Consider the following 144179-nt stretch of genomic DNA (forward strand, 5'->3'; position numbering starts at 1 on the left):
TCTGGTGTATCTCATATATCAGGAGCCATCAGCCCCTATTATACTCCTGCTCTCCCCTCACATCATGTCACTGTGTGTTACCAGCCCAGAGATCTGACCAGTCTCCTCCCCACACTCTCTGGTGTATCTCATACATCAGGAGCCATCAGCACCTATTATACTCCTGCTCCTCCCTCACATCATGTCACTGTGTGTTACCAGCCCAGAGATCTGACCAGTCTCCTCCCCACACTCTCTGGTGTATCTCATACATCAGGAGCCATCAGCCCCTATTATACTCCTGCTCTCCCCTCACATCATGTCACTGTGTGTTACCAGCCCAGAGATCTGACCAGTCTCCTCCCCACACTCTCTGGTGTATCTCATACATCAGGAGCCATCAGCCCCTATTATACTCCTGCTCTCCCCCTCACATCATGTCACTGTATGTCACCATCCCAGAGATCTGACCAGTCTCCTCCCCACACTCTCTGATGTATCTCATACATCAGCAGCCATCAGCCCCTATTATACTCCTGCTCTCCCCCTCACATCATGTCACTGTGTGTTACCAGCCCAGAGATCTGACCAGTCTTCTCCCCACTCTCTCTGGTGTATCTCATATATCAGGAGCCATCAGCCCCTATTATACTCCTGCTCTCCCCCTCACATCATGTCACTGTGTATTGCCAGCCCAGAGATCTGACCAGTCTCCTCCCCACACTCTCTGGTGTATATCATACATCAGGAGCCATCTGCCCCTATTATACTCCTGCTCTCCCCCTCACATCATGTCACTGTGTGTTACCAGCCCAGAGATCTGACCAGTCTCCTCCCCACTCTCTCTGGTGTATCTCATACATCAGGAGCCATCAGCCCTTATTATACTCCTGCTCTCCCCCTCACATCATGTCACTGTGTGTTACCAGCCCAGAGATCTGACCAGTCTCCTCCCCACACTCTCTGGTGTATCTCATACATCAGGAGCCATCAGCCCCTATTATACTCCTGCTCTCCCCCTCACATCATGTCACTGTATGTTACCAGCCCAGAGATCTGACCAGTCTCCTCCCCACACTCTCTGGTGTATCTCATACATCAGGAGCCATCAGCACCTATTATACTCCTGCTCCACCCTCACATCATGTCACTGTGTGTTACCAGCCCAGAGATCTGACCAGTCTCCTCCCCACACTCTCTGGTGTATCTCATACATCAGGAGCCATCAGCCCCTATTATACTCCTGCTCTCCCCCTCACATCATGTCACTGTATGTTACCAGCCCAGAGATCTGACCAGTCTCCTCCCCACACTCTCTGGTGTATCTCATACATCAGGAGCCATCAGCCCCTATTATACTCCTGCTCCCCCCCTCACATCATGTCACTGTGTGTTACCAGCCCAGAGATCTGACCAGTCTCCTCCCCACACTCTCTGGTGTATCTTATACATCAGGAGACATCAGCCCCTATTATACTTCTGCTCTCCCCTTCACATCATGTCACTGTGTGTTACCAGCCCTGAGATCTGACCAGTCTCCTCCCCACACTCTCTGGTGTATCTCATACATCATGAGCCATCAGCCCCTATTATACTCCTGCTCTCCCCCTCACATCATGTCACTGTGTGTTACCAGCCCTGAGATCTGACCAGTCTCCTCCCCACACTCTCTGGTGTATCTCATACATCAGGAGACATCAGCCCCTATTATACTCCTGCTCTCCCCTTCACATTATGTCACTGTGTGTTTCCAGCCCAGAGATCTGACCAGTCTCCTCCCCCACACTCTCTGGTGTATCTCATACATCAGGAGCCATCAGCCCCTATTATACTCCTGCTCCTCCCTCACATCATGTCACTGTGTGTTACCAGCCCAGAGTTCTGACCAGTCTCCTCCCCACTCTCTCTGGTGTATCTCATATATCAGCAGCCATCAGCCCCTATTATACTCCTGCTCTCCCTCTCACATTATGTCACTGTGTGTTACCAGCCCAGAGATCTGACCAGTCTTCTCCCCACTCTCTCTGGTGTATCTCATATATGAGGAGCCATCAGCCCCTATTATACTCCTGCTCTCCCCCTCACATCATGTCACTGTGTGTTACCATCCCAGAGATCTGACCAGTCTCCTCCCCACACTCTCTGGTGTATATCATACATCAGGAGCCATCAGCCCCTATTATACTTCTGCTCTCCCCTCACATCATGTCACTGTGTGTTACCAGCCCAGAGATCTGACCAGTCTCCTCCTCACACTCTCTGGTGTATCTCATACATCAGGAGCCATCAGCCCCTATTATACTCCTGCTCTCCCCCTCACATCATGTCACTGTGTGTTACCAGCCCAGAGACCTGACCAGTCTCCTCCCCACACACTCTGGTGTATCTCATACATCAGGAGCCATCAGCCCCTATTATACTCCTGCTCTCCCCCTCACATCATGTCACTGTGTGTTACCAGCCCAGAGTTCCGACCAGTCTCCTCCCCACTCTCTCTGGTGTATCTCATACATCAGCAGCCATCAGCCCCTATTATACTCCTGCTCTCCTCCTCAAATTATGTCACTGTGTGTTACCAGCCCAGAGTTCTGACCAGTCTCCTCCCCACACTCTCTGGTGTATCTCATTCATCAGGAGACATCAGCCCCTATTATACTCCTGCTCTCCCCCTCACATCATGTCACTGTGTGTTACCAGCCCAGAGATCTGACCAGTCTTCTCCCCACTCTCTCTGGTGTATCTCATACATCAGGAGCCATCAGCACCTATTATACTCCTGCTCCTCCCTCACATCATGTCACTGTGTGTTACCAGCCCAGAGATCTGACCAGTCTCCTCCCCACACACTCTGGTGTATCTCATACATCAGGAGCCATCAGCCCCTATTATACTCCTGCCTCCCCTCACATCATGTCACTCTGTTTTACCAGCCCAGAGATCTGACCAGTCTCCTCCCCACACTCTCTGGTGTATCTCATCCATCAGCAGCCATCAGCCCCTATTATACTCCTGCTCGTCCCTCACATCATGTCACTGTGTGTTACCAGCCCAGAGATCTGGCCAGTCTCCTCCCCACACTCTCTGGTGTATCTCATCCATCAGGAGCCATCAGCCCCTATTATACTCCTGCTCTCCCCCTCACATCATGTCACTGTGTGTTACCAGCCCAGAGATCTGACCAGTCTCCTCCCCACACTCTCTGGTGTATCTCATACATCAGCAGCCATCAGCCCCTATTATACTTCTGCTCTCCCCTCACATCATGTCACTCTGTTTTACCAGCCCAGAGATCTGACCAGTCTCCTCCCCACACTCTCTGGTGTATCTCATCCATCAGCAGCCATCAGCCCCTATTATACTCCTGCTCGTCCCTCACATCATGTCACTGTGTGTTACCAGCCCAGAGATCTGGCCAGTCTCCTCCCCACACTCTCTGGTGTATCTCATCCATCAGGAGCCATCAGCCCCTATTATACTCCTGCTCTCCCCTCACATCATTTCACTGTGTGCTACCAGCCCAGAGATCTGACCAGTCTACTCCCCACACTCTCTGGTGTATCTCGTACATCAGGAGACATCAGCCCCTATTATACTTCTGCTCTCCCCCTCACATCATGTCACTGTGTGTTACCAGCCCAGAGATCTGACCAGTCTCCTCCCCACACTCTCTGGTGTATCTCATACATCAGGAGCCATCAGCCCTTATTATACTCCTGCTCTCCCCCTCACATCATGTCACTGTGTGTTACCAGCCCAGAGATCTGACCAGTCTCCTCCCCACACTCTCTGGTGTATCTCATACATCAGGAGACATCAGCCCCTATTATACTCCTGCTCTCCCCCTCACATCATGTCACTGTGTGTTACCAGCCCAGAGATCTGACCAGTCTCCTCCCCACACTCTCTGGTGTATCTCATACATCAGCAGCCATCAGCCCCTATTATACTTCTGCTCTCCCCTCACATCATGTCACTCTGTTTTACCAGCCCAGAGATCTGACCAGTCTCCTCCCCACACTCTCTGGTGTATCTCATCCATCAGCAGCCATCAGCCCCTATTATACTCCTGCTCGTCCCTCACATCATGTCACTGTGTGTTACCAGCCCAGAGATCTGGCCAGTCTCCTCCCCACTCTCTCTGGTGTATCTCATACATCAGCAGCCATCAGCCCCTATTATACTCCTGCTCTCCCCCTCACATCATGTCACTGTGTGTTACCAGCCCAGAGATCTGACCAGTCTTCTCTCCAGTCTCTCTGGTGTATCTCATATATCAGGAGCCATCAGCCCCTATTATACTTCTGCTCTCCCCCTCACATCATGTCACTGTGTGTTACCATCCCAGAGATCTGACCAGTCTCCTCCCCACACTCTCTGGTGTATATCATACATCAGGAGCCATCAGCCCCTATTATACTTCTGCTCTCCCCTCACATCATTTCACTGTGTGCTACCAGCCCAGAGATCTGACCAATCTCCTCTCCACACTCTCTGGTGTATCTCATACATCAGGAGCCATCAGCCCTTATTATACTCCTGCTCTCCCCTCACATCATGTCACTGTGTGTTACCAGCCCAGAGATCTGACCAGTCTCCTCCCCACTCTCTCTGGTGTATCTCATACATCAGCAGCCATCAGCCCCTATTATACTCCTGCTCTCCCCCTCACATCATGTCACTGTGTGTTACCAGCCCAGAGATCTGACCAGTCTTCTCTCCAGTCTCTCTGGTGTATCTCATATATCAGGAGCCATCAGCCCCTATTATACTTCTGCTCTCCCCCTCACATCATGTCACTGTGTGTTACCATCCCAGAGATCTGACCAGTCTCCTCCCCACACTCTCTGGTGTATATCATACATCAGGAGCCATCAGCCCCTAATATACTTCTGCTCTCCCCTCACATCATGTCACTCTGTTTTACCAGCCCAGAGATCTGACCAGTCTCCTCCCCACACTCTCTGGTGTATCTCATACATCAGGAGCCATCAGCCCCTATTATACTCCTGCTCTCCCCCTCACATCATGTCACTGTGTGTTACCAGCCCAGAGACCTGACCAGTCTCCTCCTCACACACTCTGGTGTATCTCATACATCAGGAGCCATCAGCCCCTATTATACTCCTGCTCTCCCCCTCACATCATGTCACTGTGTGTTAGCAGCCCAGAGTTCTGACCAGTCTCCTCCCCACTCTCTCTGGTGTATCTCATACATCAGGAGCCATCAGCCCCTATTATACTCCTGCTCTCCCCCTCACATCATGTCACTGTGTGTTACCAGCCCAGAGACCTGACCAGTCTCCTCCCCACACACTCTGGTGTATCTCATACATCAGGAGCCATCAGCCCCTATTATACTCCTGCTCTCCCCCTCACATCATGTCACTGTGTGTTACCAGCCCAGAGTTCTGACCAGTCTCCTCCCCACTCTCTCTGGTGTATCTCATACATCAGCAGCCATCAGCCCCTATTATACTCCTGCTCTCCCCCTCACATCATGTCACCGTGTGTTACCAGCCCAGAGATCTGACCAGTCTCCTCCCCACACTCTCTGGTGTATCTCATACATCAGGAGCCATCAGCCCCTATTATACTCCTGCTCTCCCCCTCACATCATGTCACTGTATGTCACCATCCCAGAGATCTGACCAGTCTCCTCCCCACACTCTCTGGTGTATCTCATACATCAGCAGCCATCAGCCCCTATTATACTCCTGCTCTCCCCCTCACATCATGTCACTGTGTGTTACCAGCCCAGAGATCTGACCAGTCTTCTCCCCACACTCTCTGGTGTATCTCATATATCAGGAGCCATCAGCCCCTATTATACTCCTGCTCTCCCCTCACATCATTTCACTGTGTGTTACCAGCCCAGAGATCTGACCAGTCTCCTCCCCACACTCTCTGGTGTATCTCATACATCAGGAGCCATCAGCTCCTATTATACTCCTGCTCTCCCCTCACATCATGTCACTGTGTGTTACCAGCCCAGAGATCTGACCAGTCTCCTCCCCACACTCTCTGGTGTATCTCATACATCAGGAGCCATCAGCACCTATTATACTCCTGCTCCTCCCTCACATCATGTCACTGTGTGTTACCAGCCCAGAGATCTGGCCAGTCTTCTCCCCACTCTCTCTGGTGTATCTCATATATCAGGAGCCATCGGCCCCTATTATACTCCTGCTCTCCCCCTCACATCATGTCACTGTGTGTTACCATCCCAGAGATCTGACCAGTCTCCTCCCCACACTCTCTGGTGTATATCATACATCAGGAGCCATCAGCCCCTATTATTCTGCTCTCCCCTCACATCATGTCACTGTGTTTTACCAGCCCAGAGATCTGACCAGTCTACTCCCCACACTCTCTGGTGTATCTCGTACATCAGGAGACATCAGCCCCTATTATACTTCTGCTCTCCCCCTCACATCATGTCACTGTGTGTTACCAGCCCAGAGATCTGACCAGTCTCCTCCCCACACTCTCTGGTGTATCTCATACATCAGGAGCCATCAGCCCTTATTATACTCCTGCTCTCCCCCTCACATCATGTCACTGTGTGTTACCAGCCCAGAGATCTGACCAGTCTCCTCCCCACACTCTCTGGTGTATCTCATACATCAGGAGACATCAGCCCCTATTATACTCCTGCTCTCCCCCTCACATCATGTCACTGTGTGTTACCAGCCCAGAGATCTGACCAGTCTCCTCCCCACACTCTCTGGTGTATCTCATACATCAGCAGCCATCAGCCCCTATTATACTTCTGCTCTCCCCTCACATCATGTCACTCTGTTTTACCAGCCCAGAGATCTGACCAGTCTCCTCCCCACACTCTCTGGTGTATCTCATCCATCAGCAGCCATCAGCCCCTATTATACTCCTGCTCGTCCCTCACATCATGTCACTGTGTGTTACCAGCCCAGAGATCTGGCCAGTCTCCTCCCCACTCTCTCTGGTGTATCTCATACATCAGCAGCCATCAGCCCCTATTATACTCCTGCTCTCCCCCTCACATCATGTCACTGTGTGTTACCAGCCCAGAGATCTGACCAGTCTTCTCTCCAGTCTCTCTGGTGTATCTCATATATCAGGAGCCATCAGCCCCTATTATACTTCTGCTCTCCCCCTCACATCATGTCACTGTGTGTTACCATCCCAGAGATCTGACCAGTCTCCTCCCCACACTCTCTGGTGTATATCATACATCAGGAGCCATCAGCCCCTATTATACTTCTGCTCTCCCCTCACATCATTTCACTGTGTGCTACCAGCCCAGAGATCTGACCAATCTCCTCTCCACACTCTCTGGTGTATCTCATACATCAGGAGCCATCAGCCCTTATTATACTCCTGCTCTCCCCTCACATCATGTCACTGTGTGTTACCAGCCCAGAGATCTGACCAGTCTCCTCCCCACTCTCTCTGGTGTATCTCATACATCAGCAGCCATCAGCCCCTATTATACTCCTGCTCTCCCCCTCACATCATGTCACTGTGTGTTACCAGCCCAGAGATCTGACCAGTCTTCTCTCCAGTCTCTCTGGTGTATCTCATATATCAGGAGCCATCAGCCCCTATTATACTTCTGCTCTCCCCCTCACATCATGTCACTGTGTGTTACCATCCCAGAGATCTGACCAGTCTCCTCCCCACACTCTCTGGTGTATATCATACATCAGGAGCCATCAGCCCCTAATATACTTCTGCTCTCCCCTCACATCATGTCACTCTGTTTTACCAGCCCAGAGATCTGACCAGTCTCCTCCCCACACTCTCTGGTGTATCTCATACATCAGGAGCCATCAGCCCCTATTATACTCCTGCTCTCCCCCTCACATCATGTCACTGTGTGTTACCAGCCCAGAGACCTGACCAGTCTCCTCCTCACACACTCTGGTGTATCTCATACATCAGGAGCCATCAGCCCCTATTATACTCCTGCTCTCCCCCTCACATCATGTCACTGTGTGTTACCAGCCCAGAGTTCTGACCAGTCTCCTCCCCACTCTCTCTGGTGTATCTCATACATCAGGAGCCATCAGCCCCTATTATACTCCTGCTCTCCCCCTCACATCATGTCACTGTGTGTTACCAGCCCAGAGACCTGACCAGTCTCCTCCCCACACACTCTGGTGTATCTCATACATCAGGAGCCATCAGCCCCTATTATACTCCTGCTCTCCCCCTCACATCATGTCACTGTGTGTTACCAGCCCAGAGTTCTGACCAGTCTCCTCCCCACTCTCTCTGGTGTATCTCATACATCAGCAGCCATCAGCCCCTATTATACTCCTGCTCTCCCCCTCACATCATGTCACCGTGTGTTACCAGCCCAGAGATCTGACCAGTCTCCTCCCCACACTCTCTGGTGTATCTCATACATCAGGAGCCATCAGCCCCTATTATACTCCTGCTCTCCCCCTCACATCATGTCACTGTATGTCACCATCCCAGAGATCTGACCAGTCTCCTCCCCACACTCTCTGGTGTATCTCATACATCAGCAGCCATCAGCCCCTATTATACTCCTGCTCTCCCCCTCACATCATGTCACTGTGTGTTACCAGCCCAGAGATCTGACCAGTCTTCTCCCCACACTCTCTGGTGTATCTCATATATCAGGAGCCATCAGCCCCTATTATACTCCTGCTCTCCCCTCACATCATTTCACTGTGTGTTACCAGCCCAGAGATCTGACCAGTCTCCTCCCCACACTCTCTGGTGTATCTCATACATCAGGAGCCATCAGCTCCTATTATACTCCTGCTCTCCCCTCACATCATGTCACTGTGTGTTACCAGCCCAGAGATCTGACCAGTCTCCTCCCCACACTCTCTGGTGTATCTCATACATCAGGAGCCATCAGCACCTATTATACTCCTGCTCCTCCCTCACATCATGTCACTGTGTGTTACCAGCCCAGAGATCTGGCCAGTCTTCTCCCCACTCTCTCTGGTGTATCTCATATATCAGGAGCCATCGGCCCCTATTATACTCCTGCTCTCCCCCTCACATCATGTCACTGTGTGTTACCATCCCAGAGATCTGACCAGTCTCCTCCCCACACTCTCTGGTGTATATCATACATCAGGAGCCATCAGCCCCTATTATTCTGCTCTCCCCTCACATCATGTCACTGTGTTTTACCAGCCCAGAGATCTGACCAGTCTCCTCCCCACACTCTCTGGTGTATCTCGTACATCAGGAGCCATCAGCCCCTATTATACTCCTGCTCTCCCGCTCACATCATGTCACTGTGTGTTACCAGCCCAGAGACCTGACCAGCCTTCTCCCCACTCTCTCTGGTGTATCTCATACATCAGGAGCCATCAGCCCCTATTATACTCCTGCTCTCCCCTCACATCATTTCACTGTGTGTTACCAGCCCAGAGATCTGACCAATCTCCTCTCCACACTCTCTGGTGTATCTCATACATCAAGAGCCATCAGCCCCTATTATACTCCTGCTCTCCCCTCACATCATGTCACTGTGTGTTACCAGCCCAGAGATCTGACCAGTCTCCTCCCCACTCTCTCTGGTGTATCTCATACATCAGCAGCCATCAGCCCCTATTATACTCCTGCTCTCCCCCTCACATCATGTCACTGTGTGTTACCATCCCAGAGATCTGACCAGTCTCCTCCCCACACTCTCTGGTGTATCTCATATATCAGGAGCCATCAGCCCCTATTATACTTCTGCTCTCCCCCTCACATCATGTCACTGTGTGTTACCATCCCAGAGATCTGACCAGTCTCCTCCCCACACTCTCTGGTGTATATCATACATCAGGAGCCATCAGCCCCTATTATACTTCTGCTCTCCCCTCACATCATGTACTGTGTTTTACCAGCCCAGAGATCTGACCAGTCTCCTCCCCACACTCTCTGGTGTATCTCATACATCAGGAGCCATCAGCCCCTATTATACTCCTGCTCTCCCCCTCACATCATGTCACTGTGTGTTACCAGCCCAGAGTTCTGACCAGTCTCCTCCCCACTCTCTCTGGTGTATCTCATACATCAGCAGCCATCAGCCCCTATTATACTCCTGCTCTCCCCCTCACATCATGTCACCGTGTGTTACCAGCCCAGAGATCTGACCAGTCTCCTCCCCACACTCTCTGGTGTATCTCATACATCAGGAGCCATCAGCCCCTATTATACTCCTGCTCTCCCCCTCACATCATGTCACTGTATGTCACCATCCCAGAGATCTGACCAGTCTCCTCCCCACACTCTCTGATGTATCTCATACATCAGCAGCCATCATCCCCTATTATACTCCTGCTCTCCCCCTCACATCATGTCACTGTGTGTTACCAGCCCAGAGATCTGACCAGTCTTCTCCCCACTCTCTCTGGTGTATCTCATATATCAGGAGCCATCAGCCCCTATTATACTCCTGCTCTCCCCCTCACATCATGTCACTGTGTGTTACCATCCTAGAGATCTGACCAGTCTCCTCCCCACACTCTCTGGTGTATCTCATATATCAGGAGCCATCAGCCCCTATTATACTCCTGCTCTCCCCTCACATCATGTCACTGTGTGTTACCAGCCCAGAGATCTGACCAGTCTCCTCCCCACACTCTCTGGTGTATCTCATACATCAGGAGCCATCAGCACCTATTATACTCCTGCTCCTCCCTCACATCATGTCACTGTGTGTTACCAGCCCAGAGATCTGACCAGTCTCCTCCCCACACTCTCTGGTGTATCTCATACATCAGGAGCCATCAGCCCCTATTATACTCCTGCTCTCCCCTCACATCATGTCACTGTGTGTTACCAGCCCAGAGATCTGACCAGTCTCCTCCCCACACTCTCTGATGTATCTCATACATCAGCAGCCATCAGCCCCTATTATACTCCTGCTCTCCCCCTCACATCATGTCACTGTGTGTTACCAGCCCAGAGATCTGACCAGTCTTCTCCCCACTCTCTCTGGTGTATCTCATATATCAGGAGCCATCAGCCCCTATTATACTCCTGCTCTCCCCCTCACATCATGTCACTGTGTATTGCCAGCCCAGAGATCTGACCAGTCTCCTCCCCACACTCTCTGGTGTATATCATACATCAGGAGCCATCTGCCCCTATTATACTCCTGCTCTCCCCCTCACATCATGTCACTGTGTGTTACCAGCCCAGAGATCTGACCAGTCTCCTCCCCACTCTCTCTGGTGTATCTCATACATCAGGAGCCATCAGCCCTTATTATACTCCTGCTCTCCCCCTCACATCATGTCACTGTGTGTTACCAGCCCAGAGATCTGACCAGTCTCCTCCCCACACTCTCTGGTGTATCTCATATATCAGGAGCCATCAGCCCCTATTATACTCCTGCTCTCCCCTCACATCATGTCACTGTGTGTTACCAGCCCAGAGATCTGACCAGTCTCCTCCCCACACTCTCTGGTGTATCTCATACATCAGGAGCCATCAGCACCTATTATACTCCTGCTCCTCCCTCACATCATGTCACTTTGTGTTACCAGCCCAGAGATCTGACCAGTCTCCTCCCCACACTCTCTGGTGTATCTCATACATCAGGAGCCATCAGCCCCTATTATACTCCTGCTCCCCCCCTCACATCATGTCACTGTGTGTTACCAGCCCAGAGATCTGACCAGTCTCCTCCCCACACTCTCTGGTGTATCTCATACATCAGGAGACATCAGCCCCTATTATACTTCTGCTCTCCCCTTCACATCATGTCACTGTGTGTTACCAGCCCTGAGATCTGACCAGTCTCCTCCCCACACTCTCTGGTGTATCTCATACATCATGAGCCATCAGCCCCTATTATACTCCTGCTCTCCCCCTCACATCATGTCACTGTGTGTTACCAGCCCTGAGATCTGACCAGTCTCCTCCCCACACTCTCTGGTGTATCTCATACATCAGGAGACATCAGCCCCTATTATACTCCTGCTCTCCCCTTCACATTATGTCACTGTGTGTTACCAGCCCAGAGATCTGACCAGTCTCCTCCCCCACACTCTCTGGTGTATCTCATACATCAGGAGCCATCAGCCCCTATTATACTCCTGCTCCTCCCTCACATCATGTCACTGTGTGTTACCAGCCCAGAGTTCTGACCAGTCTCCTCCCCACTCTCTCTGGTGTATCTCATATATCAGCAGCCATCAGCCCCTATTATACTCCTGCTCTCCCTCTCACATTATGTCACTGTGTGTTACCAGCCCAGAGACCTGACCAGTCTCCTCCCCACTCTCTCTGGTGTATCTCATACATCAGGAGCCATCAGCCCCTATTATACTCCTGCTCTCCCCCTCCAAGCTGAGGCCGTACCAATGACCTATGCAGTGGCATTATTACTTCTTTCTTTCTGCTGCTGATTCCTCTCCCAATGGAGAGTCCAAGGATCCACCCCACATGAGGCAGAGAAGGGTCAACCACAGGGACTGGCTCACCTATTTCCTTCCTAAAAGCTGCTCTTTACCCAGTTTGGTACCTGTGGGATCCCACTCCAATTTCCTTTGAGAGTCCTTACCCTCACTAATCCCTTCTGAACCTACTAGTTCCTTCACCTTCCAACCACTCCTCATTTTTAAGCTTTTCACCACCTGCTGTGTGAGTACCATCCAACCACTCCTCCATTCCTTGACTCATTGGTGTAGCAACCCCCTTCCCCCACCCCACCACACTGCTACACTGCAGTTAAGCTGTGAGACTTGCTGCTAGCAGTACTCACTACTCAGCACACACACCCACATCATGATTACACAGCTGTGCCAGAGACACTGTCTCACTGACAAATAAATAATAAATAAATAAAATAAAGGAATAAGGGACAATAAACAAATAAAAACAAATATATATAAATAAATGGATAGGATAAGGATAAATTTAGTACAAATACAGGGACTCAACAATAAAATGCAGTAATGGACAAAGGAAGACAATCAGTTATACAACACAGTGGGAAAAGCTAATATGGAAAGTTAATACTTATCTGCTCCACTGATCTCTGCACAGAAGTTGTTCTCCCCGGCTGCAGGCTCCCTTCCCCACCAGCTGCTGGCTCCCTCCGGCCACTGCTTCCTCCTGACTATTGTCTCTCCCCGGCCGCTGGCTTCCCCCTTGCTGCCGGCTTCTGGCTCCACCGGCTCGCGGCTCTAGCACCTTGTCGCTCCATCCTCGTGTGCGTCCTTGTGTGTGCGCGCCCAATGTCACTTCCGGTTCCAGTCGCTTGATGCTCTATCAGTAATAGGTTTCTCCTACATACTTGAAATGTATTTGTAGTTGATTATGTGCTCATATTGCTGATTATACTAATGTATAACCTGTGACTGCTGAATTTACTAAAATTCTGTCAGTTTTTTTCTGACTATTCCGATCTTCAATGCTTGTGCAAAGCAAGGTAGGGTCGGATTTTATGTCACTTTAACAAAATTTTAAGTGATTACAGTCACAAATTGTGTAGTACACTGTGCAAGTGTCTGATTATTTATCATGTCTAAGAGCGGCAAGGGTGAGGAAAATACACTCACAGCAGCACCAATACTCATCATGTTTGTCAAAGCTGGGCTAACCTCTCAGGATCTGGTTCAGAAACATAGTTTTAGCTCTCATCAAAGTCTTGACAAATCCAAGGAGGACACAGGTGCAAGTTGAACCCCCATGGGCTACCTTTTTATAGACAATATCCAGTGTAGCTAGGCGGATAATTCCAACTTCTGTACCAGGGTTAGGTTACACTACTAACCCTTACATGCAGCATTCCACCTGGGGTTTATCACATCCAGCAGGGGAAGCAGCAGCCTCACAACAAAAACAGGCTGAAAGGACAGTGGTAAGTAAATCACATAGACATGAAACAATATCTTTACAGTCTACACATGCTTCAGATGAGGATTCGTTGGAGAATGAAGACTCATTACACTCTGGTTCTGCATACGAAGCTGAGGCGGAAGGTCTCAGCTCAGTGGACGTATCTGAGTTAATTAATGCGATGAAAGCCATTCTATCCTTAGAATAATCAGCAGAGCCTGTGTTAAAATCCAAGTCACCTGTGTTTAAATGTCCCAAAACAGTCAGGACTGAGTTTCCTGGGTCAGGACAGCTGAAGGAAATTTATAGAAGAGGCTTTGGTTACACCCAGTAAGAAATTTAGAATTCCAAGGAAATGGAATTCCAGTTATCCTCTTCTGGCTGAGGACTGTTTAAACAGGGAGGTGGCCCCCAAAGCATATATGCATGTAATTCTATTAGTGGGAATATCCACATTACCTCTGCCTTCAACATCATTAAATGGTGTCATGGATAGGAGAGTTGATGGTTTTTGGCAAAAAAATATTTTGCCCCGTCTGGGGCAATCATAAGATCAATCAAAGCTTCAGCCTGGCTGGCAAAAGCAGTGGCTGCCTGGGCTGATGCATTGGAAATGGATCTTTCAATTGCATCTAGAGAGCAAAAATCTCATGTAGCACATATCAAACAGGCTGCAATGTTTTTGGAAGAAGCTGCCTTGAATATGGGTAATATTGCCTCTCAGGCATCGGCTTCAGCAGTAGCTGCTCGCAGAGCGGTTTGGCTACGTACATGGAAAGCTGATTCAGAATCCAAAAATGTTTTGGAGTCTTCACCTTTTACTGGAGATATTCTTTTTGGTAAAGAATTAACCAGTATCTTGGAGTCAGAAGCAGACTCCAAAAAAGTGTAGTTTCCTTCCACATACAAATTCAAGCCTAAAATTCCGGCTTTTCAGCCCTTTCTGTCTCAAGGGAAAACAAAAGGAAAAGGAGATGGTAAACAGTCCCAATACAACAAGTCTGGTGTTAAAGCCGAATTATAATAATAATAGAGAGTTCTCCGTTGTGATGATATTCAGCATATGGAATTTATTACCAAAGAGGGAACCACACCCAATATTCTGCACAGAGGAGCCTGGACCAAGACATAATTCATCAATGAGCCTGTGTCTTTAGAACACTGACTTTACATTATTTATACCATAACATTATACAATTATTCAGAGCTTATTTACAAACAAGGCGTACATATAGATTAAATCATGGAGATACATTGGTTGATGAACAATAAGGGGAAATGCCAAATATGGTCAGATTAGCTAATTAAAGAGAGTGGTTTTATCCATAAGATGGCAGACTTGTCCATGAATCTTGAATCTTCTATACATAACAATTAGGTTCTCTAATAGGCTTCGTTGTCATAAAGGTCATTCTTGTTCATAATAACGTGTTGTCTAAAGTGAAGGTCCATCAGATATTCCATGATATGTCCTTGTTCTGCCACAAAGACTCATACAATATCATTGAGCTCTCGTTATCTACACAAAGGCCTTGCTACTAGCCACATAAACACCTAATCAAATGATGCTCAAGGGTTGTGGGAGAATATTACTCTGTGCATAGTAACTCTATACTAAAAGAAGACACTGTTTAAGGGAACATTAGAATATCAAGAATCAGCACAATTAATGAGACAATACAGGATATTTGATATAACTTCCAAGATTCCACTGTTTTGTTTAATCTCTAAACAACTATCATATAATAAATCAAATACTCACCATGTGTAAATTATTTGTCTGGTGATGAGTGGAGTAGTGTGAGATGTGAGATAGAATAAGGAAAACCCGTTCTCTGGATACAATCGCTGGCACTAGTCCACTGAGTATCGATGCGAAAAGCCTCAACCCTCCCGAAAACTTGTATAGATAAGAGAAATGGAAGAGATAGCGACAGAACATATTGTGTCTTTACCCTGGCTATAGGTTGAGGTTCTTCTTGCTGTGTGTGTGTGTGTGTGTGTATGAAGCAAAAGCATGTACGCACCTATTAAGTGTATATTTCTGTTAGTGTGATCATGTGTGGGCTACCGCAGTGTAGGTAACCGGGGTCATCACCATAAGATTAGTTTTTGGGTTTTTAGTATTTTGCCACACTGACGACCAAGGGCCGGCAGACATTTGATGCTTACATAGAGTATGAGAATTATAAGAATTATCATCATGACATAATGTAACACTTGATATAGCCACTTAGAAATACTAGCTCCCATCCATCCAAAAAGATCCCAATCAGCCGATTGGTTCATGTGTTCCTGTAAATCTTGTAGTAATTTAAGCTTCTGTTCAATGGGATTGTAATTATCTGAGATATTAAAACACATTCCTTTAAATTGTTCCCATCCGCTACCTTCTCTGAGCAGTAACTAATGGATGGCTACTGGATATTGAATCATACCTTCTCTTATGTCTCTCAGTTCTTCATTAATGAGTCCTATAGAGGTGCTTGTAGCCTTTATATTTTTAGCTAGTCCATAAAAGTAAAACTTCCTAGGTCTATCACAAGTCTATATAGTAAGCCAAAAGGCATATCAGTAAGGGAATTTTTTATAGTAAATTAATTGTAAATCATAGTATTTTAGCTCTATAACCACGAGATACAAATAGATACTTTTGGTAGGCATGTCTCAATTGATAAGTGATATATTTCTTCTTCTGCTCAAGTACATATTCATCAGTATCTTATCAAAACATCATTTTGTACATATTCCTAGTGTCATTATATCTTCATATGCCATGGTCAGTGTGGGGAACATACTATATGTTTATGTTATTTTCCTTAAGCCATTATGGCTCATGGTGTAGGGAAAGGTAAGAAAGAGAAGATTGTCTCTTTGTTGGCGCACTAAAATAGAGAGAAAATTATTAATTTGTATAAAATATAACTTTTAATGTTAATCATCCCCAATCGTAGTATATCAACTATCTCAGGTAATACCACCTATACAATTCTAGGTCCAACACATTACTGTGGGATAGATCACAATATTGAGCAAGTTATTCGGATCCCACAATATGTCCTAAATCCCTTACAGTATGTCTGTAATCATTGTTATATAAGCTATAGTCGTATTAATGTACTGTAAGTCCAAACCCCTTGAGTAATGATCCCACAATCCCACACTTAATATATGAATTGACACAAGTAGTACCACCTATGCAGTTCTATGTTCAATAGAATATTGTGGGATGTGTCACAATATTACATTTACTGATCTATCTCTTCCCTTAGAATTGGATTATAATATATCATTAGTCTCTTGTGGTATACCTGTGGTAATTTTTTTATATATACCAAGGGGTGACAGTCACATTCATGTATGGTGTTTTACAGTATTGAGTGATTAATCCAGCCAAGGAGTTATCTATAGTCTCCTAATATTGGGGTATATTACCATTTCTCATTATGGGGTTCTCAACCTAATTGGTTGTCTGAACTGTTTAAATAAACAGCTCATAAGTAATTCTTAACGTATCATTTCATTTGTGGATGACTCAAATCGTGAGATAGTTTAAATATAAATGAAGTAGTAGAAGCACATATCATGTAAAAGCCTGTTATTGAAAGGTGGATTGAAAAGAACCTCACTCTAGAAGATTTCTTTATACATTGTTGCTTATCCAATTGTTACATACTCTGACATTGGCCCTCATTCCGAGTTGATCGCTCGCAAGGCGAATGTAGCAGAGTTACACACACTAAGCCTACGCCTACTGGGAGTGAATCTTAGCTTCTTAAAATTGCGACCGACGTATGCGCAATATTGCGATTACAAACGAGTTAGCAGTTTCTGAGTAGCTTCAGACTTACTCTGCCTGTGCGATCAGTTCAGTGCTTTTCGTTCCTGGCTGACGTCATAAACACACCCAGCGTTCGTCCAGGCACTCCCACCGTTTCTCCAGCCACTCCTGCGTTTTTTCCGGAAACGGTAGCGTTTTCAGCCACACGCCCCTAAAACGCCGTGTTTCCGCCCAGTAACACCCATTTCCTGTCAATCACAATGCGAACGTCGGAGCGATGAAAAAGCCGTGAGTAAACTTACTTTCTTCATAGTAAAGTTACTTGGCGCAGTCGCAGTGCGAACATTGCGCATGCGCACTAAGAGAATTCTCACTGCGATGCGATGAAAAAATCTGAGCGAACAACTCGGAATGAGGGCCATTGATTGTAGCTGATACGGCTTAAATCCTTCCCTTCACAGAGGGAGAGCAGGCTGCGGTGTAACACATTTGTTACAGTGTTGCTATGCAGTTCTCCTGCTGGCAGTACTGTAATGATGGGGTATATGTAATTGCGGTCGAATTGCCACAAATGTCGAAAAACGGGGCATTTTAAATTCGACAATGCAATACAGTACTTTTCGACAAAAAAACGGACATTTCAGATTCGACTTTTTGAAATTCGACAGTTGTCAAATTCGATATGTCTGCAGTGGTAAAAATGCGGCTTTTCGACAAAAGTATATTCAATTGAAGAATGTCGATTCGACAACAGTGCTTTTCGACAGTCATTTCGTCAATTTCATTCCGCCTCACTTTGCTGGCGGAATCTAATAAAAAATTTAAAAACATGTTTTTTTGGTTTTGTTTTTATTGCTAATAGCATATCTATTTATATTAGAAGGGATTATGTACCTGGTTTGTCTATTAGGAGCCACAAGTATTATTTATATATATTTTAAAATAATATATATTTTTTAACTGACTAAAATAGAGAGAGCATGGTTTTCCCCATGTGATATGTGTCCTTATGGCATGCTATATCACATGTGATCTTACTTATATTTCTGACACTATATAGTCATTAAATTCCGTGATATGGAATATTAATGAAGGAGGCACTAATACATATATTGGTTAGGTCTCATGCCAATTAATATGCATATAGACCAGCTAACACAGGTATATCACCAGGGCCGGCACAAGGGTATTGTGCGCCGTGGGCAGGCGATGGGGGCGTGGCTTCATACAGGGGGCGTTGTCACTTACACCCCCTGTACAGTAGTAGCACCGATGAAATGATGTGCGGTGCGCGATGATGGCATTGCGCACCGCACAGCAAAGGTCCTCTCCATGAAGGGAAACTAGAAGCTTCGTGTCTAGTTCCCTTCGTGGAGAGGACCATTGCTGTGCGGTGCGCGATGACGTCATCGCGCACCGCACAGTAAACGTCCTCTCCACGAAGGGAAACTAGACGCTACGCAACTAGTTCCCTTCACGGCGGGAGACAGCGGCAGCGGGGGGCAGACGGCACATCAGCAGCGGATCTTGCCATGGTGCGGCGCCCTCCGGACGGCGACGGTGCCCTCCGGAAGATGGGGATGGTGCCCTCCGGAAGGCGGCGCCCCGGGCAAAAGTCCTGCTTGCCCGTGGCAAGATCCGCTACTGTATATCACGCAGAGCTGTAACTAGACTTTTGCGGTGCGCGATGATGGCATTGCGCACCGCACAGCAAAGGTCCTCTCCATGAAGGGAAACTAGAAGCTTCGTGTCTAGTTCCCTTCGTGGAGAGGACCATTGCTGTGCGGTGCGCGATGACGTCATCGCGCACCGCACAGTAAACGTCCTCTCCACGAAGGGAAACTAGACGCTACGCAACTAGTTCCCTTCACGGCGGGAGACAGCGGCAGCGGGGGGCAGACGGCACATCAGCAGCGGATCTTGCCATGGTGCGGCGCCCTCCGGACGGCGACGGTGCCCTCCGGAAGATGGGGATGGTGCCCTCCGGAAGGCGGCGCCCCGGGCAAAAGTCCTGCTTGCCCGTGGCAAGATCCGCTACTGTATATCACGCAGAGCTGTAACTAGACTTTTTGGTGCTCTGTGCCAGAGAGAGAATTGGTGCCCCCCCTTTACATTTTTCCAATTGGGACATAAGGCGCATGACTCGTTGGAAAGGGGCATGACAATGCTATGACAGCCTTTCCACATTATATATATAATAGACAGAGAAAGCTTGTTGTTATTTAGTTACAATACCCTTTATTAATTAACACATTTCAATATACTGCCATACCCAGGATTCAAACCTATAACCTGTTGAATTTGAATAAAACACCCTACTCATTGAGCTTTTTGATCCTGCATAAAAACTATGTACACTATACGAAGCTACTGTAAGATTATAAAAACATAATCAGCATTGCAATTGAGCAGTTCTATGTAGTGTGCAGCCACACATGCAATCTCTTGCAGCCACACACTACATAGATCTGCTCAGCCGCAATGCTGATCATTTTTTCACAAAGTACAAGGTAAGCTTCAAATAGAATTCTCTAGCTTAGAATTATCTACCTTTCTATGCAAGAGCAGATAGCTCAATGAATAAACTGACTGCAGTGCCACAGGCAGTGGGTTTGAATTCCGGGTATGTCAGCATTTTGAAATGTAATAAAGGATAGTGTGACTGAATAACAAAGAAATCTGAAGTTGAGTTTATGAATGTTGTTTAGGTATTAGCGACAGAAGGCGACAAGGTAGGAGACAGGTGCAGTCAGGAGATGCTGGGCTTCAAAAAGAGGGGAAGCTGCAAGTGAAAGTAATTAAAGTAGATAATTGACAAGTGCCACCAACAGCACCCCCTACCCTGCAGCGCTATGTGTGGTGCCCCCTCCGCACACATCTAGCTACAGCCCTGATATCACGTATTACATTGATTCAATTACACTCATATGTGAGACTCCGTATTTCTGAGAAAGCCTATCATAGGAAATGTTCTCAAGGAGCCATTAAATCACAGATATGCTGTGCTGTGCTAGTTCCACCACATGAAGTTTACTATATATCGCGGATAACCTGAGGTGCGTATGTGCTAACCAATCTTCAAGTATTGTCTCACTTTACATCCCATATGTCACAACTGAGGGCCTGAGCTGACGGGAGGCAGCCTCAGTTGTAGGGGCTGAGATGTAACGGAACCTGGGAGGTTGTATCAGACCCCTAGACATGTAAGTAACATGTAGAATAACTGCCCGAAGGCGTGACCACGACAACCAGGATAAAAGTCAATGATGTTTATTATGACAAACTCCGTAACACAGCAGCAGTAAAAGGAAACATAAAAGTCAACAGAGGATAAATACAATTCCTGGGTACTACAGGGTGGCAAGGGCCACAGGCACTGGTAGTGTGAGACAGTTCTTATAGTCTTCTAGTTGGAAAGTCCTTACCAGGCCTGACTGTAGCAATGGAGAGAACCCAGGATCGTACCAGCTGGTGTTCCAGGAAAGGCTGGGCTGCTGAAGATAAAACGGCTGCTGTGGATACTGGCTGGAACCAGACTGTTGTTGGTACAGAGTGGATACTGGCTGGGACCAGTTAAATAATAAACGAACTTGAGAGCGATGAAATAATAATACCGGTGGAGAGTGGTAAACTGCAGAAAGGACACCGGCCCTTTAAGAGAAGCTGTACACTGCTGGAAGCTGGGCTGGAAGCAGGTGATTGACTTGAGAGCGATGAAATAATAATGAAGTTTGGAGTTTGAGAGCGGTGAAATAATAATACCGGTGGAGAGTGGTAAACTGCAGAAAAGGACACCGGCCCTTTAAGAGAAGCTGTACACTGCTGGAAGCTGGGCTGGAAGCATGTGATTGATAATGAAGTTTGGAGTTTGAGAGCGGTGAAATAATAATACCGGTGGAGAGTGGTAAACTGCAGAAAGGACACCGGCCCTTTAAGAGAAGCTGTACACTGCTGGAAGCTGGGCTGGAAGCAGGTGATTGTTTGAGAGCGGTGAAATAATAATACCGGTGGAGAGTGGTAAACTGCAGAAAAGGACACCGGCCCTTTAAGAGAAGCTGTATACTGCTGGAAGCTGGGCTGGAAGCAGGTGATTGTTGTAGCTGGAAACAGGCGAGTCCAGAATGGATCGGAGAGTCAGGCTACACCGCAGATGGAATGCTGGTGCGGGTCTCTATAGCAGAAGTCTGGAGACAGGAGCTGGAACCTGGAAGACAACCACAGGAGAGAGACAAACTGGAACTAGGTTAGACAACCAAAGCACTGACGCCTTCCTTGCTCAGGCACAGCTTACTTATACCTGCAGCAAGGAAGGGGTTGGCTAGGCAATTATGCAAATCAACAATACAGACAGCAGATTGGTGGAAATGATCAGAAGACAAAATCCAAGATGGCTGCGCCCATGCAGACACTTGGAGGGAAGTTTGGTTTGTAATCCATGTGAGAATTGAAACAGTAATGGCGACGCCGGCCACAGGAGACGGGAGATGCCAGACTGACAAGCGCACATTTAACCACGCGGGCACAGCGGAGGCCGCGGCTGATGAAATCACCACTCTGACATTCTGCATGTGGAAACTCAGGAACAGCGGGATCCGGTCCTGGAACGCTGAGCCAGCCTTAGGAGGCATCTGAAGGGTAAGTAATGGCGTCCAGATACCCGGATCGTGACACCATAGATAAACTAGATTGGTTGTCATTCATTTGGATATTTCTGGTCGTATTGTTACACAATTCTTTACATCATTAGATTAAATGTAAACATTTTTCACAGTGAATTAAGCAGGCATATCAATGCTGCTTTGAAATGCCACTCGACGTGCACGTTTCACACCAGCTTCGTCGGGACAAACCCGATTGCTCTACCTAGAATGACTATAAAGGAAAGGAAAGCCAATCGCGGACGGGTGTGTGAGCATGTGATCGCGCATCACATCGTCCTCTCCAAGGCTCCTATTTACTTCTGCAGCACTGATTGTCTCACACATGTCATGTGTCTAAAACGTTGAATCCTGGTAGATGATTGAATCCATAAATGTTTGGGCACATCGGGTAAGTGATCAATTTCTCAAATGAGGGAATCCCATGAGAGCTATTGATTAATAAAATGTATCATGGTGTGCATCGAGATCTTAATTCCCCATCATTGAAAGGTAAGTGGCTATTGTTATATTTTATCTCTTAAATCTCAGGGCATCATCACTTGGATTTGTGAATAAATGAGTGTAACAGGTAAGTAGTCTATTGCTCAGAAGGGAGAATTCTGGGTACACAATGGGTCACATGATGGTATGCATCAAAATCAAATTTTTACCTAATGTATGTTCAATCTTCAAAAATAAGGTAAGTAACTTATTTTCCTTTAGCCCTTTTGGATACTGGTATCCCATTAAGGATGCCATTGACCCTCAAACCTGAGAAGATCTCCATCTGTGTCCCCACCTCAGATGTTCATCTCAAAGTGTCTACTACCCAATGCCTAATGGTCTGTGTGGACTTATTTGAATGCTAGCCTCAAATAGGTTACATACTCATGTATTCCCTGCATAGGTGAATAAATTCTATGTTAAAGTATATCCAGGGCTCTTCCCTAAAACACCACATCTAATAATTAATATGTTACTATATACTCCTGCTATATGGATCAAATCTGAAGTTAGCAATACAGGTATTGATAATATGCATAAAATGTGGGACACATGTACAGGAATCTAGCCCCTACAATGGATTTATAAGTACAAATCATCCCCTAAATATATATGAAATAGACATATGTCTATTAATATATAATAATGAATGTGATCTCAAAATACCCTCAACTGAGTCCATGTATATATATGGACACAACAAGTAAGTAATCAATTTCTCAAGAGAGAGAATCCTAGAAAGACAAAAAAAACAATAAGTCATATGATGGTATATTCAGAATCATAGTTCCCCAATTATAAAAAAGATAGGTAGCTGTCTTTTACATTTGATCTCTCAAATCCCAGGGGATCATCACTTGAACTTGTGAGTAGGTGGACGTATCCAGCAGGTAATCATTTACTCAAAAGGGAAAACTCCTGGATACACACTAGATCTCATAATGGTATACAACAGGATCACGTTTTCTCCTGATGTACGTTCAATCTTACAAAAAAGGTAAGTAACTGTTGTTTTCATTCAGACCTCTTGGATGTTGACATCCCATTAGGAATATAATTTGGCTCTCAAACCTAAGGAGATTGCCATCTATATCCCCCACCTCGAATATTCGTCTCAAAGTATCTCATACCAAAGGCCTGAAGGCCCTTTGGGATCCCATTGTGATGTTGCAGAAAGTGGTTGTAGGGGTAGAGGATAATTGAAATTCCATTCCCTTGAAATTCTAAATTTCTTACTGGGAGTATCCCAAGCCTCTTCCATAATTTCCTTCAGCTGTTATGACCTAGGAAACTCAGTACTGACTGTTTTGGGACATTTAAACACAGGTGACTTGGATTTTAACACAGACTGTTGATTCTTGTAAGGATAGAATGGCTTTCATTGCCTTAATTAACTCAGGTATGTCCACTGAGCTGAGACCTTCCTCCTCAGCTTCGTATGCAGAAATGGAGTGTAATGAGTCTTCATTCTCCAACGAATCCTCATCTGAAGCATGTGTAGACTGTGAAGATGTTGTTTCATGTCTATGTGATTTACTTACCACTGTTCTTTCAGCCTGTTTTTGTTGAGAGGCTGCTGCTTCCACTGCTGGATGTGATAAACCTCAGGTGGAATGCTGCATGTAAGGGTTAATAGTGTAACCTATCCCTGGTACAGAAGTTGGAATTATCCACTGAGCTATACTGGATAATGTCTGTACAAAGGTAGCCCATGGTGGTTCAACTTGCATCTGTGTCCTCCTTGGATTTTTCAAGAGACTTTGATGAAAGCTAAAACAATTTTTCTGAACCAGATCCTGATTGGTTAACTCTGCTTTGACAAACATGATGAATATTGGTGCTGCTGTGAGTGTATTTTCCTCACCCTTGCCACTCTTAGACATGATAAATAATCACACACTTGCACAGTGTACTACACAATTTGTGCTGTAATCACTTTAAATTTTGTTAAAGGGACATAAAATCCAACCCTACCCTGCTTTGTACAAGCATTGAAGATCGGAATAGACAGAAAAAACTTAGAATTATAGTAAATTCAGCAGTCACAGGTTATACATTAGTATAATAAGCAATATGAGCACATAATCAACTACAAATACATTTCAAGTATGTAGGAGAACTCTATTACTGAGAAAGAGCATTGAGCGACTGGAACTGAAAGTGACATTGGGCACGCACACACAAGGGCGCACACAAGGATGGAGCGGCAAGGTGCTAGAGCCGCAAGCCAGGGGAGCCAGAAGCCGTCAGCAAGGGGGAAGCCAGCAGACAACGGCCGGGGAGAGCCAGCAGCCAGGAGGAAGCAGCGGCCTGAGGGAGCCAGAAGCCGGCAGCAAGGGGGAAGCCAGCAGCCAGGAAGAGCCAGCAGCCAGGAGGAAGCAGCGGTCGGAGGGAGCCAGCAGCCGGTGGGGAAGGGAGCCTGCAGCCGGGGAGAACAACTTCTGTGCACAGATCAGTGGAGCAGGGAGCAGATAAGTATTAACTTTCCCTATTAGCTTTTCCCACTGTGCTGTATAACTGATTGTCTTCCTTTGTCCATTACTGCATTTTATTGTTGAGTCCCTGTTTTTGTACTAAATTTATCCTTATCCTATCCATTTATTTATATTTTTATTTATTGTCCCTTATTCCTTTATTTTAATTATTGTTCCTTATGTATTCCTTATATATTGATTGTCCCCCTCTTTTTGATTTTCTGAAGGTGACAGGGAGTTACCACTAATTAAAAAATGGGGGTGGGGGGGCGTGGCTTGGCTGCCATCGAGAGCACACAGGCTTTGGGTGAGCTCCCACCAAAGCAGCCTTGCAGACCCCTTTAAAGTAGCTCCAGCCCAACATCCTGCACCCATATCCGCCCCACTTGGTGCCTGCATACTTCCCCTACCCCGGGAGCCGGGTTCGCGGAGCCGGAGGGGGGTCTCCTACCCCTCTGCAGGTTGCGGTCTGTTCTCTACCTGGGGGCCGGGGACTCAATTTTCCCATCTATCCCGCTGGAGACGCCCGCGGTGGGCTTATGCGCCTCTCCCACCCCGGACGTCTTTCCGCAGCTTACCGCTTCCACAGCCACTGAGGGACCGTCTTCTGCAGTGGCTGCTGCCGTCCACCGCCCCCTCGTCCTGTCTGGATGGCCTTGCCCAGCGGCGGTGGCCCCAGCTCTGATCTCTGGACGCGGCACGTGACGCCGCGATGGCACCCGGCAAAGGGTCCCTGCGCTCGATCCTGGGGTCATCCCCGACTGTTCCCGTGGCCTGCCTACTCCTGAGGTGTGCGGAGACGTGGGAAACACGGCCAGCTACAGCTGCCCTCCTCAGAATCCACTCTGGATGGCCATCTTTCCTCTGCAGTTGGAGGACCCTGCTGCAGCTTGGAGCCGAGCCGCTGACTGGGTGAGCCTTTTTCACTGACCCCACTGCTGCTGCTGCCCCCTTTCCCTTTTGCTCCACAGCTTGGGGAAGGGCTATTGGAGGGCTTTTTTCTTTCTCATATTTTGCACCAGTGAATCTGGAACTGTTTCTGTGCATTTAATATTTACTGCTGGTCCTGCTCCTATTACACAGTGGATTTGCCTTATGAGGTGTATGTATTGGGTTGGAGCTCCCCCTAGTGGCTCTCCCATATACTTGGACTTATATCTGTGACTCTACTGCCCTTATACCGGTCTGACAGAATTTGCAAAGTGCCTCGGGTCACCTACTGGGAGCCGGTGACACGGATATGCAGCACCCGTCCTCTCCTTTCCGGGGATGCGGAAACCGATGCCCACTGTGTGCTTATTACCATAATGGCTGAAATCTGATTAATGGCGTGCTAGTGCTATTCCACTGGGAGTCACCATGCTGTAGGCACTTCACAGCGTATTGAGCAGCACCGTGCATATAGTCTCGCTATCACATGCTATCGTTTAATCATCTGTCCTCTCAGCATGGTCAGATCTGGAAAAAAGAAAAGTAATACTACGCAATCTAGGGAGACCGTGACCCAGCCGGGAATGAGATCATTCCTACAACCCACTCCCGCAACGCTTTCTGGAGCTCTCTCTCCCTCAAGCCCCTCTTCCTGTCATTCCGCCTCTCCTGCCTCCCCTTTAGCGATGGAGCAACCCGCCCCCCACGCTCACAGTGATACTGCTCTTCAAGACATCTTGAAGTTTATGAAAATGCTTCCAACTAAGCAGGACCTCCAAGACACCATGCGTAGAGAGTTGGCATCTATCAAACATGATATCTCGCAGCTCTCGGATAGGGTAACAGCACTGGAGGACCATCGTGACTCCGCTGATGTCTTTATGGGGTCCCTAACGGATGTTATCAAAGCTCAATGAGATGAAATCCGGTCGATGCAGACCCGTGTGTTGGATTTGGACAATAGAGGTAGGAGAAACAATGTCCGGGTGAGAGGTATTCCCGAAGATGTCCCCCAGACAGGCCGAGTAGATGCCCTGACGAAAATATTCAACACAGTTCTGGGTAAGGACCCAGCTAATGCCATTATCTTTGACAGGGCTCACCGTGCCCTCAAACCGAGAGGGCTCTCCTCCGACCGACCTCGGGACGTCATATGTCGATTGCATTACTACTCTCAGAAAGAGGAAATTATGAGTGCGCCGCCTGAATGGCCTGGACTTTAATGGCAACCCAATTTCCATCTTCCAGGACCTCTCCTGGCATACGCTTCAACAAAGAGAGACCCTCCATCCCCTTACGGAGGAACTCCGTAAACGACAACTGAAATACCGATGGGGTTTCCCTTTCAGTCTACAGGTCTCCGCTTCGGGAAAGTTACACACCCTACATACTCCCTCCAACCTCCCCACTTTCTGCTCCGGTCTCGGTCTCCCACCCCCGAAGATTCCGGATTGGGACTTCATCCTCCCGGATCTGCACCCGCCTCAACCTGCGGGGACTGGAGCGTCATGGCAAGTTGTACGTAGCTCTCAGAAGAAAGCTTCCAAAACCCTCCCCGTGTGCCAGGACTCCTCTGCTACCTGACGACATTGTTACTGCCCTGCAAACTGGATCTTCTTGTTTTCTGCAGGAGGGTTGAATGTTCCGGCTGTGGCATGCCGGGTGAGACACATCCTATGTGGCCTCGTGCCACTTCTGCCCCGTTTCACCGTGTTCTCCCCGGCTTCACCTTCAAACCTGGAGCTTAGTATTGAGACTATACTAGTAGACAGTTAGTTGTTACTGCCGGTTAATACTAATGTTTTGCTTTTGTTTTTTCGTTCTTTTTCTTAAAATGTTCATAGTATATATAGTGCCTGAGGGGGTGACTCCCTTGCCCCGGTCCCGCACACGGCCATTGTGCCCTATGGGGTTGCTGGTATACATACTTACCAGCTCTCCCATTGCAGGTGTTTCTTTGTTCCTGATGTTCCTATTCTCCGTGACCTGCTCTTTTTCCTTTCTTTCTCTTCTGTATTGTCTCTCACTTTCTTTAGTGACCTGTCCGAGTCTCCTGCTATCCTGTACTGTGATACGATTTGATGTCTGCCCCAGGTACACTTAAATTTGCCTCTATCAACGCCAAAGGTCTTAACATCCCTGAGAAGAGGTCCCATTTATTTCGGACACTGCGGTCGGACGGAGTAGATGTGGCTCTGATACAGGAGACACACTTTAAGATCTCTGCCCACAGGCCCTCTTTAGTAAATCATAGATTCCCGCTCGTTTACTACTCCAACAACCCCGAAAGTAAATCCAAGGGGGTCGCTATACTTTTTTCTAAAGCCCTACAAGTGACTGATGTCTCAGTCCATAAATTAGTTCCTGGGAGATTGTTGGTGGTCCAATGCAATATATTTTCTCAGGCGTACACTCTCATAGCCCTCTATGCTCCAAATCAGGGCCAACTGTCCTTTTTCCGTTCCCAACTTCCCCGGCTTGAAGCCCTCATGACAGGTATTGTTGTTTTGGGAGGCGACTTAAACTGATCCATGGACCCCTCCATTGACACCTCCCCGCCAGCCCCTAAATTCTCTGAACGAAAACATAGACAGGTTAGGAAGGTCTTCCACGAATTTCAACTTGCTGACTCTTGGAGGGTCACACACACCGCTGACAGAGACTTCTCATTCTTCTCGCACCCACATCAGGTTTACTCACATCTAGACTACTTGTTTCTGAGCCATAAACTCCTCCCCTTAATAGTGGACGCCTCCATTGGCTCCATTACTTGGTCAGACCATGCCCCGGTATTCTTGTCTCTCTCAGTCCCCTCCCGATCCCCCGGCCCTTGGACCTGGCGCTTTAATGAATCCCTCCTATATGATGAGTATTGCAAATCTGAACTAGATAAGGCATTATCTGTAACGATACAGGGGAATTATCCAAAATTACGGTCTGGGAGGCCCACAAATGTGCTATACGGGGTAAATTGATCCAATTAGGCTCTTTTGTGAAGAAAAATAGACTGGCCTTAACCACCGCATTGTTGCATAAAATCCATTCTTTGGAGGCCCGCCATAAATCCTCCCTGTCTCCCTCCGATTTGGTGGATCTGTTCGAAGCCCGGACGCACCTCCGGAAAATCCTCAATAACAAAACCCAGGCCTCTCTGCGTAAATGTAACAGCAAATACTATAAGTGAGGAAATGAGCCAGGACGCTTGTTAGCACAGGCACTTAGATCCCAGAGAATGGCCTCTTATCCCCTCTATGAAAAATAGCGTGGGCTCCGTATGCTTTAAGACACCGGAGATAGCAGCGTGCTTTAAAAATTATTATAACACCTTATATAATCTAGGTGATCCCTCTCCGACCCACGATTCCCTTTCTAATATGTTGAGATCCAGGAAATACTTAGCTAAAGTGGCGCTCCCTCAGTTGTCACTCTCTGACTGTGACTCCCTGGAAGCACCCTTTACCTTAACTGAGGTTGAACAAGTTATCTCCTCCACGCCCTTACGTAAAAGTCCGGGCCTGGGCGGTTTTACCGCCATTTATTATAAGACGTTATAAGACGTTTAAAGAGACTCTCGCCCCTAGATAATTACAGGCCTTTAACTCCATCTCAGCTGATACACATTTCTCACGTCAGTCCCTGGAGGCTCAAATTACTGTGATTCCTAAACAAGGGACGGACCCCTCAGTGTGTTCCAGTTACAGGCCCATTTCTTTGCTTAATGTGGATCTCAAACTTTTTGCGAAATTGATGGCTCTTAAGGGCCCTACACACTAAAAGATTATCTGTCTGATTGGAAAGACAATCTGGCAATGTCTGGGAGCAAATGGCAATTGACTATTTGCTCTCAAACATTGGAAAACAGACAAAAATGGACTTTAAGACAAATTGGTTAAGTTTGTTTCATTAAACCAATTTATCTGAACTGTTTTTGTTCATTTTCTTGATTTTGGGAGCAAATTGTTGATTGTCATTTGCTCCCAGCCATTGCCAGATTTTCTTTCCAATCAGCCAGATTGGACAGATAATCTTAAGCTTGAACAAGTTTCTCACTTATTCACAGTGATCAGGTGGGCTTTGTCCCGGGCCGTGAAGCAAAAGATAATACGACAAAGATCCTCAACCTTATACATCAGGCCTCTAACAGTAGGACACCTACTGTGTTGCTGTCTACAGACGCCGAAAAGGCCTTTGACAGAGTCAATTGGGACTTTATGAGGGCGGTACTGGAGCACATTGGGTTGGGTCCACAAGCCCTCCACAGGATATTATCCCTCTATACACGGCCATTGGCTCGAGTGCGGGTTAATGGGATTCTTTCTGACAACTTTACTTTAAGTAATGGAACGAGACAGGGCTGTCCCTTGTCCCCCCTGATTTTCGTTCTTTGTATCGAAGCCTTGGATAGGGCTATTAGAGCGAATGATTGCATTAAAGGGCTTCAAGTAGGTGACATGGAATACAAACTTGCTATGTTTGCAGACGATCTGCTGACAGTCGTCACACAACCCACCCACTCACTCCCTCACCTCATGTGTGAATTGGACATCTTTCGTTCACTTTCCGGATTTAAAGTCAACACATCCAAATCCTATGCCCTTCATATTTCAACACCTCATACGATTTTAACTTTTTTGAAATCCACTTTCCCATTTATATGGAGAGATTCCCACATCACGTACCTAGGAGTCCAGCTTCCCAGCGATTTATTGCATCTGCTGTCCCTGAACTTCTACCCTATTCTCCAAGCCATTAGAAATGACTACTGCAGATGGCAACACCATAATCTTTCATGGCTAGCCAGAATTAATGTTGTAAAGATGAACACATTACCCAAATTGCTCTATCTCCTCCAGACTTTACCAATCCGAATCCCAGATTCCTGGTTCCAGACCGTAAGATCCTTGATCCAACAATTTATTTGGCGCCGTAAGAGGCCCAGAATTGATAGATCAGTCCTGACTCGCCCGCCTAAAAAAGGTGGATTTCAACTCCCAGATATTAAAAACTATTACAATGCAATCCTCTTGAATAGGGTCTTGGACTGGACCAGGAGTCGGGAGGTTAAACAATGGGTGGTCTTGGAAGGCCTATATGTTAATCTATACCCTGAAATTTTCCCTTAGCTCCCGACCTTACCCAAACTTCCGCAACCCCACCCTACTATTTCTCCTACGCTCTCCTTTTGGAGAGGGATAAGACGTCGACCGTCCCTCTCCTCGGTCTTTGGCCCCCTAACTTCCTTTTTGAGTAACCCGGCTTTCCCACCTGGCCTCTCCCTTGTCTATTACCAAAACTGGGCGCTGGAGGGACTTTTCAGAGTAGGTCAGCTAGTTGAACCATCTGGGGTTAAGCAATTTTCAGATATTCCAGCAAAATGGGAGATCCCGCAGGCTGATTTCTGGAAGTTCTTACAGGTTCGACACTTCCTATATATGGATAATATATACCGGCAAGCATCCCGGGAGCTGACTCCATTTGAAAGGATGTGTGTTGCGCCCCAGAACCCCGTACACACGGTGTCCACCTTGTATAGACTCCTGTATGCATCTGACTCCTTGGCCCCTCCTCCTTTCACCCAGAAATGGGAAAGAGATCTGAACATCTCACTCTCAGACAGGGAATGGGACTCTATTTTTCTTAAAGCCCATGGGAGTTCCATATGCATACAGGTAAGAGAAACGCAATATAAGATTCTGATGAGATGGTACAGACACCCTATCCTCCTACACGCCATTTCTCCATCTATCTCACCTGCCTGTTGGAGATGTCATAAAGATTTAGGCTCTTTGTTACACATCTGGTGGACCTGTCCCCTTATTAAAACTTTTTGGGGTGATGTAATTTCCATTTTCAGTGCTATCCTTCATGCTCCTGTCCCATCTGACTCGGCCATTTGGTTGTTGATCCATTCCACTACCCCACTCTCTACCTATAAGTCATCTCTACTACGACACCTTGGCAATGCCGCCCGGGCAGTAATTCCCACTCTGTGGATGTCCTCCAATCCTCCTACGTGGCATACCTGGTTCTCCAGACTGGATTATTATATGAATATGGAAGATATATTACTGAGTGCTGCGGATAGACGGTCTGAGTTTATTGCTATATGGCTGCCTTGGATAGAATAGAAGACCTCTGAGGCATACAAGACCCATATTTCTTCTGCGAAATGAGATGAGAATCTATTTGTCATTTGTCTCGGGTTTGCATATTTGAATATATCTGTTCTTTTCACACATCCTTTCCTTCTCTTCTTTGCATTCTCGGCTCGGTCACCTTTTTCTCTGTTATTTTCTTTTTTCCATCCTGTGTCTGTTTTCTTCTAATGGCTCCTGTCTCAAAAAATGTTAGTGCAGATGTAATGTTAGTTACCGGTGAGTAAAATCTTATTTTCTCTAACGTCCTAGTGGATGCTGGGGACTCCGTAAGGACCATGGGGATTATACCAAAGCTCCCAAACGGGCGGGAGAGTGCGGATGACTCTGCAGCACCGAATGAGAGAACTCTAGGTCCTCCTCAGCCAGGGTATCAAATTTATAGAATTTTGCAAACGTGTTTGCCCCTGACCAAGTAGCAGCTCGGCAAAGTTGTAAAGCCGAGACCCCTCGGGCAGCCGCCCAAGAAGAGCCCACCTTCCTTGTGGAATGGGCTTTTACAGATTTAGGCTGAATGCGCCAGCTGAATAGTGCTACAAATCCAGCGCGCGATAGTTTGCTTAGAAGCAGGTGCACCCAGCTTGTTGGGTGCATATAGAATAAACTGCGAGTCAGTTTTCCTGACTCCAGCCGTCCTGGAAACATACATTTTCAGGGCCCCGACTACATCCAGTAACTTGGAACCCTCCAAGTCCCTAGTAGCCGCAGGCACCACAATAGGTTGGTTCAAGTGAAAAGCTGATACCACCTTCGGGAGGAACTGAGGACAAGTCCTCAATTCTGCCCTATCCATATGGAAAATCAGATAAGGGCTTTTACAGGACAAAGCTGCCAATTCTGACACACGCCTGGCCGAAGCCAGAGCCAACAGCATAACCACTTTCCACGTGAGATATTTCAAATCCACAGTCTTAAGTGACTCAAACCAATGCGATTTTAGGAACTCCAAAACCACATTGAGATCCCAAGGTGCCACTGGGGGCACAAAAGGAGGCTGAATATGCAGAACTCCCTTAACAAATGTCTGTACTTCAGGCAGTGAAGCCAGTTCTTTCTGGAAGAAAATCAACAGAGCCGAGATCTGGACCTTAATGGACCCCAATTTGAGGCCCAATGTCACAGCTGCTTGCAGGAAATGCAGGAATTGACCCAGTTGAAATTCCTCCGTTGGGGCCTTCTTGGCCTCACACCAAGCAACATATTTCCGCCAAATGCGGTGATAATGTTTTGCGGTGACATCCTTCCTGGCCTTGATCAGGGTAGGGATGACTCCAGAATGCCTTTTTCCTTTAGGATCCGGCGTTCAACCACCATGCCGTCAAACGTAGCCGCGGTAAGTCTTGGAACAGACAGGGTCCCTGCTGCAGCAGGTCTTGTCTGAGCGGCAGAGGCCAAGGGTCCTCTGCAAGCATCTCTTGAAGTTTCGGGTACCAAGCTCTTCTTGGCCAATCCGGAACCACGAGAATAGTTTTCACTCCTCGCCTTCTTATTATTCTCAGTACCTTGGGTATGAGAGGCAGAGGAGGAAACACATAAACCGACTGGTACACCCACGGTGTCACTTGAGCGTCCACAGCGATCGCCTGACGGTCCCTTGACCTGGCGCAATATCTTTTTAGCTTTTGTTGAGGCGGGACGCCATCATGTCCACCTGTAGTCTTTCCCAGCGGTGTATCAGCATTTGGAAGACTTCTGGATGATGTCCTCATTCTCCCGGGTGGAGGTCGTGCCTGCTCAGGAAGTCTGCTTCCCAGTTATCCACTCCCGGAATGAACACTGCTGTCAGTGCTAACACATGATTCTCTGCCCATCGGAGAATCCTTGTGGCTTCTGCCATTGCCTTCCTGCTTCTTGTGCTGCCCTGTCTGTTTACATGGGCGACCGCCATGATGTTGTCTGATTGGATCAGCACCGGCCGGTTCTGAAGCAGTGGTCTTGCTTGGCTTAGGGCATTGTAAATGGCCCTTAGCTCCAGAATATTTATGTGAAGCGAAATCTCCTGATTTGACCACAGTCCTTGGAAATTTCTTCCCTGTGTGACTGCACCCCAGCCCTGAAGGCTGGCATCCGTGGTCACCAGGACCCAGTCCTGTATTCCGAATCTGCGGCCCTCTAGTAGATGAGCACTCTGCCGCCACCACAGCAGCGACACCCTGGTTCTTGCCAACAGGGTTATCCGCTGTTGCATCTGGAGATGGAACTCGGACCATTTGTCCAACAGGTCCCACTGGAAAGTCCTTGCGTGGAACCTTCCGAATGGAATTGCCTCGTACGAAGCCACCATTTTTCCCAGGACTCGTATGCATTGATGTACTAACACCTGTCCCAGTTTTAGGAGGTCTCTGACTAGAGATGACAACTCCTCGGCTTTTTCCACTGGAAGAAACACTCTTTTCTGGTCTGTGTCCAGAATCATTCCCAGGAACAGAAGACGTGTCGTCGGGACCAGCTGTGACTTTGGAATATTGAGAATCCAGCCGTGCTGTTGTAGCACTTCCCGAGAAAGTGCTACTCCCACTACCAACTGTTCCTTGGACCTCGCCTTTATCAGGAGATCGTCCAAGTACGGGATAATTAAAACTCCTTTCTTGCGAAGGAGTATCATCATTTCGGCCATTACCTTGGTAAAGACCCTCGGTGCCGTGGACAACCCAAACGGCAGCGTATTGAACTGATAGTGACAGTCCTGTACCACAAATCTGAGGTATTCATGGTGAGGAGGGTAAATGGGGACATGCAGGTACGCATCCTTGATGTCCAGGGATACCATGTAATCCCCCTCGTCCAGGCTCGCAATAACCGCCCTAAGCGATTCCATCTTGAACTTGAACCTTTTGATATAAGTGTTGAAGGATTTTAGATTTAAGATGGGTCTCACCGAACCATCCGGTTTCGGTACCACAAACATTGTGGAATAGTAACCCTTTCCTTGCTTGAGGAGGGGTACCTTGACAATCACTTGCTGTGAATACACTTTTTGAACAGCCACCAACACCGCCTCCCTGGCAGAGGGAGTTGCCGGTAAGGCAGATTTTAGGAAACGGCGGGGGGGAGACGTCTCGAATTCCAGCCTGTACCCCTGAGATATTACTTGAAAAACCCAGGGATCCACTTGTGAGAGATCCCACTGAGCGCTGAAATTCCTGAGACGGGCCCCCACCGTACCCGGGTCCGCCTGAGCAGCCCCAGCGTCATGCTGTGGACTTACCGGACGCGGGGGAGGACTTCTGCTCTTGGGAACTAGCTGTGTGTTGCAGCTTTTTTCCTCTACCTTTGCCTCTCGGCAGAAAGGATGAGCCTCTAGCCCTCTTGCTTTTCTGGGGCCGAAAGGACTGTACCTGATAATACGGTGCTTTCTTTTGCTGTGGGGTAGCCTGTGGCAAAAAGGTCGATTTCTCAGCAGTAGCTGTGGACACGAGGTCCGAAAGACCCTCCCCAAACAGTTCCACCCCCTTATAGGGCAAAAAATCCATGTGCTGTTTCGAGTCGGCATCACCAGACCATTGCCGAGTCCATAACCCCCTTCTGGCGGCAATGGACATAGCGCTTATTTTTGATGCCAGCCGGCAAATATCCCTCTGTGCATCACGCATGTATAAGACTGCATCTTTTATATGCTCAATCGTCAGCAAAATATTGTCCCTATCCATGGTATCAATATTATGCGACAGGGAATCTGACCACGCAGCAGCAGCACTGCACATCCAAGCTGATGCAATCGCTGGTCGCAATATAATGCCTGTGTGTGTGTAGATAGCTTTTAGGGTAGTTTCCTGCTTCCTATCAGCAGGCGCCTTCAGGGCGGCCGTATCCGGAGACGGTAGTGTCACCTTCTTTGATAAGCGTGTCAGCGCCTTATCTACCCTAGGGGGTGTTTCCCAACGTGACCTATCCTCTGGCGGGAAAGGGTACGCTGCCAATAACCATTTAGAAATTATCAATTTCTTATCGGGGGAAGTCTACGCTTCCTCACACACCTCATTTAATTCCTCAGATGCAGGAAAAACTACAGGTAGCTTTTTCTCACCAAACATAATACCCTTTTTTGTGGTACCTGGGGTATTATCAGAAATGTGTAAAACATTTTTCATTGCCTCAATCATGTAACGGGTGGACCTATTGGAGGGTACACTAGTCTCATCGTCGTCGACACTGGAGTTGGTATCCGTGTCGACGTCTGTATCTGTCACCTGAGGTAGCGGGCATTTTGAAGCCCCTGATGACATTTGAGACGCTGGAACAGGCACAAGCTGAGTAGCCGGCTGTTCTATGTCGTCAAACCTTTTGTGTAAGGAGTATGACACTTTCACATAATTCCTTCCATAAGTCCAACCACACAGGTGTCGACCCCGCAGGGGGTGACATCACATTCACAGGCATTTTCTCCGCCTCCACATCATTGTCCTCCTCATACATGTCGACCCAGCAGTACCGACACACAGCAGACACACAGGGAATGCTCTTACAGTGGACAGGACCCCACAAAGCCCTTTGGGGAGACAGAGGGAGAGTATGCCAGCACACACCAGAGCGCTATATATCACAGGGATATCACCTATAAAAGTGTTTTCCCCTTATAGCTGCATAATATATTTATACTGTGCCTAATTTGTGCCCCCCCTCTCTTTTTTACCCTTTTCTGTAGTGCAGGACTGCAGGGGAGAGCCAGGGAGTGATCCTTCCAGCGGATCTGTGAGGGAAAATGGCGCCAGTGTGCTGAGGGAGATGGCCCCGCCCCTTTTTCGGCAGGCTTTCTCCCGCTATTTTAATATATCTGGCAGGGGTTAATATACACCCATATAGCCCCTGGGGCTATATATGGTGCCAGTTTGCCAGCCAAGGTGTTAATATTGCTGCTCAGGGCGCCCCCCCCCCCCAGCACCCATCAGTGACTGCAGTGTGTGGTGTGCATGAGGAGCAATGGCGCACAGCTGCAGTGCTGTGCGCTACCTTGGAGAAGACAGAAGTCTTCAGCCGCCACTTTTCCGGACCTTCTTGCTACTGGCTCTGTAAGGGGGACGGCGGCGCGGCTCCGGGAACGGACGACGAGGTCGGGTCCTGTGTGTGATCCCTCTGGAGCTAATGGTGTCTAGTAGCCTAAGAAGCCCAAGCTACCACCACTTAGGTAGGGTCGCTTCTTCTCCCCTTAGTCCCTCGGTGCAGTGAGCCTGTTGCCAGCAGGTCTCACTGAAAATAAAAAACCTAAAATATACTTTCTTTCTAGGAGCTCAGGAGAGCCCCTAGTGTGCATCTAGCTCAGCCGGGCACAGAAATCTGAGGCTTGGAGGAGGGCCATAGGGGGAGGAGCCAGTGCACACCAGGTAGTCCTAAATCTTTCTTTAGAGTGCCCAGTCTCCTGCGGAGCCGTCTATTCCCCATGGTCCTTACGGAGTCCCCAGCATCCACTAGGACGTCAGAGAAAAAACTGTTACAGCAGCTGGGAGAGTTACATGAAATGAGGAGCTGGTGCAGCTGGTTAATGAGCTGGAGGAAATCACAGGAACTATACAGCAGCTGCAGCAAATAGAGAGTCAAAAGTTATCATAATGCTGATTCCATGGACCTGTGTGAGGCTAGCCAGTATGCTAATGCAAAGGAGATCCAAGCTGGTGGTGAAGGAAACCTGCAGAGTTCCAGCTTAGATGTGGAAAGCTGTGAAGGTGGCTCTCTAGGAGAAGGTAGATCTGATGGTGGGTGACCAAGTGCCAGATGTGGAAGCTTCTAGGTACACATTGTGGATCTGGTGGTGGCTGTGGTCTCTCAGGGTCTGGTCTAGGATTGGCCATCAACTATTGATGATCAGGAATCATTGATGGTTTATACCTGATGATAACTAGTTTTACCATCAAAGGCAGAGAGCCAGGTAGTTACCCGCCATCGATAGTAGCTGTGAAGATACTGGGTTCCAAATCACTCAGGCACAGTGGTAAATGAAAAACCAACAGTGGTTTATTGAACAGAATGTATTATAAACAGCTCAGCACACCTCTGTAATCCAATTCCACATGACAATTCCCACCACAAACTCCTGACAGAACATCACTTCTTAGTCAAGGAGCATAGAATCTCTTTCAGCTCTCTGGTTAGCTCTACTTATATTCCTCAGAAGCTTCATATTACATGGGTGTGTGTGACTTCTTTGTCTAAGGATCTTACAGCATTGGAATACAATACATGTAGTAGTGAGTACTGCTAGCAGCAAGCCTCACAGCTTAACTGCAGTATAGCAGTGTGGTGGGGGTGGGAGAAGGGGGTTGCTACACCAATGAGTCAAGGAATGGAGTAGTTGGATGGGACTCACACAGCAGGTGGTGAAAAGCTTAAAAAGGAGGAGTGGTTGGAAGAGGAAGGAACTAGTAGGCTCAGAAGGGATTAGTAAGGACTCTCAAGGGAAATTGGAGTGGGATCCCACAGGTACCAAACTAGGTAAAGAGCAGCTTTTAGGAAGGAAATAGGTGAGCCAGACCCTGTGGTTGTCCCTTCTTTACCTCATGCGGGGTGGATCTTTGGACTCTCCACTTCCTGGGGAGTCTGGGTTCTTCTTGGCCACTGCAAAAGAAAAGAATTACCAGCGCTGGCTGATCATGTATGATTAATAGGTACTATACATCCGAAAGGATTAGTGAATTAAAAAACACATTTATTCCACATGTAAAAACACATAAAAAAAAAAAAAATTTGAGAAATAAATTAAAAGTTAGAATATGCCTCAATATGCCTGAGTTGATGATTTAGATGTCCACATCAACGGATAATGACACTCAGAGAGGACCAATGTCACTGGAAACGTCCATCACTAGCAGTTCATGTGGACATCTAAATCATCAACACAGGCATATTGTGGCATATTCTAATTTTTAATCATTTATTTCTCAATGTTATTTATTTTATTTATTTTTTGTGTGTGTTTTTACATGTGGAATAACTGTGGTTTTTAATTCACTAAGCCTTTCGGATGTATAGTACCTATTAATCATACATGATCAGCCAGCGCTGGTAATTCTTTTCTTTTGCTGTATATTTATCCACCAGGGGATTTACCACCCCTCTTACCAGCTGCTATTGACAGCTCTCCCCCTCTCTCTTCTTGGCAACTACCTGGTGGTTCTGTGGTCATCTCAGGCAATGAACCTCCCAGATAAACATAACATGGTCATGGAGATGGTCCTGGGCTCTGTGAAGTAGGTGGAACAAGCAAAGTTGTGTCCCTTCTGAAAGGGCAATGGTGGACATTGTGAGTGGTGATGGCAAGGTTTTTGTCGACAAAGAGGGTTATGCCATATACAGCAGAAGCATGGGTCCTCAGCCTATATGATGTGCCACCATTAATGTGGACACTGTCTTGTCCAACCAAGCTTGATTTATGGGCTTTGTAATTTTTTTAAGCAGGATAAAGGCTGAGTTTTTTTATTTCTGGAGTAGACTAGAATAAGCCCAGACAGTCCCACTTCCATTATACCACCTGAATGTGACGGTCAGTGACCACCGTGCCATCACTTACCTGTATGCTTACACGAAACACAATGATGGAACACTTACACGGTTTCTTTACATCTTCTGGGGTCCACTCCGAGATTAGACATTATGGCGTAATTACTCAGACGGGAATATAAAACAGAATAAAAATAAAAGCTTTAATGTAATAATTAGATGCAGACAAAAGCTTTTATTATGAAATCATACAGGGGAGTATCCGCACCATATAGTTGTAACATACAACAAACCACCGCAGATGGAACCCGGGTGACTCTAATGCACATGGTAATATACAGGGTATATATGGATAGGATCTTGTATCAGAAAACACTCAGCACTCCTTATCAAGATGAGTGTCTGCAACAAGTTAGGTAAACTAGAAGTGAAAACACGTTCCAATGGCCGCCATATTGTCGTGCAGCAATACAGATTGTGGAAACTGGTATTAGACATTCACATTTATACAAAGCACAAGATACAAAATAAACAGCAGAAAAAAGACCTAAGCATTTGGGATATATTATTTAGGAACTAAATATACAGACGGGTCCTCCGTTATCTTGGCTGGCTGAGGCATTAGTCGCGATTAGGCATACGCAGCGTACCTGGGCGCAAGGAGGCGCGCCTAGTCGTAGGAAGGCACACAGAGCGTTTGGCGTTACCTTTGAGTGTAATACCTAAGATCATCCACCAGATGTCGCTTTTTTAAATCACTAATGCCCAAGCGTGTGGTCTCCATTAAAATACAATACTGAACTACAGCGTAAGAACTACTTTACTGGTGCATCTCATTACTCTACATTATGCTACAGTATGTCATAAAGTATATAACAGTATATACAGTAAAGGTGCAAATAGTACAGCATATACAGATGCAAATGAACGTGTTACAGATACAGTATGGTCTATTGATGTTAGGGATATGCGAGTGTCCAAATCCCGTAATATTAAGTATAATGGGGAGAGATAAAAGCTCCTCCCTAAGTTTCTGGATGCCAAATCCCTGTGTGTATAGTTTATAGACGCAAATGAACGCGTTAAAACACTTGTGTATGCAGACACAACTAATGTGTGAAAGGAATAATGTAGCTCATTGACTTTACAGTATGTACAGTGCACAAAATGAGTGTCCGAGTCCCCTAATGGCATAAACAAACACCAATGGGGAGGAATCGCTTTTTGCAGTACTTTTACACATGAACTTGACAATCCTCCATGCAGTGCTGTGGGCTAGCGATGAAGGCTCCGGTCTGCCACGCTGAGTACCGGGTTCGATTCCCAAAGTGTCAATTTTTTTTGTGTTCCAATGACATTCACTTTATTATTTTTTTTGTGTAATCCATTGTAAAACATTCAACAGAAGGGTGCACACAGGTTTCACACAAATCGGGGTAAATCTGCAGGTAATGAGCACGTATAGACATAACAGTAGATATAAATTAGTGTATTCTGACGCAACTAACTGTTCGAGCAACACAGTACTGTAGATCGTCGGCGTTAGAGAATCTGTGTTGTACATTATAAGCTGTTCCTGCTAATTAGTACTCTAATAGAAAAAACTGTACAGAGATACTAAGGACAGTGATTTGGCATCCAGGAACGTAGGGAGGAGCTTTTATTTCTCTCCATTATACATAGAAAGATTAAACTTGCCACTCTACGTTACAAGCTGTTCATGCTATTTAGTACACTACTAGTGTACTAAATAGCACGAACCCCATCACAACAGTTGCCCAGATCAATAACACTCTCCAGGAGATAGGTGTATATGTGTCAAACTCAACAATCAAGAGAAGACTTCACAAGAGTGAATATAGAGGGTTCACCACAAGATGTAAACCATTGGTGAGCAATAAAACAGGAAGACCAGATTAGAGTTTGCAAACAACATCTAAAAAAGCCTTTACAGTTCTGGAACATCCTATGGACAGATGAGACAAATATCAACTTGTATCAGAGTGATGGGAAGAAAAGAGTATGGAGAAGGAAAGGAACTGCTCATGATCCAAAACCTACCAGCTCATCAGTGAAGCATGGTGGTGGAAGTGTCATGGCGTGGGCATGTATGGATGCCAATGGAACTGGTTCCCTTGTATTTATTGATAATGTGACTGCTGATAAAAGCAGCAGGATGAATGCTGAAGTGTTTTGGGAAATTTTATCTGCTCATATACAGTCTAATGCTTCAGAACTCACTGGAAGGCGCTTCACAGTGCAGATGGACAATGACCCGACGCATACTGCGAAAGCAACCAAAGCGTTTAAGGCAAATAAGTGGAATGTTATGCAATGGCCAAGTCAATCACCTGACCTGAATCCGATTGAGCATGCATTTCACTTGATGAAGACAAAACGGAAGAGAAAATGCCCCAAGAACAAGCAAGAACTGAAGACAGTTGCAGTAGAGGCCTGGCATAGCATCACCAGGGATGAAACCCAGCGTCTGGTGATGTCTATGCGTTCCAGACTTCAGGCTGTAACTGACAAAAGGATTTGCAACAAAATATTAAAAAGTAAAAGTTTGATTTAGGATTTTGGAATCAAAGGAAGAAACAAGAGAGCGACTATGGTGTAGTATTTTTCAATCAGTTTTGTCTAGTGATGAGCGGATTCGGTTTTACTCGGATCTCAAAACAGAATCTTATTGGCTATACAAAACACATGACATCTGTAAGCCAATAAGATGCCGTTTTGAGAACAGAGTAAAACCGAATCCGCTTATCACTAGTTTTGTCACACGCAAGAATATTATAGCGTACGGATTACGGCTTGACACATGGCGTATCAGTCCCCCATTCTTTAGTCCAGGTTACTACTGGGATCTAAATGCTGCTAGGAGACACAAAGAATCGTTATATAGCGTAGTATATTTCCGTATGTGGGATTAAATTCAGTTATCACACAAAATTTATATGCGTACCAGATAAATATTTGCATATCAGTATGGATATTGTATCCAGGTCTTCATCTAGGAGATGGTAATCAGATCGCCCTTGGAAAATATGTCAAAGCTCAATTCACGAAACACTGATCCGGGCTGCGACCACATTAAGTAGTAAAGTATTTTTTGTTGATCTGGACGATCGCACTGATCTGATTTACAATATTTGATTTAGGATTGTTTAGTTTGTACCATTACTTTTGGTCCCTTAAAAAGTGGGAGGCACATATAAAAACCATTTTAATTCCTACACCGTTCACCTGATTTTGATGTATATACCCTCAAATTAAAGCGGAAAGTCTGCAGTTAAAGCACATCTTGTTTGTTTAATTTCAAATCCATTGTGGTGGTGTATAGAGCTCAAAATATGAGAATTGTGTCGATGTCCCAATATATATGGACCAGACTGTATATTGCATGAAGATAGGAGATAGGATTGACCCTTGAGGAACATTGCATGACAGTGATAATTATACTCCAGAAGATTTAAATGGTTCCGTGCTTGGGTAATGTCTAATATGTTCAACATATATATTTCTCTCACAGCATGAAAATGGCTTCTCACCTGTATGACTTCTCTGATGTGTAACAAGATGTGATTTCTGTCTAAAACATTTCCCACACTCAGAACAGGAATACGGCTTCTCACCTGTGTGACTTCTCTGATGTGTAACAAGAGCCGATTTCTGTGGAAAACATTTCCCACACACAGAACAGGAATACGGCTTTTCACCTGTGTGACTTCTCTGATGACTAACAAAAGATGATTTGTGTGCAAAACATTTCCCACACTCAGAACAGGAATATGGCTGCTCACCTGTGTGACTTCTCTGATGTGTAACAAGATTTGGTTTCGATACAAAACATTTCCCACACTCAGAACAGGAATACGGCTTCTCATCTGTGTGACTTTTCTGATGTGCAGCAAGATTTGATTTTGATGCAAAACATTTCCCACACTCAGAACAGGAATACGGCTTCTCACCTGTGTGACTTCTCTGATGTGTAACAAGAATTGATTGCGATGCAAAAAATTTCCCACACTCAGAACAGGAATACGGCTTCTCACCTGTGTGACTTCTCTGATGTTTAAAAAGAGACGATTTATGTGCAAAACATTTCCCACACTCAGAACAGGAATACGGCTTCTCACCTGTGTGACTTCTCTGATGTGTAACAAGATTTGATTTCGATGCAAAAAATGTCCCACACTCAGAACATGGAAATGGCTTCTCACCAGTGTGACTTCTCTGATGTGTAATAAGATCTGATTTCTGTGGAAAACATTTCATACACTCAGAACAGGAATACGGCTTCTCACCTGTGTGACTTCTCTGATGTGTAACAAGATATGATTTCGATGCAAAACATTTCCCACACTCAGAACAGGAATACGGCTTCTCACCTGTGTGACTTCTCTGATGTTTAAAAAGATCAGATTTCTGTGCAAAACATTTCCCACACTCAGAACAGGAATACGGCTTCTCACCTGTGTGACGTCTCTGATGTGCAACAAGATTTGATTTACTTGTAAAAAATTTCCCACACTCAGAACATGGAAATGGCTTCTCACCAGTGTGACGTCTCTGATGTGTAACAAGATCTGATTTATATGTAAAACATTTCCCACACTCAGAACATGGAAATAGCCTCTCACCTGCCTTAGCTGGCTGATGAGTAATACGGTTTGTGTTCTGTGTAAAACATTTGGCATCTGTAGAACAGGGAAACTCTGTATCTAATCTCAGAGCTGTAATAGATGCACCAATATCAGAGTGATCAGGAGAAGATTTCCCAGGATCAGGGGGATCAGTTGATAGAGCTGGATGTATAATTGGGATAATGAGGTTATCTCCTGGAGAATCCTGTCTACTGTCGTTATCTGTTATTTCACAATCCAGGGATAACATTAGATGTCCTTCTGAGATATTCCTGCTTGTGGGTCCATCTGCTGGAAATAAAATACATTAATATATAAAACGAGCAGACAAGACCCAGGATGTAACAGGATACAATATATAATTCTATAACTGCCACTTTTTTTTTTTTACCTGTAATCAGTGCTTTTATGTTTATTAAAAAACAAAAAACTAGGATGCTTAGACTGGAGCTTGATCAACACTGACGGCTCAAGTGGGATTACTAGAGGTGACATGGACGCTCAAGTTAGATTACTAGAGGTAACACGGACGCTCAAGTCGGATTACTAGATGTGACACGGACGCTCATATGGGATTACTAGAGGTGACACGGACGCTCATATGGGATTACTAGAGGTGACACAGACGCTCATATGGGATTACTAGAGGTGACACGGACGCTCATATGGGATTACTAGAGGTGACACGGACGCTCATATGGGATTACTAGAGGTGACGTGGGCGCTCATGTGGGATTACTAGAGGTGACGTGGGCGCTCATGTGGGATTACTAGAGGTGACACGGACGCTCATGTGGGATTATTAGAGGGGACACGGACGCTCATGTGGGATTACTAGAGGTGACGTGGGCGCTCATGTGGGATTACTAGAGGTGACGTGGGCGCTCATGTGGGATTACTAGAGGTGACACGGACGCTCATGTGGGATAACTAGAGGGGACATTGGCGCTCATGTGGGATTACTAGAGGGGACATTGGCGCTCATGTGGGATTACTAGAGGGGACATGGACGCTCATGTGGTATTACTAGAGGTGACACAGACTCTCATGTGGGATTATTAGAGGTGACATGGACGCTCATGTGGGATTACTAGAGGTGACATGGATGCTTTTGGGGGATTACTAGGAGGTGACATGGGGGATTATTAGAGGTGACATGGACGCTCATTTGGGATTACTAGAGGTGACACGGACGCTCATGTGGGATTGCTAGAGGTGACGTGGGCGCTCATGTGGGATTACTAGAGGTGACATGGACGCTCATCTGGGATTACTAGGAGGTGACATGGATGCTTATGTGGGATTACTAGAGGTGACGTAGGCGCTCATGTGGGATTACTAGAGGTGACATGGACATTGCTATAATAAAACACCATAGAAGAGAAAGTGCTGTCCTGTTTGCGCACTAATAAATAATATATAACCTTTATTAAGTACAGTAAAGTATGTAAGATAAATCGTTGAAATATTAAACACAAAGTTAAGTGTATAAAGAGCTGAATAAAGTAATAAAAATAAGATTTTACTCACCGGTAAATCTATTTCTCGTAGTCCGTAGTGGATGCTGGGACTCCGTAAGGGCCGTGGGGAATAGCGGCTCCGCAGGAAACTGGGCACATCTAAAGAAAGCTTTAGAACTACCTGGTGTGCACTGACTCCTCCCACTATGACCCTCCTCCAGACCTCAGTTAGGATACTGTGCCCTGAAGAGCTGACACAATAAGGAAGGATTTTGAATCCCGGGTAAGTCTCATACCAACCACACCAATCACACCGTATAACTCGTGATATTATACCCAGTTAACAGTATGAAATATTAACGGAGCCTCGTAACAGATGGCTCAACAATAACCCTTTAGTTAACAATAACTATATACAAGTATTGCAGACAATCCGCACTTGGGATGGGCGCCCAGCATCCACTACGGACTACGAAAAATAGATTTACCGGTGAGTAAAATCTTATTTTCTCTGACGTCTTAGTGGATGCTGGAAACTCCGAAAGGACCATGGGGATTATACCAAAGCTCCCAAACGGGCGGGAGAGTGCGGATGACTCTGCAGCACCGAATGAGAGAACTCAAGGTCCTCCTCAGCCAGGGTATCAAATTTGTAGGATTTAGCAAACGTGTTTGCCCCTGACCTAGTAGCAGCTCGGCAAAGTTGCAAAGCCGAGACCCCTCGGGCAGCCACCCAAGATGAGCTCACTTTCCCCGTGGAATGGGCTTTTACTTATTTAGGATGTGGCTGTCCAGCCACAGAATGTGCAAGCTGAATCGTGCTACAGATCCAGCAAGCAATAGAGTGCTTCGAAGCAGGAGCACCCAGCTTGTTGGGTACATGCAGGATAAATAGCGAGTCAGTTTTCCTGACTCCAGCTGTCCTGGAAACATCGATTTTTAGGGCCCGGACTACGTCCAGCAACTTGGAATCCTCCAAGTCCCGAGTAGCCGCAGGCACCACAATAGGTTGGTTCAAGTGAAAAGCTGATACCACCTTAGGGAGAAACTGGGGACGAGTCCTCAATTCTGCCCTATCCATATGGAAAATCAGATAAGGGCTTTTACATGACAAAGCCGCCAATTCTGACACACGCCTGGCCGAAGCCAAGGCCAATAACATGACCACTTTCCACGTGAGATATTTTAGATCCACGGTTTTAAGTGGCTCAAACCAATGTGATTTTAGAAAACTCAACACCACGTTGAGATCCCAAGGTGCCACTGGAGGCACAAAAGGGGGCTGAATATGCAGTACTCCCTTTACAAATGTCTGAACTTCAGGCAGTGAAGCCAGTTCTTTCTGGAAGAAAATCGACAGAGCCGAGATCTGGACCTTAATGGAACCCAATTTTAGGCCCATAGTCACTCCTTACTGTAGAAAGTGCAGAAATCGACCCAGGTGAAATTCCTCTGTTGGGGCCTTCAGCGTAGGAATGACCTTTTCCTTTAGGATACGGTATTCAACCGCCATGCCGTCAAACGCAGCCGCGGTAAGTCTTGGAACAGACAGGTCCACTGCTGTAGCAGATCCTGTCTGAGCGGTAGAGGCCATGGGTCCTCTGATATCATTTCTTGAAGTTCTGGGTACCAAGCTCTTCTTGGCCAATCCGGAACCACGAGTATCGTTCTTACTCCTCGTCGTCTTATTATTCTCAGTACCTTTGGTATGAGAGGCAGAGGAGGGAACACATAAACCGACTGGTACACCCACGGTGTCACTAGGGCGTCCACAGCTATCGCCTGAGGGTTCCTTGACCTTGCGCAATATCATCATGTCCACCTGCGGCCTTTCCCAACAGTTTACCATCAGTTGGAAGACTTCTGGATGAAGTCCCCACTCTCCCGGGTGTAGGTCGTGTCTGCTGAGGAAATCTGCTTCCCAGTTGTCCACTCCTGGAATGAACACTGCTGACAGTGCTAAGACGTGATTTTCCGCCCATCGGAGAATCTTTGTGGCTTCTGCCATCGCCATCCTGCTTCTTGTGCCGCCCTGTCGGTTTACATGGGCGACTGCCGTGATGTTGTCTGATTGGATCAGAGCCGGCTGGGTTTGAAGCAGGGGCCTTGCCTGACTTAGGGCATTGTAAATGGCCCTCAGTTCCAGAATATTTATGTGTAGGGACGACTCCTGACTTGACCAAAGTCCTTGGATATTTCTTCCCTGTGTGACTGCCCCCCAGCCTCGTAGGCTGGCATCTGTGGTCACCAGGACCCAGTCCTGTATGCCGAATCTGCGGCCCTCTATAAGATGAGCCGTCTGCAGCCACCACAGCAGAGATACCCTGGTCCTTGGAGACAGGGTTATCAGCCGATGCATCTGAAGATGCGATCCTGGCCACTTGTCCAAGAGGTCCCACTGAAAGGTTCTTGCATGGAACCTGCCGAATGGAATTGCTTTGTAGGAAGCTACCATTTTTCCCAGGACTCGTGTGCAGTGATGCACCGATACCTGTTTTGGTTTCAGGAGGTCTCTGACTAGAGATGACAGCTCCTTGGCCTTCTCCATCGGGAGAAACACTTTCTTCTGTTCTGTGTCCAGAACCATCCCCAGGAACAGTAGGCATGTGGTAGGAACCAGCTGTGACTTTGGAATGTTTAGAATCCATCCGTGCTGTTGTAGCACTTCCCGAGATAGTGCTACCCCGACCAACAACTGCTCCTTGGACCTCGCCTTTATAAGGAGATCGTCCAAGTACGGGATAATTAAAACTCCCTTTTTTCGAAGGAGTATCATCATTTCCGCTATTACCTTGGTAAACACCCTCGGTGCCGTGGACAGTCCAAACGGCAGCGTCTGGAATTGGTAATGGCAAATCTGAGGTACTCCTGGTGAGGATGGTAAATGGGGACAAGCAGGTAAGCATCCTTGATGTCCAGAGATACCATGTAATCCCCCTCGTCCAGGCTTGCAATTACCGCCCTGAGCGATTCCATCTTGAACTTGAATTTTTTTATGTATGTGTTCAAGGATTTTAAATATAAAATGTGTCTCACCGAACCGTCCGGTTTCAGTACCACAAACAGTGTGGAATAGTAACCCCGTCCTTGTTGAAGTAGGGGCACCTTGACTATCACCTGCTGGGAATACAGCTTGTGAATTGCCGCTAGCACAGCCTCCCTGCCTGAGGGAGTAATCGGCAAGGCAGATTTGTGGAAACGGCGGGGGGGAGACGCCTCGAATTCCAGCTTGTACCCCTGAGATACGACTTGGAGGATCCAGGGATCCACCTGTGAGCGAGCCCACTGATCGCTGAAATTTTTGTGGCGGCCCCCCACCGTACCTGGCTCCGCCTGTGGAGCCACACCGTCATGCGGTGGACTTGGTAGAAGCGGGGGAGGACTTTTGTTCCTGGGAACCTGCTGTTTGTTGCAGCCTTTTTCCCCTACCTCTGCCTCTGGACAAAAAGGACCCTCCTTTTCCCCGCCTGTTTTTCTGGGGTCGAAAGGACTGTACCTGATAATACGGCACTTTCTTAGGCTGTGAGGGAACATGGGGCAAAAATGCTGACTTCCCAGCTGTTGCTGTGGAAACTAGGTCCGAGAGACCATCCCCGAATAACTCCTCACCCTTATAAGGCAAAACTTCCATGTGCCTTTTCGAATCTGCATCCCCTGTCCACTGCCGAGTCCATAAGCCTCTCCTAGCAGAAATGGACAATGCACAATGCACTTATCTTAGATGCCAGCCGGCAGATCTCCCTCTGTGCATCTCTCATGTATAAGACTGAGTCTTTTATATGCTCTATGGTTAGCAGAATAGTGTCCCTGTCTAGGGTGTCAATATTTTCCGACAGGGAATCTGACCACGCAGCTGAAGCGCTGCACATCCATGCCGAAGCAATAGCTGGTCTAAGTATAATGCCTGAGTGTGTATATACAGACTTCAGGATCGCCTCCTGCTTTCTATCAGCAGGCTCCTTCAGGGTGGCCGTATCCGGAGATGGTAGTGCCATCTTTTTTGGCAAACGTGTGAGCGCTTTATCCACCCTAGGGGGTGTTTCCCAACGTGACCTATCCTCTGGCGGGAAAGGGTACGCCATTAGTAACTTTTTAGAAATTACCAATTTTTTATCGGGGGAAGCCCACGCTTCTTTACACTTCATTTAATTCCTCAGATGAGGGAAAAACTACTGGTAGTTTCTTCTCCCCAAACATAATACCCTTTTTTGTGGTACCTGGGTTTATATCAGAAATGTGTAATACCTCTTTCATTGCCTCAATCATGCAACGAATGGCCCTAGTGGACATTAAATTTGACTCTTCATTGTCGACACTGGTATCAGTATCCGTGTCGACATCTGTGTCTGCCATCTGAGGTAGCGGACGCTTTAGAGCCCCTGATGGCCTTTGAGACGCCTGGGCAGGCACGAGCTGAGAAGCTGGCTGTCCCGCATTTGGCATGTCGTCAAATTTTTTATGTAAGGAGTCTACACTTGCACGTAATTACTTCCATAAGTCCATCCACTCAGGTGTCTGCCCCGCAGGGGGTGACATCACATTTATAGGCAACTGCTCCGCCTCCACATAATGTTCCTCATTAAACATGTCGACACAGCCGTACCGACACACCGCACACACACAGGGAATGGTCTAACAGAGGACAGGACCCCACAAAGCCCTTTGGGGAGACAGAGAGAGAGAGTATGCCAGCACACACCAGAGCGCTATATAATACAGGGACTAACTGAATTATATCCCCTATAGCTGCTATAATCTTTATACTGCGCCTAAATTTAGTGCCCCCCCTCTCTTTTTTACCCTTCTGTAGTGCAGACTGCAGGGGAGAGCCAGGGAGCTTCCTTCCAGCGGAGCTGTGAGGGATAAATGGCGCCAGTGTGCTGAGGGAGATAGCTCCGCCCCTTTTTCGGCTGACTTTTCTCCCGCTTTTTTATGGATTCTGGCAGGGGTAATTATCACATATATAGCCTCTGGGGCTATATATTGTGATTATTTAGCCATCCAAGGTGTTTTTATTGCTGCTCAGGTCGCCCCCCCCCAGCACCCTGCACCCACCAGTGACCGGAGTGTGAGGTGTGCATGAGGAGCAATGGCTACTTTGGCTACCTTGGTGAAGACTGAAGTCTTCTGCCGCTGATTTTCCGGACCTCTTCTTGCTTCTGGCTCTGTAAGGGGGACGGCGGCGCGGCTCCGGGACCGAACATCAAGGACGGGTCCTGCGGTCGATCCCTCTGGAGCTAATGGTGTCCAGTAGCCTAAGAAGCCCAAGCTAGCTGCAAGCAGGTAGGTTCGCTTCTTCTCCCCTTAATCCCTCGTTGCAGTGAGCCTGTTGCCAGCAGGTCTCACTGTAAAATAAAAAACCTAAAATATACTTTCTTTCTAGGAGCTCAGGAGAGCCCCTAGTGTGCATCCAGCTCGGCCGGGCACGAAAATCTAACTGAGGCTTGGAGGAGGGTCATAGTGGGAGAAGCCAGTGCACACCAGGTAGTCTAAAAGCTTTCTTTTAATTGTGCCCAGTCTCCTGCGGAGCCGCTATTCCCCATGGTCCTTTCGGAGTTCCCAGCATCCACTAGGACGTCAGAGAAAAACAGTTACAGCTTATACACTACAGACCTAACATTAATAACTAAACAGAATAACATGAAACAAATATAAACAATAGCGAACGATCGTAAACACAAGTACACAGAGTGAGAATGAATGGCATACACAAAAGGTAACAAAGTGGCTACAGAGAACATACCATACGTGGGAATACTCGCATGTGCAACCCGGACCCAGACCTCCGATATCAAGCAGATGATCGTTGATGAGAGAGAGTACTGACCGGTCAGGGAACTGTGGCCTTTATATACACACCCTACAGTACAATACAATGGTCCCTACAATCTCATTGTCCATTGGACACAGGAATGTGTCTCTGCATTATAACAAAAGGTCATAGGTGGATTCGAACAGGTGGGCTGTGACTATTTCCAACTGCTCAGGTGGGAGGTATCCTCAGGATTCCTGCCGCATGGATAATGAACTGCAAATACAGTAAATGTCTGTAAACTACTTTTATACATAACTATACGCAGGAGCAAACAATCTCTTCCTAACCAACACCGGAATGTTTCTAATAAAATACTCTGCAGATTGATACTAAACACCATCGTTCAACCTTTGTCTGACCCTTCGTATTATGCAAAGAGGAATCCCCATGTCCACGAAGCATTTACACTATACATACTCGCAGACATTATTTAGGGGAATATTATCTACAAAACACACTATGGGGTATATGCAATTCACGGTGAATCGCGGCAATTTTTCGCCGTTTTTTTTTCCGACTCAATTCGCCAGGTGAATTCCGGCAGGTGCCTGCCGGAATTCACCATATTCAATGAAAAACGGATTCGCCAGAATCGCGGGCGAAAATCGGCCGATTTGGCGGATTTTGCCGCGATTTTAAAAAACGGTAAAAACCGGGAAAAACCCAGAAAAAAAAATGGCGTGGGGTCCCCCCTCCAAAGCATAACCAGCCTCGGGCTCATCGAGCTGGTCCTGGTTCTAAAAATCCGGGGAAAAATTGGCCAGGGATCCCCCGTATTTTTAAAACCAGCACCGGGCTCTGCGCCTGGTGCTGGTGCCAAAAATACGGGGGACAAAAAGAGTAGGGGTCCCCCGTATTTTTAACACCAGCATCGGGCTCCACTAGCTGGACAGATAATGCCACAGCCGGGGGTCACTTTTATGCCGTGCCCTGCGGCCGTGGCATCAAATATCCAACTAGTCACCCCTGGCCGGGGTACCCTGGGGAAGTGGGGACCCCTTCAATCAAGGGGTCCCCCCCCCCCAGCCACCCAAGGGCCAGGGGTGAAGCCCGAGGCTGTCCCCCCCATCCAATGGGCTGCGGATGGGGGGCTGATAGCCTTTTGTGATAATAAAAAGATGTTTTTTTCCAGTAGTACTACAAGTCCCAGCAAGCCTCCCCCGCAAGCTGGTACTTGGAGAACCACAAGTACCAGCATGCGGGTGAAAAACGGGCCCGCTGGTACCTGTAGTACTACTGGGAAAAAAACGCTCCCTTAATGGCGCACGGTCTTCCCGCATTTTATACTGGCCTGAGGTACTTTTTATGCTTACACGATGGGTAAGACCCCTGTAAGGCTGTATCTGCCAGTGTCCTGGGTATTGTGACTATCAGCTCGCCCCTCAGTGTGATCACACCTCAGTGTGTACTGAAAGCCTGGAGCCGCCACCTTGCAGCGCTGCGCTCCTACCCATGTGCCGCCATCTGTGCTGGTGAACCACTAGCCGGGACGCCAGTGTTATACTCACCACTCTTCTTACTTCTGGCTCTGTTAGGGGTGGCGGCGTGCTGCGGGTCTGTACGCTCGCCGTGGGGATTGCGAGTAGGACCCTCAGGAGCTCAGTGTCCGGTCAGCGGAGTAACGGGACCATTAACGCATCAGGAAGTTGGGCCGTTCTCCCCCCTAAGTCCCACGAAGCAGTCATGCTGGTGACACCCAGCCTACCTGTAAAATAATAAACAGAAAAACTCCTCAGGAGCTCTCCTATCTGTGACCAGCTTCTCCGGGCACATTTTCTAAACTGAGTCTGGTAGGAGGGGCATAGAGGGAGGAGCCAGCCCACACTATTAATTTCTTAAAGTGCCCTTGGCTCCTAGTGGACCCGTCTATACCCCATGGTACTAAATGGAAACCCAGCATCCTCTAGGACGTAAGAGAAATGAATGCTGTACTGCAGCGTCTTCCAAAGGGACTTTAGGTCTGCTACAGCCTGCTGCAGTTGTTGTGTCTTTTTTTTTTTTTTTTAATTGTTTATTTTAATTTTTAGGTTATAAATATCACCACAGCTCCCCACCACACGTGGGGTGAGCTGTTGTCGTGTAACAATATACAACCAAAAACAGAGATATAACCTTGGAACAAAGATTATGCGGTTCCCAGCTTGCGATAAGAAAGAGAGGAGGTAAATAAGAAGAATAAGATAACATATGAGCCATTAATCATACATTTGTTAAAACGAGAAACAGTTATGGATTATACCTCTGGGTGAATAGAGACCCTACTGTCGGATGGGAACCGGAAGTTACACACTTAACTATGGCATTAGAAAGAAGAAGTCTAAAGAGAGAAAGAGAGAGCATGAAGAGAGAGAAAGGGGAACGGGACAAGACGGGATGGGAATAGAATAGGGGGGGGGGGGGGGGGGAGACCCAGGGTTGGGGGGGGCCGCCAGTGCGCCTCCTTGATCCGCTGACCTCGTATAGGGCGTTAGTATAAAAAGGGAAAGTGCTACCTGAGGGACACGAAAAGGTCAAATTTAAGGGCAAGCTTGTAACTACTCGTCAGGGTAGGAGATCACCGAATTCAGAGCAGGAGAGCCATCGAGCTCCCGGGGGATTGTAATCCACTTGCGGGAGCCTGTGAGTCGAACCATAATTCCCAATTCAGGAGAAACTGGAAAGATCTATTATGGAGGTATGCAGTGATTTTTTCCATGCTTGCGAGATACCATACTTTGTTGATGACCTGTTTAATAGGGGGGGGGCTCCCTCTGTTTCCATTGAAGGGCAATTGAGCACCTAGCCGCGTTTAGGATCTGTGTCAGTAGTTTACCGGAGTTTGGGGGCGCGTTAGTAATGGGGAGGCCTAGCAGGAAGGACCAAGGGTCTTTTTGTACCTTAATCTGGAGTACTGCACTCAACAGGCGTGCGACTGCGTCCCAGAATATTGTGATTTTAGGGCACGTCCACCATATGTGGAGGAAAGAGCCATGTTCCCCGCATTCTCTCCAGCACATGGGTGATGAGGAGGGAAACATTTTGTGGAGTCTTGAGGGGACAAGATACCACCTGTATAAGATTTTATATGCGTTTTCCTTTACCAGGGTTGAGATAGAGGACTTCGCGACCGCAGTGAAGATATCCGACCAATCATAGCCATCAGGCACCGGACCTAGATCCCGTTCCCACTGGAGAACGAAGGCCGGGGTCGTCTTCTGGTCCCGAGTCTGGAGAAGGGAATACAGCAGAGAGATGATTCCACGTTCGAGTGGTTTGTGATAACAGTAGGACTCCAGCGTGATGAGAGGTTGGAACGGGGACGAGTTTGATAAAGATGAGACAAAGTGTCTCAGCTGGAAATAGGTGAAAGGGTTCGCCTCCGGGAAGTCAAATTTCGTCATGATATCCGATAGAGGAGCACAAGTTCCCTCGGAGAGCACGTCCAGGGCAAAGCGGAGGTTCCGTTCCACCCATGGACGCGAGCGGGTCAGTGACTGACCCGGTGCGAAAGAAGGGTTGTCCCATAAGGGGGTAAGCGCCGAGGGAGATGACAGTAAGTGAAAGCGTCGTGTGCAGTAGTCCCAGATCTGACAGGTGAAATCTAGCACCGGGTGCAGTTGTAGGTGGGGAGATCTAGTTCTAAAAGGGGATAGGAGTAGGGATGACAAAGATGGGATGTGGCTAAGCGCCGTCTCCAGCTGAAGCCAGCGTAAAGCCTGTGTAGGGGCAAACCAGGTCACCGCCTGGCTGAGATGGGAGGCCAAATAGTATAGATGGATATCTGGAAAGCCTCTACCTCCTTCCTGCACTGGTTTGCGCAGAGTTGAGAAGCCTATCCTAGGCACCTTGTTTCTCCACACAAAGCGGAGCAACCATGAGTGGACGTGTGCTAAGACAGAGTCCGGAACCTTCACTGGTAGTGTCTGAAACAGATAAAGCAGGCGGGGGACAATGTTCATTTTCAGAGCTACAATGCGACCCAGCCAGGAGATAATTAGTGATTGCCATTTATGGAGGTCGGCTTTAAGGTTTCTGAGCAGTGGCGAAAAGTTTTCCTTATATAAGTCTCCGTAGCGGCGTGTAATAAAGATCCCCAGATAACGAATTTTAGAAGCGCACCAGGTGAATTTAAAGTTGCTTTGCATGTGGGATAATCGGGGAGGGGGGATGTGGAAGGGGAGAGCTTCCGTTTTGGACCAGTTAACTTTGTACCCCGAGACTTGGCCATATTCAAAGAGGAGGTCAAAAAGGTTCGGCAAAGAGGTGTGTGGCGAGGAAAGCGATAGGAGGACATCGTCTGCAAACAGAGATATTTTGTAAGTAGAACCCCCCACCCTCAGCCCACCGATGTCGGGCGAGGCTCGAATGCGGGCTGCTAATGGCTCTATAACTAAGGCAAAGATCAGAGGCGAGAGTGGGCAGCCCTGTCTGGTACCATTGGAGATAACTAGAGGGTCCGACTGCACTCCATTTACAGATACTCTGGCGGAAGGGCTCGAGTACAAGGCCTGGATTCCTGTGAGAAATTCCCCCTGGAAGCCAAAATGGGCAAGAGTTTAGTTGTTGTGTCTTTTGATTATTACCAGCGAGCTGGGATGACATTTCCGCCACCATGGTTTTTATGACGCCTGAAGAGACCAGTAACCAACTGGGCTTGTAACACACAGTGACATGATGTGAGGGGGAGAGCAGGAGTATAATAGGGGCTGATGGCTACTGATGTATGAGATACACCAGAGAGTGTGGGGAGGAGACTGGTCAGATCTCTGGGCTGGTAACACACAGTGACATGATGTGAGGGGGAGAGCAGGAGTATAATAGGGGCTGATGGCTCCTGATGTATGAGATACGCCAGAGAGTGTGGGGAGGAGACTGGTCAGATCTCTGGGCTGGTAACACAGTGACATGATGTGAGGGGGAGAGCAGGAGTATAATAGGGGCTGATGGCTCCTGATGTATGAGATACACCAGAGAGTGTGGGGAGGAGACTGGTCAGATCTCTGGGCTGGTAACACAGTGACATGATGTGAGGGGGAGAGCAGGAGTATAATAGGGGCTGATGGCTCCTGATGTATGAGATACACCAGAGAGTGTGGGGAGGAGACTGGTCAGATCTCTGGGCTGGTAACACACGGTGACATGATGTGAGGGGGAGAGCAGGAGTATAATAGGGGCTGATGGCTCCTGATGTATGATATACACCAGAGAGTGTGAGGAGGAGACTGGTCAGATCTCTGGGCTGGTAACACACAGTGACATGATGTGAGGGGGAGAGCAGGAGTATAATAGGGGCTGATGGCTCCTGATGTATGAGATACACCAGAGAGTGTGGGGAGGAGACTGGTCAGATATCTGGGCTGGTAACACACAGTGACATGATGTGAGGGGAGAGTAGGAGTATAATAGGGGCTGATGGTTCCTGATGCATGAGATACACCAGAGAGTGTGGGGAGGAGACTGGTCAGATCTCTGGGCTGGTAACACACGGTGACATGATGTGAGGGGGAGAGCAGGAGTATAATAGGGGCTGATGGCTCCTGATGTATGAGATACACCAGAGAGTGTGGGGAGGAGACTGGTCAGATCTCTGGGCTGGTAACACACAGTGACATGATGTGAGGGGGAACGCAGGAGTATAATAGGGGATGATGGCTGCTGATGTATGAGATACACCAGAGAGTGTGGGGAGGAGACTGGTCAGATCTCTGGGCTGGTAACAAAGTGACATGATGTGAGGGGGAGAGCAGGAGTATAATAGGGGCTGATGGCTCCTGATGTATGAGATACACCAGAGAGTGTGTGGAGGAGACTGGTCAGATCTCTGGGCTGGTAACACACAGTGACATGATGTGAGGGGGAGAGCAAAAGTATAATAGGGGCTGATGGCTCCTGACTCCCCTACTGGGCAAATACATATCCCTCATTAGTCTGTACTGACAGAGGAGGGTGTAGGATAAGAGATTGTTGTAGTGACTGAGCAAGGAGAATATGTGATTCTTTTCTGTAATAAGTGTTTATTACTCACCTGTGCTGATATCTGTAGGGATCTCCTCCTCTTTACACTGCTGATCACCCCTCACATACGTCTCTTCTTCTCCCTCTGTATCTTCTGCCTTCATATCAGTCACATACGTCTCTTCTTCTCCCTCTAGATCTTCTGCCTTTATATCAGTCACATACTTCTCTTCTTCTTCCTCTATATCTTCAGTCTTTATATCAGTCACATACGTCTCTTCTTCTCCCTCTGTATCTTCTGCCTTTATATCAGTCACATATGTCTCTTCTTCTCCCTCTATATCTTCTGCCTTTATATCAGTCACATACGTCTCTTCTTCTCCCTCTATATCTTCTGCCTTTATATCAGTCACATACGTCTCTTCTTCTCCCTCTATATCTTCTGCCTTCATATCAGTCACATTCGTCTCTTCTTCTCCCTCTATATCTTCTGCCTTTATATCAGTCACATACGTCTCTTCTTCTCTCTCTGTATCTTCTGCCTTCATATCAGTCACATACGTCTCTTCTTCTTCCTCTATATCTTCTGCCTTTATATCAGTCACATACGTCTCTTCTTCTCTCCTTTTATCTTCTGCCTTTATATCAGTCACATACGTCTCTTCTTCTCCCTCTATATCTTCTGCCTTTATATCAGTCACATACGTCTCTTCTTCTCTCCTTTTATCTTCTGCCTTTATACGAGAAAGACGTTCTACCTAAGTAACCCAAAAAATACAATGGCATTTGCATTTTGTTTGATTAAATTGAGGTGAAACAGTAGAATATCAGTGTATAAGACACACACAGCTTCTCTACAGATCATATAGTGACAGTCACTTTGGTATATTGGGGAGACCCTAAATCCCACCTACCTGATCCTCCTGTGGGATCCTGTGATTCTCCTCTGTACAATCCTGGGAATTCAGAGGACGGGGACATCTCTCTGGGGTATCTCTGTTACTGGGCCCATCTGTAGGAGACACACAGTGACTGAGTACAGTATATATATATATGTGATTATCAGATGATGTGTCTATATAGCGGGCCCCCATACCTGCTTTCCCCTGTACAATACATGACAGTCTCCTCTTACCCAGTGATGTGAGGGGCCGGTGATTCTCCATCATCACGTCCTTGTACAGACCCCTGTGTTCCTCTTTATACTCCCCCTCCTGCATGGAGACATAGACAGTGACATCCTGACACCTTATAGTAACCTGACACACACAGTGATACATTCATCACCCAGACACATCCCCTGCTGTTACTGTATAATGTCCCATTCCCAGCAGTCACCTCTCCAGTCATCACCCAGACACATCCCCTGGTGTTACTGTATAATGTCCCATTCCCAGCAGTCACCTCTCCAGTCATCACCCAGACACGTCCCCTGGTGTTACTGTATAATGTCCAATTCCCAGCAGTCACCTCTCCAGTCATCACCCAGACACATCCCCTGGTGTTACTGTATAATGTCCCATTCCCAGCAGTCACCTCTCCAGTCATCACCCAGACACATCCCCTGGTGTTACTGTATAATGTCCCATTCCCAGCAGTCACCTCTCCAGTCATCACCCAGACACATCCCCTGGTGTTACTGTATAATGTCCCATTCCCAGCAGTCACCTCTCCAGTCATCACCCAGACACATCCCCTGGTGGTACTGTATAATGTCCCATTCCCAGCAGTCACCTCTCCAGTCACCACCCAGACACATCCCCTGGTGTTACTGTATAATGTCCCATTCCCAGCAGTCACCTCTCCAGTCATCACCCAGACACATCCCCTGGTGTTACTGTATAATGTCCCATTCCCAGCAGTCACCTCTCCAGTCATCACCCAGACACATCCCGTGGTGTTACTGTATAATGTCCCATTCCCAGCAGTCACCTCTCCAGTCACCACCCAGACACATCCCCTGGTGTTACTGTATAATGTCCCATTCCCAGCAGTCACCTCTCCAGTCATCACCCAGACACATCCCCTGGTGTTACTGTATAATGTCCCATTCCCAGCAGTCACCTCTCCAGTCATCACCCAGATACGTCCCCTGGTGTTACTGTATAATGACCCATTCCCAGCAGTCACCTCTCCAGTCATCACCCAAACACGTCCCCCGGTGTTACTGTATAATGCCCCATTCCCAGCAGTCACCTCTCCAGTCATCGCCCAGACACATCCCCCAGTGTTACTGTATAATGGCCCTCATTCCGAGTCGTTCGCTCGTTCTTTTTCATCGCATCGCAATGAAAATCCGCTTAGTACGCATGCGCAATGTTCGCACTGCGACTGCGCCAAGTAATTTTGCTATGCAGAAAGGATTTTTACTCACGGCTTTTTCTTTGCTCCGGCGATCGTAGTGTGATTGACAGGAAATGGGTGTTACTGGGCGGAAACACAGCGTTTTATGGGCGTGTGGCTGAAAACGCTACCGTTTCCGGAAAAAACGCAGGAGTGGCCGGAGAAATGGGGGAGTGTCTGGGCGAACGCTGGGTGTGTTTATGACGTCAAACCAGGAACGACAAGCACTGAACTGATCGCACAGGCAGAGTAAGGTTGAAGTTACTCAGAAACTGCTAAGTAGTTTGTAATCGCAATATTGCGAATACATCGGTCGCAATTTTAAGAAGCTAAGATTCACTCCCAGTAGGCGTAGGCTTAGCGTGTTTAACTCTGCTAAATTCGCCTTGCGACCGATCAACTCGGAATGAGGGCCAATGTCCCATTCCCAGCAGTCACCTCTCCAGTCATCACCAAGACACGTCACCTGGTGTTACTGTATAATGTCCCATTCCCAGCAGTCACCTCTCCAGTCATCACCCAGACACATCCCCCGGTGTTACTGTACTCCCAAGTCTCCTCAGACCCCAGTCATGTCCCTGTATTATTACTATAGATATAAGTGACGTTATTGTGACACTTTCAGATCCCCTCACCTCCCCAGTCATGTCCCTGTATTATTACTGTAGTACTCTAGTGAGTACACTATGAGGGGGCAAATCAATTAATGAATGTGTAGATCTATAAGGTAATAGAGATGCTGCCAACTGATGTATACCATATATGTGATAATAACTTGGATCTTTCTAGTGATCCAATAATGTATAGTGTGTTTATGCATGTTATTATTCTGTGCCTGCTGAAGGTGAGGGGACTCTGGTTAGCGCGCAGTGTGCGGGGGAGATCATGGAGAAGCTTCCAGAGGTCCCGTGTGCTGAGAGAGGTGGCTGGGCGCGTGTAGCGGCGGTTTTGTTGGTGGGGTGACTAAGGGGAGAGAAAAAGGCTGGCGGCTGAGACGAGGGAGATTACAGGAAGGCGGTTCCCTGCGAGTGAGAGAGCCCCTGTGGGGGAAAGGAATTGGATGTCTCCCGCTGCGGGTGAGAAGCGCTCTATTAATTTCCCCTGGTGGACGCCGAGCAGGGACGTCCCGGTGCCTGGTTGTCACGGAGAGTGCTGGGAGGCGGAGTGCTGGCGGGGCAGGCTAGTACATGGGAGGAGACCGCAGTGCGGGCAGCAGCTACCAGGAGTCCAGCAGTAGCAGACAGTTTCCCCCCCCAAGAGTCCCTCATCCCATCCAACCCGCGGGAAGAGCCCGGTTGCTGGAGGAGGTGGAGTCGGGGGGAGGTCCATACCGGGCACACTATCATTGTAAGTGCAGGATATCCCCCTATAAATCCTGCTAATCTGCATACTCCCCTATCATCCTTTAACTATTAAAGTACCAGCCGCCAGCACAGTAGCACAGGGACCAGCAGAATCGGTGGATCTGAGGAGTACAAATAGCACCTCTAGAGACTCCATATCCATTAGATAATGACCAGCCGGGTAGCAGTCATAAAGAGTGCGGTGGTGTATAATGATGAAAGCAGCTCGGAGAGGGCGCAGGGTCACCTAAACTTGGAAATGGTACACTAGGAAGACTAAGCACCCCCCACCTATCAGAGACAGGTGCCAATAACCGGGACTTCTGTATGTTCTGGAGCCACACCCACGGATCTACAGTGGGGCTATGCTTATACTGGGACAGGTAACACAGATCATCACCCCACTATATGTAACGAGTAGACCACGGGTGTCAGGGATTCCAGGGTGGACAGCTCCACGTACTACCTTCCTGTTTCAGGTTGTCTAGGAGCGCTACAATTAGATCTTCCATGGAAACCATGCTATTCATTGCCGTGAAGTAGGGATTGCTCAACAATCGTGAGGACAATTGCTCCAAGTGGATACCCATATAACCCAGAGTACTTCTTATACACAGACACGAAAGGGCCCCAACCGTGCACGATTATAGTAAGAGAACCCGGGTGGTTTTTCAAACACAGCCCCACAACTTTCTTATGGAATCGTATGTTCTGTATTGCATGCATTACCTTATGTATAGGTGGGGTATATTATTATGTATAGGTGGGGTATATTATTATGTATAGGTGGGGTATATTATTATGTATAGGTGGAGTATATTATTATGTATTGGTGGAGTATAATATTATGTATAGGTGGGGTATATTATTATGTATAGGTGGAGTATATTATTATGTATAGGTGGAGTATAATATTATGTATAGATGGAGTATATTATTATGTATAGGTGGAGTATAATATTATGTATAGGTGGAGTATATTATTATGTATAGGTGGAGTATAATATTATGTATAGGTGGAGTATATTATAATGTATAGGTGGGGTATATTATTATGTATAGGTGGGGTATATTATTATGTATAGGTGGGGTATATTATTATGTATAGGTGGGGTATATTATTGTGTATAGGTGGGGTATATTATTATGTATAGGTGGGGTATATTATTATGTATAGGTGGGTTATATTATTAGAACGGTTCATGGTTTGAGTATTATATGATATAACTGTATAGGGTGGCCTATAACTTCTTACATCTAAAACTAGTATACTTACCGGTGGAACTGTCTCCGTATCTGTGGAAGAGCCTGAAATCACAAAGGAAAGGTACGATAGGTAAATGTGCATAGTCCTATCTGGTTACATCACATACTAATGTTATAGGCGACCACTACAGGGGTAGGGTATTTCTTAAGCAATTAGAGTATTGGGCTCTAAATAGCTTTGGTGGAGGCACGTTGCACATATACACTGTACCCCCAGGTAAAAGAGGGGTTACATTACTATAGATATGTGATGTCACTGTGACACTCCCAGTTCCCCTCACCTCCCCAGTCATGTTCCTGTATTATTACTATAGATATGTGATGTCACTGTGACACTGCCAGTTCCCCTCACCTCACCAGTCATGTCCCTGTATTATTACTATAGAAATAAGTGATGTCACTGTGACGGTCCCAGTTCCCCTCACCTCACCAGTCATGTCCCTGTATTATTACTATAGATATGTGATGTCACTGTGACATTCCCAGTTCCCCTCACCTCACCAGTCATGTCCCTGTATTATTACTATAGATATAAGTGACGTCACTGTGACACTCCCAGTTCCCCTCACCTCCCCAGTCATGCCCCTGTATTATTACTATAGATATAAGTGATATCACTGTGACGCTCCCAGTTCCCCTCACCTCACCAGTCATGTCCCTGTATTATTACTATAGATATAAGTGATGTCAATGTGACACTCCCAGTTCCCTCACCTCCCCAGTCATGTCCCTGTATTATTACTATAGATATAAGTGATGTCACAGTGACGTTCCCAGGAGTCTGATATACATTTGCTTCATACTGAGCAATATTTTCAATCCTCACAATTACATATAATAAAATTAATAATAATAATAATAATGACACTAAAGGCTGCACCCCAGTATAAAAATAATAACAGATGTCTTTAAAAGCAGGACACATCAGACCATTCCTCCTGTATTGTAGGACATCACCACCACTCCCAACACATAATAATAATACCAGGACACCACAAGCTGGTGTCCCTGTATAATAATAACTGTACACAAAAACCTGCTCCACCTGTATAACACTAATAATAACAGGACACCACAGGCTGCTCCTCCTGTATAACAATAATAATAATAACAGGACACCACAGGCTGCTCCTCCTGTAAAATAATAAAAACAGGACACCACATGCTGCTCCCCCTGTATAATAATAATAGGACACCACAGGCTGCTCCCCCTGTATAATAATAACAACAACAGGACAACACAGGCCGCTCACTCTGTATAATAATAACAGGACACCATAGGCTGCTCCCACTGTATAATAATAACAACAACAGGACAACACAGGCTGCTCCCCCTGTATAGTATTAATAACAGAACACCACGCGCTGCTCCCCTGTATAATAATAACAGGACACCACAGGCTGCTCCCCCTGTATTATAATAATATCTGGACACCACATGCTGCTCCCCCTGCATAGTAAGACGCCATTACCTGATTTCCACGGACACTGGGAGGCTGCAGCAGTCGATGAAAACTCACTTCCTGCATGTGGAACGCACAGTCCGGAAGTCAGGTGGAACGCACAGGCAGGAAGTAGGGCATGATTGGCAAAAGCTGCTTACAGGTTACTGGCCCCTCCCCTCGTACACCACTCCCACAGCCCCGCCCTCTGTAATGACTATTACCACACATGTCCTCAGTGCAGGAGGCCGGCGGCCATTTTCTTGTAGACCAGTCCGGCAGCAGCAATAGGTTCCCTGGCCGTGTAGTGACGTCAGGAGCGGCGGCCATTTTCCCCTGGTCTGAGCTCCGCCTTCCTTCTATCATTCCCACAAGGCAGCAGGAGCAGAGAGCAGCCATTGCTGTGTCTGGCAGCAGGTAATGATATTATTATTATTATTATTATTCTATAGGCTGAGCAGCTCTGGTGTCAGGTTCTGTACTACAGGGGGAGCAGCCTCTGGTGCCTTGTTATAGTGCAGCTGGAGCAGCCTCTGGTGCTGCATTATCCCTGTACAGGTGGCTGACACTATAGTGTCCTATTACCGTAATACAGGTGGCGCAGACCCCGCCGTTACTGTAATACAGGTGGAGCAGACCCCGCCGTTACTGTAATACAGGTGGAGCAGACCCCACCGTTACTGTAATACAGGTGGGGCAGACCCCGCCGTTACCGTAATACAGGTGTATCAGACCCCGCCGTTACTGTAATACAGGTGGAGCAGACCCCGCCGTTACTGTAATACAGGTGGAGCAGACCCCGCCGTTACCGTAATACAGGTGTATCAGACCCCGCCGTTACCGTAATACAGGTGTATCAGACCCCGCCGTTACTGTAATACAGGTGGAGCAGACCCCGCCGCTACCGTTATTCTATACATATAATGGCATTGTACTATACAGTGGAGCGCTATGTGTTGTACTACACTACAGGGGGAGCGACCTGGGGCATCCTCCGATACAGGGGTAGTGGATTATGACATCCTACTACACAGGGGGAGCAGCCTGTGTTGCTCTTTTATACAGGGGTAAGTGCCTGTGGTGTCTTGTTACTATTATTATATAGGGTGAGCGGCATGTAATGTCTTTCTATACAGAAGGAGTGGCATGTGTTGTCATAATATACAGGGGTAGCATCGTGAGCTGTCATAGTATACAGCGGGAGCAGCCTATGTTGTCATAGTATACAGGGGAAGCAGCCTGTGTTGTCTTAGTATACAGGTAGAGCGGCCTGTGTTGTCATAATATACAAGGGTAGGATCCTGTGCTGTCATAATATACAGGGGGAGTGGCCTGTGTTGTCATAATATACAGGGGTAGCATCCTGTGTTGCCATAGTATACAGGGGGAGCAGCCTGTGTTGTCTTAGTATACAGGTAGAGCGGCCTGTGTTGTCATAATATACAAGGGTAGGATCCTGTGCTGTCATAATATACAGGGGGAGCGGCCTGTGTTGTCATAATATACAGGGGGAGCGGCCTGTGTTGTCATAATATACAGGGGGAGTGGCCTGTGTTGTCATAATATACAGGGGGAGTGGCCTGTGTTATCATAATATACAGGGGTAGCATCCTGTGTTGCCATAGTATACAGGGGGAGCAGCCTGTGTTGTCTTAGTATACAGGTAGAGCGGCCTGTGTTGTCATAATATACAAGGGTAGGATCCTGTGCTGTCATAATATACAGGGGGAGCGGCCTGTGTTGTCATAATATACAGGGGGAGTGGCCTGTGTTGTCATAATATACAGGGGGAGTGGCCTGTGTTGTCATAATATACAGGGGTAGCATCCTGTGTTGCCATAATATACAGGGTTAGCATCCTGTGATGTCATAGAATACAGGAGGAGCAGCCTATGTTGTCATAATATACAGGGGTAGCATCCTGTGCTGTCATAGTATACAGGAGGAGCGGCCCGTGTTGTCATAATATACAGGGGTAGCATCCTGTGCTGTCATACTATACAGGAGGAGCGGCCTGTGTTGTCATAAAATACAGGGGGTAGCATCCTGTGCTGTTATAGTATACAATGGTAGCATCCTGTGCTGTCATAATATACAGGGGTAGCATCCTGTGTTGTCATAATATACAGAGGGAGTGTCCTGTGTTGTCATAATATACAGGGGTAGCATCCTGTGCTGTCATAGTATACAGGGGTAGCGGCCTGTGTTGTTATATACAGTGGTAGCGGCCTGTGTTGTCATCGTATTGAGGGAGAGTGGCCTGTGTTGTCATAATATACAGGGGTAGCAGATTATACTGTCATAGTATACAGGGGAGCAGCCTGTGCTGTTATAGTATACAGGGGGTAGCATCCTGTGCTGTCATAGTATACAGGGGGAGCAGCCTGTGTTGTCATAATATACAGGGGGAGCATCCTGTGCTGTCATAGTATACAGGAGGAGCGGCCTGTGTTGTCATAAAATACAGGGTTAGCATCCTATGTTGTCATAGTATACAGGGGGAGCTGCCTGTGTTGTCATAATATACAGGGGGAGTGGCCTGTGTTGTCTTAGTATACAGGGGAGCAGCCTGTGTTGTCATAATATACAGGAGAAGCGGCCTGTGTTGTCATAAAATACAGGGGTAACATCCTGTGCTGTCATGGTATACAGGGGGAGCGACCTGTAGTGTCATAATAGACAGGGGGATTGGCCTGTATTGTCATAATATACAGGGGGAGTGGCCTGTATTGTCATAGTATACAGGGGTAGCATCCTGTGCTGTTATAGTATACAGGAAAAGCGGCCTGTGTTGGCATAATATACAGGGGTAGCATCCTGTGCTGTCATAGTATACAGGAGGAGCGGCCTGTGTTGTCATAATATACAAGGGTAGGATTCTGTGCTGTCATAATATACAGGGGGAGCGGCCTGTGTTGTCATAATATACAGGGGGAGTGGCCTGTGTTGTCATAATATACAGGGGGAGTGGCCTGTGTTGTCATAATATACAGGGGGAGTGGCCTGTGTTGTCATAATATACAGAGGTAGCATCCTGTGTTGCCATAGTATACAGGGGGAGCAGCCTGTGTTGTCTTAGTATACAGGTAGAGCGGCCTGTGTTGTCATAATTTACAGGGGTAGCATCCTGTGCTGTCATGGTATACAGGGGGAGCGGCCTGTGTTTTCATTATATACAGGGGTAGCATCCTGTGCTGTCATAGTATACAGGGGGAGCGACCTGTGTTGCTTAAATATACAGGGTTAGCATCCTGTGATGTCATAGTATACAGGAGGAGCAGCCTATGTTGTCATAATATACAGGGGTAGCATCCTGTGCTGTCATAGTATACAGGAGGAGCGGCCCGTGTTGTCATAATATACAGGGGTAGCATCCTATGCTGTCATAGTATACAGGAGGAGCGGCCTGTGTTGTCATAAAATACAGGGGGTAGCATCCTGTGCTTTTATAGTATACATTGGTAGCATCCTGTGCTGTCATTGTATACAGGAGGAGCGGCCAGTGTTGTCATAATATACAGGGGTAGCATCCTGTGCTGTCATAGTATACAGGAGGAGCGGCCTGTGTTGTCATAAAATACAGGGGGTAGCATCCTGTGCTGTTATAGTATACAATGGTAGCATCCTGTGCTGTCATAATATACAGGGGTAGCATCCTGTGTTGTCATAATATACAGGGGGAGTGTCCTGTGTTGTCATAATATACAGGGGGAGCATCCTGTGCTGTCATAGTATACAGGAGGAGCGGCCTGTGTTGTCATAAAATACAGGGGGTAGCATCCTGTGCTGTTATAGTATACAATGGTAGCATCCTGTGTTGTCATTGTATAGAGGGAGAGTGGCCTGTGTTGTCATAATATACAGGGGGAGTGGCCTGTGTTGTCATAATATACAGGGGAGTGGCCTGTGTTGTCATAATATACAGGGGTAGCATCCTGTGCTGTCATAGTATACAGGGGTAGCGGCCTGTGTTGTTATATACAGTGGTAGCGGCCTGTGTTGTCATCGTATTGAGGGAGAGTGGCCTGTGTTGTCATAATATACAGGGGTAGCAGCTTATACTGTCATAGTATACAGGGGAGCAGCCTGTGCTGTTATAGTATACAGGGGGTAGCATCCTGTGCTGTCATAGTATACAGGGGGAGCAGCCTGTGTTGTCATAATATAGAGGGGTAGCATCCTGTGCTGTCATAGTATACAGGAGGAGCGGCCCGTGTTGTCATAATATACAGGGGTAGCATCCTGTGCTGTCATAGTATATAGGAGGAGCGGCCTGTGTTGTCATAAAATACAGGGGGAGTGGCCTGTGTTGTCTTAGTATACAGGGGAGCAGCCTGTGTTGTCATAATATACAGGAGGAGCGGCCTGTGTTGTCATAAAATACAGGGGGTAGCATACTGTCCTGTTATAGTATACAGGAGGAGCGGCCTGTGTTGTCATAATATACAGGGGTAACATCCTGTGCTGTCATAGTATACAGGGGGAGCGACCTGTAGTGTCATAATATACAGGGGGATTGGCCTGTATTGTCATAATATACAGGGGGAGTGGCCTGTATTGTCATAATATACAGGGGGAGTGGCCTGTGTTGTTATAGTGTACAGGGGTAGCATCCTGTGCTGTTATAGTATACAGGAGAAGCGGCCTGTGTTGGCATAATATACAGGTGTAGCATCCTGCGCTGTCATAGTATACAGGAGGAGCGGCCTGTGTTGTCATAATATACAGGGGTAGTATCAGTGGTCAAAGTGGAAATTTTGAAGTGGGGGTATGCAAAAGTCAAGGACTCAATCATGCGCGTGCGCTCCAGAAAAGGGGGCGTGGTCACTTAAAAGGGGGCATGTTTAGTGTAGTAGAACCCCTTATACTATCTAGTACTGGTGCCTCTTTCACATTATAGCACACAGTACAAGGTGAAATTCACATTATAGCACACTAAATAAGTGGGAAGTCGGCACCAACCCCCCACAGATACATCGCCCCACTATGTGTGTATACTGCCCCCCTATGTGTGTATACCGCCCCCTATGTGTGTATACCGCCCCCCTATGTGTGTATACCGCCCCCCTATGTGTGTATACCGCCCCCCTATGTGTGTATACCGCCCCCCTATGTGTGTATACTGCCCTCCTATGTGTGTATACCGCACCTCTATGTGTATACCGTCCCACTATGTGTGTATACCGCCCCCTATGTGTGTATACCGCCCCCTATGTGTATATACCGCCCCCTATGTGTGTATACCGCCCCCTATGTGTGTATACCTCCCCCTATGTGTGTATACCGCCCCCTATGTGTGTATACCGCCCCCTATGTGTGTATACTGCCCCCTATGTGTGTATACCGCCCCCTATGTGTGTATACATCCCCCTATGTGTGTATACCGCCCCCTATGTCTGTATACCGCCCCCTATGTCTGTATACCGCCCCCTATGTCTGTATACCGCCCCCTATGTGTGTATACCGCCCCCCTATGTGTGTATACCGCCCCCTATGTGTGTGTACTGCCCCTATGTGTGTATACTGCCCCCCTATGCGTGTATACATCCCCCTATGTGTGTATACCGCCCCCTATGTCTGTATACCGCCCCCTATGTGTAACAACCTTGTATTAACAGTGACATCAGTGTGTGCAGTGCTGTGTGTGTATGACACGGGTAATATACTCTCCATGCACCACACACTGCAGCACATACACCCTGCCCGGCAGGAGAGGGGGCGGCGGCCATTACCTGGAGAAGGAGGCGGCAGCAGAGGAGACCGGGGCGGAGCTCTGTGTATTGGAAGGGGCGAGGCACTGTTTCCGGGTCACCATCTGCATAGCGCATGGGATTATGGGTAGGGACAGCCACAGTCACTAAGCTACCAGGAGCAGCCCCGCCCAGTCTCCCGACACAGGCCGCAGATACTCATCATCCAGCCCCTCCCATTCTACCCGCCATTGATTTGAGCGTCCTGTCACTCATCATGACGTGTTGGGAGGGAGAGGGGGCTGGACTGCGAGCAATGAGCGGGAGAAAGGTGACTGAGTTACTGGACCCTGCGACCAATAGCTAGAGACAGGGGCGGTGCTGGCTGAGTGGCGGGATGCTGCAGCCTATGAGAGAGTGGGCTGGGCTGGTGGCTGATCCCATGCGCTGTGCAGGAGGCAGCTGTGGGCGGGGACTGGGCTGCTACCAATAGTAGGGATATGGGGGCGGGGACAGTGCTGCGGCGTATGGGAGGAAGAGGGGGCGGGGCTGTGGCGTATGGGAGGAAGAAGGGGCGGTGCTGTGACGTATGGGAGGAAGAGGGGGCAGTGCTGTGACGTATGGGAGGAAGAGGGGGCGGGGCTGTGACGTATGGGAGGAAGAGGGGGCGGGGCTGCGGCGTATGGGAGGGTGAGGGTAGTGATGGGAAATCTAGTTCTCTCAGGAGATTAGTTCATGTAGTTCCTGTAGTTCATCCTGTCACTCACTGACTCTGAGACTGAGAGGAATGATTGGATGTAGAACTAGTCTAGACTATTACACATAGAGGAGGTATTTCTAACACTAGCTCATTGTAGGAGTAAATGATCAGATGTGTGTAATATGTCAGATTGTTTTATATGTAAGAAAAGCAATAAGTTATATAACAACCTTATAGTGACATACGTATCTCTGCCATATTACTCCCATTGGTGGTACTCCTATTTACTTCATAATATGCAAGTGACCCAAATTCAGAGTAACCTCATAAGTCACTTTTTCTGCTTTTGAAATACAATAATTAAAAGAAAAAAAGTCCCTTTGCCCCAATGTAACAGACCTTAGAGAGAGAGAAAGTGGAGATGTTGTAAAGTAACCAATCAGCTTCTGTCATTTATCTTCAACAGTATATAAAGTGACAGAAGCTGATTGGTTGCTAGGGGCAACTGCTCCACTTTATGTTACTTGAAGGTGCATAGTACATATCCCCCTGTGTCTTGTGTGGAGTCATCTGACCCTACAGGGACTCAGCGCTGTGTCTTTAGCTGATTGGGAGTGTAGCTTGTCACCTAATATACTGGGGGAATGAATCATGGCTATATGCAGCTCAGCATCAGCTCCATACAATGCATATGCCTGAGCACAGCAGTGCCACACATGGTAGCTTAGAGGTACTGCACTGACTCGTATGGCTGTATGAGTCAGAGATCTGATCAGTGATCTGTAATGAACTACTTGCAAGGAGTCGTCAGGACAATGTAACTCAATCAGCTCCACAGAGTGAGTCCACTCCATGTCTGATCACAGCAGTGCCCCCTGTGGCAGCAGAGATGTACTGACTCATGAGTATTGCTGAGTGAGAGCTGAATAACAACAGTGCTGCTGCAGCTGCACCTACACAACACCCAGCAGAAGGTTTAGCACAGCAGTATGCACAGAAGCCAGTAGTACCAGAAGTAGCAGCAAGTGTTTGGACATCTGGACTAATAGGACAGTGATTGTATCACAGAAAGGTGAGCAGCATGACCACACATGCTCACTCACAGACACACATAGACTTTGGCTAGGCAGCGCAGATGCTATTTTCTATTAGATCTGTATTGCTGGGCTGTGTTGTACTTTTACCTTTCATTTCACAGCATCAGATTCAGGAAGTGAAAATCCAGTGAAGTGAATGAGACAGTGAGAAGCCTAATGCAGCTGCTGGTTCTATTCTGTCTGTGTCTGTGTCTGACTCCTCCTTCCTGATGAACTAATCTTTGCCAAAGCTGTGACCTGAACGAACTAGTTCACTTTGAAGATTAGTTCATTTTGAACTAATCATTCATGAACTACCCATCACTAGAGAGGGAGAGAGGGCGGAGCTGGGTCTAACAGTGACTGGAGCTGCGGCCTATGGGCAGCAAGTGGGCGGGGCAGCTCCTGGTTGCTGAGTTTTGCCGTGGTAGTCACTACCCATAATCCCATGCGCTATGCTGACGATGGCTCGGAAATACCGCCCCACCCACTTCCGGTACATATTCCTCCATCCAGGGTGTGACCTCCTGCCCCCTCATCCTCCAGGTAATGTCCACTAATCCCACCTGTACCCTGTCCCAACCTCTCCTAATACCCCCTCTCCTGCCCCCAACCTCTCCTAATACCCCCTCTCCTGCACCCAATCTCTCCCAATCGCCCCTCTCCTGCCCCAAGCCTCTCCTAATACCGCTTCTCCTGCCCCAACCTCTCCTAATACCCCCTCTCCTGCCCCATCCTCTCCTAATACCCCCTCTCCGGCCCCAAGCCTCTCCTAATACCCCCTCTCCTGCCTCAACCTCTCCTAATACCCCTTCTCCTGCACCCAACCTTTCCTAATACCCAATCTCCTGCACCCATCCTCTCCTAATACCCAATCTCCTGCCCCTACATTCTCCTAATACTCCCTCTCCTGCCCCCATCCTCTCCTAATACCCCCTCTCCTCTCCTAGTACCCCTCTCCAGTCCCCAACCGCTCCTAATACCCAATCTCCTGCCCCTACATTCTCCTAATACCCCCTCTCCTGTCCCCAACCTCTCCTAATACCCCCTCTCCTGCCCCCAACTTCTCCTGCCCCAATCTCTCCCAATCCCCCCTCTCCTGCCCCAAGCCTCTCCTAATACCTCCTCTCCTGCCCCATCCTCTCCTAATACCCCCTCTCCTGCCCCAACTTCACCTAATACCCCCTCTACTGCCCCAACCTCTCCTAATACCCCGTCTCCTGCACCCAACCTCTCCTAATACACCATCTCATGCCCCTATCCTCTTTTAATACCCCCTCTCCTGCCCCTATCCTCTCCTGCCCCTATCCTCTCCTAATACCCCATCTCCTGTCCCTCTCCTCTCCTAATACCCCCTCTCCTGCCCCTATCCTCTCTTAATACCCCCTCTACTGTCCCCAACCTCTCCTAATACCCAATCTCCTGCCCCTACATTCTCCTAATACCCCCTCTCCTGCCCCCAACCTCACCTAATACCCCCTCACCTGCCTCCAACCTCTCCTAATACCCCCTCTCCTGCCACCAACTTCTCCTAATACCCCCTCTCCTTCCCCCAACTTCTCATAATACCCCCTCTTCTGCCCCCATCCTCTCCTAATACCCCCTCTCCTGCCCCCAACCTCTCCTAATATTCCCTCTCCTGCCCCCAACCTCTCCTAATATCCCCTCTCCTGCCCCCAAGCTCTCCTAATACCCAATCTCCTGCTCCCAAACTCTCCTTATACCCAATCTCCTGCCCCTACATTCTCTTAATACCCCCTCTTCTGCTCCCAACCTTTCCTAATACCCCCTCTCCTGCCCCTACATTCTCCTAATACCTCCTCTCCTGCCGCCAACCTCACCTAATACCCCCTCACCTGCCTCCAACCTCTCCTAATACCCCCTCTCCTGCCACCAACTTCTCCTAATACCCCCTCTCCTTCCCCCAACTTCTCATAATACCCCCTCTTCTGCCCCCATCCTCTCCTAATACCCCCTCTCCTGCCCCCAACCTCTCCTAATATCCCCTCTCCTGCCCCCAACCTCTCCTAATATCCCCTCTCCTGCCCCCAAGCTCTCCTAATACCCAATCTCCTGCTCCCAAACTCTCCTAATACCCAATCTCCTGCCCCTACATTCTCCTAATACCCCCTCTTCTGCTCCCAACCTTTCCTAATACCCCCTCTCCTGCCCCTACATTCTCCTAATACCTCCTCTCCTTCCCCCAACCTCTCCTGCCCCAACCTCTCCTAATATCCCCCTCCTGCCCCTGACACTCTCCTAATACCCCCTCTCCTGCTCCTATCCTCTCATGATGCCCCCTTATATGCTGCCCCTTAGAATTCTCCTAATGTCACCTCACCTGCTGCCCCTGACATTCTCCTAACGCCCCCTCACCTGCTGCCCCTGACATTCTCCTAATGCCCCCTCACCTGCTGCCTTTGACATTCTCCTAATGCCCCCTCACCTGCTGCTCCTCCACTTTCTACTAATGCCCCCCTCCTGCTGCCTCTGACATTCTCCTAATGCCCCCTCACCTGCTGCCCCTGTCTGTCACCTGGTGCCCCTGGCATTCTCCTAATGCCCCCTCACCTGCTGCCCTCGGCATTCTCCTTATGCCCCCTCATCTGCTGTCCGTCTGTCATCTGCTGCCTCTGACATTCTCCTAATGCCTCTGACATTCTCCTAATGCCATCTCGCCTGCTTGCCCTGTCTATCACCTGGTGCCCCTGACATTCTCCTAATACCCCCCCCCCCCCATGCTTCCTCTGACATTCTCCTAATGTCCCCTCACCTGCTGCCCCATATCTGTCCCTGCTGCCTTTCTGACCTGCCGCTCCCTGTCATTCTCCTGTTGCCCCTTCACCTATCTCCTGCCACACCCCAGTCTTCTGCCACCAAAGCCATTTCTAGGGCTAGACGATTTGTGCAATCGCACGGGGCGAATGCGGCTGCGGTCACTTTGAGACAGTATTCCATGTCTGGTTTCCGCATGGAATAATGTTGAAAGTGTCCCACCCAAAATGGCCACCGCCTCGGAGGAGACACTTCTGACGGTAGCTAGAGGAGATGGCAACTATTTTTGGAGGGACATTTAAAAGACTGGCAGACGCGAACAGCATCCCCACCTGTCTCTACTGCCGCTCTCATCCTCTAGATAATGGCTGCCGCTTCCCTTCCCCACCTGTCTCTCCTGCCGTCACCCTCCTCCATTTCCTGCCGCTCTCATCCTCCAGGTGATGGCTGCCGTATCCCATCTCGCCCTGCAACCCCCCTTACCTGTGGCCCACTGCCACCACTTTCTGCTGCCCCCTACCTGTCCCTTCCCAGTCTCCAGCCGCTCCCCACCTGTCTACTGTTGACCCCCTCACCTGCTCCTTTCCTCACCTGCTGACCATTGTCTCCTACACCCCCCCCCCACACACACACATGCAGCCCCCTGCCTGTCATTACCCCGTCTCTACTGCAACCCCTCCTCACCTACCGGATCCCCCCACCCTACCACCTCACCTGCTGCCACCTGTCTTCTACAACCACCCTTTCCTGCTATCACCAGTCTGTTTCCCACTGACCCTACACCTGCCATCCCGTCTGCCCCTGCTGCCCCCTCACCTTCCGACAGCCTGTCTCCTACTGCCCTCCTTCTTGAGGTGAGGGGATCTGGGAGCGTCACAGTAACATCACTTATATCTATAGTAATAATACAGGGACATGACTGGGGCGGTGAGGAGATCTGGGAGTGTCACAGTGACATCACTTATATCTATAGTAATAATACAGGGACATGACTGGGGAGGTAAGGAGATCTAGGAGTGTATGCAATGATATTTGGTGTCTCCCGCATTTCACAGGAATACACAGTAGTGAAGAAGACGCCCAGCTATCCCCACGTGTCAGGAGGACATAGGAGGACCCAGAGCCCCATCCCGGTGCCTCCACCTCGCTCACTGATACATGAGGGAGACAATGACCAGAAGATCCTGGAACTCACCAACAAGATCATTCAGCTGCTGACTGGAGAGGTGACTGCTGGGAATGGGGCATTATTCAGTAACACCAGGGGATGTGTCTGGGTGATGACTGGAGAGGTGACTGCTGGGAATGGGGTATTATACAGTAACACCAGGGGATGTGTCTGGGTGATGACTGGAGAGGTGACTGCTGGGAATGGGGCATTATACAGTAACACCAGGGGATGTGTCTGGATGATGACTGGAGAGGTAACTGCTGGGAATGGGACATTATACAGTAACACCAGGGGACGTGTCTGGGTGATGACTGGAGAGGTGACTGCTGGGAATGGGACATTATACAGTAACACCAGGGAATGTGTCTGGGTGATGACTGGAGAGGTGACTGCTGGGAATGGGACATTATACAGTAACACCAGGGGGTGTGTCTGGGTGATGACTGGAGAAGTGACTGCTGGGAATGGGGCATTATACAGTAACACCGGGGGATGTGTCTGGGTGATGACTGGAGAGGTGACTGCTGGGAATGTGGCATTATACAGTAACACCAGGGGATGTGTCTGGGTGATGACTGGAGAGGTGATTGCTGGGAATGGGGCATTATACAGTAACACCAGGGGACGTGTCTGGGTGATGACTGGAGAGGTGACTGCTGGGAATGGGACATTATACAGTAACACCAGGGGATGTGTCTGGGTGATGACTGGAGAGGTGATTGCTGGGAATGGGGCATTATACAGTAACACCAGGGGACGTGTCTGGGTGATGACTGTATCACTGTGTGTGTCAGGTTCCTATAAGGTGTCAGGATGTCACTATGTCTCCATGCAGGAGGAGGAGTATATAGAGGAACACAGGGGTCTGTACAAGGACGTGATGATGGAGAATCACCGGCCCCTCACATCACTGGGTAAGAGGAGACTGTCATGTATTGTACAGGGGAGAGCAGGTATGGGGGCCCCTATATACACACATCACCTGATAATCACATATATACACTGTACTCAGTCACTGTGTGTCTCCTACAGATGGGCCCAGTAACTGAGATACCCCAGAGAGATGTCCCCGTCCTCTGTATTCCCAGGATTGTACAGAGGAGAATCACAGGATCCCACAGGAGGATCAGGTAGGTGAGATTTAGGGTCTCCCCAATATACCAAAGTGACTGTCACTATATGATCTGTAGAGGAGCTGTGTGTCTTATACACTGATATTATACTGTTTCACCTCAGTCTAATCTGACTGTATGCAAATGTCATTATAGTCTGTGTTTTTTTTTCTTTCTCTTGTGTCCTAGAGGATGCTGGGGTCCATATTAGTACCATGGGGTATAGACGGGTCCACCAGGAGCCATTGGCACTTTAAGAGTTTGAGAGTGTGGGCTGGCTCCTCCCTCTATGCCCCACCTACCAGACTCAGTTTAGAAAATGTGCCCGGAGGAGCCGGTCACAGCTAGGGGAGGGAGCTCTCCTGAGTTCTCTTAGGAAAAGTGTATTTTCTTTATTTCAGAGTTTATTTTTTTACAGGGAGGCTGCTGGTGACGGCCTCCTTGCAGGCGAGGGACTGAGAGGGGAGGAGTAGTGTCCGCCCTGCATGGTCCTACCCCTGCTGACTGGACGTTGAGCTCCAGCGGGGTCTGATCACGTCCCGCTGCAGGGGAGCGCTCGCCCTGGTAGCCAGCTGCCACACCCTCAGGGAACTGAAGATGACGAGTGAGTCACTGTCCCCCCTTGCAAGCGGAAGAGGGCGGCTAGAGGGTAGGAGCGCGGTCTCAACTGCGCTCCTGGAAGGCTCAGCGGTACTGCGGTGAAGCCCTGGGCCAGCTTCGGACCCTAATCTGACCACAAGCAGCCTGTCGGGGGTCTGTGGATCCAGGCCAGCATAAATCCCTCCGGCCAGTATAATCTTCATTCAGCGGGAAGACAGCGCCATTGAGGGGGCGGAGCTTCTCCTCAGAGCGGACCCAGCAGCGTTCAGCGCCATTTTCCTGCCAGTGGATGCCAGGTCTCTCCTGAATGACTCCAGCTATCTGCACGGTACCAGGGGGTTGTAGAAGGGAGAGGAGGCTGTATTATAGGCTGTCTCTCCTATTAAGGGGCACAGTCAGCGCTGGTTTGGGGTCTCCTTATACCTCTAATAGCGCTGTGTGTGGATTGGCTCCAATCTCTGTGTCTCCAAACTCTGTCTTCCAGTACCCTGTGTGTATGAGGGGTGTTTGAGGGTGTGTGACAACATGTCCAGGGACACTGTTTCATATGCTGCAGAGGATTTGTCTTCCCAGGAAGATCCCATGCCATGTAATCAGGATTGCACTGTTTTAGCACAGATCCCAGCTAGAGAGCCGGAATGGTTAGCCTCTCTGAGGAGGACTATTTCCCAGATTTCTGATAGGGTTGCTAGGACTGAGCATGCCATTCAGGTCCTCCAGTCCTCTATGGTGGTGTGGTCTGATTCTGCCTCCTCGGGGTCCCCTGCGGTACATTCTCATAAACGTGCGCTGGCATTTTATGCAGGATGACACGGACACCGACTCTGACGCTGCAGACGGTGACGGGGATGTGTTGATGGGGACGGCATCACTTGCCAAGCTTGTTGTACACATTTCAGACACAGTTCCGGAACAGGTGGAGGAGGCCTTCTTCACAGATAATAAGAAGCCCCCCCCTCACCTTCCCGGCATCCAAGGAATTGAATGCTATCTTTGAAAAGGCATGGAAAACTCCGGAAAAGAAATTCCAGATCCCCAAAAGGGTCTTGGTGGCTTTTCCCTTCCCAGAGGAAGATAGAAAGAGATGGGAGTCCCCACCGATGGTCGACGCCTCTGTCTCCAGGCTGTCCAAACAGGTGGTATTACCGGTCCCGGGATCTACCGCGTTAAAGGACCCGGCAGATCGCAAAGGTGGATGCTACACGAAAATCCATTTACACGGCTTCAGGGGCCATATTGCGGCCTACTATGGCCTGTGCTTGGATTGCTAAAGCTATTGCCAGGTGGTCAATCACTCTACAGGAGGAGTCATCTACGCTGGACAAAGGTGACGTTGTTTTATTTTTACGTAATATTCAGGATTCTGCAGGGTTCCTGGTGGATTCCATGAAAGACCTGAGTTCCATGGCTGCGTGGATCTCCTCCATGTCCGTCTCGGCTCGCAGGGGTCTCTGGCTGCGCAACTGGTCTGCGGACGCGGAATCCAGGAAGTGTGTGGAGAGCCTACCATACAAAGGTCAGGCTCTCTTTGGGGAGGCGCTGGATGCGTGGATTACCACGGCTACCGCGGGTAAGTCTCCTTTTCTCCCCTCAGTTGCACCGGCTACGAAGAAACCTTTCTCGTATGTCCTAGAGCAGGCATTCCCAACCACGGTCCTCAAGGCACACCAACAGTGCAGGTTTTAGTGATATCCAGGCTACAGCACAGATGGTTAAATCAAAATAACTGAGCTACTAATTAAGTCACTTGTGCTGAAGCCTGGATATCACTAAAACCTGCACTGTTGGTGTGCCTCGAGGACCGTGGTTGGGAATGCCTGTCCTAGAGGATGCTGGGGTCAGCAAAAGAACCATGGGGTGTAGACGGGATCCGCAGGAGACATGGGCACTTTAAGACTTTTAAGGGGTGTGACCTGGCTCCTCCCTCTGTATCCCTCTCCAGACTCAGTTTAGAATTGTGCCCAGTGAGACTGGATGCACTCCAGGGGAGCTCTACTGAGTTTCTCTGAAAAGACTTATGTTAGGTTTTTATGTTCAGCGAGGACTGCTGGCAACAGGCTCCCTGCTTTGTGGGACCTAGGGGAGAGAAGCAGAATCTCTTCCGTATAAGGGTGGTGTGTTTGGTGACGGCCTCACTGATTTAGACTCTACGGCTACCGCGGGTAAGTCGTCCTTTTTACCTAATGTTCCTGCGCAACAAAAAAAAACACACCACTATTAAATGCAGTCCTTTCGGCCCAATAAATACAGGAGAGGCCGAGGTTCCTCCTTCCTTGCTACTAGAGGTAGGGAAAGAGGTAAACGAGCACCCGCCTCATCGAGTTCCCAGGAGCAGAAGTCCTCCCTGGCTTCTGCCAAATCCACCGCATGATGCTGGGACTCCCATAAGGGAGCCCGCACCGGTGGGGGCACGTCTAAAGCTCTTCAGTCAGTTCTGGTTTCGCTCAGGCCTGGACCCATGGGTTTTACAAATAGTGTCCCAAGGGTTCAAACTAGAGTTTCAAGACTTCCCCCTCGCCATTTTTTTTTTCTTCAAATCGGCCTTACCAGCTTCTCTTCTAGACAGGGAGGTTGTCTGCGGCGCGATACAAAAGTTGTGTCAAAACCAGGTTGTGATCCCGGTTCCCCTGTCACAACAGGGAGAAGGCTTTTATTCAAGCCTATTCGTGGTCCTGAAGCCGGACGGCTCGGTCAGACCGATCCTAAATCTAAAATCTCTCAATTTCTACCTGAAGAAATTCAAGATGGAGTCTCTCCGAGTGGTGATCTCCAGTCTGGAGGAGGGGGATTTTATGGTGTCGTTGGACATAAAGGATGCCTACTTGCATGTTCCCATTTATCCTCCTATACCTGAGGTTTGCAATTCAGGATTGTCATTACCAATTCCAGCCGTTGCCGTTTGGTCTGTCCACGGCTCCGAGGATTTTCACCAAGGTGATGGCGGAAATTATGTTTCTCCTCCGCAAGCAAGGAGTCACAATTATCCCGTACTTGGACGATCTCCTGATAAAAGCGAGATTAAGGGATCAGTTGGTACAGAACATTGCACTATCCCTGACAGTGCTTCAACTACATTGTTGAAGCACAGTTAATTCCGACAACTTGGTTGGCGTTTTTGGGAATGATAATGGACACAGACCTGCAGAGTTTTTCTTCCAGTGGAAAAAGCTCTGGAGATTCAGGGTCTGGTCAAACTCATACTGAAACCATCAACAGTCTCCATCCATCAATGCATTTGGTTGCTGGGGAAGATGGTTGCGGCCTACGAGGCCATTCAATTTGGCAGGTTCCATGCCAGAGTTTTTCAGTGGGACCTGTTGGACAAGTGGTCCGGATCCCACTTCCACATGCACCGGAGGATAATCCTGTCTTCCAAGACCAGAATCTCACTCCTGTGGTGGCTGCACAGCTCTTACCTCCTAGAGGGGCGCAGGTTCGGGACCCAGGACTGGATCCTAGTGACCACGGATGCAAGTCTCCGAGGTTGGGGGGCAGTCACATAAGGGGAAAACTTCCAAGGAAAATGGTGAAGTCAAGAAACTTGTCTCCACATCAACGTTCCGGAGTTAAGAGCCATTTACAACGGCCTTCTACAAGCGGAACGTCTTCTTCGCACTCTGCCTGTACTGATCCAATCGGACAATGTCACAGCAGTAGCATACATAAACCGCCAGGGCAGAACAAAAGGCAGAGCGGCGATGGCAGAAGCCACAAAGATTCTCCGCTGGGCGGAAAAGCATACAAGCGCTCTATCAGCGATATTCATTCCAGGAGTGGACAGCTGGGAAGCAGACTTCCTCAGCAGACACCATCTCCATCCAGGAGAGTGGGGCCTCCATCAAAAGGTCTTCACAGAAGTGACAAGTCTTTGGGGGGTTCCCCATATAGACATGATGGCGTCTCGTCTCAACTAGAAGCTTCAGAGGTATTGGTCCAGGGACCCTCAAGCAACAACAGTGGATGCACTGGTGACACCGTGGGTGTTTCAGTCGGTGTATGTATTCCCTCCACTTCCTCTCATTCCAAAAGTTCTAAAGATCTTGTGAAGAACAAAAGTTCGAGCAGTCCTCGTGGTCTCAGACTGGCCAAGAAGGATTTGGTACCCGGATCTTCGGGCATTACTCGTAGAAGATCCCTGGCCTCTTCCTCTCCGCGAGGACCTGTTGCAGCAAGGGCCGTGCGTGTATCATGACTTACAGCGGCTACGTTTGACGGCATGACGGTTGAACGCCTGATCCTAGCTCGCAAGGGTATTCCCAGCGAGGTTATTCCCACTCTTATTCAGGCCAGAAAAGGAGTTACGTCGAAACATTACCACCGTATTTGGAGAAAATATGTTTCTTGGTGTGAATCCAAGAAGGCTCCTCGGGGGAATTTCAGCAGGGGCGTTTTTTCCATTTTCTGCAAGCAGGTGTGGATGCGGGCCTAAAATTGGGCTCGATTTAAGGTTCAGATTTCAGCCTTATCGGTTTTCTTTCAAAAACAATTGGCCTCCCTTCCGGAAGTTCAGACTTTCGTGAAGGGTGTGTTACACATCCAACCTCCATTTGTGGCACCATGGGACCTTAATGTGGTGTTGCAGTTCCTTCAATCACATTGGTTTGAACCCTTAGGGAAGGTGGAGTTGAAATTCCTCACTTGGAAAGTGGTCATCCTGTTAGCCTTGGCATCCGCAAGGCGGGTGTCTGAGTTAGCGGCCTTGTCTCACAAGAGCCCTTATCTGATCTTTCATGAAGATAGAGCAGAGTTGAAAACTCGTCAACATTTTCTGCCGAAAGTGGTTTAATCTTTCCACATGAACCAACCGATTGTGGTGCCAGTGGCTACTGACTCTTTGGTTGAATCAAAGTCTCTGCATGTGGTCAGAGCTTTGAAAATTTATGTCGCCAGAACTGCTCCGATTAGGAAAACAGAGGCTCTGTTTGTCCTGTATGCTCCCAACAAGATTGGGTGTCCTGCTTCCAAGCAGACTATTGCACGCTGGATCTATAATACGATTCAGCAGGCTCATTCCAGGGCTGGATTGCTGTTACCAAAATCGGTGAAGGCCCACTCTACTAGGAAGGTGGGTTCGTCCTGGGCGGCTGCCCGGGGAGTCTCGGCATTGCAACTTTGCCGAGCTGCTACTTGGTCCGGGTCAAATACGTTGGCTAAGTTTTACAAGTTTGATACCTTGGCCGATGATGACCTCAAGTTTGGTCAATTGGTGCTGCAGAGTCGTCCGCACTTTCCCGCCCGGTTTTAGAGCTTTAGTATAACCCCATGGTTCTTTTGGTGACCCCAGCATCCTCTAGGATATATGAGAAAATAGGATTTTGATACCCACCCGTAAATCCTTTTCTCGTAGTCCGTAGAGGATGCTCGGCGCCTGTCCCAGTGCGTACTGTATCTGCGGTATTAGTTGTGGTTACACACTATTTGTGTTTCACTTATTTTCCTCGAAATGTCCGTCTCTCTGGGCACAGTTCCTATACTGAGTCTGCAGGAGGGATATAGAGGGAGGAGCCAGGCCACGCCCCTTAAAAGTCTTAAAGTGCCCATGTCTCCTGCGGATCCCGTCTATACCCCATGGTTATTTTGGTGACCTCAGCATCGTCTACAGACTAAGAGAAAAGGATTTACCGGTAGGTATCAAAATCCTATTTTCTCTAACGTCCTAGTGGATGCTGGGACTTCCTTAAGGACCATGGGGAATAGCGGCTCCGCAGGAGACTGGGCACAAAGTAAAAGCTTTAGGACTAGCTGGTGTGCACTGGCTCCTCCCCCTATGACCCTCCTCCAAGCCTCAGTTAAGATTTTGTGCCCGGCCGAGAAGGGTGCAATCTAGGTGGCTCTCCTGAGCTGCTTAGAAGTAAAAGTTTATTTAGGTTTTTTATTTTCAGTGAGTCCTGCTGGCAACAGGCTCACTGCATCGAGGGACTAAGGGGAGAAGAAGCAAACTCACCTGCGTGCAGAGTGGATTGGGCTTCTTAGGCTACTGGACATTAGCTCCAGAGGGACGATCACAGGTTCAGCCTGGATGGGTCCCGGAGCCGCGCCGCCGGCCCTCTTACAGAGCCAGAAGAACGAAGAGGTCCGGAGAAAGCGGCGGCAGAAGACGTTCCTGTCTTCAGGATATGGTAGCGCACAGCACCGCAGCTGTGCGCCATTGCTCTCAGCACACTTCACACTCCGGTCACTGAGGGTGCAGGGCGCTGGGGGGGGGAGCGCCCTGAGACGCAATAAAACCTGAAAAATACCTTATGTGGCAAAAGTAATACATCACATATAGTCCCTGGGCTATATGGATGTATTTAACCCCTGCCAGTTTTCCACAGAAAAAGCGGGAGAAAGGCCGCCGTGAAGGGGGCGGAGCCTATCTCCTCAGCACACAAGCGCCATTTTCCCTCACAGCTCCGCTGGAAGGACAGCTCCCTGACTCTCCCTGCAGTACACTACGGTAACAGGGTGAAAACAAGAGAGGGGGGGGCACTATTTGGCAAAACATAACAATATAAGCAGCTGTTAAGGGAGTAACACTTAGATAAGGTTATCCCTGTACATATATAGCGCTCTGGTGTGTGCTGGCAAATCTCCCTCTGTCTCCCCAAAGGGCTAGTGGGGTCCTGTCCTCTTTCAGAGCATTCCCTGTGTGTGTGCTGGGTGTCGGTACGATTGTGTCGACATGTATGAGGAGGAAAATGATGTGGAAGCAGAGCAATTGCCTGTGTTAGTGATGTCACCCCCTAGGGAGTCGACACCTGACTGGATGGTGGTGTTTAAAGAATTACGTGACAATGTCAGCACTTTGCAAAAAACTGTTGACGATATGAGACAGCCGGCAAATCAATTAGTGCCTGTCCAGGCGTCTCAGACATCGTCAGGGGCGCTAAAACGTCCACTACCTCAGGTGGTCGACACAGACCCGGACACGGATACTGAGTCCAGTGTCGACGGTGAGGAGACGAACGTAATGTCCAGTAGGGCCACACGTTACATGATCACGGCTATGAAGGAGGTGTTGAATATTTCTGACACTACAAGTACCACAAAAAGAGGTATTATGTGGGGTGTGAAAAAACTGCCGGTGGTTTTTCCTGAGTCAGATGAATTAAATGAGGTGTGTGATAAAGCGTGGGTTTCCCCCGATAAAAAACTGCTAATTTCTAATAAATTATTGGCACTATATCCTTTCCCGCCAGAGGTTAGGGCGCGTTGGGAAACACCTCCTAGGGTGGATAAAGCGCTCACACGCTTATCAAAACAAGTGGCGTTACCGTCTCCAGATACGGCCGCCCTCAAGGAACCAGCTGATAGAAGGCTGGAAAATATACTTAAAAGTATATACACACATACTGGTGTTATACTGCGACCAGCGATTGCCTCAGCCTGGATGTGTAGTGCTGGGGTGGCTTGGTCAGAATCCCTGACTGAAAATATTGATACCCTGGATAGGGACACTATATTATTAACCTTAGAGCATTTAAAGGATGCTTTACTATATATACGTGATGCACAGAGGGATATTTGCACCCTGGCCTCAAGAGTAAGTGCGATGTCCATTTCTGCCAGGAGAGCATTATGGACGCGACAGTGGTCAGGGGATGCGGATTCCAAACGACATATGGAAGTATTGCCGTATAAAGGGGAGGAGTTATTTGGGGTTGGTCTATCGGACCTGGTGGCCACAGCAACTGCTGGCAAATCCACCTTTTTACCTCATGTCACTTCTCAGCAGAAAAAGACACAGTCTTTTCAAAATCAGTCCTTTCGTTCCCATAAGGGCAAGCGTGCAAAAGTCCACTCCTTTTTGCCCAGGGGCAGAGGAAGAGGGAAGAAACTGCACCAGGCAGCCCCTTCCAAGGAGCAGAAGCCCGGCCCCGCTTCTACAAAAGCTTCAGCATGACGCTGGGGCTTTACAAGCGGACTCAGGCACGGTGGGGGCCCGTCTCAAAAATTTCAGCGCGCAGTGGGCTCACTCGCAAGTAGACCCCTGGATCCTGCAAATAGTATCTCAGGGGTACAAATTGGAATTCGAGACATCTCCCCCTCGCCGGTTTCTGAAGTCTGCTCTACCATCGTCTCCCTCCGACAGGGAGGCGGTTTTGGAAGCTATTCAAAAGCTGTATTCACAGCAGGTGATAATCAAGGTACCCCTCCTACAACAGGGAAAGGGGTATTATTCCACACTGTTTGTGGTACCGAAGCCGGACGGCTCGGTGAGACCAATTTTAAATTTAAAATCCCTGAACACTTACGTAAAAAGGTTCAAATTCAAGATGGAGTCACTCAGAGCAGTGATAGCGAACCTTGAGGAAGGGGACTATATGGTATCTCTGGACATCAAGGATGCTTATCTTCATGTTCCAATTTTCCCTTCTCATCAAGGGTACCTCAGGTTTGTGGTACAGGACTGTCATTATCAGTTTCAGACGCTGCCGTTTGGATTGTCCACGGCACCCCGGGTCTTTACCAAGGTAATGGCCCAGATGATGATTCTACTTCGAAAAGAAGGCGTCTCAATTATCCCGTACTTGGACGATCTCCTGATAAGGGCAAGATCAAGAGAACAGTTAGAGGTCGGAGTAGCACTATCTCAGGTAGTGCTACGTCAGCACGGGTGGATTCTAAATATCCCAAAATCACAGCTGATTCCAACAACACGTTTACTGTTCCTAGGAATGATTCTGGACACAGTCCAGAAAAAGGTGTTTCTCCCGGAAGAGAAGGCCAGGGAGTTATCCGAGTTAGTCCGGCACCTCCTAAAACCAGGCCATGTATCAGTGCATCAATGCACGAGAGTCCTGGGAAAAATGGTGGCTTCGTACGACGCGATTCCATTCGGAAGATTCCATGCAAGAACTTTTCAGTGGGATCTACTGGACAAATGGTCCGGATCGCATCTGCAGATGCATCAGCGGATAACCCTATCTCCAAGGACAAGGGTGTCTCTCCTGTGGTGGTTACAGAGTGCTCATCTTCTAGAGGGCCGCAGATTCGGCATTCAGGATTGGATGCTGGTGACCACGGATGCCAGCCTGACAGGCTGGGGAGCAGTCACACAGGGAAGAAATTTCCAGGGCTTGTGGTCAAGCATGGAAACGTCTCTTCACATAAATATCCTGGAACTAAGGGCCATTTACAATGCCCTGTGTCAGGCAAGGCCTCTGCTTCAGGGTCAACCGGTATTGATCCAGTCGGACAACATCACGGCTGTCGCCCACGTAAACAGACAGGGCGGCACAAGAAGCAGGAGGGCAATGGCAGAAGCTGCAAGGATTCTCCGCTGGGTGGAAAATCATGTGATAGCACTGTCAGCAGTGTTCATTCCGGGAGTGGACAACTGGGAAGCAGACTTTCTCAGCAGACACGACCTCCATCCGGGGGAGTGGGGGCTTCACCCAGAAGTCTTCCAAGTGATTGTAAACAGTTGGGAAGAACCAATGGTAGACATGATGGGGTCCCGTCTCAACAAAAAACTGGACAATTATTGTGCCAGGTCAAGGGACCCTCAGGCAATAGCGGTGGACGCTCTGGTAACACCGTGGGTGTACCAGTCGGTATACGTGTTCCCTCCTCTGCCTCTCATACCCAAGGTACTGAGAATTATAAGAAGGAGAGGAGTAAGAACTATACTCGTGGCTCCGGATTGGCCAAGAAGATCTTGGTACCCGGAACTGCAAGAGATGCTCACGGAGGAACCGTGGCCTCTACCTCTAAGAAAAGACCTGCTTCAGCAGGGTCCTTGTCTGTTCCAAGACTTACCGCGGCTGCGTTTGACGGCATGGCGGTTGAACGCCAGATCCTGAAGGAAAAAGGCATTCCAGATGAAGTTATCCCTACCCTGATCAAAGCCAGGAAGGATGTAACTGCAAAACATTATCACCGCATTTGGCGGAAGTATGTTGCGTGGTGTGAGGCCAAGAAGGCCCCTACGGAGGAATTTCAATTGGGTCGATTCCTACATTTCCTGCAAGCAGGACTGTCTATGGGCCTAAAATTGGGATCCATTAAGGTTCAGATTTCGGCCCTGTCGATCTTCTTCCAGAAAGAACTGGCTTCAGTTCCTGAAGTTCAGACGTTCGTCAAGGGGGTACTGCATATACAGCCTCCTTTTGTGCCTCCAGTGGCACCTTGGGATCTCAATGTAGTTTTGGGGTTCCTAAAATCACATTGGTTTGAGCCACTCACCACTGTGGACTTTAAATATCTCACATGGAAAGTGGTAATGCTGTTAGCCCTGGCTTCAGCCAGGCGGGTCTCAGAATTGGCGGCTTTATCTTATAAAAGCCCTTACCTAATTTTTCATTCAGACAGGGCAGAATTGAGGACTCGTCCTCAATTTCTACCTAAGGTGGTTTCAGCGTTTCACATGAACCAGCCTATTGTGGTGCCTGCGGCTACTAGGGACTTGGAGGACTCCAAGTTGCTGGACGTAGTCAGGGCCCTGAAAATATATGTTTCCAGGACGGCTGGAGTCAGAAAATCTGACTCGCTGTTTATCCTGTATGCACCCAACAAGTTGGGTGCTCCTGCGTCTAAGCAGACGATTGCTCGCTGGATTTGTAGTACAATTCAGCTTGCGCATTCTGTGGCAGGCCTGCCACAGCCAAAATCTGTTAAAGCCCATTCCACAAGGAAAGTGGGCTCATCTTGGGCGGCTGCCCGAGGGGTCTCGGCTTTACAACTTTGCCGAGCAGCTACTTGGTCAGGGGCAAACACGTTTGCTAAATTTTACAAATTCGATACCCTGGCTGAGGAGGACCTGGAGTTCTCTCATTCGGTGCTGCAGAGTCATCCGCACTCTCCCGCCCGTTTGGGAGCTTTGGTATAATCCCCATGGTCCTTAAGGAAGTCCCAGCATCCACTAGGACGTTAGAGAAAATAAGAATTTACTTACCGATAATTCTATTTCTCGTAGTCCGTAGTGGATGCTGGGCGCCCGTCCCAAGTGCGGATGGTCTGCAATACTTGTATATAGTTATTGTTACAAAAAAAATCGGGTTGTTTATAGTTGTGAGCCATCTTTTTAGAGGCTCCTAAGTTTATCATACTGTTAACTGGGTTCAGATCACAGGTTGTACGGTGTGATTGGTGTGGCTGGTATGAGTCTTACCCGGGATTCAAGATCCTTCCTTATTATGTACGCTCGTCCGGGCACAGTATCCTAACTGAGGCTTGGAGGAGGGTCATAGGGGGAGGAGCCAGTGCACACCAGCTAGTCCTAAAGCTTTTACTTTGTGCCCAGTCTCCTGCGGAGCCGCTATTCCCCATGGTCCTTAAGGAAGTCCCAGCATCCACTACGGACTACGAGAAATAGAATTATCGGTAAGTAAATTCTTATTTTTTCATCTACCACGTCACAGTCCTTTTGGCCTGCGAGGCCTAGAAAGAATAAGCCTTCGAAGACTGGACAGTTCTTCTGGAGGCCATCAGAAAATTGGTGGTGTCAGAGGTCATTGTTCCGGTCCCACTTCAGCAGTGGAACAAGGGTTATTATTTGAACCTTTTTGTGGTACCAAAACCGGATGGTTCAGTATGGCCTATTCTAAACTTTGAACCCTTATCCCAGGGAGTTCAAATTCAAAATAGAGTCTCTGAGAGCTGTCATTTCAGGACTGTCGGAGGGGGAGTTCCTGGTGTCCCTGGACATCAAGGATGCTTACCTCCACATTCCCATTTGGACGCCGCATCAAGCCTATCTCAGGTTTGCGCTGATGGATGATCATTATCGGTTCCAGGCGCTGCCGTTTGGCCTCTCCACAGCACCAAGGATCTGATGGCGGAGATGATGGTTCTCCTCCGCAAACAGGGGGTGAACATAATTCCATATCTGGACGATCTCCTAATCAAAGCGTTGTCCAGGGTGAGGTTGTTGCGTTCCATCGCGCTCACGACACAGCTGCTCAGGAAGCACGGTTGGATCCTCAACCTTCCAAAGTCTCATCTGGAGCTGACAAAGAGGCTGTCTTTCCTGGGAATGATCCTCGACACGGAAGTGCAGAGGGTATTTCTGCCGGTGGAGAAAGCGTTGGTGATTCAAGCAATGGTCCGGGAGGTCCTAAAGCCTACCCGGGTATCTGTTCATCAATGCATACGCCTTCTGGGGAAGATGGTTGCTGCCTACGAGGCTCTGCAGTACGGCAGGTTTCATGCTCGACCCTTTCAGCTGGACCTATTGGACCAGTGGTCGGGCTCTCACCTACACATGCACAAGAGGATGCGCCTGTCTCCGAAAGCCAGGATTTCACTCCTCTGGTGGCTGCAACTTCCGCACCTTCTGGAAGGGAGAAGGTTCGGAATTCAAGACTGGATCCTTTTAACCACAGATGCAAGTCTAAGAGGTTGGGGAGCAGTCGCTCTGGGGGAAACCTTTCAGGGACGATGGTCGGATCAAGAGTCACTTCTCCCAATAAACATCCTGGAACTCAGGGCCGTTTACAACACCCTTCTGCAAGCAGCACACCTTTTACAGGATCGGGCTGTTCAGGTGCAGTCGGACAATGTGACCACAGTGGCCTACATAAACCGACAAGGCGGAATGAAGAGCAGGGCTGCCATGTCAGAGGTGTCAAATCCCCACATAGACATGATGGCCTCACGCCTCAAAAAGAAGCTTCGGAGGTACTGTTCCAGGTCAAGAGACCGACAGGCAGTGGTGGTGGACGCACTGGTAATACCGTGGGTGTTTAAGTCAGTGTATGTTTTCCCTCCACTTCCTCTGACACCAAAGGTTCTTCAGTTCGTGAGAAGAACAAAGGTTCAGGCTATCCTCATTGCTCTGGACTGGCCAAGGAGGGCTTGGTACGCGGATCTGCTGGATCTTCTGCTGGAAGATCCACGGCCTTTACTTCTTCGGGTGGATCTGCTTCCGCAGGGGCCGTTCGCTTATCCAGACTTACCGCGGCTACGTTTGACTGCATGGCAGTTGAACGCCAGATCTTAGCTCGGAAAGGTATCCCGAGTGAGGTCATTCCTACCCTGATACAGGCCAGGAAGGGGGTAACGTCTAAACATTACCATCGCATTTGGAAGAAATATATTTCTTGGTGTGAGGCCAAGAAGTTTCCGGTGGTGGAGTTTTAGCTTGGACGTTTTCTCCTTTTTCCTGCAAGCAGGGCTGGATATGGGACTGAGCCTGGGCTCCATCAAGGTCCAGATCTCTGCTTTGTCCATCTTCTTCCAAAAACAATTGGCTGCTCTTCCTGAGGTTCAGACCTTTTTGAAAGGGGTTCTGCACATCCAGCATCTCTTTGTGGCCCCTACGGCTCCATGGGATCTTGATGTGGTGTTGCAGTTCCTGCAATCTGCTTGGTTTGAGCCTCTACAGGATGTGGACCTCAAGTTTCTCACATGGAAGGCGGTCACCTTGTTGGCCTTGGCTTCTGCACAACTTGTGTCGGAATTGGGGGCTTTATCTTGTAAAAGCCCCTATCTGATCTTCCATGAAGACAGGGCGGAACTTAGGACTCATCCACAGTTCCACCAAAGGTTCTGTCGGCTTTCCACATCAACCAACTTATTGTGGTGCCAGTGGCTACTGACTCAATTACTTCAAAGGCCTTGGATGTAGTGAGGACTTTGAAGATTTACGTGAAGAGGATGGCTCGTCATAGGAAAAGGGACTCTCTGTTTGTCTTCTATGATCCCAAAAAAATTTGATGTCCTGCTTCTAAGCAGTCGATTTCCTGCTGGATCAGGTTCACTATCCAGTATGCTTATTCCACGGCAGGATTGCCGTGTCCGAGATCTGTAAAGGCCCACTCTACTCATAAAGTGGGCTCTTCCTGGGCGGCTGCCCGGGGTGTCTCGGCGGTACAACTCTGCCGAGCAGCTACTTGGTCTGGGTCGAACACGTTTTGCCAAGTTTTACAAGTTCGATACTTTGGCCTCTGATGACCTCAAGTTTGGTCAAGCAGTGTTGCAGGAGCCTCCCCTCTCCCTCCCGTACTGGGAGCTTTGGTACATCCCCATGCTACTATTATGGACCCCAGCATCCTCTAGGACGTAAGAGAAAATAGGATTTTGGTTACCTACCGGTAAATCCTTTTCTCGTAGTCCGTAGAAGATGCTGGGCATTGGTTTTATGGTTCAGTGTTACCTGGTTCCTAGGTAAATTCTGCGTTGTTTATTATTTCAGCTGTTGCTGAAGTTGTTCCGGCATGTTGTCCGGATTATCCTGTTTGTGTGAGCTGGTATAAATCTCGCCGCTATCTGTGTAAAGCCTTCTCTCGAAGTATGTTGTCTCCTTGGGCACAGTTTCTAGACTGAGTCTGGTAGGAGGGGCATAGAGGGAGGAGCCAGCCCACACTCTTAAACTCGTAAAGTGTCAATGGCTCCTGGTGGACCCGTCTATACCCCTTAGTACTAATATGGACCCCAGCATCCTCTACGGACTACGAAAAAAGGATTTACCGGTAGGTAACCAAAATCCTATTTTTTAGGTAGAACATCTGTCTGATATTAAAACAGAAGATATAGAGGGAGAAGAAAAGACATATGTGACTGATATGAAGGAAGAAGATACAGAGGGAGAAGAAGAGACATATGTGAGGGGTGATCAGCAGTGTAAGGAGGAGGAGATCCCTACAGATATCAGCACAGGTGAGTAATAAACATTTATTACAGAAGTCACATATTCTCCTTGCTCAGTCACTACAGCAATCTCTTATCCTACACCCTCCTCCGCCATCAGCCCTGTTCTCTGTTGGGTGTTTCTAACACAAGGCTATCCATGACAAATATCACATGTAGAGAGTTATTACACACAACACTATAATGTTATTAAAAGTAACAAGCAGAAGTTTATTAGTGATTATATATAAATGTGTATATACGTATGTATATAATATAATTAGTATTGTTTTTTGTGGAGTGCCTAATTTATATGCATTTTGTTAGATGATGCAGGTATGAAATATTTCCTGCTATACAGTAGACCTGAGCTCACCAAATACAATTCGTATAAGATTCAGAAATAAAATGACATTTGAATCTAGAACTTCAAGTAAAACAGATTAAAAGCTTATCAAAGCTTGTTGTCACCCTTGCATGGGCGGGCTTGTTCTTATCCACTCCAATTCACTCTAAATCCAAATTGCGTGTCTTCCAACGCGTTTTGTCAATAGTGACTTCTTCAGGGGTGTTTTCGGTTAAAGGCTTTATCCTCAAATATCAATTGTGTAGACTTGAAATAATTGTGTAACCTTCAGACGGTAGTTGTGGACTTGTTCATGATGATCACATTCCTAATTACTTGTGAATAATAATTCCTGGTCTGTGCAGTTATGACTTTAGGGAATGTAATGGTCAGATCAAATATTGCTCAATCTAAGGTCTCCCAGTAGCCTTACTACATACATAAATGTGTCTTGCATTACTATTTTAACTAACAATAATAAGCAGTGGAGTTTTAGTTCATGTATTGCTCAGTGCATTTAAGCCTGCAGCCCCCGACAAGGGACCCCACTATACTGCAGGTCCTACTCGATTGCTCAAAATAATTACCATAAAAACATTACATGACACATCACATTAGTGTAAAACTTTAGGTTTGCTCTCCGCAGCGGAACATTTGCCGAAAGGCTCAGATTGGTTTTCAGATCATCAGCTGACGTGCCACCGCATCTCACGTGGCCCTCCAATTCACCAGATCTGGGACTGTGGGACTGTTTGGCTGGGTCCGGCATTGTACTGTTGGTGCAGTTCCTGATGCGTTTGTAATGATTGGTGGTTGCTAGGCGACCTAAATGCCTGTGGTCCCGATTTGTTATGATCTACTTTCGCCCACTGTTCCGCAGCTGAGATTCTTGGTGTCCATGCTTCTTCCACTGTAGATGGATACTACTCACTGTCTACAAGGGATCACCAACAAACAAATGCCGGTCTTGGCCAAAACCAATGGCTCCCTTATGCCAGTTGTATCACGTGCATGACCTATGGTGCCATCTGAAAAAGAAACAATATCTCAACAAATTTGCGTTGTATCAATACCTCAGACATTCACAATGATCATCCAGTTGTTTTAGTGTCACCATCTACACGCATGTGCACGTACCGTGTCGTTGTACTTATATATATTTTGGTAAAGCGGCACTCCTCAAGAAGACCTGAAGTTGATATTAAAGAATCACTAGCCGGTGCCCTCCAAACCAGGCTGCATCAGCTGGTGTAACGTAATGTAGAATCCATACAAGGAGGCACTCAGAATAAATAGACCAGGCAGGTTTAGTGTACCAACGTTTCAATGCTGTATTCGCGGCATTTTTGTTAGGGTGCAGAACACAAGAGACATACAACCACTCACCTAATATACCCGGTGGAACCGTCCATGTCGCCATACCTCGCGCGCTCCAGCACATCACAGTGACGTCATCTGACACACGCTACGTCTGGGGACACGGAGAGAACCTTGTCCACGTGACCAATAGTAACCAATGAGGACAAAAGTATCAAGTAACCTGCCAACAAAACAGTGTAACAACACCAATCAAATTCTATCCTCTTAGATATATATATCTTTCTCCGGCAGGGAGCACAGGTTATCCACAGGATAACATTGGGATATGATGACTTGACAGCGGATTTGCAACAAACTGTCAAAGCGTTCAGCCTCCCAGCATGCAACGGGCCTGTCCATATATCCCCGCCTCCTGGCTTAGGCAAATCAGCTTTTTGTTTGGTGTGGCAGGAGCCGGACCATGGTCAGAGGGCTGCTGTTTTTTAGCAGCCATAAGTTTTCTTATTTTATTTTTATATGAGTGATCTTTCTAAAAAGCATCTTATACACACCTCAGAATCGCTCCAACAACTCCCCGCCCAGTCGCGACAACGCTTATCCATGTGTACAGTGAGGCAGGCACAGGTTCTGGTGACCCTTCATGGGCTACTCTGCACAGACATTATCCAATGTAGCTGAGCAGTTTATACCAGCTCCTATACCAGTGATAGGTTTCCCTATTAACCCTTACATGCAACATTCATTCTGAGGTTTATACACCTAGGGAGTTGTCAGCCTCTCAAAAAAGCAGCCTGAAAGGCTGGTGGTAAGTAAATCACATAGACATGATACAACATCTTCACAGTCTACGCATGTTTTAGATGAGGATTCATTGGAGGATGAGGACTCATTGCACTTCAGAAGGTCTCAGCTCAGTGGACATACCTGAGCTAATTAGTGCTATATAAGCCATTCTATCCTTAGAAGAGGCAGCAGAGTCTGTGTTAAAAACTAAGGCAACTGTGTTTAAAAATCCCAAAACAGCTGATGGAAATTTTGGGTTACGCCCAGTAGGAAGTTAGAATTCCAAGAAATGGAATTCCAATTATGCCCGTCCAGCTGGGGATTGTTTAAAAAAAGAAAGAAAAGGGAGGTGGCTCCCAAAGTAGATTTGCAGGTCTTAGATTGGTGCGAAAATCTACATTACTTTTGTTTTCAACATCAATAAATGATGTCACGGGGGGTGAGGCCTGACTGGAAAGGCAGCAGGAAGCAGGATAAAGGAGCTCCTGCTTATATAGGTCCCTTCTACCTTTTACAGCTGTCCTACGGGCTCTTTCGGGCCCTTTCTTGCCCCTCTGTGTGGTAGGTTGCGGAGTCGGGGGGCCATTCATTTGGCTTTTGCAGGTTGTGGCCTACACCCGGATCCGAAGCTGCAGACTGAAGTTGTGCAGTGATCCCACCACAGCCTGGACCTCAGCGAGGCAGCGCTGCTACTCATCGAGGGCTGTGCGCCCTGTCCACTCTTGTGCCTAGCCGTGCTGTTGGAGTCGTCTTGAGAGGCTGACTGGGGATCAGCGGTGACTGCAGCGGGAGACACTGAGCGGAGCTGCTCTCCTGGCATCTGATGTGGCGCATACTATGGGGATTGGTGGCCTCAGCAGGGACGCGTCAGGTATGTCAGCTCACCCGCCCGCAGCTTGCCTTCTCCTACTGTCTGGCCGTTGAAGCCCTGAGTCGTAGCAGCAGGGAATACACGGAACGCTTGCCTGTCATCACTCCAACAATGTCCCAGCATCTGCCCCTCTCCTCCTAACCCATGGTGCTACGGGGGAATCTGGTGGAGCTGAGAATTATAGAGGACATAGAATGTATAGAGCGTTGAGTAACAGGACCATCTACAGTGTCTTAAGACATCTTCAGCCATTACAGCTGGGCTGTGCGTCTGACAAGAAGAAGCATATGATGTTGTAGTGGTCTTAGAAGGACCACCTGAATTCGAGGTACCAAAGAGATGGAAAGTTGGTGCCGATTTGGTAACTTTTTAACCTTTTTTGGAGGCATGATAAGCCGGCAACAAAGAGACTTCTCAGAGATAGGAAAATACAAATGATCTATAAATAAAAGGATCAGTAGTGCGCTGTCAGGATGTTACTTCAAGATGAATCCGTTCAAAAGTAAACCTGATGTAATGCAACTCAAATAACACAGTAATGACCGAGAAATTCCACTAGAGGTCAGCGTGATCACAGACGTGAAGTACTCAGCACAGAGACACACAAATGGCAAAATATATTCAGTGGATAAATCCACAAAATAATATACAGTGAGGTTGCAATCAGAGTATAATGAGCTGTACTCAGATGATACTTGTTACTGGGCTCTGCATGTAGACTGAGAGGAAGTAGATTATAGTGGTACCATATAAATAGAAAGTAGTTTCAATTCAGGACACATTTATTTTAAACCTTATTTAAGGCAGAAGACAAAGCATGCGATGGCCGGGCACCAGGATACAAAATGGCAGCCACCTCACTTTCCAATATCACCACCGGGCTCCGGTGACTGAGGGCAGCCCGTTCTGTCCCCAGCAGTAGCGGAATCTGCGCACCCGTGTGAGCGGGAGAGCAAGTGATCCCGACTGAGCGAAAAGCGCCTCCAAGTCAGGTGTCAGGAGCGTACAGGAAAACTTGGGCACACTTGGCCCCAGAATACAGCCCGTGGCTTCAGTGGCGTCACTAGGCTGCGGCAGTGAACGGTGGCCGGAGGGAGCGGCTTTAGGGCAGTAGGAGTGGTGGACTTAATAGATTGGGTCTTGGTCCCAGCGGCGGCTGAGAGCTATCAGGTAGGTTAGATAAGAAGCCACTTAGTGAGGAGATCTCCAGAAAGCACGTCTGGATGACCTCTCCCCTCTTCTTTATTATTTTATATACTAACGGGTGACAGGTGTGGTACATCCCTCCAAAGGCAGATCCAATCTCTTTCTCATCAGACTCTGCTGTCTTCCCTGCACTCTCACTCAGATCTTCACTGCTGCCAGTAGCACACGTATGAGAAGCAGAAGTATGGCGGCAGCTGTATAGATTGTGATATGTAATTCTCTGTATCATACTTACCGTGCACACATCATCCTTATTACTACTGAGAATATAGAGGTAATACACTGATTATGGGGGTGTAACAGTGTATTGTAACCTAGCAGATGATGATGATGATTGCAGTGTATTATATGGTGTATTGCATGTAAAGTACCTTGTTCCACACCTACTCTGCTGTAGCAATATACCTTATATAAGGGTGAGTAACACATGTACAGCCTTACCAGCGTATGAGCACACACATAAAGGAATACTACCTTACCAATGCTTCCAGGAGTAACGTTAGCAGACATTTCACTGATCCATCAGCTCATATGACTGATGTTATTGTTCATCTAGAATCTCCAATTCATACGATATGTTCCCCATCCATTGTTTTACATTGGTGCTGACATAGGACTTGTCGAGTGACTACATCTCCATTTATACTTCATGGTTTGTTACCAGTACAAGAGAGAGAGATATCTAAGTCTTATTATAATGTTAAATTTGTTATTGTGAGTGTTCTCAGGAGGGTGGACACAATGATAGTCTGAGACACAATATTATAAAGCCTTCATTAAAAGTTATGTTTTATTATACACACACATTTACAATTAAGTGTCCCAGAGAGTCGTCTTCTATTGTTTACAAGATTAATATTGTTACAGAAAATGTCACATTTCCATAATGTATTTTATTTCCAGCAGATGGACACACAAGCAGGAATATCTCAGAAGGACATCTAATGTTATCCCCGGATTGTGACATAAAAGATAATGACAGTAGACAGGATTCTCCAGGAGCTAACCGCATTACGCCAATTATACATCCAGCTCTATCAGCTGATCCCTGTGATTCTGGGAAATGTTCTCCTGATCACTCTGATATTGGTGCATCTGTTACAGCTCTGACAGTAGATACAGTGTTTCCCTGTTCTGTAGATGCCAAATGTTTTACACAGAACACAAAGCATATTAATCCACAGACATGTAAGGCAGGTGAGAGGCCACTGATATGTTCTGAGTGTGGGAAATGTTTTAAATACAAATCAGATCTTGTTGTACATCAGAGGAGTCATACAGGTGAGAAGCCATTTCCATGTTCTGAGTGTGGGAAATGTTTTGCACGGAAATCAGATCTTGTTATACATAAGAGAAGTCACACAGGTGTGAAGCCATTTTCTTGCTCTGAGTGTGGGAAATGTTTTGCATGGAAATCACATCTTGTTACACATCAGCAAATTTACACAGGTGAGAATCTGTTTTCTTGCTCTGAGTGTACGAAATGTTTTACACGGAAATCAGTTCTTATTACACATCAGCGAAGTCACACTGGTGAGAAGCCATTTCCATGTTCTGAGTGTGGGAAATGTTTTGCATACAAATCAAATCTTACTAAACATGAAAGAAGTCACACAGGTGAGAAGCCATTTCCATGTTCTGAGTGTGGGAAATGTTGTACACAGAAATCAGATCTTGTTAAACATCAGAGAAGTCACACAGGTGAGAAGCCATTTCCATGTTCTGAGTGTGGGAAATGTTTTACACAGAAATCAGATCTTGTTAGACATCAGAGAAATCACACAGGTGAGAAGCAATTTTCTTGCTCTGAGTGTGGGAAATGTTGTGTAAGTAAATCACAACTTGTTACACATCAGAGAAGTCACACAGGTGTGAAGCCATTTTCTTGCTCTGAGTGTGGGAAATGTTTTACACAGAAATCACAACTTGTTACGCATCAGAGAAGTCACACAGGTGAGAAACCATTTCCATGTTTTGAGTGTGGGAAATATTTTGCACGGAAATCAGTTCTTTTTATACATCATAGAAGTCACACAGGTGAGAAACCATTTCCATGTTTTGAGTGTGGAAAATGTTTTGCACGGAAATCAGCTCTTGTTACACATCAGAGAAGTCACACAAGTGAGAAGCCATTTCCATACTCTGAGAAATAAGCTTTTGTTCCACACAATAGACTTAATTCAGGTGAGAAACCATTTTAATCTTCTGGAGTATACTTATCATTGCCATGTAATGTTCCTCAAGATTCTGTCCTATCTCTTAGGCTTTTGCAATATACATACAACAGGTCCTTCTGATAGAAGCTCACCAACAAAGGGCAGGGCTACAGCTCAGCTTTGCAAACCAACCAGACTTAAGCTTGGGGGTTCAGAGTAACAAAATGCTGATCATGTGCGGAATCTTGGGGATAAATTTACTAAGATGGGAGTTCTATTTTAGATGGGATGTTGCCAATAGCAACCAATCAGATTTCAGGTATTATCTTCTAGAAGGTGCTAGATAAATGAGAAGTAAAATCTGATTGGTTGCCATGGGCAACATCCCATCTTAAATAGAACTCCCATCTTAGTAAATTTACCTCTTGGTGTCCTGGATGGTGGAGTGACACTTGGGGGGTATTCAACTGTTTGAAAAGTCAGGTGTTTGTTTTTTCCTATCTACTAGACTGGAAAAAACACCCCCAACCGACTTTTCAAACAATTGACTTCCACGCTTACACATCAGGTATCAGCCACAATCAGATCCTCATCTGAGGAACATAGCCAGACTCCAGCACTTATTTCCCTCAGAAGATCTACCTACAGTCATACATGCACTTGTATCATCACGCATAGACTACTGCAATGTCCTCTACCTGGGTCTCCCAGCAAAAGAATTGCACCACTTGTAGCTTGTACAGAATGCAGCAGCCAGGCTGTTACCTAACCACACGTTCCTGCCACATAACATCCATTCTCTGCTCCCTGCACCGGCTGCCTGTAAGATGGTGACTATTACATAATCTCACTGACTCTCCCAGCCCTACATGACCAGGGTCCATGTACCAGAAGCAGCGCCCTGTTTGGTTTCATCTGCAGATGAAGGACTGTAACCAGCAGTATCAATTCCCCAAGCAGCACTGAGGTGTCAGGGGAGACGGGGTAGGCGGCACCTTTGCAGTAGTGGGGGCTGCTGGAGCAGGGTCTACATAGGTAATATTGTCTCCAAGCAGCGCTGAGGTGTCAGGGGAGACAGGGCGGATGGCTGCAGTGCGGTACCAGGAGCTGCTGGAAGAAGTGTCTATGTGGGTAATCATGTCCCCAAGAAGCGGTAAGGTGTGAGAGCGGGTGGCAGTAGTGGGGGGGGGCGACGGGACAGGAGGGGGAGGCGGGGCGTGTGCCAGTAGTAGGGGGAGATAGGGCAGGTGGCAGTAGTGGGGGGAGATGGGGCGGGTGGCAGTACGGGGGATGGGGTGTGTGGCAGTAGTGGGGGGAGATTGGGCAGGTGGAAGTAGTGGGGGGAGATGGGGCGGGTGGCAGTACAGGGAGATGTGGTGTGTGGCGGTAGTGGGGGGAAACGAGGCAGGTGGCAGTAGTGGGGGAGACGGGGCAGTGCTGGTGGGAGATGGCATTTGGCTGCAGTGCGGTCCAGGGGCTGCTGGAGACAGTGTCTATGTGGGTAATCATGTCCCAAAAACGCCCTAAGGTGTCAGGGAGACAGCGGGTGGCAGTAGAGGGGGAGACGGCAAGTGACAGTAGTGGGGGGATACAGGGAGGATGGCAGTAATGGGGCGAGACGGGGTAGTGGCAGTAGTGTGGGAAGATGGGGCAGTGGAAGTAGTAGGAAGAGACAGGGAAGGTGGCAGTAGTGGGGGCAGGCGGCAGTGGGAGGAGACAGGGCGAGTGGCAGTAGTAGAGGGAGACAGGGCGGATGGCAGTAGTGGGGGGAGACAGGGCAGATGGCCGCAGTACAGTACCAGAGGCTGCTGGAGGCAGTAATGAGGTGTATGGGTCCCGCTCAGAACCAGTTGATAATTAGACCTAATGATGATTATGCTTCCTTATGTCTAATTAATCCCTTGTATGTGTTACTGTTATTTGCTGTGTCAGCCTTTATGTGTGTTCTGTGTAATAATCCTGAAAGTAGTGCTGCCGATCTCATATCATTTGTAGTAACTTGGAAAAGATGAGATATGAGGTGCACTCTGGAAGCTTATAGGGGGTTAATCAGAGATGATCGCAGATGTGACATCTCACAGCCCCCACGAAATGGTCCTGGCCCGCCCGTGTTCACCCCTCAGGGATGTGATCGCAATGTGTGTGTCCGCACGGCCGCTGCGCATGTATATATTGCCACCACCAGCAAACTGCTGCGGGCCGCTATTGCGGTTGGGTCTGAATGACCCCCATAGGCTGTTGTGCAGAGTAAAGTATTTTTTAAGTTTAAAATATAGAGAAAAATCTGCGTATTAAAGATATGAAATGAAGTTGTTTAAAAACAAAAGATTTCCGTTGAGTCTTTTTATGTGTCTGTGTATTATCTTATTATCAGATAATTATCGCTATGGTGACAGAAACAATTTCCTGTTAATGTGTCACTTGTAGTGTTACTTTTGTGTCCACATAATATCAGTGTTGCTGTGTATAAATACCCCGTCTGGTGTGTAAAGGTGGGTACACACGCTGCCATTGTGACTGTGCGATTTCCCTTGAACTGGCCGGAGCCCAGAACCACCAATAGTGACTGTATGTACTTGTGATTGTGGCTATGTGCGATTGTGACAGCTCATGTGAATAGTGGGGTGTATATAGATATCTTATTGTTTTAAATAAATGATGTCTGTTCAAAGGTTCAGTTTTTTTGTTGTTTTTACTTGTAGGTGAATTAGGGTTGTTGTATTGTCGAAGTCAAAAATATTACATACACACCACATGCAAACACCAAACCGAGTGGCCTCTGCGTGTGCGTAGTCACCATGCGTACACATCCACGCACGCTACGTACACTGGTTCACGTATTGACACGTGGTATGAGTATATACGGTAGCATACGCAATCGCACAGAAAAGCCACAAAGACATATTCAATATTCTATTTATATAGTGCATAATTTACACATAGTCTCCACACACATTTCCAGCAAGTTACATATACTCAAAGGATAGAATAACAGAGTCATTCAGGGTGTGAGGGGATGGAGTAAGGTTAGGACTTAGTGTTTGGTATCCAGAAGTGCAATATCTTGAGACCTCTATTCTGGTTGCTATGTGCAGTTTATAGCATGTTTCTGCACATATATAAGGATAGAACAGCAGAGTTATTCAGGGTTACAGGATGTGAGGGGATGGAGTAAGGTTAGGACTTAGTGTTTGGTATCCAGAAGTGCAATATCTTGAGACCTATATTCTGGTTGCTATTTGCAGTTTATAGCATGTTTCTGCACATATATAAGGATAGAACAGCAGAGTTATTCAGGGTTACAGGATGTGAGGGGATGGAGTAAGGTTAGGACTTAGTGTTTGGTATCCAGAAGTGCAATATCTTGAGACCTATATTCTGGTTGCTATGTGCAGTTTATAGCATGTTTCTGCACATATATAAGGATAGAACAGCAGAGTTATTCAGGGTTACAGGATGTGAGGGGATGGAGTAAGGTTAGGACTTAGTGTTTGGTATCCAGAAGTGCAATATCTTGAGACCTATATTCTGGTTGCTATGTGCAGTTTATAGCATGTTTCTGCACATATATAAGGATAGAACAGCAGAGTTATTCAGGGTTACAGGATGTGAGGGGATGGAGTAAGGTTAGGACTTAGTGTTTGGTAACCAGAAGTGCAATATCTTGAGACCTATATTCTGGTTGCTATGTGCAGTATATAGCATGTTTCTGCACATATATAAGGATAGAACAGCAGAGTTATTCAGGGTTACAGGATGTGAGGGGATGGAGTAAGGTTAGGACTTAGTGTTTGGTATCCAGAAGTGCAATATCTTGAGACCTATATTCTGGTTGCTATGTGCAGTTTATAGCATGTTTCTGCACATATATAAGGATAGAACAGCAGAGTTATTCAGGGTTACAGGATGTGAGGGGATGGAGTAAGGTTAGGACTTAGTGTTTGGTATCCAGAAGTGCAATATCTTGAGACCTATATTCTGGTTGCTATGTGCAGTTTATAGCATGTTTCTGCACATATATAAGGATAGAACAGCAGAGTTATTCAGGGTTACAGGATGTGAGGGGATGGAGTAAGGTTAGGACTTAGTGTTTGGTAACCAGAAGTGCAATATCTTGAGACCTATATTCTGGTTGCTATTTGCAGTTTATAGCATGTTTCTGCACATATATAAGGATAGAACAGCAGAGTTATTCAGGGTTACAGGATGTGAGGGGATGGAGTAAGGTTAGGACTTAGTGTTTGGTAACCAGAAGTGCAATATCTTGAGACCTATATTCTGGTTGCTATGTGCAGTTTATAGCATGTTTCTGCACATATATAAGGATAGAACAGCAGAGTTATTCAGGGTTACAGGATGTGAGGGGATGGAGTAAGGTTAGGGCTTAGTGTTTGGTATCCAGAAGTGCAATATCTTGAGACCTATATTCTGGTTGCTATTTGCAGTTTATAGCATGTTTCTGCACATATATAAGGATAGAACAGCAGAGTTATTCAGGGTTACAGGATGTGAGGGGATGGAGTAAGGTAGTGTTTGATATCCAGAAGTGCAATATCTTGAGACCTATATTCTGGTTGCTATTTGCAGTTTATAGCATGTTTCTGCACATATATAAGGATAGAACAGCAGAGTTATTCAGGATTACAGGATGTGAGGGGATGGAGTAAGGTTAGGACTTAGTGTTTGGTATCCAGAAGTGCAATATCTTGAGACCTATATTCTGGTTGCTATGTGCAGTTTATAGCATGTTTCTGCACATATATAAGGATAGAACAGCAGAGTTATTCAGGGTTACAGGATGTGAGGGGATGGAGTAAGGTTAGGACTTAGTGCTTGGTATCCAGAAGTGCAATATCTTGAGACCTATATTCTGGTTGCTATGTGCAGTTTATAGCATGTTTCTGCACATATATAAGGATAGAACAGCAGAGTTATTCAGGGTTACAGGATGTGAGGGGATGGAGTAAGGTTAGGACTTAGTGCTTGGTATCCAGAAGTGCAATATCTTGAGACCTATATTCTGGTTGCTATGTGCAGTTTATAGCATGTTTCTGCACATATATAAGGATAGAACAGCAGAGTTATTCAGGGTTACAGGATGTGAGGGGATGGAGTAAGGTTAGGACTTAGTGCTTGGTAACCAGAAGTGCAATATCTTGAGACCTATATTCTGGTTGCTATTTGCAGTATATAGCATGTTTCTGCACATATATAAGGATAGAACAGCAGAGTTATTCAGGGTTACAGGATGTGAGGGGATGGAGTAAGGTTAGGACTTAGTGTTTGGTATCCAGAAGTGTAATATCTTGAGACCTATATTCTGGTTGCTATGTGCAGTTTATAGCATGTTTCTGCACATATATAAGTATAGAACAGCAGAGTAATTCAGGGTTACAGGATGTGAGGGGATGGAGTAAGGTTAGGACTTAGTGCTTGGTAACCAGAAGTGCAATATCTTGAGACCTATATTCTGGTTGCTATTTGCAGTATATAGCATGTTTCTGCACATATATAAGGATAGAACAGCAGAGTTATTCAGGGATACAGGATGTGAGGGGATGGAGTAAGGTTAGGACTTAGTGTTTGGTAACCAGAAGTGCAATATCTTGAGACCTATATTCTGGTTGCTATGTGCAGTATATAGCATGTTTCTGCACATATATAAGGATAGAACAGCAGAGTTATTCAGGGTTACAGGATGTGAGGGGATGGAGAAAGGTTAGGACTTAGTGTTTGGTATCCAGAAGTGCAATATCTTGATGTTAGGCGCCGAGGGTCCGCTCGTCAGTGCGGCCGGCGCCTAGCAACGGGGACGCCACTGTCGGATCGTGTTCCCCGTTGCTGGGTCTAAGTTTATATCTTCACTGGTTTCCTGGCTGTGTAGCATGCAGCTGCACGGCATGTTGTAATTATCACTCATCTGTTTTCCTGGCCATGCAGCTTGTCAGCTGCAGGGCATTGAATCCAATCAGCCTCCAAACAGCTGATTGGAAGACTCTCTGTTAAAAGCACTCCCAGGACTCCTCACAGACGCCGGTGATAGCTTCCTGTTTGCCTGATTCTGCTGCAGAGAGAGTTCCCAGTCCCGGTCTGTTGTTTGTTCCTGTTCTCAGTGATCCTGTACTCGGAAGTTACCATCTGTTCCTGGAGTCTGATCGAGCACCTTTAACATCTGGTGGCATTCGTGAGTCGCGGCGCAGCCGTGTGTTGCGGCTTGTCCGCTACTATTTATTATTGTGTTTATTTTGAGTTCTGGAGCTTTGCGGAGGATTCCGCTTCCACAAGATCCACTCTGGTGTCCAGCGGTGCCGGATAGGAGTGTCGGATCCGTGGATCTTTGGTTGTCCTTTTCCCTGGCGGCTAGTCCGCACATACCTTTTGATTTAGTTTAGTTAGCTTGTAACCCCTGGCCTGGTTGCTTAGTCAGAGGGCCCCTTGTTATCACCCTGTCTCGGACTTCCCCTTGTCTCCCATTAAGACCTGCGGGGGCATCGGGGTTGGGCAGACATAATCCGCCCTTCGAACGCGGCTGCCATGGGCTCAAGCAACCATAGTCTCGCAGGGGATTTCTGATAACACGGGCGAGACAACGGAGTTAGGGCGCCAGGGGTTACTAGGCTCTCCAGCTCCCACAACCTGTATTTCATTCCTGTACTCAGATCTCTGCCATAAGATCTTCTCCAGTCTGGAGTACAGGAATCGTAACATTATCACCGGCCGACAAAAGAAAAAATTTTCAACAGGAGTTAATTTTTTCACTTATCCAGTTGGGAGAATTTTGTCGGCCTCATGAATCCCACCGGTGTTGGGCCAAATCCTGGCCAGTTTTTGGTTAGTCAGATTCAGGAACTTACCCAGATGGTTCAGGATCTGTCCCTCCGGGTAAGCTCACAGGAAGATCTGTTACGGACTTCCCCGAGGGTCATCCCTGAACCAAAAATGCATCTGCCTGACCGTTTTTCTGGGGATAGAAAACAGTTTTTTAATTTTAAAGAGTCTTGTAAACTGTATTTTCGTTTAAGACCAGTTTCCTCAGGTACGGAGGCTCAGCGGGTTGGAATTATAATTTCTCTGCTTCAGGGGGATCCTCAGACTTGGGCTTTTGGTTTAAAGACAGACGATCCGGCCTTATCGTCTGTAGACGCCTTTTTGAAATCTTTAGGGCTATTGTATGACGACCCTGATAGAGAGGCATCCGCAGAAAGTCAGTTGCGTGCTCTAAGACAGGGTAGGAATCATGCAGAGAATTATTGTACAGAGTTTCGCCGTTGGTCGAACGACTGTGGCTGGAATGATCCTGCCCTGCGCAGTCAGTTTCGCCTCGGCTTATCTGAATCTATAAAAGACAGCCTCCTTCAGTATCCCGCTCCTGAGAACCTTGATAAACTCATGGAGCTCTCTATTAAAATAGATCGTAGGCTCAGAGAGCGGAGGACTGAGAAAGGGGCATCTGTAGTTTCTTTTCCCTGTGTTTCTTCCGTTCCGGTAGACATGGAGGAGCCTATGCAGATTGGTCTCTCCAAATTGTCTCCGGAAGAAAGAACCAGGAGGCAAAATTCTGGTCTGTGTTTGTACTGCGGAGGTAAGGGACATTTTGCCCGTAGTTGCCCAAACAAGTCGGGAAACTTCCTGACCAAGTGAATAGTGAGGGGGTTCACTTTGGTCTACAGCTCATCTCCTCAAATAATTCACTATTGGTTCCTGCTAAAGTTTCTTATGACAGCCTCTGTTCCTCGGTCTCTGCTTTTGTGGACAGTGGAGCTGCAGGAAACTTTATGGACTTAACATGGGCCAAGGCCTTAGGTATTCCTCAGTTGACCTTGAGTAGGTGTATCACCATGCATGGTTTAGATGGGAGTCCCTTGTCCAATGGGGTTATTTCTCTATGTACACCTCCTGTTTTGCTCTCGGTGGGAGCTCTACATTCTGAAAAGATTGAGTTTTTTCTTACCCATTGTCCAGCAGTTCCTGTGGTTCTGGGTCACCCTTGGCTGGCCTTTCATAATCCCATCATAGATTGGCAGTCTGGGGAGATCCTACAATGGAGTACCATCTGTGATAAAGAATGTATTACACTTCCTATCCGAGTAGCTGCTGCCAGGTCCGCACATATTCCTGGAGAATACCAAGATTTTTTGGATGTGTTTTCCAAGGGCAATGCGGATATTTTGCCTCCCCATAGGCCTTATGATTGTACCATTGAGTTAATTCCTGGTGCCACGTTGCCTAAAGGAAGGTTATATGCATTGTCTGGTCCTGAAACTGGCCATGAATGAGTATGTGAAAGAAAGTCTTGAGAAAGGGTTTATCAGGCCATCTAAATCCCCTTTAAGTGCAGGTTTTTTCTTCGTAGAGAAGAAGGATGGTTCCCTCAGACCCTGCATTGACTTTCGAGCCCTGAATAAAATCTCAGTAAAGAATACTTACCCTCTGCCTCTGATCTCTGTCCTCTTTGATCAGCTACGTTCGGCTGTTATTTTTTCTAAGATTGACCTGAGAGGAGCATATAATCTCATTAGAATCAGATCAGGGGATGAGTGGAAAACGGCATTCAGTACTCAATCAGGTCACTATGAGTATCTGGTCATGCCATTCGGCCTATCTAACGCTCCGGCAGTCTTTCAGGATCTCATTAATGATGTGCTCCGTGAGTTTCTGGGAAGATTCGTTGTGGTCTATTTAGACGACATTTTGATTTATTCTGACTCTATAGAACAACATGTTACCCAGGTGCGTCAGGTGCTAAAGAAATTACGTGAAAATCACTTATATGCCAAGCTGGAGAAGTGTGAATTTCATGTCACGGAGGTATCCTTTTTAGGGTACATTATTTCCCCTCGGGGATTCCGAATGGAACCTAAGAAGCTCCAAGCCATCCTGAGTTGGGCGCAACCCACCAACTTAAAAGCAATTCAGCGCTTTTTAGGGTTTGCAAACTACTATAGAAGGTTTATTCACTCTTTCTCTGACATAGTTGCTCCCATTGTGGCACTCACTAAGAAGGGAGCAGATCCTACCAATTGGTCATGTGAAGCTAAAGTATCTTTTCAGGCCTTGAAACAAGCCTTTGTCTCAGCCCCTGTCCTTAGACATCCCAACCCAGAATTGCCTTTCATCGTTGAGGTAGATGCCTTGGAGGTTGGTGTAGGGGCTATCCTTTCTCAGAAGGATCCAGATTCCCTTGAGTTACATCCTTGTGCCTTTATGTCCAGGAAATTCTCATCTGCTGAATCCAACTACGATGTTGGTAATCGGGAGTTGCTGGCTATTAAATGGGCTTTTGAGGAGTGGAGACATTGGCTTGAAGGAGCGACCCATACCATTTCTGTTTTGACGGATCACAAAAATCTTCAATACATTGAATCAGCTAAGCGACTGAATGCCCGACAGGCTCGTTGGGCTTTATTTTTCACTCGTTTTAAATTCATTATCACCTTCAGACCTGGTTCCAAGAATACCAAGGCAGATGCCCTCTCACGCAGTTTTCTTCCCGTTCAAGACAACAGTCCGGTTACTCTCATACTTCCGCCTTCAGTCATTCAGGCAGGTCTCACACAGGATGTTTTTTCTCAATTGAAGCTGCTTCAACATCAAGCTCCGGGAAATACTCCTGCTGGCCGTCTTTTTGTTCCTGAGTTTTTGAGAGCAACTGTTTTGGAGGAATTTCATGATAGCAAAGTTGCAGGGCATCTGGGAGTCGCTAAAACTTTTGAATTGGTATCCCGCTCAGTGTGGTGGCCTGGTCTTTCTAAAGACATTAAAGAGTTTGTTGTTTCGTGTCAGGTCTGTGCACAGCATAAAGTTCCCCGTTCTTTGCCTATTGGTCAACTTATGCCATTGAATGTTCCCCTTAGACCATGGTCGCATATCTCCATGGATTTTGTGGTGGATCTCCCTCTGTCAGCTGGATGCACAGTCATATGGGTGGTAGTGGACCGTTTTAGTAAGATGGCTCATTTTATTGGTCTTCCCCGATTGCCATCTGCCCAGGGATTGGCAGTCTTGTTCCTCCGTCATGTTTTCAGACTCCATGGGTTACCCACTGATATTGTTTCTGACAGGGGTCCACAATTCATTGCACAGTTTTGGAAGTCTTTTTGTGCTTCGTTAAAAATGAAATTATCATTAACCTCCGGTTATCATCCACAATCAAATGGACAGACTGAGCGAGTGAACCAATCCTTAAAACAATATTTGCGTTTGTACTCGGCCAAACTCCAAAATGACTGGTCTGAGTTTCTTCCATTGGCAGAGTTTGCTTATAATAATGCCTGTCATTCCTCCACCAATGTGTCTCCATTTTTTGCAGTTTTTGGTTTCCACCCCAGAGCTAATTCATTTTTCCAACATTCCTCTGTCTCCTCTCTGGCCCTGACCTCTCATCTTAAACTTATTTGGAAAAAAGTGCACATAGCTCTCAGAAAAGCAGCTTTCAGGGAAAAAGATTTTTCGGACAGGTTCCGGCGGCCGTGCACTTTTAGAGTAGGAGACAGGGTGTGGCTGTCGACTCGCAATATCAAACTTCGACAAACCTCAGCCAGATTGGGTCCTAGATTTATTGGACCATTTCTCATTATCAAAAAAGTCAATCCAGTTGCTTTCCGGTTACAGCTACCAAAAACGTTACGGATCGGAAATACCTTCCATTGCTCTTTGCTCAAACCATATGTTTCATCTAGCAGATTTCCTCGTAAAAAACCTCAGGGGAGATCACCAGTTAATGTACAGGGTCAGCAGGAGTTCGTGGTTGAGAAGGTTCTCGATTCCAAGTTGTCCCGGGGTCGGCTTTATTTTTTGGTGCATTGGAGAGGTTATGGTCCTGAGGAAAGGTCGTGGGTCCTAGATGAGGACCTTCATGCCCCAAGGCTCAAAAGGGCATTTTTTCAAGAATTTCCTCAGAAACCCGGATTTAGGGGTTCCTTGACCCCTCCTCAAGGGGGGGGTACTGTTAGGCGCCGAGGGTCCGCTCGTCAGTGCGGCCGGCGCCTAGCAACGGGGACGCCACTGTCGGATCGTGTTCCCCGTTGCTGGGTCTAAGTTTATATCTTCACTGGTTTCCTGGCTGTGTAGCATGCAGCTGCACGGCATGTTGTAATTATCACTCATCTGTTTTCCTGGCCATGCAGCTTGTCAGCTGCAGGGCATTGAATCCAATCAGCCTCCAAACAGCTGATTGGAAGACTCTCTGTTAAAAGCACTCCCAGGACTCCTCACAGACGCCGGTGATAGCTTCCTGTTTGCCTGATTCTGCTGCAGAGAGAGTTCCCAGTCCCGGTCTGTTGTTTGTTCCTGTTCTCAGTGATCCTGTACTCGGAAGTTACCATCTGTTCCTGGAGTCTGATCGAGCACCTTTAACATCTGGTGGCGTTCGTGAGTCGCGGCGCAGCCGTGTGTTGCGGCTTGTCCGCTACTATTTATTATTGTGTTTATTTTGAGTTCTGGAGCTTTGCGGAGGATTCCGCTTCCACAAGATCCACTCTGGTGTCCAGCGGTGCCGGATAGGAGTGTCGGATCCGTGGATCTTTGGTTGTCCTTTTCCCTGGCGGCTAGTCCGCACATACCTTTTGATTTAGTTTAGTTAGCTTGTAACCCCTGGCCTGGTTGCTTAGTCAGAGGGCCCCTTGTTATCACCCTGTCTCGGACTTCCCCTTGTCTCCCATTAAGACCTGCGGGGGCATCGGGGTTGGGCAGACATAATCCGCCCTTCGAACGCGGCTGCCATGGGCTCAAGCAACCATAGTCTCGCAGGGGATTTCTGATAACACGGGCGAGACAACGGAGTTAGGGCGCCAGGGGTTACTAGGCTCTCCAGCTCCCACAACCTGTATTTCATTCCTGTACTCAGATCTCTGCCATAAGATCTTCTCCAGTCTGGAGTACAGGAATCGTAACACTTGAGACCTATATTCTGGTTGCTATGTGCAGTATATAGCATGTTTCTGCACATATATAAGGATAGAACAGCAGAGTTATTCAGGGTTACAGGATGTGAGGGGATGGAGTAAGGTTAGGACTTAGTGTTTGGTATCCAGAAGTGCAATATCTTGAGACCTATATTCTGGTTGCTATGTGCAGTATATAGCATGTTTCTGCACATATATAAGGATAGAACAGCAGAGTTATTCAGGGTTACAGGATGTGAGGGGATGGAGTAAGGTTAGGACTTAGTGTTTGGTATCCAGAAGTGCAATATCTTGAGACCTATATTCTGGTTGCTATGTGCAGTATATAGCATGTTTCTGCACATATATAAGGATAGAACAGCAGAGTTATTCAGGGTTACAGGATCTGAGGGGATGGAGTAAGGTTAGGACTTAGTGTTTGGTATCCAGAAGTGCAATATCTTGAGACCTATATTCTGGTTGCTATGTGCAGTATATAGCATGTTTCTGCACATATATAAGGATAGAACAGCAGAGTTATTCAGGGTTACAGGATGTGAGGGGATGGAGTAAGGTTAGGACTTAGTGTTTGGTATCCAGAAGTGCAATATCTTGAGACCTATATTCTGGTTGCTATGTGCAGTTTATAGCATGTTTCTGCACATATATAAGTATAGAACAGCAGAGTTATTCAGGGTTACAGGATGTGAGGGGATGGAGTAAGGTTAGGACTTAGTGCTTGGTAACCAGAAGTGCAATATCTTGAGACCTATATTCTGGTTGCTATTTGCAGTTTATAGCATGTTTCTGCACATATATAAGGATAGAACAGCAGAGTTATTCAGGGTTACAGGATGTGAGGGGATGGAGTAAGGTTAGGGCTTAGTGTTTGGTATCCAGAAGTGCAATATCTTGAGACCTATATTCTGGTTGCTATTTGCAGTTTATAGCATGTTTCTGCACATATATAAGGATAGAACAGCAGAGTTATTCAGGATTACAGGATGTGAGGGGATGGAGTAAGGTTAGGACTTAGTGCTTGGTATCCAGAAGTGCAATATCTTGAGACCTATATTCTGGTTGCTATTTGCAGTTTATAGCATGTTTCTGCACATATATAAGGATAGAACAGCAGTTATTCAGGGTTACAGGATGTGAGGGGATGGAGTAAGGTAGTGTTTGATATCCAGAAGTGCAATATCTTGAGACCTATATTCTGGTTGCTATGTGCAGTTTATAGCATGTTTCTGCACATATATAAGGATAGAACAGCAGAGTTATTCAGGGTTACAGGATGTGAGGGGATGGAGTAAGGTTAGGACTTAGTGTTTGGTAACCAGAAGTGCAATATCTTGAGACCTATATTCTGGTTGCTATTTGCAGTTTATAGCATGTTTCTGTACATATATAAGGCTAGAACAGCAGAGTTATTCAGGGTTACAGGATGTGAGGGGATGGAGTAAGGTTAGGACTTAGTGTTTGGTATCCAGAAGTGCAATATCTTGAGACCTATATTCTGGTTGCTATTTGCAGTTTATAGCATGTTTCTGCACATATATAAGGATAGAACAGCAGAGTTATTCAGGATTACAGGATGTGAGGGGATGGAGTAAGGTTAGGACTTAGTGTTTGGTATCCAGAAGTGCAATATCTTGAGACCTATATTCTGGTTGCTATGTGCAGTATATAGCATGTTTCTGCACATATATAAGGATAGAACAGCAGAGTTATTCAGGATTACAGGATGTGAGGGGATGGAGTAAGGTTAGGACTTAGTGTTTGGTATCCAGAAGTGCAATATCTTGAGACCTATATTCTGGTTGCTATGTGCAGTTTATAGCATGTTTCTGCACATATATAAGGATAGAACAGCAGAGTTATTCAGGGATACAGGATGTGAGGGGACGGAGTAAGGTTAGGACTTAGTGTTTGGTAACCAGAAGTGCAATATCTTGAGACCTATATTCTGGTTGCTATGTGCAGTTTATAGCATGTTTCTGCACATATATAAGGATAGAACAGCAGAGTTATTCAGGGTTACAGGATGTGAGGGGATGGAGTAAGGTTAGGACTTAGTGCTTGGTAACCAGAAGTGCAATATCTTGAGACCTATATTCTGGTTGCTATTTGCAGTATATAGCATGTTTCTGCACATATATAAGGATAGAACAGCAGAGTTATTCAGGGTTTCAGGATGTGAGGGGATGTAGTAAGGTTAGGACTTAGTGTTTGGTATCCAGAAGTGCAATATCTTGAGACCTATATTCTGGTTGCTGTTAGGCGCCGAGGGTCCGCTCGTCAGTGCGGCCGGCGCCTAGCAACGGGGACGCCACTGTCGGAACGTGTTCCCTGTTGCTGGGTCTAAGTTTATATCTTCACTGGTTTCCTGGCTGTGTAGCATGCAGCTGCATGGCATGTTGTAATTATCACTCATCTGTTTCCCTGACCATGCAGCTTGTCAGCTGCATAGCATTTAAATCCAATCAGCCTCCAAACAGCTGATTGGAAGACTCTCTGTTAAAAGCACTCCCAGGACTCCTCACAGACGCCGGTGATAGCTTCCTGTTTGCCTGTGTCTGCTGCAGAGAAAGTTCCCAGTCCCGGTTTACCCGTTTGTTCCTGTTCTCAGTGATCCTGTACTCGGAAGTTACCATCTGTTCCTGGAGTCTGATCAAGCACCTTTAACATCTGGTGGTGTTCGTGAGTCGCGGCGCAGCCGTGTGTTGCGGCTTGTCCGCTATTATTTATTATTTTGTTTATATTGTGTTCTGGAGCTTTGCGGAGGATTCCGCTTCCACAAGATCCACTCTGGTGTCCAGCGGTGCCGGATAGGAGTGTCGGATCAGTGGATCTTTGGTTGTCCTTTTCCCTGGCGGCTAGTCCGCACATACCTTTTGATTTAGTTAAGTTAGCTTGTAACCCCTGGCTTGGTTGCTTAGTCAGAGGGCCCCTTGTTATCACCCTGTCTCGGACTTCCCCTTGTCTCCCATTAAGACCTGCGGGGGCATCGGGGTTGGGCAGACATAATCCGCCCTTCGAACGCGGCTGCCATGGGCTCAAGCAACCATAGTCTCGCAGGGGATTTCTGATAACACGGGCGAGACAACGGAGTTAGGGTGCCAGGGGTTACTAGGCTTTCCAGCTCCCACAACCTGTATATGGTTCCTGTGCTCAGATCCCTGCCATAAGATCTTCCCCAGTCTGGGGTACAGGAATCGTAACATTATCACCGGCCTCAAAAGAAAAAATTTCAACAGGAGTTAATTTTTTCACTGATCCAGTTGGGAGAATTTTTTGTCGGCCTCATGAATCCCACCGGTGTTGGGCCAAACCCTGGCCAGTTCCTAGTTAGTCAGATTCAGGAACTTACCCAGATGGTTCAGGATCTGTCCCTCCGGGTGAGCTCACAGGAAGATCTGTTACGGACTTCCCCGAGGGTCGTCCCTGAACCAAAAATGCATCTGCCTGACCGTTTTTCTGGGGATAGAAAACAGTTTTTTAATTTTAAAGAGTCTTGTAAACTGTATTTTCATTTGAGACCAGTCTCCTCAGGTACGGAGGCTCAGCGGGTTGGGATTGTAGTTTCTCTGCTTCAGGGGGATCCTCAGACCTGGGCTTTTGGTTTGAAGACAGACGATCCGGCCTTATCGTCTGTAGACGCCTTTTTTAAATCTTTGGGGCTATTGTATGACGACCCTGATAGAGAGGCGTCCGCAGAAAGTCAGTTGCGTGCTCTGAGACAGGGTAGGAATCCTGCAGAGAATTATTGTACGGAGTTTCGCCGTTGGTCGAACGACTGTGGCTGGAATGACCCTGCCCTGCGCAGTCAGTTTCGCCTCGGCTTATCTGAATCTATAAAAGACAGCCTCCTTCAGTATCCCGCTCCTGAGACCCTTGATAAACTCATGGAGCTCTCTATTAAAATAGATCGTCGGCTCAGAGAGCGGAGGACTGAAAAAGGGGCATCTGTAGTTTCTTTTCCCTGTGTTTCTTCCGTTCCTGTAGACATGGGAGAGCCTATGCAGATTGGTCTCTCCAAATTGTCTCCGGAAGAAAGAACCAGGAGGCAAAATTCGGGTCTGTGTTTGTACTGCGGAGGTAAGGGACATTTTGCCCGTAGTTGCCCAAACAAGTCGGGAAACTTCCTGACCAAGTGAATAGTGAGGGGGTTCACTTTGGTCTACAGCTCATCTCCTCGAATAATTCACTGTTGGTTCCTGCTAAAGTTTCTTATGACAGCCTCTGTTCCTCGGTCTCTGCTTTTGTGGACAGTGGAGCTGCAGGAAACTTTATGGACTTAACATGGGCCAAGGCCTTAGGTATTCCTCAGCTAACCTTAGGTAGGTGTGTCACCATGCATGGTTTAGATGGGAGTCCCTTATCCAATGGGGTTATTTCTCTATGTACACCTCCAGTTTTGCTCTCGGTGGGAGCTCTACATTCAGAAAAGATTGAGTTTTTTCTTACCCATTGTCCAGCAGTTCCTGTGGTTCTGGGTCACCCTTGGCTGGCCTTCCATAATCCCATCATAGATTGGCAGTCTGGGGAGATCCTACAATGGGGTACCATCTGTGATAAAGAATGTATTACACTTCCTATCCGAGTAGCTTCTGCCAGGTCCGCACATATTCCTGGAGAATACCAGGATTTTTTGGATGTGTTTTCCAAGGGCAATGCTGATATTTTGCCTCCCCATAGGCCTTATGATTGTACCATTGAGTTAATTCCTGGTGCCACGTTGCCTAAAGGAAGGTTATATGCTTTGTCTGGTCCTGAAACGGTGGCCATGAATGAGTATGTGAAAGAAAGTCTTGAGAAAGGGTTTATCAGGCCATCTAAATCCCCTTTAAGTGCAGGTTTCTTCTTCGTAGAGAAGAAGGATGGTTCCCTCAGACCCTGCATTGACTTTCGAGCCTTGAATAAGATCTCAGTAAAGAATACTTACCCCCTGCCACTGATCTCTGTCCTCTTTGATCAGCTACGTTCGGCTGTTATTTTTTCTAAGATTGACCTGAGAGGAGCATATAATCTCATTAGAATCAGGTCAGGGGATGAGTGGAAAACGGCATTCAGTACTCAATCAGGCCACTATGAGTATCTGGTCATGCCATTCGGCCTATCTAACGCTCCGGCAGTCTTTCAGGATCTCATTAATGATGTGCTCCGTGAGTTTCTGGGAAGATTCGTCGTGGTCTATTTAGACGACATTTTGATATATTCTGACTCTGTAGAACAACATGTTACCCAGGTGCGTCAGGTGCTTAAGAAATTACGTGAAAATCACTTGTATGCCAAACCGGAGAAGTGTGAATTTCACGTCACGGAGGTATCCTTTTTAGGGTACATTATTTCCCCTCGGGGATTCCGAATGGAACCTAAGAAGCTCCAAGCCATCCTGAGTTGGGCGCAACCCACTAACTTAAAAGCTATTCAGCGCTTTTTAGGGTTTGCAAACTACTATAGAAGGTTTATTCACTCTTTCTCTGACCTAGTTGCTCCCATTGTGGCACTCACTAAGAAGGGAGCAGATCCTACCAATTGGTCATGTGAAGCTAAAGCATCTTTTCAGGCCTTGAAACAAGCCTTTGTCTCAGCCCCTGTCCTTAGACATCCCAACCCAGAATTGCCTTTCATCGTTGAGGTAGATGCCTCGGAGGTTGGTGTAGGGGCTATCCTTTCTCAGAAGGATCCAGATTCCCTTGAGTTACATCCTTGTGCCTTTATGTCCAGGAAGTTCTCGTCTGCTGAGTCCAACTACGATGTTGGTAATCGGGAGTTGCTGGCTATTAAATGGGCTTTTGAGGAGTGGAGACATTGGCTTGAAGGAGCGAGCCATACCATTTCTGTTTTGACGGATCACAAAAATCTTCAATACATTGAATCAGCTAAGCGACTGAATGCCCGACAGGCTCGTTGGGCTTTATTTTTTACTCGTTTCAAATTCATTATCACCTTCAGACCTGGTTCCAAGAATACCAAGGCAGATGCCCTCTCACGCAGTTTTCTTCCCGTTCAAGACAACAGTCCTGTTACTCCCATACTTCCGCCTTCAGTCATTCAGGCAGGTCTCACACAGGATGTTTTTTCTCAATTGAAGCTGCTTCAACATCAAGCTCCGGGAAATACTCCTGCTGGTCGTCTTTTTGTTCCTGAGTTTTTGAGAGCAACTGTTTTGGAGGAATTTCATGATAGCAAAGTTGCAGGGCATCTGGGAGTCGCTAAAACTTTGGAATTGGTATCCCGCTCAGTGTGGTGGCCTGGTCTTTCTAAAGACATTAAAGAATTTGTTTTTTCATGTCAGGTCTGTGCACAGCATAAAGTTCCTCGCTCTTTGCCTATTGGTCAACTCATGCCATTGAATGTTCCTCTTAGACCATGGTCGCATATCTCCATGGATTTTGTGGTGGATCTCCCTCTGTCAGCTGGATGCACAGTCATATGGGTGGTAGTGGACCGTTTTAGTAAGATGGCTCATTTTGTTGGTCTTCCCCGATTGCCATCTGCCCAGGGATTGGCAGTCTTGTTCCTCCGTCATGTTTTCAGACTCCATGGGTTACCCACTGATATTGTTTCTGACAGGGGTCCACAATTCATTGCACAATTTTGGAAATCTTTTTGTGCTTCATTAAAGATGAAATTATCATTAACCTCCGGTTATCATCCACAATCAAATGGACAGACTGAGCGAGTGAATCAATCCCTGAAACAATATTTACGTTTGTACTCGGCCAAACTCCAAAATGACTGGTCTGAGTTTCTTCCATTAGCAGAGTTTGCTTATAATAATGCCTGTCATTCCTCCACCAATGTATCTCCATTTTTTGCAGTTTTTGGTTTCCATCCCAGAGCTAATTCATTTTTTCAACATTCCTCTGTCTCCTCTCTGGCCCTGACCTCTCATCTTAAACTTATTTGGAAAAGAGTGCACATTGCTCTCAGAAAAGCAGCTTTCAGGGAAAAAAATTTTTCTGACAAGCTCCGGCGGCCGTGCACTTTTAAAGTAGGAGACAGGGTGTGGCTGTCGACTCGCAATATCAAACTTCGACAAACCTCAGCCAGATTGGGTCCTAGATTTATTGGACCATTTCTCATTATCAAAAAAGTCAATCCAGTTGCTTTCCGGTTACAGCTACCAAAAACTTTACGGATCGGAAATACCTTCCATTGCTCTTTGCTCAAACCATATGTTTCATCTAGCAGATTTCCTCGTAAAAAACCTCAGGGGAGATCACCAGTTAATGTACAGGGTCAGCAGGAGTTCGTGGTTGAGAAGGTTCTCGATTCCAAGTTGTCCCGGGGTCGGCTCTATTTTTTGGTCCATTGGAGAGGTTATGGTCCTGAGGAAAGGTCGTGGGTCCTAGATGAGGATCTTCATGCCCCAAGACTCAAAAGGGCATTTTTTCAAGAATTTCCTCAGAAACCCGGATTTAGGGGTTCCTTGACCCCTCCTCAAGGGGGGGGTACTGTTAGGCGCCGAGGGTCCGCTCGTCAGTGCGGCCGGCGCCTAGCAACGGGGACGCCACTGTCGGATCGTGTTCCCTGTTGCTGGGTCTAAGTTTATATCTTCACTGGTTTCCTGGCTGTGTAGCATGCAGCTGCATGGCATGTTGTAATTATCACTCATCTGTTTCCCTGACCATGCAGCTTGTCAGCTGCATAGCATTTAAATCCAATCAGCCTCCAAACAGCTGATTGGAAGACTCTCTGTTAAAAGCACTCCCAGGACTCCTCACAGACGCCGGTGATAGCTTCCTGTTTGCCTGTGTCTGCTGCAGAGAAAGTTCCCAGTCCCGGTTTACCCGTTTGTTCCTGTTCTCAGTGATCCTGTACTCGGAAGTTACCATCTGTTCCTGGAGTCTGATCAAGCACCTTTAACATCTGGTGGTGTTCGTGAGTCGCGGCGCAGCCGTGTGTTGCGGCTTGTCCGCTATTATTTATTATTTTGTTTATATTGTGTTCTGGAGCTTTGCGGAGGATTCCGCTTCCACAAGATCCACTCTGGTGTCCAGCGGTGCCGGATAGGAGTGTCGGATCAGTGGATCTTTGGTTGTCCTTTTCCCTGGCGGCTAGTCCGCACATACCTTTTGATTTCGTTAAGTTAGCTTGTAACCCCTGGCTTGGTTGCTTAGTCAGAGGGCCCCTTGTTATCACCCTGTCTCGGACTTCCCCTTGTCTCCCATTAAGACCTGCGGGGGCATCGGGGTTGGGCAGACATAATCCGCCCTTCGAACGCGGCTGCCATGGGCTCAAGCAACCATAGTCTCGCAGGGGATTTCTGATAACACGGGCGAGACAACGGAGTTAGGGTGCCAGGGGTTACTAGGCTTTCCAGCTCCCACAACCTGTATATGGTTCCTGTGCTCAGATCCCTGCCATAAGATCTTCCCCAGTCTGGGGTACAGGAATCGTAACAGTTGCTATGTGCAGTTTATAGCATGTTTCTGCACATATATAAGGATAGAACATCAGAGTTATTCAGGGTTACAGGATGTGAGGGGATGGAGTAAGGTTAGGACTTAGTGCTTGGTAACCAGAAGTGCAATATCTTGAGACCTATATTCTGGTTGCTATGTGCAGTTTATAGCATGTTTCTGCACATATATAAGGATAGAACAGCAGAGTTATTCAGGGTTACAGGATGTGAGGGGATGGAGTAAGGTTAGGACTTAGTGTTTGGTAACCAGAAGTGCAATATCTTGAGACCTATATTCTGGTTGCTATGTGCAGTTTATAGCATGTTTCTGCACATATATAAGGATAGAACAGCAGAGTTATTCAGGGATACAGGATGTGAGGGGATGGAGTAAGGTTAGGACTTAGTGTTTGGTAACCAGAAGTGCAATATCTTGAGACCTATATTCTGGTTGCTATTTGCAGTTTATAGCATGTTTCTGCACATATATAAGGATAGAACAGCAGAGTTATTCAGGATTACAGGATGTGAGGGGATGGAGTAAGGTTAGGACTTAGTGTTTGGTATCCAGAAGTGCAATATCTTGAGACCTATATTCTGGTTGCTATGTGCAGTATATAGCATGTTTCTGCACATATATAAGGATAGAACAGCAGAGTTATTCAGGATTACAGGATGTGAGGGGATGGAGTAAGGTTAGGACTTAGTGTTTGGTATCCAGAAGTGCAATATCTTGAGACCTATATTCTGGTTGCTATGTGCAGTTTATAGCATGTTTCTGCACATATATAAGGATAGAACAGCAGAGTTATTCAGGGATACAGGATGTGAGGGGACGGAGTAAGGTTAGGACTTAGTGTTTGGTAACCAGAAGTGCAATATCTTGAGACCTATATTCTGGTTGCTATGTGCAGTTTATAGCATGTTTCTGCACATATATAAGGATAGAACAGCAGAGTTATTCAGGGTTACAGGATGTGAGGGGATGGAGTAAGGTTAGGACTTAGTGCTTGGTAACCAGAAGTGCAATATCTTGAGACCTATATTCTGGTTGCTATTTGCAGTATATAGCATGTTTCTGCACATATATAAGGATAGAACAGCAGAGTTATTCAGGGTTACAGGATGTGAGGGGATGTAGTAAGGTTAGGACTTAGTGTTTGGTATCCAGAAGTGCAATATCTTGAGACCTATATTCTGGTTGCTATGTGCAGTTTATAGCATGTTTCTGCACATATATAAGGATAGAACATCAGAGTTATTCAGGGTTACAGGATGTGAGGGGATGGAGTAAGGTTAGGACTTAGTGCTTGGTAACCAGAAGTGCAATATCTTGAGACCTATATTCTGGTTGCTATGTGCAGTTTATAGCATGTTTCTGCACATATATAAGGATAGAACAGCAGAGTTATTCAGGGTTACAGGATGTGAGGGGATGGAGTAAGGTTAGGACTTAGTGTTTGGTATCCAGAAGTGTAATATCTTGAGACCTATATTCTGGTTGCTATGTGCAGTTTATAGCATGTTTCTGCACATATATAAGTATGGAACAGCAGAGTAATTCAGGGTTACAGGATGTGAGGGGATGGAGTAAGGTTAGGACTTAGTGCTTGGTAACCAGAAGTGCAATATCTTGAGACCTATATTCTGGTTGCTATTTGCAGTATATAGCATGTTTCTGCACATATATAAGGATAGAACAGCAGAGTTATTCAGGGTTACAGGATGTGAGGGGATGGAGTAAGGTTAGGACTTAGTGTTTGGTAACCAGAAGTGCAATATCTTGAGACCTATATTCTGGTTGCTATGTGCAGTTTATAGCATGTTTCTGCACATATATAAGGATAGAACAGCAGAGTTATTCAGGGATACAGGATGTGAGGGGATGGAGTAAGGTTAGGACTTAGTGTTTGGTAACCAGAAGTGCAATATCTTGAGACCTATATTCTGGTTGCTATGTGCAGTATATAGCATGTTTCTGCACATATATAAGGATAGAACAGCAGAGTTATTCAGGGTTACAGGATGTGAGGGGATGGAGAAAGGTTAGGACTTAGTGTTTGGTATCCAGAAGTGCAATATCTTGAGACCTATATTCTGGTTGCTATTTGCAGTTTATAGCATGTTTCTGCACATATATAAGGATAGAACAGCAGAGTTATTCAGGGTTACAGGATGTGAGGGGATGGAGTAAGGTTAGGACTTAGTGTTTGGTATCCAGAAGTGCAATATCTTGAGACCTATTTTCTGGTTGCTATGTGCAGTTTATAGCATGTTTCTGCACATATATAAGGATAGAACAGCAGAGTTATTCAGGGTTACAGGATGTGAGGGGATGGAGTAAGGTTAGGGCTTAGTGTTTGGTATCCAGAAGTGCAATATCTTGAGACCTATATTCTGGTTGCTATTTGCAGTTTATAGCATGTTTCTGCACATATATAAGGATAGAACAGCAGAGTTATTCAGGGTTACAGGATGTGAGGGGATGGAGTAAGGTTAGGGCTTAGTGTTTGGTATCCAGAAGTGCAATATCTTGAGACCTATATTCTGGTTGCTATTTGCAGTTTATAGCATGTTTCTGCACATATATAAGGATAGAACAGCAGAGTTATTCAGGATTACAGGATGTGAGGGGATGGAGTAAGGTTAGGACTTAGTGCTTGGTATCCAGAAGTGCAATATCTTGAGACCTATATTCTGGTTGCTATTTGCAGTTTATAGCATGTTTCTGTACATATATAAGGATAGAACAGCAGTTATTCAGGGTTACAGGATGTGAGGGGATGGAGTAAGGTAGTGTTTGATATCCAGAAGTGCAATATCTTGAGACCTATATTCTGGTTGCTATGTGCAGTTTATAGCATGTTTCTGCACATATATAAGGATAGAACAGCAGAGTTATTCAGGGTTACAGGATGTGAGGGGATGGAGTAAGGTTAGGACTTAGTGTTTGGTAACCAGAAGTGCAATATCTTGAGACCTATATTCTGGTTGCTATTTGCAGTTTATAGCATGTTTCTGCACATATATAAGGATAGAACAGCAGAGTTATTCAGGATTACAGGATGTGAGGGGATGGAGTAAGGTTAGGACTTAGTGTTTGGTATCCAGAAGTGCAATATCTTGAGACCTATATTCTGGTTGCTATGTGCAGTTTATAGCATGTTTCTGCACATATATAAGGATAGAACAGCAGAGTTATTCAGAGTTACAGGATGTGAGGGGATGGAGTAAGGTTAGGACTTAGTGCTTGGTATCCAGAAGTGCAATATCTTGAGACCTATATTCTGGTTGCTATGTGCAGTTTATAGCATGTTTCTGCACATATATAAGGATAGAACAGCAGAGTTATTCAGGGTTACAGGATGTGAGGGGATGGAGCAAGGTTAGGACTTAGTGCTTGGTATCCAGAAGTGGAATATCTTGAGACCTATATTCTGGTTGCTATGTGCAGTTTATAGCATGTTTCTGCACATATATAAGGATAGAACAGCAGAGTTATTCAGGGTAACAGGATGTGAGGGGATGGAGTAAGGTTAGGACTTAGTGTTTGGTAACCAGAAGTGCAATATCTTGAGACCTATATTCTGGTTGCTATTTGCAGTTTATAGCATGTTTCTGCACATATATAAGGATAGAACAGCAGAGTTATTCAGGGTTACAGGATGTGAGGGGATGGAGTAAGGTTAGGACTTAGTGTTTGGTATACAGAAGTGCAATATCTTGAGACCTATATTCTGGTTGCTATTTGCAGTTTATAGCATGTTTCTGCACATATATAAGGATAGAACAGCAGAGTTATTCAGGGTTACAGGATGTGAGGGGATGGAGTAAGGTTAGGACTTAGTGTTTGGTATCCAGAAGTGTAATATCTTGAGACCTATATTCTGGTTGCTATTTGCATTTTATAGCATGTTTCTGCACATATATAAGGATAGAACAGCAGAGTTATTCAGGGTTACAGGATGTGAGGGGATGGAGTAAGGTTAGGACTTAGTGCTTGGTAACCAGAAGTGCAATATCTTGAGACCTATATTCTGGTTGCTATTTGCAGTTTATAGCATGTTTCTGCACATATATAAGGATAGAACAGCAGAGTTATTCAGGGTTACAGGATGTGAGGGGATGGAGTAAGGTTAGGAATAAGTGTTTGGTAACCAGAAGTGCAATATCTTGAGACCTATATTCTGGTTGCTATTTGCAGTATATAGCATGTTTCTGCACATATATAAGGATAGAACAGCAGAGTTATTCAGGGTTACAGGATGTGAGGGGATGGAGTAAGGTTAGGAATAAGTGTTTGGTAACCAGAAGTGCAATATCTTGAGACCTATATTCTGGCTGCTATGTGCAGTATATAGCATGTTTCTGCACATATATAAGGATAGAACAGCAGAGTTATTCAGGGTTACAGGATGTGAGGGGATGGAGTAAGGTTAGGACTTAGTGTTTGGTATCCAGAAGTGCAATATCTTGAGACCTATATTCTGGTTGCTATTTGCAGTTTATCGCATGTTTCTGCACATATATAAGGATAGAACAGCAGAGTTATTCAGGGTTACAGGATGTGAGGGGATGGAGTAAGGTTAGGACTTAGTGTTTGGTATACAGAAGTGCAATATCTTGAGACCTATATTCTGGTTGCTATTTGCAGTTTATAGCATGTTTCTGCACATATATAAGGATAGAACAGCAGAGTTATTCAGGGTTACAGGATGTGAGGGGATGGAGTAAGGTTAGGACTTAGTGCTTGGTATCCAGAAGTGCAATATCTTGAGACCTATATTCTGGTTGCTATGTGCAGTTTATAGCATGTTTCTGCACATATATAAGGATAGAACAGCAGAGTTATTCAGGGTTACAGGATGTGAGGGGATGGAGTAAGGTTAGGACTTAGTGTTTGGTATCCAGAAGTGCAATATCTTGAGACCTATATTCTGGTTGCTATGTGCAGTTTATAGCATGTTTCTGCACATATATAAGGATAGAACAGCAGAGTTATTCAGGGTTACAGGATGTGAGGGGATGGAGTAAGGTTAGGACTTAGTGTTTGGTAACCAGAAGTGCAATATCTTGAGACCTATATTCTGGTTGCTATTTGCAGTTTATCGCATGTTTCTGCACATATATAAGGATAGAACAGCAGAGTTATTCAGGGTTACAGGATGTGAGGGGATGGAGTAAGGTTAGGACTTAGTGTTTGGTATACAGAAGTGCAATATCTTGAGACCTAAATTCTGGTTGCTATTTGCAGTTTATAGCATGTTTCTGCACATATATAAGGATAGAACAGCAGAGTTATTCAGGGTTACAGGATGTGAGGGGATGGAGTAAGGTTAGGGCTTAGTGTTTGGTAACCAGAAGTGAAATATCTTGAGACCTATATTCTGGTTGCTATTTGCAGTTTATAGCATGTTTCTGCACATATATAAGGATAGAACAGCAGAGTTATTCAGGGTTACAGGATGTGAGGGGATGGAGTAAGGTTAGGACTTAGTGTTTGGTAACCAGAAGTGCAATATCTTGAGACCTATATTCTGGTTGCTATTTGCAGTTTATAGCATGTTTCTGCACATATATAAGGATAGAACAGCAGAGTTATTCAGGGTTACAGGATGTGAGGGGATGGAGTAAGGTTAGGGCTTAGTGTTTGGTAACCAGAAGTGAAATATCTTGAGACCTATATTCTGGTTGCTATTTGCAGTTTATAGCATGTTTCTGTACATATATAAGGATAGAACAGCAGAGTCATTCAGGGTTACAGGATGTGAGGGGATGGAGTAAGGTTAGGACTTAGTGTTTGGTAACCAGAAGTGCAATATCTTGAGACCTATATTCTGGTTGCTATGTGCAGTTTATAGCATGTTTCTGCACATATATAAGGATAGAACAGCAGAGTTATTCAGGGTTACAGGATATGAGGGGATGGAGTAAGGTTAGGACTTAGTGCTTGGTAACCAGAAGTGCAATATCTTGAGACCTATATTCTGGTTGCTATTTGCAGTTTATAGCATGTTTCTGCACATATATAAGGATAGAACAGCAGAGTTATTCAGGGTTACAGGATGTGAGGGGATGGAGTAAGGTTAGGACTTAGTGTTTGGTAACCAGAAGTGCAATATCTTGAGACCTATATTCTGGTTGCTATTTGCAGTTTATAGCATGTTTCTGCACATATATAAGGATAGAACAGCAGAGTTATTCAGGGTTACAGGATGTGAGGGGATGGAGTAAGGTTAGGACTTAGTGCTTGGTATCCAGAAGTGCAATATCTTGAGACCTATATTCTGGTTGCTATGTGCAGTTTATAGCATGTTTCTGCACATATATAAGGATAGAACAGCAGAGTTATTCAGGGTTACAGGATGTGAGGGGATGGAGTAAGGTTAGGACTTAGTGCTTGGTATCCAGAAGTGCAATATCTTGAGACCTATATTCTGGTTGCTATTTGCAGTATATAGCATGTTTCTGCACATATATAAGGATAGAACAGCAGAGTTATTCAGGGTTACAGGATGTGAGGGGATGGAGTAAGGTTAGAACTTAGTGCTTGGTATCCAGAAGTGCAATATCTTGAGACCTATATTCTGGTTGCTATGTGCAGTTTATAGCATGTTTCTGCACATATATAAGTATAGAACAGCAGAGTTATTCAGGGTTACAGGATGTGAGGGGATGGAGTAAGGTTAGGACTTAGTGCTTGGTATCCAGAAGTGCAATATCTTGAGACCTATATTCTGGTTGCTATTTGCAGTTTATAGCATGTTTCTGTACATATATAAGGATAGAACAGCAGAGTTATTCAGGGTTACAGGATGTGAGGGGATGGAGTAAGGTTAGGACTTAGTGTTTGGTAACCAGAAGTGCAATATCTTGAGACATATATTCCGGTTGCTATGTGCAGTATATAGCATGTTTCTGCACATATATAAGGATAGAACAGCAGAGTTATTCAGGGTTACAGGATGTGAGGGGATGGAGTAAGGTTAGTACTTAGTGTTTGGTATCCAGAAGTGCAATATCTTGAGACCTATATTCTGGTTGCTATGTGCAGTATATAGCATGTTTCTGCACATATATAAGGATAGAACAGCAGAGTTATTCAGGGTTACAGGATGTGAGGGGATGGAGTAAGGTTAGGACTTAGTGTTTGGTAACCAGAAGTGCAATATCTTGAGACCTATATTCTGGTTGCTATGTGCAGTTTATAGCATGTTTCTGCACATATATAAGGATAGAACAGCAGAGTTATTCAGGGTTACAGGATGTGAGGGGATGGAGTAAGGTTAGGAATAAGTGTTTGGTAACCAGAAGTGCAATATCTTGAGACCTATATTCTGGTTGCTATTTGCAGTTTATAGCATGTTTCTGCACATATATAAGGATAGAACAGCAGAGTTATTCAGGGTTACAGGATGTGAGGGGATGGAGTAAGGTTAGGACTTAGTGTTTGGTAACCAGAAGTGCAATATCTTGAGACCTATATTCTGGTTGCTATTTGCAGTATATAGCATGTTTCTGCACATATATAAGGATAGAACAGCAGAGTTATTCAGGGTTACAGGATGTGAGGGGATGGAGTAAGGTTAGGACTTAGTGCTTGGTATCCAGAAGTGCAATATCTTGAGACCTATATTCTGGTTGCTATTTGCAGTTTATAGCATGTTTCTGTACATATATAAGGATAGAACAGCAGAGTTATTCAGGGTTACAGGATGTGAGGGGATGGAGTAAGGTTAGGACTTAGTGTTTGGTAACCAGAAGTGCAATATCTTGAGACCTATATTCCGGTTGCTATGTGCAGTATATAGCATGTTTCTGCACATATATAAGGATAGAACAGCAGAGTTATTCAGGGTTACAGGATGTGAGGGGATGGAGTAAGGTTAGTACTTAGTGTTTGGTATCCAGAAGTGCAATATCTTGAGACCTATATTCTGGTTGCTATGTGCAGTATATAGCATGTTTCTGCACATATATAAGGATAGAACAGCAGAGTTATTCAGGGTTACAGGATGTTAGGGGATGGAGTAAGGTTAGGACTTAGTGTTTGGTAACCAGAAGTGCAATATCTTGAGACCTATATTCTGGTTGCTATGTGCAGTTTATAGCATGTTTCTGCACATATATAAGGATAGAACAGCAGAGTTATTCAGGGTTACAGGATGTGAGGGGATGGAGTAAGGTTAGGACTTAGTGTTTGGTATACAGAAGTGCAATATCTTGAGACCTATATTCTGGTTGCTATTTGCAGTATATAGCATGTTTCTGCACATATATAAGGATAGAACAGCAGAGTTATTCAGGGTTACAGGATGTGAGGGGATGGAGTAAGGTTAGGACTTAGTGCTTGGTATCCAGAAGTGCAATATCTTGAGACCTATATTCCGGTTGCTATGTGCAGTATATAGCATGTTTCTGCACATATATAAGGATAGAACAGCAGAGTTATTCAGGGTTACAGGATGTGAGGGGATGGAGTAAGGTTAGGAATAAGTGTTTGGTAACCAGAAGTGCAATATCTTGAGACCTATATTCTGGTTGCTATTTGCAGTATATAGCATGTTTCTGCACATATATAAGGATAGAACAGCAGAGTTATTCAGGGTTACAGGATGTGAGGGGATGGAGTAAGGTTAGGACTTAGTGTTTGGTAACCAGAAGTGCAATATCTTGAGACCTATATTCTGGTTGCTATTTGCAGTATATAGCATGTTTCTGCACATATATAAGGATAGAACAGCAGAGTTATTCAGGGTTACAGGATGTGAGGGGATGGAGTAAGGTTAGGACTTAGTGCTTGGTATCCAGAAGTGCAATATCTTGAGACCTATATTCTGGTTGCTATTTGCAGTTTATAGCATGTTTCTGTACATATATAAGGATAGAACAGCAGAGTTATTCAGGGTTACAGGATGTGAGGGGATGGAGTAAGGTTAGGAATAAGTGTTTGGTAACCAGAAGTGCAATATCTTGAGACCTATATTCTGGTTGCTATTTGCAGTTTATAGCATGTTTCTGCACATATATAAGGATAGAACAGCAGAGTTATTCAGGGTTACAGGATGTGAGGGGATGGAGTAAGGTTAGGACTTAGTGTTTGGTATACAGAAGTGCAATATCTTGAGACCTATATTCTGGTTGCTATTTGCAGTTTATAGCATGTTTCTGCACATATATAAGGATAGAACAGCAGAGTTATTCAGGGTTACAGGATGTGAGGGGATGGAGTAAGGTTAGGACTTAGTGTTTGGTAACCAGAAGTGCAATATCTTGAGACCTATATTCCGGTTGCTATGTGCAGTATATAGCATGTTTCTGCACATATATAAGGATAGAACAGCAGAGTTATTCAGGGTTACAGGATGTGAGGGGATGGAGTAAGGTTAGTACTTAGTGTTTGGTATCCAGAAGTGCAATATCTTGAGACCTATATTCTGGTTGCTATGTGCAGTATATAGCATGTTTCTGCACATATATAAGGCATAGTTGCCTACCCTCCCTCATTCTGCAGGAGACTCCCTGAAATAGCAGCAATCTCCCTCACTCCCTGAAAAGTCCATCAATCTCCCTCATTCCTGGGGGAAAAATAAATCAGAGATACATACATTCAAATGGGATCCTTAGTGCCATTTCCCTGCATTGGTTATAAGGCACAATGATCCCTATAGCCACTTACAGTATATGGAACCTCTTGTAAGACACAATACACAAACAAATCCTGCAAAATATCAGAGTCTTTTCTTCAACAAATAGATCTTACTAACTTTGGGGCTCATTTACATGTGAATGTAAGTCATTTTCATGACACGCCTCCCCGATGTAGTAGTATGTGCCCGCGCTGATAGGTGTTACTTTCACAATCTCCCTGAAATGCTTTTTCAAAAGTAGGCAAGTATGATATAAGGATAGAACAGCAGAGTTATTCAGGGTTACAGGATGTGAGGGGATGGAGTAAGGTTAGGACTTAGTGTTTGGTAACCAGAAGTGCAATATCTTGAGACCTATATTCTGGTTGCTATTTGCAGTTTATAGCATGTTTCTGCACATATATAAGGATAGAACAGCAGAGTTATTCAGGGTTACAGGATGTGAGGGGATGGAGTAAGGTTAGGACTTAGTGTTTGGTAACCAGAAGTGCAATATCTTGAGACCTATATTCCGGTTGCTATGTGCAGTATATAGCATGTTTCTGCACATATATAAGGATAGAACAGCAGAGTTATTCAGGGTTACAGGATGTGAGGGGATGGAGTAAGGTTAGGAATAAGTGTTTGGTAACCAGAAGTGCAATATCTTGAGACCTATATTCTGGTTGCTATTTGCAGTTTATAGCATGTTTCTGCACATATATAAGGATAGAACAGCAGAGTTATTCAGGGTTACAGGATGTGAGGGGATGGAGTAAGGTTAGGACTTAGTGCTTGGTATCCAGAAGTGCAATATCTTGAGACCTATATTCTGGTTGCTATGTGCAGTTTATAGCATGTTTCTGCACATATATAAGGATAGAACAGCTGAGTTATTCAGGGTTACAGGATGTGAGGGGATGGAGTAAGGTTAGGACTTAGTGTTTGGTAACCAGAAGTGCAATATCTTGAGACCTATATTCTGGTTGCTATTTGCAGTATATAGCATGTTTCTGCACATATATAAGGATAGAACAGCAGAGTTATTCAGGGTTACAGGATGTGAGGGGATGGAGTAAGGTTAGGACTTAGTGTTTGGTAACCAGAAGTGCAATATCTTGAGACCTATATTCTGGTTGCTATGTGCAGTATATAGCATGTTTCTGCACATATATAAGGATAGAACAGCAGAGTTATTCAGGGTTACAGGATGTGAGGGGATGGAGTAAGGTTAGTACTTAGTGTTTGGTATCCAGAAGTGCAATATCTTGAGACCTATATTCTGGTTGCTATGTGCAGTATATAGCATGTTTCTGCACATATATAAGGATAGAACAGCAGAGTTATTCAGGGTTACAGGATGTGAGGGGATGGAGTAAGGTTAGGACTTAGTGTTTGGTAACCAGAAGTGCAATATCTTGAGACCTATATTCCGGTTGCTATGTGCAGTATATAGCATGTTTCTGCACATATATAAGGATAGAACAGCAGAGTTATTCAGGGTTACAGGATGTGAGGGGATGGAGTAAGGTTAGGAATAAGTGTTTGGTAACCAGAAGTGCAATATCTTGAGACCTATATTCTGGTTGCTATTTGCAGTTTATAGCATGTTTCTGCACATATATAAGGATAGAACAGCAGAGTTATTCAGGGTTACAGGATGTGAGGGGATGGAGTAAGGTTAGGACTTAGTGTTTGGTAACCAGAAGTGCAATATCTTGAGACCTATATTCTGGTTGCTATTTGCAGTATATAGCATGTTTCTGTACATATATAAGGATAGAACAGCAGAGTTATTCAGGGTTACAGGATGTGAGGGGATGGAGTAAGGTTAGGACTTAGTGTTTGGTAACCAGAAGTGCAATATCTTGAGACCTATATTCCGGTTGCTATGTGCAGTATATAGCATGTTTCTGCACATATATAAGGATAGAACAGCAGAGTTATTCAGGGTTACAGGATGTGAGGGGATGGAGTAAGGTTAGTACTTAGTGTTTGGTATCCAGAAGTGCAATATCTTGAGACCTATATTCTGGTTGCTATGTGCAGTATATAGCATGTTTCTGCACATATATAAGGATAGAACAGCAGAGTTATTCAGGGTTACAGGATGTGAGGGGATGGAGTAAGGTTAGGACTTAGTGTTTGGTAACCAGAAGTGCAATATCTTGAGACCTATATTCCGGTTGCTATGTGCAGTATATAGCATGTTTCTGCACATATATAAGGATAGAACAGCAGAGTTATTCAGGGTTACAGGATGTGAGGGGATGGAGTAAGGTTAGTACTTAGTGTTTGGTATACAGAAGTGCAATATCTTGAGACCTATATTCTGGTTGCTATGTGCAGTATATAGCATGTTTCTGCACATATATAAGGATAGAACAGCAGAGTTATTCAGGGTTACAGGATGTGAGGGGATGGAGTAAGGTTAGGAATAAGTGTTTGGTAACCAGAAGTGCAATATCTTGAGACCTATATTCTGGTTGCTATTTGCAGTGTATAGCATGTTTCTGCACATATATAAGGATAGAACAGCAGAGTTATTCAGGGTTACAGGATGTGAGGGGATGGAGTAAGGTTAGGACTTAGTGTTTGGTATACAGAAGTGCAATATCTTGAGACCTATATTCCGGTTGCTATGTGCAGTATATAGCATGTTTCTGCACATATATAAGGTTAGAACAGCAGAGTTATTCAGGGTTACAGGATGTGAGGGGATGGAGTAAGGTTAGTACTTAGAGTTTGGTATCCAGAAGTGCAATATCTTGAGACCTATATTCTGGTTGCTATGTGCAGTATATAGCATGTTTCTGCACATATATAAGGATAGAACAGCAGAGTTATTCAGGGTTACAGGATGTGAGGGGATGGAGTAAGGTTAGGACTTAGTGTTTGGTAACCAGAAGTGCAATATCTTGAGACCTATATTCTGGTTGCTATGTGCAGTTTATAGCATGTTTCTGCACATATATAAGGATAGAACAGCAGAGTTATTCAGGGTTACAGGATGTGAGGGGATGGAGTAAGGTTAGGACTTAGTGTTTGGTAACCAGAAGTGCAATATCTTGAGACCTATATTCTGGTTGCTATGTGCAGTATATAGCATGTTTCTGCACATATATAAGGATAGAACAGCAGAGTTATTCAGGGTTACAGGATGTGAGGGGATGGAGTAAGGTTAGGACTTAGTGTTTGGTAACCAGAAGTGCAATATCTTGAGACCTATATTCCGGTTGCTATGTGCAGTATATAGCATGTTTCTGCACATATATAAGGATAGAACAGCAGAGTTATTCAGGGTTACAGGATGTGAGGGGATGGAGTAAGGTTAGGACTTAGTGTTTGGTATACAGAAGTGCAATATCTTGAGACCTATATTCTGGTTGCTATTTGCAGTTTATAGCATGTTTCTGCACATATATAAGGATAGAACAGCAGAGTTATTCAGGGTTACAGGATGTGAGGGGATGGAGTAAGGTTAGGACTTAGTGTTTGGTAACCAGAAGTGCAATATCTTGAGACCTATATTCTGGTTGCTATTTGCAGTTTATAGCATGTTTCTGCACATATATAAGGATAGAACAGCAGAGTTATTCAGGGTTACAGGATGTGAGGGGATGGAGTAAGGTTAGGGCTTAGTGTTTGGTAACCAGAAGTGAAATATCTTGAGACCTATATTCTGGTTGCTATTTGCAGTTTATAGCATGTTTCTGCACATATATAAGGATAGAACAGCAGAGTTATTCAGGGTTACAGGATGTGAGGGGATGGAGTAAGGTTAGGACTTAGTGTTTGGTAACCAGAAGTGCAATATCTTGAGACCTATATTCTGGTTGCTATTTGCAGTATATAGCATGTTTCTGCACATATATAAGGATAGAACAGCAGAGTTATTCAGGGTTACAGGATGTGAGGGGATGGAGTAAGGTTAGGACTTAGTGTTTGGTATACAGAAGTGCAATATCTTGAGACCTATATTCCGGTTGCTATGTGCAGTATATAGCATGTTTCTGCACATATATAAGGTTAGAACAGCAGAGTTATTCAGGGTTACAGGATGTGAGGGGATGGAGTAAGGTTAGTACTTAGAGTTTGGTATCCAGAAGTGCAATATCTTGAGACCTATATTCTGGTTGCTATGTGCAGTATATAGCATGTTTCTGCACATATATAAGGATAGAACAGCAGAGTTATTCAGGGTTACAGGATGTGAGGGGATGGAGTAAGGTTAGGACTTAGTGTTTGGTAACCAGAAGTGCAATATCTTGAGACCTATATTCTGGTTGCTATGTGCAGTTTATAGCATGTTTCTGCACATATATAAGGATAGAACAGCAGAGTTATTCAGGGTTACAGGATGTGAGGGGATGGAGTAAGGTTAGGACTTAGTGTTTGGTAACCAGAAGTGCAATATCTTGAGACCTATATTCTGGTTGCTATGTGCAGTATATAGCATGTTTCTGCACATATATAAGGATAGAACAGCAGAGTTATTCAGGGTTACAGGATGTGAGGGGATGGAGTAAGGTTAGGACTTAGTGTTTGGTAACCAGAAGTGCAATATCTTGAGACCTATATTCTGGTTGCTATGTGCAGTATATAGCATGTTTCTGCACATATATAAGGATAGAACAGCAGAGTTATTCAGGGTTACAGGATGTGAGGGGATGGAGTAAGGTTAGGACTTAGTGTTTGGTATACAGAAGTGCAATATCTTGAGACCTATATTCTGGTTGCTATTTGCAGTTTATAGCATGTTTCTGCACATATATAAGGATAGAACAGCAGAGTTATTCAGGGTTACAGGATGTGAGGGGATGGAGTAAGGTTAGGACTTAGTGTTTGGTAACCAGAAGTGCAATATCTTGAGACCTATATTCTGGTTGCTATTTGCAGTTTATAGCATGTTTCTGCACATATATAAGGATAGAACAGCAGAGTTATTCAGGGTTACAGGATGTGAGGGGATGGAGTAAGGTTAGGGCTTAGTGTTTGGTAACCAGAAGTGAAATATCTTGAGACCTATATTCTGGTTGCTATTTGCAGTTTATAGCATGTTTCTGCACATATATAAGGATAGAACAGCAGAGTTATTCAGGGTTACAGGATGTGAGGGGATGGAGTAAGGTTAGGACTTAGTGTTTGGTAACCAGAAGTGCAATATCTTGCGACCTATATTCCGGTTGCTATGTGCAGTATATAGCATGTTTCTGTACATATATAAGGATAGAACAGCAGAGTCATTCAGGGTTACAGGATGTGAGGGGATGGAGTAAGGTTAGGACTTAGTGTTTGGTAACCAGAAGTGCAATATCTTGAGACCTATATTCTGGTTGCTATTTGCAGTTTATAGCATGTTTCTGCACATATATAAGGATAGAACAGCAGAGTTATTCAGGGTTACAGGATGTGAGGGGATGGAGTAAGGTTAGGACTTAGTGTTTGGTAACCAGAAGTGCAATATCTTGAGACCTATATTCTGGTTGCTATTTGCAGTTTATAGCATGTTTCTGCACATATATAAGGATAGAACAGCAGAGTTATTCAGGGTTACAGGATGTGAGGGGATGGAGTAAGGTTAGGACTTAGTGCTTGGTATCCAGAAGTGCAATATCTTGAGACCTATATTCTGGTTGCTATGTGCAGTTTATAGCATGTTTCTGCACATATATAAGGATAGAACAGCAGAGTTATTCAGGGTTACAGGATGTGAGGGGATGGAGTAAGGTTAGGACTTAGTGCTTGGTATCCAGAAGTGCAATATCTTGAGACCTATATTCTGGTTGCTATTTGCAGTATATAGCATGTTTCTGCACATATATAAGGATAGAACAGCAGAGTTATTCAGTGTTACAGGATGTGAGGGGATGGAGTAAGGTTAGGACTTAGTGTTTGGTATACAGAAGTGCAATATCTTGAGACCTATATTCTGGTTGCTATTTGCAGTTTATAGCATGTTTCTGCACATATATAAGGATAGAACAGCAGAGTTATTCAGGGTTACAGGATGTGAGGGGATGGAGTAAGGTTAGGACTTAGTGCTTGGTATCCAGAAGTGCAATATCTTGAGACCTATATTCTGGTTGCTATTTGCAGTTTATAGCATGTTTCTGTACATATATAAGGATAGAACAGCAGAGTTATTCAGGGTTACAGGATGTGAGGGGATGGAGTAAGGTTAGGACTTAGTGTTTGGTAACCAGAAGTGCAATATCTTGCGACCTATATTCCGGTTGCTATGTGCAGTATATAGCATGTTTCTGCACATATATAAGGATAGAACAGCAGAGTTATTCAGGGTTACAGGATGTGAGGGGATGGAGTAAGGTTAGTACTTAGTGTTTGGTATCCAGAAGTGCAATATCTTGAGACCTATATTCTGGTTGCTATGTGCAGTATATAGCATGTTTCTGCACATATATAAGGATAGAACAGCAGAGTTATTCAGGGTTACAGGATGTGAGGGGATGGAGTAAGGTTAGGACTTAGTGCTTGGTATCCAGAAGTGCAATATCTTGAGACCTATATTCTGGTTGCTATGTGCAGTTTATAGCATGTTTCTGCACATATATAAGGATAGAACAGCAGAGTTATTCAGGGTTACAGGATGTGAGGGGATGGAGTAAGGTTAGGACTTAGTGCTTGGTATCCAGAAGTGCAATATCTTGAGACCTATATTCTGGTTGCTATTTGCAGTATATAGCATGTTTTTGCACATATATAAGGATAGAACAGCAGAGTTATTCAGTGTTACAGGATGTGAGGGGATGGAGTAAGGTTAGGACTTAGTGTTTGGTATACAGAAGTGCAATATCTTGAGACCTATATTCTGGTTGCTATTTGCAGTTTATAGCATGTTTTTGCACATATATAAGGATAGAACAGCAGAGTTATTCAGGGTTACAGGATGTGAGGGGATGGAGTAAGGTTAGGACTTAGTGCTTGGTATCCAGAAGTGCAATATCTTGAGACCTATATTCTGGTTGCTATTTGCAGTTTATAGCATGTTTCTGTACATATATAAGGATAGAACAGCAGAGTTATTCAGGGTTACAGGATGTGAGGGGATGGAGTAAGGTTAGTACTTAGTGTTTGGTATCCAGAAGTGCAATATCTTGAGACCTATATTCTGGTTGCTATGTGCAGTATATAGCATGTTTCTGCACATATATAAGGATAGAACAGCAGAGTTATTCAGGGTTACAGGATGTGAGGGGATGGAGTAAGGTTAGGACTTAGTGTTTGGTAACCAGAAGTGCAATATCTTGAGACCTATATTCTGGTTGCTATGTGCAGTTTATAGCATGTTTCTGCACATATATAAGGATAGAACAGCAGAGTTATTCAGGGTTACAGGATGTGAGGGGATGGAGTAAGGTTAGGACTTAGTGTTTGGTAACCAGAAGTGCAATATCTTGAGACCTATATTCCGGTTGCTATGTGCAGTATATAGCATGTTTCTGCACATATATAAGGATAGAACAGCAGAGTTATTCAGGGTTACAGGATGTGAGGGGATGGAGTAAGGTTAGGAATAAGTGTTTGGTAACCAGAAGTGCAATATCTTGAGACCTATATTCTGGTTGCTATTTGCAGTATATAGCATGTTTCTGCACATATATAAGGATAGAACAGCAGAGTTATTCAGGGTTACAGGATGTGAGGGGATGGAGTAAGGTTAGGACTTAGTGTTTGGTAACCAGAAGTGCAATATCTTGAGACCTATATTCTGGTTGCTATTTGCAGTATATAGCATGTTTCTGCACATATATAAGGATAGAACAGCAGAGTTATTCAGGGTTACAGGATGTGAGGGGATGGAGTAAGGTTAGGACTTAGTGCTTGGTATCCAGAAGTGCAATATCTTGAGACCTATATTCTGGTTGCTATTTGCAGTTTATAGCATGTTTCTGTACATATATAAGGATAGAACAGCAGAGTTATTCAGGGTTACAGGATGTGAGGGGATGGAGTAAGGTTAGGACTTAGTGTTTGGTAACCAGAAGTGCAATATCTTGAGACCTATATTCCGGTTGCTATGTGCAGTATATAGCATGTTTCTGCACATATATAAGGATAGAACAGCAGAGTTATTCAGGGTTACAGGATGTGAGGGGATGGAGTAAGGTTAGTACTTAGTGTTTGGTATCCAGAAGTGCAATATCTTGAGACCTATATTCTGGTTGCTATGTGCAGTATATAGCATGTTTCTGCACATATATAAGTATAGAACAGCAGAGTTATTCAGGGTTACAGGATGTGAGGGGATGGAGTAAGGTTAGGACTTAGTGCTTGGTATCCAGAAGTGCAATATCTTGAGACCTATATTCTGGTTGCTATTTGCAGTTTATAGCATGTTTCTGTATATATATAAGGATAGAACAGCAGAGTTATTCAGGGTTACAGGATGTGAGGGGATGGAGTAAGGTTAGGACTTAGTGTTTGGTAACCAGAAGTGCAATATCTTGAGACCTATATTCTGGTTGCTATTTGCAGTTTATAGCATGTTTCTGTACATATATAAGGATAGAACAGCAGAGTTATTCAGGGTTACAGGATGTGAGGGGATGGAGTAAGGTTAGGACTTAGTGTTTGGTAACCAGAAGTGCAATATCTTGAGACCTATATTCCGGTTGCTATGTGCAGTATATAGCATGTTTCTGCACATATATAAGGATAGAACAGCAGAGTTATTCAGGGTTACAGGATGTGAGGGGATGGAGTAAGGTTAGGACTTAGTGTTTGGTAACCAGAAGTGCAATATCTTGAGACCTATATTCCGGTTGCTATGTGCAGTATATAGCATGTTTCTGCACATATATAAGGATAGAACAGCAGAGTTATTCAGGGTTACAGGATGTGAGGGGATGGAGTAAGGTTAGTACTTAGTGTTTGGTATCCAGAAGTGCAATATCTTGAGACCTATATTCTGGTTGCTATGTGCAGTATATAGCATGTTTCTGCACATATATAAGGATAGAACAGCAGAGTTATTCAGGGTTACAGGATGTTAGGGGATGGAGTAAGGTTAGGACTTAGTGTTTGGTAACCAGAAGTGCAATATCTTGAGACCTATATTCTGGTTGCTATGTGCAGTTTATAGCATGTTTCTGCACATATATAAGGATAGAACAGCAGAGTTATTCAGGGTTACAGGATGTGAGGGGATGGAGTAAGGTTAGGACTTAGTGTTTGGTATACAGAAGTGCAATATCTTGAGACCTATATTCTGGTTGCTATTTGCAGTATATAGCATGTTTCTGCACATATATAAGGATAGAACAGCAGAGTTATTCAGGGTTACAGGATGTGAGGGGATGGAGTAAGGTTAGGACTTAGTGCTTGGTATCCAGAAGTGCAATATCTTGAGACCTATATTCCGGTTGCTATGTGCAGTATATAGCATGTTTCTGCACATATATAAGGATAGAACAGCAGAGTTATTCAGGGTTACAGGATGTGAGGGGATGGAGTAAGGTTAGGAATAAGTGTTTGGTAACCAGAAGTGCAATATCTTGAGACCTATATTCTGGTTGCTATTTGCAGTTTATAGCATGTTTCTGTACATATATAAGGATAGAACAGCAGAGTTATTCAGGGTTACAGGATGTGAGGGGATGGAGTAAGGTTAGGACTTAGTGTTTGGTAACCAGAAGTGCAATATCTTGAGACCTATATTCCGGTTGCTATGTGCAGTATATAGCATGTTTCTGCACATATATAAGGATAGAACAGCAGAGTTATTCAGGGTTACAGGATGTGAGGGGATGGAGTAAGGTTAGGACTTAGTGTTTGGTAACCAGAAGTGCAATATCTTGAGACCTATATTCCGGTTGCTATGTGCAGTATATAGCATGTTTCTGCACATATATAAGGATAGAACAGCAGAGTTATTCAGGGTTACAGGATGTGAGGGGATGGAGTAAGGTTAGTACTTAGTGTTTGGTATCCAGAAGTGCAATATCTTGAGACCTATATTCTGGTTGCTATGTGCAGTATATAGCATGTTTCTGCACATATATAAGGATAGAACAGCAGAGTTATTCAGGGTTACAGGATGTTAGGGGATGGAGTAAGGTTAGGACTTAGTGTTTGGTATCCAGAAGTGCAATATCTTGAGACCTATATTCCGGTTGCTATGTGCAGTATATAGCATGTTTCTGCACATATATAAGGATAGAACAGCAGAGTTATTCAGGGTTACAGGATGTGAGGGGATGGAGTAAGGTTAGGAATAAGTGTTTGGTAACCAGAAGTGCAATATCTTGAGACCTATATTCTGGTTGCTATTTGCAGTATATAGCATGTTTCTGCACATATATAAGGATAGAACAGAAGAGTTATTCAGGGTTACAGGATGTGAGGGGATGGAGTAAGGTTAGGACTTAGTGTTTGGTAACCAGAAGTGCAATATCTTGAGACCTATATTCTGGTTGCTATTTGCAGTATATAGCATGTTTCTGCACATATATAAGGATAGAACAGCAGAGTTATTCAGGGTTACAGGATGTGAGGGGATGGAGTAAGGTTAGGACTTAGTGCTTGGTATCCAGAAGTGCAATATCTTGAGACCTATATTCTGGTTGCTATTTGCAGTTTATAGCATGTTTCTGTACATATATAAGGATAGAACAGCAGAGTTATTCAGGGTTACAGGATGTGAGGGGATGGAGTAAGGTTAGGAATAAGTGTTTGGTAACCAGAAGTGCAATATCTTGAGACCTATATTCTGGTTGCTATTTGCAGTTTATAGCATGTTTCTGCACATATATAAGGATAGAACAGCAGAGTTATTCAGGGTTACAGGATGTGAGGGGATGGAGTAAGGTTAGGACTTAGTGTTTGGTAACCAGAAGTGCAATATCTTGAGACCTATATTCCGGTTGCTATGTGCAGTATATAGCATGTTTCTGCACATATATAAGGATAGAACAGCAGAGTTATTCAGGGTTACAGGATGTGAGGGGATGGAGTAAGGTTAGTACTTAGTGTTTGGTATCCAGAAGTGCAATATCTTGAGACCTATATTCTGGTTGCTATGTGCAGTATATAGCATGTTTCTGCACATATATAAGGCATAGTTGCCTACCCTCCCTCATTCTGCAGGAGACTCCCTGAAATAGCAGCAATCTCCCTCACTCCCTGAAAAGTCCATCAATCTCCCTCATTCCTGGGGGAAAAATAAATCAGAGATACATACATTCAAATGGGATCCTTAGTGCCATTTCCCTGCATTGGTTATAAGGCACAATGATCCCTATAGCCACTTACAGTATATGGAACCTCTTGTAAGACACAATACACAAACAAATCCTGCAAAATATCAGAGTCTTTTCTTCAACAAATAGATCTTACTAACTTTGGGGCTCATTTACATGTGAATGTAAGTCATTTTCATGACACGCCTCCCCGATGTAGTAGTATGTGCCCGCGCTGATAGGTGTTACTTTCACAATCTCCCTGAAATGCTTTTTCAAAAGTAGGCAAGTATGATATAAGGATAGAACAGCAGAGTTATTCAGGGTTACAGGATGTGAGGGGATGGAGTAAGGTTAGGACTTAGTGTTTGGTAACCAGAAGTGCAATATCTTGAGACCTATATTCTGGTTGCTATTTGCAGTTTATAGCATGTTTCTGCACATATATAAGGATAGAACAGCAGAGTTATTCAGGGTTACAGGATGTGAGGGGATGGAGTAAGGTTAGGACTTAGTGTTTGGTAACCAGAAGTGCAATATCTTGAGACCTATATTCCGGTTGCTATGTGCAGTATATAGCATGTTTCTGCACATATATAAGGATAGAACAGCAGAGTTATTCAGGGTTACAGGATGTGAGGGGATGGAGTAAGGTTAGGAATAAGTGTTTGGTAACCAGAAGTGCAATATCTTGAGACCTATATTCTGGTTGCTATTTGCAGTTTATAGCATGTTTCTGCACATATATAAGGATAGAACAGCAGAGTTATTCAGGGTTACAGGATGTGAGGGGATGGAGTAAGGTTAGGACTTAGTGCTTGGTATCCAGAAGTGCAATATCTTGAGACCTATATTCTGGTTGCTATTTGCAGTATATAGCATGTTTCTGCACATATATAAGGATAGAACAGCAGAGTTATTCAGGGTTACAGGATGTGAGGGGATGGAGTAAGGTTAGGACTTAGTGTTTGGTAACCAGAAGTGCAATATCTTGAGACCTATATTCTGGTTGCTATGTGCAGTATATAGCATGTTTCTGCACATATATAAGGATAGAACAGCAGAGTTATTCAGGGTTACAGGATGTGAGGGGATGGAGTAAGGTTAGTACTTAGTGTTTGGTATCCAGAAGTGCAATATCTTGAGACCTATATTCTGGTTGCTATGTGCAGTATATAGCATGTTTCTGCACATATATAAGGATAGAACAGCAGAGTTATTCAGGGTTACAGGATGTGAGGGGATGGAGTAAGGTTAGGACTTAGTGCTTGGTATACAGAAGTGCAATATCTTGAGACCTATATTCTGGTTGCTATGTGCAGTATATAGCATGTTTCTGCACATATATAAGGATAGAACAGCAGAGTTATTCAGGGTTACAGGATGTGAGGGGATGGAGTAAGGTTAGGACTTAGTGTTTGGTAACCAGAAGTGCAATATCTTGAGACCTATATTCTGGTTGCTATGTGCAGTTTATAGCATGTTTCTGCACATATATAAGGATAGAACAGCAGAGTTATTCAGGGTTACAGGATGTGAGGGGATGGAGTAAGGTTAGGACTTAGTGTTTGGTAACCAGAAGTGCAATATCTTGAGACCTATATTCCGGTTGCTATGTGCAGTATATAGCATGTTTCTGCACATATATAAGGATAGAACAGCAGAGTTATTCAGGGTTACAGGATGTGAGGGGATGGAGTAAGGTTAGGAATAAGTGTTTGGTAACCAGAAGTGCAATATCTTGAGACCTATATTCTGGTTGCTATTTGCAGTTTATAGCATGTTTCTGCACATATATAAGGATAGAACAGCAGAGTTATTCAGGGTTACAGGATGTGAGGGGATGGAGTAAGGTTAGGACTTAGTGTTTGGTAACCAGAAGTGCAATATCTTGAGACCTATATTCCGGTTGCTATGTGCAGTATATAGCATGTTTCTGTACATATATAAGGATAGAACAGCAGAGTTATTCAGGGTTACAGGATGTGAGGGGATGGAGTAAGGTTAGTACTTAGTGTTTGGTATCCAGAAGTGCAATATCTTGAGACCTATATTCTGGTTGCTATGTGCAGTATATAGCATGTTTCTGCACATATATAAGGATAGAACAGCAGAGTTATTCAGGGTTACAGGATGTGAGGGGATGGAGTAAGGTTAGGACTTAGTGCTTGGTATCCAGAAGTGCAATATCTTGAGACCTATATTCTGGTTGCTATTTGCAGTTTATAGCATGTTTCTGTACATATATAAGGATAGAACAGCAGAGTTATTCAGGGTTACAGGATGTGAGGGGATGGAGTAAGGTTAGGACTTAGTGTTTGGTAACCAGAAGTGCAATATCTTGCGACCTATATTCCGGTTGCTATGTGCAGTATATAGCATGTTTCTGCACATATATAAGGATAGAACAGCAGAGTTATTCAGGGTTACAGGATGTGAGGGGATGGAGTAAGGTTAGTACTTAGTGTTTGGTATCCAGAAGTGCAATATCTTGAGACCTATATTCTGGTTGCTATGTGCAGTATATAGCATGTTTCTGCACATATATAAGGATAGAACAGCAGAGTTATTCAGGGTTACAGGATGTGAGGGGATGGAGTAAGGTTAGGACTTAGTGTTTGGTAACCAGAAGTGCAATATCTTGAGACCTATATTCTGGTTGCTATGTGCAGTTTATAGCATGTTTCTGCACATATATAAGGATAGAACAGCAGAGTTATTCAGGGTTACAGAATGTGAGGGGATGGAGTAAGGTTAGGACTTAGTGTTTGGTAACCAGAAGTGCAATATCTTGAGACCTATATTCCGGTTGCTATGTGCAGTATATAGCATGTTTCTGCACATATATAAGGATAGAACAGCAGAGTTATTCAGGGTTACAGGATGTGAGGGGATGGAGTAAGGTTAGGAATAAGTGTTTGGTAACCAGAAGTGCAATATCTTGAGACCTATATTCTGGTTGCTATTTGCAGTATATAGCATGTTTCTGCACATATATAAGGATAGAACAGCAGAGTTATTCAGGGTTACAGGATGTGAGGGGATGGAGTAAGGTTAGGACTTAGTGTTTGGTAACCAGAAGTGCAATATCTTGAGACCTATATTCTGGTTGCTATTTGCAGTATATAGCATGTTTCTGCACATATATAAGGATAGAACAGCAGAGTTATTCAGGGTTACAGGATGTGAGGGGATGGAGTAAGGTTAGGACTTAGTGCTTGGTATCCAGAAGTGCAATATCTTGAGACCTATATTCTGGTTGCTATTTGCAGTTTATAGCATGTTTCTGTACATATATAAGGATAGAACAGCAGAGTTATTCAGGGTTACAGGATGTGAGGGGATGGAGTAAGGTTAGGACTTAGTGTTTGGTAACCAGAAGTGCAATATCTTGAGACCTATATTCCGGTTGCTATGTGCAGTATATAGCATGTTTCTGCACATATATAAGGATAGAACAGCAGAGTTATTCAGGGTTACAGGATGTGAGGGGATGGAGTAAGGTTAGTACTTAGTGTTTGGTATCCAGAAGTGCAATATCTTGAGACCTATATTCTGGTTGCTATGTGCAGTATATAGCATGTTTCTGCACATATATAAGTATAGAACAGCAGAGTTATTCAGGGTTACAGGATGTGAGGGGATGGAGTAAGGTTAGGACTTAGTGCTTGGTATCCAGAAGTGCAATATCTTGAGACCTATATTCTGGTTGCTATTTGCAGTTTATAGCATGTTTCTGTATATATATAAGGATAGAACAGCAGAGTTATTCAGGGTTACAGGATGTGAGGGGATGGAGTAAGGTTAGGACTTAGTGTTTGGTAACCAGAAGTGCAATATCTTGAGACCTATATTCTGGTTGCTATTTGCAGTTTATAGCATGTTTCTGTACATATATAAGGATAGAACAGCAGAGTTATTCAGGGTTACAGGATGTGAGGGGATGGAGTAAGGTTAGGACTTAGTGTTTGGTAACCAGAAGTGCAATATCTTGAGACCTATATTCCGGTTGCTATGTGCAGTATATAGCATGTTTCTGCACATATATAAGGATAGAACAGCAGAGTTATTCAGGGTTACAGGATGTGAGGGGATGGAGTAAGGTTAGGACTTAGTGTTTGGTAACCAGAAGTGCAATATCTTGAGACCTATATTCCGGTTGCTATGTGCAGTATATAGCATGTTTCTGCACATATATAAGGATAGAACAGCAGAGTTATTCAGGGTTACAGGATGTGAGGGGATGGAGTAAGGTTAGTACTTAGTGTTTGGTATCCAGAAGTGCAATATCTTGAGACCTATATTCTGGTTGCTATGTGCAGTATATAGCATGTTTCTGCACATATATAAGGATAGAACAGCAGAGTTATTCAGGGTTACGGGATGTTAGGGGATGGAGTAAGGTTAGGACTTAGTGTTTGGTAACCAGAAGTGCAATATCTTGAGACCTATATTCTGGTTGCTATGTGCAGTTTATAGCATGTTTCTGCACATATATAAGGATAGAACAGCAGAGTTATTCAGGGTTACAGGATGTGAGGGGATGGAGTAAGGTTAGGACTTAGTGTTTGGTATCCAGAAGTGTAATATCTTGAGACCTATATTCTGGTTGCTATTTGCAGTTTATAGCATGTTTCTGCACATATATAAGGATAGAACAGCAGAGTTATTCAGGGTTACAGGATGTGAGGGGATGGAGTAAGGTTAGGACTTAGTGTTTGGTAACCAGAAGTGCAATATCTTGAG

The 144179-nt window shown here is 46.1% G+C and overlaps 2 protein-coding genes across 2 annotated transcripts; one reads left to right on the forward strand and one right to left on the reverse strand.

Moving 5' to 3' along the window:
- Positions 1 to 40967: 40967 nt before the first annotated feature.
- Positions 40968 to 64061, reverse strand: LOC134984841 (oocyte zinc finger protein XlCOF22-like). Its single transcript, XM_063950312.1, has 6 exons — positions 63980 to 64061; positions 62518 to 62549; positions 58691 to 58769; positions 58466 to 58567; positions 57626 to 58309; positions 40968 to 44637 (listed from the first exon to the last, which is right to left on the reverse strand). Exons 3-6 carry the CDS (start codon positions 58722 to 58724, stop codon positions 43157 to 43159), a joined length of 2301 nt encoding a protein of 766 aa, XP_063806382.1. The 5' UTR covers positions 58725 to 58769; positions 62518 to 62549; positions 63980 to 64061; the 3' UTR covers positions 40968 to 43156.
- Positions 64062 to 76413: 12352 nt separating this feature from the next.
- LOC134984842 (oocyte zinc finger protein XlCOF6.1-like) lies at positions 76414 to 99487 on the forward strand. The gene is made up of 3 exons (XM_063950313.1): positions 76414 to 76491; positions 91497 to 91656; positions 97059 to 99487. The coding sequence occupies exons 2-3, from the start codon at positions 91563 to 91565 to the stop codon at positions 98303 to 98305; spliced, it is 1341 nt and encodes a 446-aa protein (XP_063806383.1). The 5' UTR covers positions 76414 to 76491; positions 91497 to 91562; the 3' UTR covers positions 98306 to 99487.
- Positions 99488 to 144179: the final 44692 nt, after the last annotated feature.

Source organism: Pseudophryne corroboree (assembly GCF_028390025.1).
Source record: "Pseudophryne corroboree isolate aPseCor3 chromosome 3 unlocalized genomic scaffold, aPseCor3.hap2 SUPER_3_unloc_86, whole genome shotgun sequence".
NCBI lineage: Eukaryota > Metazoa > Chordata > Amphibia > Anura > Myobatrachidae > Pseudophryne > Pseudophryne corroboree.

Coding starts and splice junctions, on each gene's coding strand:
- LOC134984841 (XM_063950312.1), bottom strand. CDS start 58,724: ATGATGGAGAATCACCGGCCCCTCACATCACTGG. Junction 58,310..58,465: donor CCCACAGGAGGATCAGGTAG/GTGGGATTTAGG, acceptor TTACTTAGGTAG/AACGTCTTTCTCGTATAAAG. Junction 44,638..57,625: donor CCCTACAGATATCAGCACAG/GTGAGTAATAAA, acceptor TTTTATTTCCAG/CAGATGGACCCACAAGCAGG.
- LOC134984842 (XM_063950313.1), top strand. CDS start 91,563: ATGAAGGAAGAAGATACAGAGGGAGAAGAAGAGACATATGTGAGGGGT. Junction 91,657..97,058: donor CCCTACAGATATCAGCACAG/GTGAGTAATAAA, acceptor TATTTCCAGCAG/ATGGACACACAAGCAGGAAT.